This window comes from Mytilus galloprovincialis, chromosome 1 (assembly GCF_965363235.1).
Source record: "Mytilus galloprovincialis chromosome 1, xbMytGall1.hap1.1, whole genome shotgun sequence".
NCBI lineage: Eukaryota > Metazoa > Mollusca > Bivalvia > Mytilida > Mytilidae > Mytilus > Mytilus galloprovincialis.
Window position 1 is genome coordinate 86,448,312 of NC_134838.1, and position 122,410 is coordinate 86,570,721.

General features: G+C 32.1%; 5 protein-coding genes across 7 annotated transcripts; 1 reads left to right on the plus strand and 4 right to left on the minus strand.

Moving 5' to 3' along the window:
* Window positions 1-8,304: 8,304 nt before the first annotated feature.
* On the minus strand, window positions 8,305-9,794 carry LOC143048195 (uncharacterized). The gene has a single exon (XM_076221772.1). It carries the CDS (start codon window positions 9,714-9,716, stop codon window positions 8,415-8,417), a length of 1,302 nt encoding a protein of 433 aa, XP_076077887.1. The 5' UTR covers window positions 9,717-9,794; the 3' UTR covers window positions 8,305-8,414.
* Window positions 9,795-25,140: 15,346 nt separating this feature from the next.
* LOC143042922 (DGAT1/2-independent enzyme synthesizing storage lipids-like) lies at window positions 25,141-39,298 on the minus strand. 2 transcript variants are annotated; one of them, XM_076215431.1, is made up of 9 exons: window positions 39,228-39,298; window positions 35,042-35,388; window positions 34,221-34,388; window positions 33,411-33,509; window positions 32,561-32,655; window positions 31,434-31,497; window positions 29,224-29,299; window positions 28,744-28,807; window positions 25,141-27,768 (listed from the first exon to the last, which is right to left on the minus strand). In XM_076215431.1, the coding sequence occupies exons 2-9, from the start codon at window positions 35,322-35,324 to the stop codon at window positions 27,655-27,657; spliced, it is 963 nt and encodes a 320-aa protein (XP_076071546.1). In that variant the 5' UTR covers window positions 35,325-35,388; window positions 39,228-39,298; the 3' UTR covers window positions 25,141-27,654. The 2 variants fall into 2 exon arrangements, with proteins under 2 accessions (XP_076071546.1, XP_076071550.1); XM_076215435.1 differs by lacking the exon at window positions 39,228-39,298 and adding an exon at window positions 39,096-39,202.
* A 19,615-nt stretch (window positions 39,299-58,913) lies between these two features.
* Window positions 58,914-100,649, minus strand: LOC143042938 (IQ motif and ankyrin repeat domain-containing protein 1-like). Its single transcript, XM_076215446.1, has 14 exons — window positions 100,416-100,649; window positions 96,520-96,734; window positions 95,644-95,808; window positions 95,090-95,219; window positions 94,479-94,603; window positions 89,783-89,845; window positions 89,072-89,211; window positions 77,805-77,859; window positions 77,438-77,530; window positions 73,604-73,718; window positions 69,404-69,506; window positions 64,116-64,250; window positions 63,060-63,188; window positions 58,914-60,840 (listed from the first exon to the last, which is right to left on the minus strand). The coding sequence occupies exons 1-14, from the start codon at window positions 100,537-100,539 to the stop codon at window positions 60,669-60,671; spliced, it is 1,764 nt and encodes a 587-aa protein (XP_076071561.1). The 5' UTR covers window positions 100,540-100,649; the 3' UTR covers window positions 58,914-60,668.
* A 44-nt stretch (window positions 100,650-100,693) lies between these two features.
* On the plus strand, window positions 100,694-107,453 carry LOC143042948 (RAB7A-interacting MON1-CCZ1 complex subunit 1-like). Its single transcript, XM_076215456.1, has 7 exons — window positions 100,694-100,836; window positions 102,790-102,899; window positions 103,901-103,994; window positions 104,837-104,889; window positions 105,567-105,698; window positions 106,278-106,380; window positions 106,965-107,453. The coding sequence occupies exons 1-7, from the start codon at window positions 100,767-100,769 to the stop codon at window positions 107,177-107,179; spliced, it is 777 nt and encodes a 258-aa protein (XP_076071571.1). The 5' UTR covers window positions 100,694-100,766; the 3' UTR covers window positions 107,180-107,453.
* Window positions 107,454-111,206: 3,753 nt separating this feature from the next.
* On the minus strand, window positions 111,207-119,401 carry LOC143042958 (uncharacterized). Of its 2 annotated transcripts, none has more exons than XM_076215469.1 (2): window positions 119,227-119,401; window positions 111,207-113,106 (listed from the first exon to the last, which is right to left on the minus strand). In XM_076215469.1, the coding sequence occupies exon 2, from the start codon at window positions 113,057-113,059 to the stop codon at window positions 111,293-111,295; it is 1,767 nt and encodes a 588-aa protein (XP_076071584.1). In that variant the 5' UTR covers window positions 113,060-113,106; window positions 119,227-119,401; the 3' UTR covers window positions 111,207-111,292. The 2 variants fall into 2 exon arrangements, with proteins under 2 accessions (XP_076071584.1, XP_076071578.1); XM_076215463.1 differs by lacking the exon at window positions 119,227-119,401 and adding an exon at window positions 116,237-116,467.
* Between the last annotated feature and the right edge of the window lie 3,009 nt (window positions 119,402-122,410).

Sequence of the window (122,410 nt, forward strand, 5' to 3'; positions counted from 1 at the left end):
AATGAGACAACTATCCACAAAAGACCAAAATGACACAAACATTAACAGTTATAGGTCACCGTACGGCCTTCAATAATGAGCAAAGCCCATACCGCATATATAGTCAGCTATAAAAGGCCCCGATAAGACAATGTAAAACAATTCAAGCGAGAAAACTAATGGCCTCATTTATGTAAAAAAATGAACGAAAAACAAATATGTAACACATAAACAAACGGCAACCACTGAATTACAGGCTCCTGACTTGGGACAGGCACATTCAAAAATAATGTGGCGGGGTTAAACATGTTAGTGGGATCCCAAGCCTCCCCTAACCTGGGACCCCTACAACATAAGAACAAACTATAAAAATCAGTTAAAAAAGGCTTAACTCATCAGATAGACAAAAAAATAACACCATAAAGGAAAAACATAGAACTCCTTTTGTCATAAGACACTGTCAAACATCCAAACATACTATCCACACTCATCTGTGTCCACACTTGTTGTTATAGGAAAATAATAACACTACAAAACAAAGCAATAAACTATCCAGGGATTTCAAGATTGTGTTGATAGATATTCCGTATGAACTTCACAAATCATACACGATGGTCTTGATGTATAGATTATAGGTCCTGACGTGGTTTATCATCTTAATTACGTGTTGTAGTGTTCTTGTAGTGTCTTTCTAAATTGGTGTTAAGTCTATTTTGGTGGTTTCCATTTGACGTGGCTCGGTACTTATACATACCGTCATTGTGTTATTGTGCTTTGGTAAATTTGTGTATTCTTTTCTCTAGAATTTGCTTATATGCTTTAGACGTCGCGCAAGATACTGGTGACAATTTGAAGGTGATTCGAGAAAAATCGGCGAAAAGGCTAACTGTCCGTTTAGGACGCAACAATTTGCAGAATCGCTAAATAATTTTCGTTACCCAATCTAATGGCAACAAAATATCTGTTTTTCATGATATTTTTTTCACGAATAGGTTTCGATTTGAAGCGCTAAATTTTATGAAATAGGCAATTTTGCCGTGTAATGCGTAACATTGAACATTGAGATCTCCAAACATTTTTGAGAATGAAATATGGATTGAGTAGCCAAAGGTAGTTCTCATTTGGAAGGAATTAAGAACCATATGTAAAGTTTTGAATTACATAATTTTACTTACATATATGACGTCATACATGTAGAAAAATGACGTCATAGCAACTTTTTGATCTTGTAATGGTGACAAATAATCTAGACTCCAACTGCAAACTTTGAAGATCAAATTCATATACTGAAGGTAATTTTAAAAGGATATCGTTTATATTTATAATTTATAAATTACAAACATTTCTGTTTAAATTGGTACCAAACTTTTTGAGTTTACTTGTTTTAAAAAAAAAACTATTGAAAAAATTTAAAATCAGAAAAAATGTCCCGTATCATCTGAAATCCAACAAATATTCCATTTTGACGATTTCGGGATCTACGATGTATCGCGATTAAATCAGAAGAAAAATACTGATACAGATTTCAAAAATTACAACAAATACTGAACATGATAATATAAATACTGGCTGTTTTTATATTTTATCCTTTTCGCAAATAAAGAAAAGAAAAATCAGAAAAAATGTCCAATGAGACAAAAAACGTCGAAAAATAATGAAACGTCATATTTCACACAGAGTCAATACGCAAAAGAAATTATAAGAAGAACTTGTAAAGAATCGATCTCCAAACATGAAACGATATGGGCATGTTTTTGCCTTAGGGAGCTTCCATTTGATTTTTAAGGGGGGGGGGGCTAGAATGAAATTTGAAAAAGAGGGAGGACAGGGGTTTTGAGTGTAAAAAAAAGGCATACAGGAGTTTCGAGTAAAAAAATAATGAATAAGAATGGAAACGGGGAATATGTCAAAGAGATAACAACCCGACCAAAACGTAGAAAACAGCTCAAGGCCACCAATGGGTCTTCAACATGCGAGAAATCCCGCACCCAGAGGAGGTCTTGAGTAGGCCCCGAAATCCTAATGTATACTAGATCAAGAAAATGGACGCCACTCTTCACTTCGAAACACAGAGATGAACTAAAAGTAAAAAAATATAAAAGACTAACAAAAGCTATAGGTACCTGACTTAGGACAGGCGCGAACTGCGGTGGGGTTAAAAGGGCAGGATGAGCAGTTGGCAAACAAACCCAGGATAAACTTGTAAAAAAAGGCAGGACCAAATATAGTGAAAATAAAAAGGCAGGACCGAGATAACAACTAAAAAAAATGCCGGACAAAATTTTTCATCCTAGCACCCCCCCCCCCCCCCCATTAAAATCAAATGGTTGCTCCCTTAATGAAATAAAAATATTATTCTATATTAAAATTCGTAAAAAATGATTTGACTTTAGGAAGTTCTGGAACAATCTAAAAGAAGAGTTACCATATTAGATAATTTTCGTAGACAAAACAAGAGGCACCAATCCCTTCAAACAACCGAAATGATCTCTGGTGTTTCAGGAGAATGATTAGTTCCAAAAAAATAAAACACGAGACAAAAAAGACTCATATTTAATTATTGAATGTATTTATAAACCAACAATCAATTAAAATAATCGGACTTAAAAAAATCAGACCAAAATTTTGTGTACATTCAAATATAAATATGCTTTCAGAAATATGAATAACAGAAAAAAAAGTAAACTTTCGGCTAAGGAAATACTTATTAGGAACAGAGAACGAAAAAGGCTTCAGAAAAATGAAACGAGTAGAAAATCTTATGGAAAGTTGTACAAGAATAAAGAGAGCGAGACAAAAACATATAGTCAAACGATTAATGCAAGAAAAAAGAGAGAACAAAGGGAGAAATCTAAGAAAATAAATGAAAGAAAACTGAAAAATAAAATGAATGTCCGTAAACACAGAGGTAAAAAAAATGTAGAACTTTCATCAATGTCACTTGTTGTACCAGAAGGTTCAAATGTTTTCAAAAACAGAATGGAAAAGGCCAGAGCCCTAAGAAAATTTAAAGAAGGTTTACCAAAATCTCCATCTAAACGATGCGCAGTTATATCGACTTATTTGGCCCGCAGATCCCCTCGATCGCCAACAATAGCTAATCTGAAACATTCAGTTTCGCCAGTTGAAATGGCCGTCGTTGCAGATATTCAAGAAATAATAAAATCTACAAAATTAAAGCGATCTAAGAATGCACGTTCGGTAATGAATTCTGTTACTGCATCAATCAGCGGGGAAAATTTAGCAAACTCGAGAGGTAAAATTAAACTGTGTAAAAATTTAGGTTTGCCAGCAAGAAGGGTTGCTGGAGGCCAGCGTATTAGGTCTAGAATTCTTAAAAGTGAATCGTCTGCATGGGCTCTTACGCAACAGAAAACAAGAAAAGATTCCATTTCAGAAGAAACAAAGAAAACAGTTTATAACTTTTGGCTCTCTGATGGCATATCAAACCCGACCGGCAACAAATCCGATATTAAAAGAGAACGATTGGGACCAAACTTAATATATACTTCGCATATGACACACGTGCTGGAAAAAACACAAACTGGTGCGTATTTAGATTTTGTCGCCAAATATCCGGAAATTAAAATTGGACAAAGAGCATTTGAGAAACTTCGACCGTTTTTCGTAAGACCTGCATCTGAAAAAGATAGAAATACATGCTGTTGTAGATATCACGTGGAAGCAAACCTTGTTTTCAAAGCATGTATGAAGTTCAGAAAATCGTGTGACAGGGAAACCGATTCGCAAGAAAGTGACTATCCCGTATTTGAGAAAATGTCAGACCTTATACATATTACGCTATGTCCAAAAGTAAATGGATTTTATAGAAAAAATTGTCTTGACCGAAAATGTAGCCTTTGCGGAGTTGGTAATTTCAAACTTTCACCCAACGAATCACAGTCGTCTTCAACTGTTGAATGGCAAAAATATGAATATATAACTGAAAAATCGAAGGGTAAAAATGTAAGGCGCCGACTGACCCTGATAAAAAAGAAAACTAGCGTAAACGAAATGTTTCTCAATTTAAAAAAGCTTCTCGAAACTTTCCCCGCTCACCAGCACCGATCAAACTGGCAAAGCAATCAACTTAAAAGTCTTGTTCAGAACTTGCCAGTCAATCATTGCATATGCATCCACGATTATTCGGAAAATTATCGCTGTGTCGAGAAAGAAGAAATCCAATCCAATTACTTCCAAAGAACTGAATGCAGCATTCATGTAACCGTCATGCACCGACACGCCATTTTAGAATACGATGGTGTAGACAGTACAGAAGAATTTCCGGAAATAATTACGGAACATTTTTTCGTAATTTCCCCGGACCTGCAACATGATAATGATTTTACAAAATATGTCCAAAAGAAAGTTAAGGAATATTTAGATTCAATATCATACACAGTTGATCATATGCATGAATTCACAGACGGTTGTTCTAGCCAATATAAATCGCGGCACTGTTTAGGAAGTTTATCTACTGCCATCCCTGATTTCGGATATAAAACATTCCATAGAAATTTCTTTGAAACAAGCCATGCAAAAGGGCCTCAAGATGCCGCGGGGGGATTTATAAAAAGACAGGCGGACATATCTGTTCTACGTGGCAATACAGTGATTCAGAATGCGAAGGATTTATTTACGTTCCGCGAAAGTAGCCTTAAAAAGCCAAGAAGTGCATTATTTAAAAGAAGGGTATTTCGATATGTGGACTCAATTGATAGACACAATTCCAAAATATTTAAGCCGATCCAGCAAAATAGACAAATACATCATGTTTTTACTAGTACATGTAATGAAATCATTGTTTCCGATCTCTCTTGTTACACGTGCGATCAATGCATTTTGGGGAATTATCTTAACTGTTTAAATGTAGAAAATACCGGGGTAAAGAAAACTATTAAGCCACGCGAAATAACACAAACTTCTAACGAAGAAGAAGTAGCACAAGACACTGACATTCTTTCAGAAGACATATCAGATTTGGTATCCATAAACTCTGTTGTGGCTGTCAAAACCGACGATGATAACTTTGACTATTATTTAATGAAAATTTCCAAAGGTTCACACGTATTGAATACAGCAGAGAGTGACAGCTGGGGTGCTACATATCCCCCTGGATTCGAGGTTTTCCGGGGTCATTATTATGACAAAATCAGTGACAATGATCCGTTAAAATATAAACTTTTAAAGACAAAGACTGCTTTGGTACCGACGAAATCTCTGCTATACATACTTGCTGATGTAGATGCCTCTTATCGTATAACTATTTCAGAGGACACCCATCTAGACATTCTTTCTGTATTGGACAATTTGGATTGAAATAAGAATTAAATTATAAAACATCATGCACTGTTGTTTAGCCACTCATAAAATATTTTAGTAGACCTTTCCGATTCAAATGAAATGATTCAACGTGGCTCTGCTTATAATTAAAAAAATATATATATATATATATATATATATATATATATATATATATATATATATATATATATATATATATAAGTACGTCTGAGTCAGTGACAACCCTACAACAGATGTATCCATCGGATCGCCATCAATGATGGTGATACATGGCTGTGTATATAATGTATATACAACTCGTCTAAACATAATGTTTAGACGAGTTGTATATATATATATATATATATATATATATATATATATATATATATATATATATATATATATATATATATATATATATACATTTTTCGTTAAATAAAATATACATGAATATCTTTACTGAAAAAAAATATTCCCATGAAAAAAAACCTGAATGAATCAATGCTTACACATTAGAAATCACATTAGAAAAACGTTACGTAAAAAACAAGAAAATAAGACGGCTTTTTGCTATATTTCCGACGTTACGTTATTATCACCAGTATTTTGCGCGACGTCTTAGTCCTGGTATCTATGATGAGTTTATTTACAACCACTGGGTCGATGCCACTGCTGGTGAAGATTTATTTCCCCGAGAGTAGTCGGCACTTTTTGTGCTGACAAAAATTATCATTGATATGGTTATATTTATAAATTAACTGTTTACAAAATTTAGAATTTTTGAAATACTAAGGCTTTTCTACCTCAGACATAGAATACCTTAGCTGAGGGCCCTCATGGGGTTTTTGATTATGTGATTACTTGGCCATTTTTTTAATGATTATTTGATTATTAAGCCAAATATTTCATGATTATTTGATTACCTAGGACTGTATTTTTAGTTTATGATTATTTGATTACTAAAGATAAGCAAATATTTAATGATTATGTGATTATATTGTCAAAAAAATGGTGATTATGTGATTACTAGGACCCCCCCATGAGGGGCCTCTTAGCTGGATTTGGCAAAACTTTTAGGAATTTTGGTCCTCAATGCTCTTCAACTTCGTACTTTATTTGGCCTTTTTAACTTTTTTGGATTCGAGCGTCACTGATGAGTCTTTTGTAGACGAAACGCGCGTCTGGCGTATATACAAAATTTAGTCCTGGTTTCTATGATGATAAAATTGAGAAAGGAAATGGTGAATATGTCAAAGCGACAACCACCCGACCATAGAGCAAACAACAGCCGAAGGCAACCAATGGGTCTTCAATGTAGCGAGAATTCCCGCACCCGTAGGTGTCCTTCAGCTGGCCCCTAAAATATGCATAATAGTCCAGTGATAATGGACGTCATACTAAACTCCGAATTATACACAAGAAACTAAAATTTAAAATCATACAAGACTAACAAAGGCCAGAGTTTATTTATCTATATGCCTTTTGGTTTTTCCTTATGGACATATTTGTTTGTTTGTATAGTAGTTCAGATTATAACACAATGTTGACTGCTGCTGCACCCCTGTTTTGACATTTGTACCTATTATGTGATTTGTTCACACATTGTTGTCAATTCAATGGAATTTTTTGCAACTGTCATAAAAGTTCGAGGTTTAGCTAATTATAAAACAAGGTTCAATTCACCATCAATGTAAATGCATGTTGTTATGAATTCTTTGATGTGTTTGAGTTTTTGTTTTTGTCATTTGCTTATGAACTTGTCGTTTATAATTTTTCTGGAAGTTCGATATTTTGTTATTTTACTTTTTGTTGACTTACCAATAGTTTTAACTGTTTAAGAACTAATTATTTAGAAAAAGATTTCATATCAAAGTAAGACCCTTTTAAACCAGTGCCTTATATTATAGTAGATGATTATTCATTTGAATTTTATTACACATGCATTAACTTCTAAAGTTGAATGGTAGGAATTATTTCTATAACTGCACTCACTTCATGCTAACAACAACCTATCACTGAACTTGACCGTTCCTTTTCTCGTTTGAATTGTTTTTCATTGTCATTTTGGGGCCTTTTATAGCTGACTATGCAATATGGGGTTTGCTCATTGTTGAAGGCCGTATGGTGACCTATAGTTGTTAATTTCTGTGTCATTTTGGTCTTTTGTGGACGGTTGTCTCGTTGGCAATCATACCAAATCTTCTTTTTTATATTGACACTTGATCAGTGCGTGACCGATGAATTTAGGGAGTTTGATACCACAAATTCTGTAGACTTTTTTAATTGTTACTTGGTGCCTTGTTGGCCGAGTGGTTTAAGCAGTCCAGCCGTGTACCATTAGATGATCAACACTGAGGTTGTTAGTTCGAATCCCGAACGGTTCAAGTGCACTCGACTCCAGTTTTCCTACCGAAGGTCGGGGGTTCTCTCCGAGCACTCCAGCTTCCTAAACCAATAAAACTGACTGCCGTGAAATAGCACAATATTGTTGAAATGGCGTAAAACACCAATCAATCACTCAGTCAATGTATTTATGGTTAATGTGATGTTATTTCGTGAGCATGTTTGATTTGTTACGATCAACGTTGACTGATTATTTAACACGACAATGAGATCTTTGAAAATATCTCTATTGGTAATAACATCGATTTTGATCTTAATGAATTAAAACATGAATAGACGTATATTGCTATACAGTTATAAACACTTCTTGATATTTAACCAAAACAAAAACAGATTAATTTATTAGTCAGGAACCTTATTTTCAAAAAAACATGTTTTTATATATATGTCTCAAGTCTGTAGCCTGCAATTTAGTGGTTGAATTGTTTGATATCTTGATATCTCAGCACCCTTTTATAGCTTACTATTTGGTACGGGGATTCACGTCATGTAGTATCTGATGGTTGTTTCATTGACATTCATACCACATCTTCGCTATTTGTATACTAAGCATTGATTTTTAAAAAAAATATTTTGTATAGAACATTTGTATGCAATGTGACATTATTAAGCGAGGGAACGAACATTAATGTTGGTATTACATTTTTTAATGATTCAATATAAATAGAAAATGGAAGAAAGATAACAATCAAACCTTCACATATACACACACATAGACAAGTTCATACAAAAGTTAAATTTACATTTCAAACACTCGGTAATCTTGCCGTCCCCTTTTCAACTAACCTGTTAATTTGTTCTAACGTAATTCCAGATTCTTTTGTTGAAAGTTTTTCACTCGCACTTGAACTCGGAATCATAGCTTTAGGTGACATGCTTCTCAATGGGTCTCCACTTCCAACTCCTCCACGCATGCCTCCACCCATGCCTACACTCATGCTTAAACGCATGTCTCCATCCATGACTTCACCCATGCCTCCACCCATGCCTCCAACTCCTCTAAATGGTGTCGAAGTGGTCCCTTTTTTAAATACTTTTCTAACTTCTGCCATTGATTGTTTCGTTGCTAATACTTTAGCATCAGCTGAAGGTCCATCTAGAGTTTTGTTGTTCCTTACTAGTTGTCTAGATTTAGCACCTGATTTCTGTAGTCTCTGGAATACAGTTTGTGCAATTTGCTGTTTATTTACCGAGCCACCTGCTGCAGAAGCTTGTTTAATTTCTCGTTGCACGTCTGCTTGAAACTTACGTAAAGACAATTCTTCTTGAGCTCCCCCAGTTATAGCATTAACTAAAAGACGAGGTACTGATAATGGAACATATTGACCTCCTGCTATATAAGCTAAAGCCATGAAAAAGTCCTTGTATGGAATAATTGGTGGCTCCACGCCAATAACATATAACGTTATATCTTTCTGGGCCAAGTCTCGAGCTAATTGCATAGGATCGTGACCATTTGGAGATCCCTGTGGGAATGACGTGTCTTCAGACGGCACAAGTCCATGGGGAGGTGCATCAGATATCATGACACTTATTTTAGTTGCTTCCTGTCGCCATGACAATTTAGTTGTTTGATACATAGCTTCTGCGACGGCCTCTGGTGTATCACCTCCTCCGTTTGCGCTTGCAGAATTTAACCAGGATTTCATAGTGGATACAGAAGACGTAAAGTCATTCTTTCGGGTGACAAAAGTTCTATCTTGTGGTGAATGGTCTCTATATTCTATCAAAGCTAATCGTACATCACTGCCAGATGAAGTAACTATTTCCTCTACAATTTCTCTGATATTCTGCTTTGCACTATTTATATACGATCTCATACTGCCTGTTGTGTCCATTATAAATGCCAGGTCTAATTTTCCATTTTGCGACGGCGGTCGTTTCATTATGTCAACAATGGACTCGAGTTGTCCATCTGGCTTTGTAGGCGTTTTTGAGAGTTTAATATACTTTCCTTTTAAAGATTTTGACGTTCTAGTGCTGATTTCACTAATTAACAACACACATAGAAGCCAAAATAATAAACACGATCGTGTTACCTGCAACATATTTTCATACACTTTTAATTCACATGTAATAAATAACTGATGTTGTATAAAGCTCGCCACAGTCTTTTATATTTTCGATTAGATGTGACATGATTATAAACTAACGTAGTAACTTTTTTTCAGAAAATCCCCATGTTTATTTACAACAAAAATTTATAAACATCTTAAAACTATAAAGCTTGGAATAAATTCATCACAGGTTGACACAATAACAGGTACAGGTAGACTTTTTGGGGTTTTAAAAGAAACCAGGATTGACGATAAGGATGTGTGCAAAATAGGATGGAGAATAAAACCTTCGTTAATCTTGTTTAATTGACGTACTTTGACTGTTTCATAAAAAAATGTTTATCCATTAGACCTTACTTTTAGCCATGGCGTTGTCAGTTTATTTTCGATTTATGAGTTTGACTGTCCCTTTGGTATCTTTCGTCCCTCTTTTGTATTGGCCCCTTCATAACTATTGTTTTGTATGCAAGAAGTCAAAATATACAAACATGAAAACGAAAAATGCATGCCCACAAAACTGAAACAAATTCTTGATTCGAACCCATATATCTTTTGTGTTTTATAGGAAACAATGAATACGAGCTGCTTTGGATAGAAATCGATGTATGGTAGATAATTGAGGTAGAATTTAGTTGTTGATATTTCCTCTTGTGTCAATCAGGGTTCTCTGTAAGCCAAAATGATTTAAGTCAATCAACACACTTCTATATGATATTTAAAAAAGAATATATACTAGTATTATGATTGGCAATGAGACAAGTCTTTGAAGGAGAACAAATAACACAGACAATAACAACTATAGGTTGACCATACGGCCTTCAATAATGATCAAACCCAATACCACATGATCAGCTATAAGAGGCCCCGAAATGATAAATGTAAAACAATGCAAACAAGAAGTAATTGTAACAGGATGCCGTTACGAAGTCTCCCAAACAAAGCTCCCATAACTCGCCATTCATATGTTCATTTGATTTGATTTTTTGTCCCAAGAATATATATGGCTTACGAGTAGGGATCTCCACCATTTACAAGTATTCAAACAGGAGGGGGTGGTGGTGACCCCCCAGGGAAGTTACCTACATTTCATTTGATTTGTTTTATTGTCCCCTACAAGAATATATATGGTTTTAGAGTGGGGATCTGGACCGTTTACAAGATAATAGCACATTCTCAAATTGAACAGGGTGGGGCGACCCCCAGGAACTTCCCTTTAATTTCATTGCATTTGTTTTATTGTCCCCTACAAGAATATATATGGTTTAGGGGTGGGGATGTTGACCGTTCACAAGTTTTCAAACAAGAGGGGGTGGGGTGACCCCCTCAAGACTTCCCTTTTATTTCATTTCATTTGTTTTATTGTCCCCTACAAGAATATATATGGTTTAGGGGTGGGGATCTGGACTGCTTAAAAGATAATAGTACATTCTCAAATTGAACGGGGTGGGGGTGACCCCCAGGAACTTCCATTTAATTTCATGTGATTTGTTTTATTGTCCCATACAAGAATATGTATGGTTTAGGGGTGGGGATGTTGACCTTTTACAAGTTTTCAAACAAGAGGGGGTGGGGTGACCCCCTAGGGACTTCCCTCTTATTTCATTTCATTTGTTTTATTGTCCCCTACAAGAATATATATGGTTTAGGGGTGGGGATGTTGACCGTTTACAAGTTTTCAAACAAGAGGGGGTGGGGTGACCCCCCAGGGACTTCCCTTTAACTTCATTTCATTTGTTTTATTGTCCCCTACAAGAATATATATGGTTTAGGGGTGGGGATCTGGACCATTTACAAGATAATAGCACATTATGAAATTGAACGGGGTGGGGATGACCCCCGGGGACCTCCCTTTAATTGCATTTGATTTGTTTTATTGTCCCAATCAGGAATATATATGGTTTAGGGGTGGGGATCTGGATCGGTTACAAGATATAAGCATATTCTCAAATTGAAGGGGGTGGGGATGAACTCCCAGGGACTGCCCCTATATTTCATGTGATTTGTTTTATTGTCCTATAATCATTTCTGAAGACTGCATGTATCTACCACTTACAGTTTTCAAGTTATATTCATTTGAAATTTTTAGAAAATAAAATCCCATAGGGTTCTATAGTAAAACCCTCCCTTCTTTCTACCCCCCAAAATAGCCCTTATTAGACCCCAATGCACAAACGAAAGATTGATGGCTCACCTAGACATATTAGTCTACCATTTTACGAAATCCTAAGTCAATCTGACAAGCGGTTTTGGAGAAACGCTGCGGACAAGTTCATTTTTTAAAGTGGCGGAAGAGGAAGAGGAAGAAGAAGAAGAACTAGATTTGTAATTGCTAGCAATAACGGATGGCACCCTCGTCCCCCTATTGCCAGGCGAGCGGCAGCCATTTTGAAAATTTCAAAGTCAAAGAGTGCATCTACACATGCAAGTCATCATTTTTGCAAAATTTCATTAAGTTTGAAGCATTTTGAAAATGTTGATATATTTGCTGTTTCCATGGTTACGGCGGCCATTTTGGAAATTCCAACTTCAAAATGGAACTCTGCACATGTCAGTCACTATTCCTGTAAAGTTTCATCCAGTTTGCAGCACTTATTTTTTTTTGGAAATTTTGAACATTTGTGCTGCAACCATGGTTACAGTAGATAATTCCAAAATTCTAAAAGCGTACGTCTCATTGCCACATGTCATGTTATATATCAATACAGTTTCATTTACTTTGGTGCACTACTCTCTGAGAAAATGCTGATTTTATGCATTTTTCCATAGGGTCAATGCAAAACTGGGCCCCAGTTTCCATGACAACGGCGGCCATTTTGAACTATCCAAATATTGTCTTGACATCTTGGCATACTGGAGAACATTTTCATAAAGTTTCATCCAGCTGGATCTTATAACGAAAGAGTTAGAATTTTTGATATTTTAGCTGTTTCCATGGTAACGGCAGCCATTTTGAAAATTCCAAAGTCAAACTGGAAATCAGGAGATGCCAGTTAACATTCCTGTGGAGTTTCTTCCAGTTTGGAACATTTTGATTTTTTTCGCATTTGTGATGTTTCCATGGAAACGGCGGCCATCTTTTACCATTCCATAGCAAGGTGCACAACTTCAAATGGGGTTCCTCATTATAGTTGAGTTCCATAAACATTGGTCCGTTCAATTCCGAGAACTCGCGCGGACAAAATGTGTGGAAGAAAAATAAAAATAACTAGATTTGCCATTGCAAGCAATAGCGGATGTCACCCTTCCCCCCATTGCCACTAAGTGGCAGCCATTTCAAAATTTTTTAACAGTGAATGCACATATATGCATGGAAAATCATCTTTCTACAAATTTTCAGAACATTTGAAGCATTTTGAAAATTTTGAAATTTTTATATTTCCATGGCAACGGCAGCCATTTTGGAAATTCCAACTTCAAATTCTGCTTCAACACATGACAGTCAACATTATGGTGAAGTTTCATTAAGTTTAAAGCATTTTGAATTTTTTGAAATTTTTGATGCTGTATCCATGGTAACATTGTAGTTCCAATGATTGTCAAAATCATTCAAAACCTGTATTAAGTTGAAAACTATATTGTATGAAAATTACATGATTCTAAATTAAGGCAAACCAAAATTATTCACCAAACCCTGAAGTTTTTGGAGCATTTTGACCTGTTTTGCATTGTTTCCATGGTAACGGCAGACATTTTGGAAATTCCAACGCCAAATTCCACATCTACCAAAGTTGCTCATCGTTATGCTAAAGTTTCAAAAAATTTGGAGCATTTTCATATTTTTGAAATTTTTGGTGTAGTTTCCATGGCAACATAGTAGTTCCAATGATTGCCAAAATCATCCAAAACCAGTATATGCCCGGCACCTACATTGTATCAAAATATAATGATTCTAAGTCAAAGCATTTCCAAATAATTCATCAAAACCAAAAACTGGAATTTTCCATTATTTTTCGGTTTCCATGGTGATGGCAGCCATTTTTTAGTTCCAAAGTTGCACTGCAACTGGACAGTCAGGGTTCCTTGTTATAGTGCACCATCATTCAGATTGGTTCCTTTGGCTCTAAGAAAACTGCCGGACAAAATTAGGTGGAAGAAAAATAATAATAATAATAGGGAAAAAGAAACAGAGGAAAAGCAATATGTCACCCGACTTTGTCGATCGGGTGACATAATAAGAAAAAAAAGAAACGTAGAATAACAATATGTCACCCCAACATCCGTTGAGGGTGCCATAATAATAAAAATAATAAGAACTGACCAAAAACAATAAGTCTCCAAACTTTGTTTGGGAGACTTAACTACAAAAAAGGCATATTTATTTATAAAATAATGAACGAAAGAAAAAATATCTAACAAAGCAACAGACGACAACTACTGAATTACAGGCTCCTGACTTAGGACAGGCACATACATACAGAACGTGGCGGGGTTTCAACATGTTAGCGGGATCCCCCTGACCTGGGAGAGTGGTGTAACATAACAAAATAAGAATAAACTATAAAAATCCATTTAAAGCGTAACTCGCCAGTTGGATACAAATAGAAATACATCTAACAAAAACACAGAGTGGACAAGGCTGATGAGTACTTTTACATCCCAACAACAAAAAGACACTAAGTTCAAATCTGAGGAAACTCGCAGTTACTGACAGCTAGTTCATAGCCAATAACAAATCCTGCATCTAAGACTAAATTATCAATCATTACACATCCAATTTCCAATGGATTTAGTGTAAAGACGTCATTATCTATAGAATATCAGGAATAAACAAAAATACTGGACAATACAACAGATCACACAAACCACCAACACCCACAACCTCCGATAATTTATACACATAAATATTGCTTGTTTTTCGTGTAAAAGCAAGCATTGGTGTCTTCGACGTTCACATACAGATACAGATACAGATACACACAAACACAAACATGAACAAATAATACGACGTAAGGAATTAAAAGATTTGGATGTTTTAGGACGATAAGGTAATTTAACAGGTAACAAAAACGTAAGTTAAACAAAGATTGAAAAAATTAAACACGTATTATGTGTATCGTCCTTAGAGTCTTAAATTATCAGCGATAAATAGTAAAAATTCACAGTGCATACTTACTTTTTATACAGTTGTTACCAGAATGAAACAAATTACTGTATTTGAATTTATATGCAGAATGACAAAGCGTACAAATGTACAATAAACTAAAGGCTTTAAAAACACAATAACTTTATAAAGATTAAATTGACAATTTCAGTCATGTTGACATCTAGGTAAATATTATCTTGCAGTTCATTTTTGCGATAGAAAGTTAGTATATATATCCATCCATTACAGCTTTCAAAATAATAGGCAAAAAGCAAAACTTAATTTGCAAAAATAGTTATTAACAGACAATAACTTCAACAACAAGTCAACTGACGAGATTTTTTCTATTTGTCGTTATTTTTAAAAATATGAGGCAAAAACGTCTTTAAAGAGCAATAACTCCAATAATTAAGAAGTCGTCTGATGATTTCAGTCATGTAGATTTATTGTTAGATCTTGTTATTGCTTATCGGGTTTTCTTCTATAACAATATCTCTGTACGTGTTACAGTTTTTAAAATAATAGAAACCCATTTTAAAGCATGATTCAATTTTACAACTTAGGTCTATAACTCCTAAGAAAAGTCGTCTAACAGTTTTGATGTAAATAGACAGCAGGTAGATCTCAACATTTTTAACCCTGTCAGATTTTCTTTATTCATAGCGGTTTTCAAGACAATAGAAAAAAATTGTATTTATAAAAAATAATCTGAGACAAAAGCATGTGGTTTTAGTCTTCAACTTGTCGGCTATCTTGGCCGTTAAAAGGAATCAACGAACGCCAAATGATGAGAAACTCACTTAGCCTTTCGGCAAGTTGAGCTAAAAATATCACAAACAATCGTATGTAATGCCCAAATAATTGTGTTCATAATTTCAATACAGAAAAACATTCTGTTTTGGTCGAAACAACGTCTATATAGTTTGAATTGACATGTTATTCTAAAACTTCTCTTATATGCTTGTCATCCATAATAGGTTAAGAAATATCCCAAATCATCAATTCTGAGTGGCAAAAGAGTGTCACGTCCTTGAATCAAGCACATGTTGATGGAGTCGGTACGCTCAAACACAAGAATAGAATAAGTCCAACTTTTCATTCCTTTGTTTCTACTAAAAATGAAATAATTAACAGACTTAATTGGGTTATAAAAGGGAGCAAAACATAAATTTCCAAAATCACCAAAATTTACGTTCTGAAAAACTTACATTCTGAAAAAACTTTATTCCTTGAATGATGTTAGCCGCAGCATTGTACATTTCTGTTGGACCGAAAATAGTGTTTTGGCTTTGCATGAATAAATAATAATGATGATAATCTTCATTTCAAAAATTCCTTTTATTGTATGTATTCATTACATTTTCACTACATCTAGTAATTCAAAGACCCCTTAAATGAAGTGTACCACATATGACTGAAGGTGTAACTCCAAGAAGAGGGGCACATATGGTTCCCATATTGAAAATCTTCCATACTTAAAACGAAATTGTGATGTCAATAAAAGCATTTACATCAGCTTAAAAGGTTTCACGATAAAGTAACAAGGGCAGCTAATAACTTTTTCAAATTATAAAACGATATTTTCGTAGGCATCTAAAATCACAATCTCAACAAACTAGTTTCGTTAATTTAAGAGTAGCTACAAATCAAAGAGCGAAAAATTTATATGTTTAAACATGTCAAATCTACTGCTCAAAAAATTCAGACAAAATGAAGACCATTCATGTTACTATGATCAATAATTAAGTTCCTATTTATTTGTACGCCAAAAATAGGTGAACGACGGCATTGCAATTATTGCAATTAATAATAATCGAGTATTCACTCCTCTACGGTAGACTTTTAACTGTCTGCATTTGCAATTGTAGTGGCATTAAAATTTGTCTGATGCTTATTATTACCAAGACTGTAAGTATTAAATAAAATCCGTTTCATAGTAGTATTAATTACCACTTTTACTTGTAGAATGCCTTCATTACTCTCACAAGGTCAATTAAAAAAAAGTTTTTTCAATCTTTTACTCGAAATGATATCTTTTTGCATTACAAATATAAAAAAGAAGATGTGGTATAATTGCCAATCAGATAACTATCCACAAAAGACCAAAATGACACAGACATTAACAACTATAGGTCACCGTACGGCCTTGAACAATGAGCAAAGCCCATACCGCATAGTCAGCTATAAAAGGCCCCGATAAGACAATGCAAAACAATTCAAACGAGAAAACTAACAGTCTTATTTATGTAAAAAAAAAAAAAAAATGAACGAAAAACAAATATGTAACACATACACAAACGACAACCACTGAATTACAGGCTCCTGACTTGGGACAGGCACATACATACATAATGTGGCGGGGTTAAACATGTTAGCGGTATCCCAACCCTCCCCCTAACCTGGGACAGTGGTATAACAGTACAATATAAGAACGAACTATAAAAATCAGTTGAAAAAGGCTTAACTCATCAGATGGACAAAAATACAAGTGGACGTGGCCCGGTACTTATACATCCCGACACAAAAAGACACAATGAACAGATCTGAGAGTACTCGCAGTTATCTGACAGCTAGTTCAAAGCCACTAACAACTAATAAAAAAATCATGCAACTAAGAATAAACTATCAATCCGTACACATCCAACATCCAATGGATTTAGTGTAAAGACGTCATAAACAGCCAGAGAAAAACATGACCTTGTGCAATGCCAAGTTACAGGTATCGACAGATTGTAGATCCATGAATATGTATATTCATATAACATACTAGTAATATTTAGTTAGCTTTTAATTTACTGATAACAAAGTCAATATTTATACCAATAAAAACAATATTCAATGATCTTATTACAGTGTTGAATAGGTAACCTTTTAGAATAAGTTTAATTAAAGGAGCGACAAGTTTACATGGATCATCTCTAAATTTCCGGGCACGGTTAACAACATTTCCGTAAAAATGAGGAAGTGCTATCCCGTTTGAATTAAGTTTTCTACAGGTACAACCAAACTTCAAAACCAAATCTTTATATCTATGGAAAAAAATAGTAAAGGTTTTAAGTAATTTATGGTAACGATATCCCTGGTTTAATAATTTACCAGTAATACATAGGTTGCGTTCGTTAAAATCAAAAAGTCACAACAGACACGGGCATAGCGAACAAGTTGTGAAATATAAACCCCGTAAGATGCTGCCAAAGGAACATCACCATCTAAAAATGGAAAATTAACAATAGGGAACGAAAAATCGTCTCTTTTGTCGTAAATTTTAGTGTGTGGAGTTTCCCGTTTAAAACCGAAATATCTACATCCAGGAAAGGACAGTTATTATCGAATAAATTTTATTAATTTAAAGTAAGTTCCTTGGGGTAAATTTCCGCAGCATATTGAGAAAATTCTTGATTATTTAACGAAAAAATATCATCAAGATAACATTTTTTTAAATGCCTACAAAGGAATTTAAAAAAAAACATTATTATTCAGATATCAGCATTCGATTGAAATATTTTGTATTTTTTCTATTATATTTATTTGATTCACATCTTCGTTTTACACTTTCTAATAAATTTTCACAGTTGGAAATAATCAGCTGATGCCTATTTATGCACAAAGGACGTTATCCAATGACACAATCAAACCAATTATCACATTGACAAATATATCTCAGCAATTCATTGTCTTTTGACAATGTTTGTTGTTCTGATAAGGAATAGATTGGTTTGTACGTTTCTACGAGTATTTCACGCCACTGAACAAAGTTAGAATAACGTCAATAGTTATGTCAAACAAAGCCATGTAATTACATCTTAAGCTATCTCATGCATAAATATGTCCGTTGCCATAGAATAGAGAAATCTTCCATAGCAGATTGCTTCATGATTATTTTCGCATGAAATCTGCCATATTTAAAAAAAAAATAGAATAGGAATTCAGTAAGACTTATTGGAAAACATATCTTGGTTAAAACAAGTGAGTAAAATGTTTGCGTCTTAAGCAGTCTTTATTTGCTTACAACATGATCCACAAGCTTTTACTTTACATCTTTATTTCTGCAACACTTTCTAATGGATTAATTTTCAAAGGAAAAAAGTGTCATCCAACAAGTCATGATGTATACGGACCATATTATATTCCAAACCCGCCACCACTCTTACAGTTTTGTACCGGTGACAACAAGATAAAAGAATCGGAAACTTTGCTAGTGCATGGTAAAATATTTGAAAGCGACTGTGAAACCCCAATGCCGTTTGTTAGAATGGAAATATGGCAAGCAGATCACGATGGAAATTATGAAATGTCAACCGACTGTAGGGGGTTCTTAAACACTGATCAACACGGATATTATGAATTTACAACACTTCACCCTGGAAAGTATAAAACAGACCCGGAGAGTTATCTTTTCCGACCGGCTCACCTACATTTTAAGATATTCGGAAGGCATAATCACAAGGACCTTGTTACACAAATGTACTTTTATGGAGATAGTAACCTTGGGTGGAATGATTCTTGTCATGTGTGTGCATCAGATCGAAAAGATTTGATTGTCAAAACTGTTCTCTTTTGTGATGAAGAAGACTTGGAAGAATGTACTGAAATAGCGGAATTTAATATTGTTTTAGAGAAGGGCCAAGGAACGTCAGTAACTTCTGCTGATTACGATTACGAATATAGATAAGTGCATGCAAATAGATGTGAAATTTCTTATTTTTTAATTACTTTTGAGGTAATTTCATGAAGAATGCTATGTACATGTTTGAGTTTATGTCATATATATGAAAGTAAAACATTCCAAACAAAATGTAACAATGAAATCTGAGGGGAAAAAATATTATCACATGTCAAAGTGCACCTCAACCTTTTTTTATTAGCACATTCTAGTGAATGGATAATCGATAAAAAAATTTTTTACAAACAGTGTAATTTCAAATAATAAATAAAATGAATCATTATAAAATATTTGTCTGTTGAGTAATCAAGGCCGTAGCTACCCTTGAGGCAAGTGAGGCAATTGCCTCACTTAAATTTCGACACTGATTTTTTTTTTATACATATATATAAATATAATAGTCATTTGTTGTTCTGTCTCAACCTTAATTTCTATAACTTGTCATCATTCCTTTTAAACTATTCTTCCTGGATATAACTCAGCATCTCAACGGGTGATGTTTCTCGATTACAACCTAGTAACGATAATCATCATGGATCTTTAGTTAAAAACAGGCACTTGCAGAAAAAAGAAAAGCGACACTGAAGGTAAAGAAGGAATAATTCTAGTAAACTATTTTGTTTTTAACAGAGTCTGAGTATTGCATATAACTTCATTAGAACAATAAAAAAAAAAACGATAAGTAGACTGACAAATAAAGTACTGGTCTTCGGAAGGGGGTAGTCCTGTCTGCGTATTCATTTCTCCGTTTCACCAACTTTTGACAAATCAAGTACTGGGCATCGCAAGGGGGCAGTCCTGTCTGCGTATTCATTTCACGAACTTTAAACTTTCTCTTTACAGATAAATGAAATATAAATAATATGAAACATGAATGCATGGATTAGTTTGTATCCATGTTTCTTCATTCTTAAAGTAACCTTAAAAATTGTAAGAATATCCCATATTCCAATTTGATATTATTGAGGAATGGTAGAACCTTTAACACAGGATTTTGTCTTTCCTTATTCGGAACTACGGAATTTCGTTTCTTTATATTCGGGGTTTCGGAATCGGACACATCCACCCTAACCCCTAAATTTATAGATTCTGGAACTAAAATACCACCAACTATTTCAAGAAATAATTTGAAATTACGGAACTACATGTACAATCGTCAAAAACTCCATTCCAATTCCCCTGTACCCATATAGACTTACTCTATAGATAAAATCATATGCATGTATCTTATCTCATTCTATCCCTAGTTTGTCTACTCTTTGTCAGCATAAAAGCGAGTTTAATATTTTGTAACTGCGACTGTATGATGGTGCTTACAGGAAAACTTAATTCCCTTTTGCAAACAAAACTGTTACTACCGATGCTGCTACCGAATTGCTGATGGAGAAGGAATTGGAAGAAGGCATAGATCATTGTGTTGATAATGATGTGCTACCTTTAGAATCACAGACTGCCCTGAAACAACTGGAAACTTGGAAAAGAGCATGCATGAGTGGCGCGAGATTGTGCCGGCCGGCGGTCTTGCCATGCTCCATGTTCATCGCGTCAAGGATATCAGCAGACCAAATTATGATTCTGAAACGATTTGACTGAACCGGCCATAGAAAAATTTGGAAAACTCTACTGAATCGATTTTTTTTCTATGTTCTGGCAGCAGACTCAAATCAGTGATATTTGGATGATTATCTTACATATAAATTTAAATAAAGTTGTTAAAAAATTGGTGTTAGTAAAAGTCTTAAAAATGAAAAATTTATATAAAAAGTGTCCAAATTCAAAACATTATCAAGCTCTCTAAAAATGCCTGGAATGCAGGATTTTGCACCATTCATTTCATACCCTTCAAAAAAAATGTTCGCCTCGCTTCGCTCGGCTCAATTATTTTGCCTCACTAAAATAAGATGCCTAGCTACGGCCTTGGAGTTTAGTCTGTTTGTGAAAGATGTACCTCAATAAAACATGGATAAAAATTGATTTAGAATACGGTAGTAATGTATAAATGTAAAAATAGAAATATATTCACATTCTGGCTTTTGTTTTAGCTGAACGAACATTAAAAAGGGCATTTTAAAATTAAACAGCATTGTACAAGTTTTAAAGTAAGAGAGAGAGTTAAAAACTAAATAAATTTTATTCTAACCAAACTTTTAAATTCATTACCATAAACATTTCAGAATTTAGTTTTCCCCATACTGTCAAACCTGGGTCGCAAATGCAAAGCTCATACACGATGAAGTCTTAGATTTAAAATGGGAAAAAAGGATCGAACAGAAAATATTCCCCGAGTTTGACTGTTGTAGGAAATAATTCTACATTTCATTGCAGTAAAACAATTCAGTATTTTCAGAATTACCCAATTTTAGATTTAGCTTTAAAATTCGGTATTTGTGTTATATCCTTTTTAAATCTAATACATACCAGGATAAAAAAAAAAAAAACTATTGATCGGCATGGTAAGCATCTACTGCTATGCCAAACAAGGCATACAAATTCACAATCAGTCAAAATATTAAGATATGGAATAGAGCTAAATTGGTTTATTTATAGATCAGCCAACAATTATGTGATTTGACAAAACACATATCTATCAACCAATTCGTGATGCTGACCGTAAAACGTATGTAGTGTCAACTTCAGCTGTTTGTCCTCACAACTGCTCTAACTATTTTTGTTTCGGGAGCGCACCTCTGTTTACAAGTTTGAAGAGAAACTGGAAGTAAAAATGCAAGATAATAAACTACCAAACTAGTAGGAAAATACAAAACGGACTTTGATTAAATGGCAAAATCAAAAGCTCAAAAACATCAAACGAATGAAGAACAACTGGCATGGTCCATACTTGGTATAGGCCTTTTCTTATGTAGAAAATGGTGGATGAACCCTGATTTTTTAACTAGCTAAACCGCTCACTTGTATGACGGTCGCATTGAATTCATTGGAAATTTGAAATGAACACGTTTATCATATATATTATAGTTTAAAATTATCCATCTGTCAACATCGAGGGTAAGATAAAACTAGAGGCTCTTAAGAGCCTGTGTCGCTCACCTTGGTCTATGTGCATATTAACAATGGACACAGATAAATTCATGACAAAATGGTGTTTTGGTGATGGTAATGTGTTTGTAGATCTTTCTTTACTGAACATTCTTGTTGCTACAATTATCTCTATCTATAATGAACTTGGCCCAGTAATTACAGTGGAAAATATTTCCTAAAAATTTACAAAAATTAACAAAAAATTATGAAAATTGTTAACAATTGACTATAAAAGGCAATAACTCCTTAAGGGGTCAATTGACAATTTTGGTCATGCTGACTTATTTGTAGATCTTATTTTGCTGAACATTATTGCTGTTTACAGTTTATATCTATCTATAATAATATTAAAGATAATAACCAAAGTCTGCCAATTTTCCTTAAAATTACTAATTCAGGGGCAGCAACCCAACAACAGGTTATCCGATTTGTCTGAAAATTTCAGGGCAGATAGATCTTCACCAGATAAACAATTTAACTCCTGTCAGATTTGCTCTAAATGCTTTGGTTTCAGAGATATAAACCAAAATCTACATTTCACCCCTATGTTCTATTTTTAGCCATGGCGGCCATCTTGGTTGGTTGGCTGGGGCACGCCACACATTTTTTTAAACTAGATACCCCAATAATGATTGTGGCCAAGTTTGGTTAAAATTGGCCCAGTAGTTTCAGAGGAGAAGATTTTTGTAAAAGATAAAAAATTACGAAAAATTGGTCAAAATTGACTGTAAAGGGCAACAACTCCTTAAGGGGTCAACTGACAATTTTGGTCATGTTGACTTATTTGTAGATCATACTTTGCTGAACATTATTGCTGTTTACAGTTTATCTCTTTCTATAATAATATTCAAGATAATAACCAAAATCTGCAAAATATCTTTCAAATTTCTATAATAATATTCAAGATAATAACCAAAATCTGCAAAATATCCTTCAAATTACTTATTTCGGGGCAGCAACCCAACATCCGGTTGTCCCATTCATTTGAAAATTTCTGGACAGACAGATTTTCACTTTATGAACAATTTTACCCCATGTCAGATTTGCTCTAAATGCTTTGGTTTCAGAGATATAAGCCAAAATCTACATTTCACCCCTATGTTCTATTTTTAGCCAAGGCGGCCATCTTGGTTGGATGGCCGGGTCACACCACACATTTTTTAAACTAGATACTCCAAAGACGATTTTGTGGCCAAGTTTGGATTAATTTGGCCCAGTAGTTTCAGAGGAGAAGATTTTTGTAATAGATTACTAAGATTTACGAAAAATGGTTAAAAATTGACTATAAAGGGCAATAACTCCTAAAGGGGTCAACTGACCATTTCGGTCATGTTGACTTATTTGTAAATCTTACTTTGCAGAACATTATTGCAGTTTACAGTTTATCTCTGTCTATAATAATATTCAAGATAATAGCCCAAAAACGGTATAATTTCCTTAAAATTGCCAATTCAAGGGCAGCAACCCAACAACGGGTTGTCCGATTTGTCTGAAAATTTCAGGGCAGATAGATCTTGACCTGATAAACAATTTTACCCTGTCAGATTTGCTCTAAATGCTTTGGTTTCAGAGTTATAAGCCAAAAACTACATTTTACCCCTTTGTTCTATTTTTAGCCATGGCGGCCACACATTTTTTAAACAAGATACCCCAACAATGATTGTGGCCAAGTTTGGTTTAATTTGGCCCTGTAGTTTCAGAGGAGAAGATTTTTGTAAAAGTTAACGACGACGGATGACGACGACGGACGACGGACGCCAAGTGATGAGAAAAGCTCACTTGGCCTTTTAGGCCAGGTGAGCTAAAAATGAAGCTGACCTACTTTCTCTAGTATCCTTAATATCAAATATACTTAAATATACGAATTGCAATTGCTTTCTGAAATGTGGCTTATTGAGTAACTGGACATAACCAATAAACCTGAAAGCGAATTTAAAAAACTTTGCAAGATGCTTTTTTTTCTTTTTCTAGGAATAAGGTTCTGAATGAAGCCGTTTCCTATGAGTACAAAAACGAATAGGACAGAAGGTTTTCAAAATTAGTATCATTTGACTAACCTGGTGAATGTCTTAAAATATCAAACCATGAAATTCAACTAATATTTTGTCAAACAAAAAGTCTGTCATTTTTATGATATTATCTTCTTGCTCAGGTTAATTTGTTGTTAAAATGAGTGTGGTTAAAAAATCAGTTAGATGTTTTGTGTCCTAAAAAAGAGAATGTGTATCCTTTTCAATTCTGCATGATATATTTGTCCAAATGTAAATTTTGGGTAAACAATGTATAAATTTGTCAGCATGGAATTATGCCATAATCTTGGTACGAACAAAAACTCTGATAAACTACTCCTGCAAATACTGCGATCAGTTTAACACCAGTGCTGCTGGGGATCATCGGTTTGAGTGGGTGGGATTAACTAATACAAATATACATGTTTACTAGAGGACAGATAGCTTACTGAAACAGGAATATTATTATACAAGTTGTGAGGTTCGACTGAACCCACCCTTTTAAGCTTCATTTCCAAAAGTGAATGAACCTGATGATTTTCCTTTACAACTGACAACTATACACAAGTTTTTTTAATGTACCTTATTTGTTATTTTGATCATAAATTGAATATATATACATGCATTTTCAAAATATTTATTCAAAACAAAACTGAAAATGTGAAATAACATTGACGTGAACATGAGATCAGGAGTCACTTAAAATATATAATATCAATTTGAACATATTACTCCACCTCCTTGTAACAATATTTTCTGTATAGCAAAGTTTCTAAATAATTGCTGTACTTTTCAGAAAAATTTTCATTACAAAGCTTGTCTATAAATACCTTGGAAAAAAGTACCTTATCAAATGTATTTTTGTTGTTATTGTATCTTGTAACATTGCTATACATGCTACCAAGACATACTTATTTCAGTGTTTGGCTGTTTGCTCAGGCATTGTAATTAAGATTGACACCTAAACTCAATGGAGAGGCTGAGTAACAGTGTGTTTACTATATAAAACAGAGTTGATTGAACAATGAATATTATATTGGAAAAAATTTGATATTTATTGACCAATCAAACCTTTGTGTATAGTAAACAGACTGTTATACTCCACCTACCCATTGAATTTAGGTGTCTAAAGTTGGCAAGCAAGGCATTTAAACTCTTGGTTTGCATGCTTTTTTATTTTAACTGTAAATCTCTTTTTTTATAATGAAGAAAAAAAGGTTCACTCTAATATTAATTTAGCTCTGAAAAGGTTAAAAATCAGACAGTTTAACCATTTATTTTTTAAAGTAGGTAAAAATTATCATTCAGGGCAATAAATCCTATTAGGAATCCACTGACAATTATAATTTTTGTCAAATTGTAGATCAAGCCCTCATAAAGAGGCATTTGATCAGATTTTTTTCTTTTCTAAACAAAATGCAATACTTGCATATTTTCACCTATGTTCGATTTTGAGCCTTGGAGGGCTATGTTGGTTGAATGATGGGATCAATTGTACATATTTTTTTTAACTAAAGCCCTAGGATGATTATGACTAAGTGTGCTATGAATTTTGGCTTTTATTTTCAAAAGAGTATAAATGTAAACAGACAACAACAACAAACGACAGATGTTGGCTGAGTGATGGTTATAACTCACACTATCCCTTTTAGGCCAGGTGAGCTAAAAAAAAACAACCAATGAATAGACACAAAATCAGTCCACATTACATAACATAGAGAAGTAAACACTAAGCAATTTGGACCCGACCAAAGACCAGGGATAATCTCTGGTGCTCCAAAAGGGTAGGCAGATCCTGCTCCACAAGATTTATATAAATTGCATTCAATACTTAATCTCATATGAAACTTATTCATGAAGATGATTATATAAATATACCATAGTAGACTAAAATTACAACAAAAAGTCAAATATATTCATATGCCATGATTTAAAGCAAATAAGCAAAATATCAAAATTACATAAGGTTGTCATAACAAATATCAATACTGGTAAATAAAAACAACCAGATTGTTCCCATAATAAAAAATCAACAGCATTTCTTAAAGATTAGAAAAAGAACACATTTACAATAGTGTGAACAAATAAATATATAAATAAGCACTAATTCTAGATAACAATCATTTATAAATTTGAATGAAAGACTTACATCAGAGTACGAAAGACTGATTTTCTTACTTTAAATTGATCATTACTAGGGCCCCAAATCAATGTCTACTGGTCACAAGTCACTCATAATCTCTTGTACAATCAAATTTAAATTTTTTTTTTATCTTTGACAAGATTGTCCGATGCTAGGAATAAACATGATCACATTTCTTTCTAACAAAATGTAATGAATTCATCAAAACCCTAATCAAATCATGCTCATGACTTCTCACTTTATATAGCATCCACCTTTTAATAAAATAACTTGTGTGTGGCATCTACACAATAAACTTTAAACTAATCCATCAGGTCTATACAAACCTTTACACCTTTGATTTTATGTAACCTTGTAATCCTGTCACTTAATAATTTCCTTATATTTACTTAATTTTCTGTACTTTGAAAAACTAGCCCCTCATATTAACTCCACTCTTAAATGTAATATATTACTTCAGATAATATTCATTTACATGATTTTTTTTTCCATTCCACCCACATTTTACTTTTCCTACCATGATTACACATCCTGATTAATATCTTAATACACCATATTTATTTGATAGTGTATATGGAACAATAGATTTCTATTTGTATGTTTACTAAGTGACAGTGAAATCAATATTAACAGTACTTTAGTTTACTACCTTTTGATAAAAGCAAAAATGTTCTAATTATAAAATCATGGAAAACATACAAGGATGGCTGAAAAACTTGTTTGATCAAATTGGTTCCTTATTTGCTAATATATCTACTTAATTTCATTTTAATTTTTCAATAAATAATCGTAATACCTGATGAGAAAACATTATCTCAGTGCTTAAAACAAATCTTATTCTATAAATAATAACAAGTTACTTTTTTTTGTCTTTTAAAGCATTAAACCACATTAAAAGATCATCAAATACAGCACCATGTATCTACAAATGCTACAGTTGAACAAAGATCATTCAAACCCTGAGTATAAAACAAAAAAAAACAGCTGTTCCTTTAACTTTGTTTTGGTTTGGAAAATTCAAAGCCTAACCTATCAATGAGAGCTTTAAGTATATTCCCTGGTACTCTCTGATGAGTATTTATCAGCTGCTGGACAGACTCTTTAACCTGAAATATAAAACATCATGATAAGTGACCAGTAAATAGCATGTCAAACTTTTTAATGGAAATGAACAGTGAATATTGTTCAGACAACAGGAAGGATTTACTATTTGCATCTAGGAACTATTGACAGACTTAATATTGTTCTTACTGTTTAGCACAATGTTATTGGTACGACACATTTATATTATACCACTGGGTAGGTATTGGTAACAAGTAAACCTTAAGTGTATCTGTACACCCATAGCATTTTGTTGAATGCTGTAATCATATGAATTATATATATTGACCTTAAATTTTCAATTTATCAACTATAAAATTGTACTTTTACCTATAAAAAATAAAATGTGGTAATAGTTGCCAATGAGACACCTCTTCACAAGAGACTAAATGACACTGAAATTTTACAACTATAATTCACTGTACGACTTTCAACAATGAGAAATGCCCATACCCCATTAAGAACTTAACTTTGCATTGATTAAGACATTGGAAGGCAATATTTAGAATATCATCATTTGTCAATAGTCATTATTGTTTTCACTACAGTTATGGACAAGGGAAGATAACTCCAATTTTAAATATTACTTTTAACAATGACATCCTTGCAATTTTTATAATAGACAAAATTAATGCACTATGCACAATTTATATGAAACTTTTTTAGCTTTATTAATAAAAATCTTAAAATTGTTATTAACTTATAGGCACTGAAATAACAGAACTGTATTCCAATTTCCCTTGGCTTAATTTGTAGTTAGAATGTTGAAAAATACACTTAAATGGTATCCTACTAATGCAAAAACAAGCACTTTTTGTAATCTTACTTCAATGAATCAATATTAAAAAATACACAGAACAATTAATGCAAAAAATAGAACAGAAGATCCAATATTTGGACCAAAAAGGTCTAACTGTTGGATAGAAAATACAAATTGTAACTTTCACATGAGGATAGAGTGACCTTTGTATAGTTTATACCTGTTCTGCTAACTCATCAGGATTCATATTTTCTTTTGGATAGATAGGATCTCCAATAAATGTTCTACAATAACAAACAAACAATTAACAAAGATCTGTACATAATTTAGTCCATTTATTTATGACATCTTGAAAGGATACTCTTTTTTTTTATATTTGAAACCATCCTACGCAAAAAATGATAATCAATTAAAGAATAACTGACTAGAACAGTACCATGTAAGGCAAGCTCTTAATCATCCTGTGTCTAAAGAAAAATCTGAAAATAAAAAATTACAGATACTATCACAAATCTGTGATCAACACTAAATTTTCGAAATATAAAAGAAAGAAATATGACAAATAGAAAACACTGATGAAGTTCCTCACATGGGAAAATATGTTGAACTTGTTTCTGATACCTCAACCCTCTTTCGTTGTAATCTTGAATTAATCATTGTTTGTGTAAGTGAATATTTCACACATTAAGAATGTACTTACTTCATTTTTACAGGAAAAATTCCATAAATAGGAACTATTGGTAATCTAGTTTTCTCATATAATCTTCTCAGCCAACCTAGAAATAATCAACAGGATTCATTAGAAAAATGATTTATCTTGATATTAGTATCATAATTTTGAATTTTCATTAAAAATGTGATATGAAAATATTTCTCCAAATCTTTCGCTATTTAACTCTTTCATGACCTGTTCAAAAAATTAAACCAATATGTAGTTGTTGATGAACTCAAAAGATGATTGGCTAAGTTAAAAGGTCACAACCTTTATAAGCTCTCTGAATGAATTGAAATGTGCTAACATGTATTATATTAATTGATAACTTTATATAAATAATAATCTTTAAAGAAACAGATTCTTATACTCTAGTACTCTTGGATTATTATATTTATTTCATCTCAATAGTTTTATCATTCAAATTTAAAGTCCTTGCCAAGACTCAGATTTTAGAACGAGATAAACTTTCTGGATTGGATAAATCAGATAATCCACTTATACTATGCAAGAATCTATATAGATATGTTCTGTTGTATCTATCATTGAATTTATATAAATTGATTGACAGATGTTCAACATGCCAAACCAGAACAACATTAATGTGGTATGATCATAAACCCTGCTTTGTACAAGATAAACTTTAATATTTACATGTATTTGTATGCTGATGAATACACTGTGAATATGGTTTAAAGTTAAATAATATTGATCAGAGTTAAGGTTTGTCTGTCCAAGTACCATCTTGTTGGTTTCATTTAATTGTCTACACCAGGGTCATGGGTTCCATCTATGGCAAAGTAAAACTAAAGATTTACAAAAGGTACCCCATACTACTCTCCAAAAATAGTCTTATTGTTTAAGGTGCTAACTAAAGTCCCTCTGTTTTGATGTACCTTCAGACTTAAAGCATGACTAACAAGAATGTGTCCAAAGTACACAGATGCCCCTCTCACACTTTCATTTTCCATGTTCAGTGGACCGTGAAATTGGGGTAAAAAATCTAACTTGGCATTAAAATTAGAAAGATCATATCATAGGGAACATGTGTATTAAGTTTCAAGTTGATTGGACTTCAACTTCATCAAAAACTACCTTGACCAAAACCTTAACCTGTAACTCGAACTATCATTTTTTATGTTCAGATGACAGTGAAATTGGGGTCAAAAATCTAATTTGGCATTGAAATTAGAAAGATCATATCATTGGGAACATGTGTACTTAGTTTCAAGTTAATTGGACTTCAACTTCATCAAAAACTACCTTGACCAAAAAGTTTAACGAACAAATTAACGAACGAACAGACGAATGACAGACCAGAAAACATAATGCCCCTCTGCTATCGTAGGTTGGGCATTAAAATATGATTAAAACAAGATGATAGTTATAAAGCCCCTAATCTTTAAGTGTATGTATAATAGCTTAATGTTGAATACCTCATTCAGTGCTTTACAAAGCCTCGTTTCACAAATAGGAATCAGCAACCAATTATTAGTACAATCTTACTATTACACATTTAAAGGTAACTGATGTAATTTGTTTCTGTTACATTAAGGTGGTTTGGGACTATTCGACTGCGCATAATTTTGCGTGAATTACAAAAGTATTTGTCGTAAGGCCGATATAATTTTTTAAAATATTTTGATTGATTAAAAATGTTAAATCATTACAGTTATGTGATTAATAGAATATTTTCGTTATTATCCGTATTTGTTAAATGGTCAAAATAACGTTTCACCCATTTTCACCATTTTCCCGCCAAAATTTGGGTTTTAAGGCAAAATATTTTTTTTTTCCTTATCGGTGACCTATTTTCTTTATTTGCTCATTCTTTGAAGCTATATTTCAGCTTTTTATATTCCAGTTTTGGACCAAGTGTCATAGAACGTTTTTTTGATATTTCGATAAAAATATGTCAACACCTCTATTTTCCCTTTAAAAGTAAAATTTTGAGCTTGAATGGTCCGTGACCCCCTATTTTTTTTCAACCAATTTGATTCACTTTCTGTATAGAATAAAATGACAAAAAATACGGCACTTCTGATAGAAACTTGGAATAGGCCCGAGCCACCTTAAGAAACTACTGAATATTATCTGAGAATAGTCTTATTTCACCTATATGATAGAATGACATTATGACAGACCACCATTCTACCTTTTTATAATTTAAGCTGTATGTCTAGAAAAAATATACTTACTTCTTCCAATTCTTGGTGTTCTGAAAGACTCACGTAGATTTTTAGTAAATACTGGATATATTGGCTGAAAATATAGTACATCAATATAATACATGTAACAACAAATTCAGATTGCAATATTTTATATGATCAGAAATATTTTCATGTTTTTTTGCAATTATATTTTTTGTGAATATCTTTACAGTAAACAGTAAGTATTTCATTCAGTTTTAGACAATACATAACTCAACTTATTCTAGATGACATGTGTTAGAAATTATGCACATCTATACAGGTTTTCCCACTATGTAGAATTAGAATTTAGTTCTAAAATTGGTTATATGATAATGAAATTCACTTCTAATGTCATTCACAATAAAAAAAAAAACTTCTTTATATGCCTTAATATAAGATAATGTAAGATATGTAGAATCTGTAAGATATAAATCATAACCTCAAACAACATATAAGATGTTCATATCCTATACATCACTGAAAATGCTACCATGATAAAGACATCTATCCACAAGATGTGTAGCTTTCTTTGGGGAAAAGGAGGCATTGTAGTATGATTTTTCCCCTTGATGTCTTCATTTTGGATACAATTAAATAGATTTTAAACAACCAAAGCTCCCTTATTCCAGGTTGGACTGTTAGATAGAAAATGAAGCTTTTTGAAAGTTTACAAAACTTTATAAAACAAGGAATTATTTGAATCTGGAATAATTTTGAATTCTTGAAAATTGACATGGTTCAGGTTTCTTTCACTAATATTTCGGTATGAACTAACTATCCCTCCTAAGTAAAACATGCATGTCTAAACCTCAAGAATTGGTTAATTTTCATAATACAATTTTTTGTCAATTTTCCAGGTTTTATCACATAACTAATTAATAAAACATCAAAATCTATGTACTTTTATCAATTTCTTAGTAATTTAGCACTGGATAGATGAATGGTAATAAAAGGAATTTAGAGTTTGGAAACACAAATAATTTGCAACATAATAAAGCACTTAACAACTCCTGTGTAAACCTATTATGTTCAAAAGATGATTGAAGACCATCTATCCCCGAAAACCTTTGATGTACCTGAAAATTATAATGCCAATTGCCATTCAATAATACAGAGACTGATTCAGACCTTACCACATTAGCTTGGATAGCCACTTTAGCAAATCCATTACGATTACCCCACATTACTGGATAATACTCATCTCCAAATAAGGCTTCTCTTACACCACCTAAAAAATAGAAACAAAACAGAATAATTACGATTCTAGTATTCAATTTCCCTTAATTTGGCTTTAAAGAGGTTTTAGCTAGCCAAATTCATTTACACCTATTATCATAATAAATCATTTAAACTGCATCACTACACATATATATAACAATTGTTCATCGACATAATAAAATGTAAGTATCATATAACCTTTAATTTTGACATGAACTTTCTCTATAAATAACAAGATTCTGTCATGGACTCCATCTTATTAGTAATACACATTATTTCCAAAGAATTTGACAAAATATTGATTTACAGAAGAATGAAATGGTATACATGAACAAAATGAAAGTGGCTCATATTTTTTTGGTTTTTATTGTCAATTAAAACAAAACAAAAAGTGAGCCCTGTCAGATGTACTGAACAATCTTTCCAAACACAATGAAAAGTTGACCTAATGCTTACAGTATCTGAGAAATTGACCCTGAAAACTTAATTTTAACAAATGAACTATGCAACTGATGTCTAGCCGTCTAGGTCAGATGAAACCAGCAAAATGAACATGTGCACCTCACATTCCTGCCATACACCAAATACCGGAATAGTTTACCTATCCCTTACAGTATCTGAGAAACTAACTTGTCCATAAACACTTAACATTGATCAATGAACCATGAAAGAGTTAAAAGTAAGTTCTATCCCAGATCACTACCTAAAATGTGCTCTTCTGTCAAAACATTTACAAAGTCTTGTATTAACAACCTTGTTACATACCTGGAGCAATTCCTAAAAGGTGTCCTCCCTTCAGAACATTAACACAACTCTGTATGGTCCCTGGTGTAACTCTCATTACTTCCATCAACAGTCTCCAACCTAAACCAAATTCAACAAAAGATACAATTCAATGTCATCCTGAAAATCTATACAACACGAAATCTCTTCGTTTAGCATTTAATAGTATGACAGTAGGTTTCAACAAATTAAGATACATATCATTTGAACATAAAAAGTAGTGCATTTTCCACCTTATATTCAAAGTATATAAGAGGAGGGGATAAGGTGTCTGTGCAATGCTACATTTTGTAGGTGGTGTTGTTGTAGAAGTTAGAAATAAAAAGTACATGTTCCAGACCTGCTGGAGAGGAAGTTACTAATTAGATCTTCTCTAACATCATTAGGTTGAATTTCTAGGTACTATATACATGTATAAATGCAAAAACTTGTGACCGCCGGCAGAAACGCTCTGTATATCTTATATTTTTATGTGTGTATGAACTATGGAGGGCTCTAAAGTGTGATGTGGATGCTGAAAAGTTATTGTTTGGCTATAAACATATGTCCTGCAGAATGAATACAAGTTAACTACAGTAGAGTGTACAATATATCATGTATAAGGAAAAGCTTTCTCTGTTTGTTGTACATGTAGGCAAAATCATGTCATATCAACATGTTCTTCTCCTGATATGCATGTTATATTTCCACTGGACAGTAGTACCTAAACAATCAATTTATATACATTTGTAAGTACTAATGAATTTCATAATATATAATCAAAAACATTATACAAACACATATGACACATACCTGGAATGTGAAATAAGAAGTTATCCCCAACAGCTCGTATATGTCTATTTTTTTCTAACATACACCTAGCTATAATGTAGTAGAAATCTATTGGTATGGTACCATGGTAATATATTAAGAGTGCTGGTCCTTCTTTTGGAATCTTGTCCAGGCCTTCAATTTCATAACCTATATTCAACAAAAGAAAATTGTATGTTAGATTCTAAATCCTAAAGAATATATGAATTTCAACTCAATTTTCAACAACTTTAACTCTACCACATCTTAAGCCTGTAATCTAGCATTCTGTCTGATATCTAGTCCACTCTTTATTAATTGTTTGCAATTGAGAGTTGTTGTTCTTTTTATAAGTTTTAATCATCTATAAGACCTGTCAACTTTAAGGTAAACATTAATATGCCACATTCAATCAGTAATGTTTATATTCAAAGTAAAATATATTGCAAACAATTTTGTGGATAAGATATCAAAATCAAAAATATCTAAATGGACATGCCATAGAAATAAGAACATATGGTATGAGTGGCAATGAGACAACTATCCATCCCAGTCACAAGGTGTAAAATGTAAACCATAATGGCATTATAGGTCAAAGTACTGCCTTTGACACAAAGTCTTGGCTAACACCAAACAGCAAGCTGTAAAGAGCTCCAAAATGACTAGCGTAAAACTATTCAAACAGGAAAACTAACAGTCTAATAAATCTATATATGAAACGAGACATGAACAACACTTACATATATGAACCAAACCAACAAATGACTACCACTGTACAGGCTCCTTACATACATACCAATTGATAACATATAAAATATACATACCATGCCAAATTCTTGCCTGACCATCCCAGAAGGCTGACACTGTCTTTCTTGCTCCATCCCAAAAGTCTTGACTATAAGCTTCCCGCAGACGATGTCGATAGTTATGGACATGTAGAAACAAAGCCATTCCATAGAAAAACAATAGAATGACCAATGGCAACAGAAAGGATATGACAATTGGGTATAGTACCCATAATACCCATTTCCAGTAGTTGATGTCAAGGTTGTCAATAGATTCCCAAACATACATGTATGTTAGGTATGGTATGGTTCCATTCAACATTGTGTGGCCAACTGTTCACCAAGACAGATAAACCAATCTTCCTTCATCAGGGTATAAAAGGTACCTAAAAAGAAAAAAAAGAAAATTTTTGACAAAAATTCTTTGAAACCACAAATGTTTTCTCTCTTTTGACATGTTTGAACTGCTACAAATTTTATCACAGAGAATAAGTAATTAAGTTTATTTCATTGTTCACGTCTGCATGGTGACCTTACAGTGACCTATAGTTGTTAATTTCTGTGTCATTTGGTCTCTTGTGAAGAGTTGTCTCATTTGGCAATCATGCCACATCTTCTTTTTTATATTAAGTAGTTGACACTTTTCTTGGTTGATAGTTGTTTCATTAACAATCCCCTTATAGCAAGGAATTTTTGCAATCTGGAAAACTTGTAAATATTAATTTGAAGATGATCTAACATGTTCAAGGTTTTGATGAGTGGTAACCTAAGTTCAAAATCTAACAAGAATGGCAATAGATACAACATGGGCATTCAAACCACAGGCACTTGGTTATATAATTTGTTAATTGTTTTTTTGTTGTTGATTAAAATATTCAATTTTCTAGATTTATAATATATATCTATCCATACTAAAATCTTTTTATTATATGCTGGAGATTGACTAAAAATGTTAGGAACAATACTAATTTGATAAATATAAATGATGTCTGCGATCTGACAGCAAGGAAGACACGTTTTCCAGAGAAATCGTTGGGGAATCCAGTAGGTCAATTTATTAATTTATAGATAGCAGAAAAATGGCATAGAGTTAGTTGCCTTTTTGTTTCTTAGTATGGATCGTAAAATTTGGTATTTTCTCTGAGTCATTTAAACTAGGTGAGACATGCACAGAAGTGGTAGATATGTATTATAAATCTAAACAAGAGGCTGTCACAACGACAGCAAACCAGATTTATTAACATTTATTTGTGTCCTGGCAATATCACAAGAACCATTACTGATGAATGGTGAAAGTGAAAATTGTCAATATCAAATTTGACCTCCATTTTGTCATCAGTATCAACATATTAAAATTTGAAAAGCTTAGATTGAATGGTTCATGAGTAAATGCAACAACGTGAATGGAAACACCATTTTACGATCTTTCAAGAACCATAACTCCTGAACGGTAAAAGTCAAAATCGTCATTTTTGAACTTGACCATGTTGACCTCTATTTTGTCATCAGTAACAACATATTAAAATTTCAAAAGCTTTGGTTGAATGGTTCATGAGAAAATGCACAGACACGACGGGAAACACCATTTTTCAATCTTTCAAGAACCATAACTCCTGAATGGTAAAAGTCAAAATCGTCATTATTGAACTTGACCTCCATTCTGTCATCAGTAACAACATATTAAAATTTGGGAAGCTTTGGTAGAACAGTTCATGCGTACATGCACGGACACGACTGGAAACTCCATTTTTCAATCTTTCAAGAACCATAACTCCTGAACGGTAACAGTCAAAATCGCCATTATTGAACTTGACCTTCATATAGTTGTCAGAAATAACATATTAAAATTTTAAAAGCTTTGGTTGAACGGTTCATGAGTTAATGCACGGACAACATTTGATTGCCGCCCGCCATCCCGGCTTTTTGAATATTGAATATTTTAATCAACAAACAAAAAAAAAACAAAAAAATATCTGTATCATATACCTAAGCGCCTGTCAGTCTGTGACCCAAGCGCCTGTGATTCAAACTTATACAAGTCCAAGTGGTATCTTTTGCCTCTTGGTAGATTTTGAATTTAGGTTTATGAAAGTTAAAAATAAAGTTACAACATTGAACATGTCAAAAACAGAAAAGGACTAACAGGCAAACAACACTGGACAGTATCCAAAGACTACATAAAAAACTAAAGACTAAGCAACAAAACTAATTGCATGTAACCCCAACAAAAAATGAAGCCAATAAACAATTAAGGTGCAAGCATGGAGTAAAACCAAAGGAGAAGTGTAGTAAGCATGGACTTGAACCTTGGCACTGGTCTTGAAATCAGACCTCCTGGCCGAGTTAATTTGGCTAAATACTTGGTCTTTTTGAATTTGCTGCTGGGGTACATGTATTTGGTGATAACAGAGACATACAATATATTATATGGTTCTGGTTAAAACATACGGTTTGCATTTTGTCAAATTATAAAAATTTAAATGTGTCTAAGACAAGCATACTTATATAGGTATTCCATTGGATCGGATAGAAAACATGCAATAAATATCATATTTGAGTTAATTAAAACATTTGTCTTTTAGGACCAGTAATATAATTATTCAATGTTTTTAACAGCTTCAAGTTAAAGTTGTTGTTTATACAACTTAATCCATTGTCAGTATTTCACTTTTAATCATCCAGGCGTGTGTCTTAAACTTGCTAGTTGATTACCAGATAATTGCCAATAATCTTTTATTGCTGTATATGCAGACTAATCCTAAACACCTTCATTGATTACTCGGCGCTAATAACCTATTTACCTTTTGAGTGAATTGACGCAAAACAATAACAGGAAATGGTGACTTCCGTTTTTCTCAAAGAGTTTTAAGACATTGATTTTTGATTCTCAGAATTTATCTCTGTCAGTATCAATTTTGTAAACAAAAATGTCTACTGAAATTTTTCGAGGTTGACATTTTCAAAAAGCGGAAGATTTCAAAAATTAACAGGAGGGATGGAAGAGGGTCTGAAAAGCGGGAGATTTTAACTCCTGCCGGAAATATCACATGCATGGGAATGGGAATGAGCAAAGTGTCAAAGAGACAACAATCCAACCAAAGGGTAGAACACAGCCAAAGGCCACCAATGGGTCTTCAACACATTGAGAAAATCCTGCACCCTGAGCACAGGGCCAGGTAGTCCAAATAATTATGACGTCTTGAAAGGCTATTATATTTTTTTTCTTTGAAGCCTAACTTCGAAGTAAGGCGTCAAAGAAAAAAAATATAATAGCCTTTTAAGACGTCATAATTATTTTGACTAAGGGACAGGTATCATAGATATTTTAGGGCAGAAATATATGCCAGTCGACTGGTATGCGATATACAGTGTTTTAATATGTGCCCCTGTGCTATTAACATAATGAATAACGCATACCAGTCGACTGGCTTACATTTCAGCCCCAAAACATCTATGTATGTATGATATGCCCCCTATAGTTAATTAATTCTATCCAAAAGTCAAAGTGAAAAGTTACCAAGTAAAATGTATGAGGAACAGGAATCCTGGTCCGACAGCCCTGATTCTGGTTCGCCCTAGTTTCTGTTCGCCCTAATATCTGTTCACCCCGAGTCTGTTCGACCTGATTTTATTTTTTAGTATAGTGTTGCCTTGTGTGCAATTGAATGTGTTGAAGTCAGTCTACAATTTGGCCGAATATTAACGATGTATCATGTTGTTTATAGCTAGCTGCTACTAAGTTATAAGTTTCTGTACATTTGAGGACTACAAAATATTGTGACTTCAAGGTATTGGCAGTGGCGGATCCTATATATTTATATATCGTTCATTAATGTAACATATACATATCATAAATGAATATAGGGCGAACGAACCCCGGGCGAACGAACTATCAGGGCGAACAAACTCATTGCGAACGAACCTAGGGCGAACATGTAATCAGGTATTCCAAATAATTATGACGTCTTGAAAGGCTATTATAATTTTTTATAATAGCCTTTCAAGACGTCATAATTATTTGGACTAGTAATCAGGGCGAACGATACCGAGGGCGAGGAACAGCACGAGATTTTTTTCTCAGTGAAAAAGCTACCAGGATGTAAATTATCCATACAATAGACACGATGATAATGTAGATAACAGTTTAAAAAAAGATTAAATAATTCTGAAATTGAATATGATAATGTTTCTAAATGTTATTTTTAATTTTCGTGATCCAAGTTACCGCAAAGCCATCCGGATGTTGTCAGGACAGAATAATTTCAGGAGCCATACGGGTAAAAATCCGGAAACACATATAACAAATATACTACGGAGAACGTTTGGTCTCCTAAACGGGCACTATTAAACTACAAGATACTTAAATTCTTTTCTTTTTTATTCAATCATTAATGAAAGTGAAAAATTGAAATAATAATTCGCTTTAAACAGCCAATATGGTTCAATTTTGTCAATATAAGCTAAGAAACATCAAGGATTTGTAACAAATCCTAGGAAACATCGATGATGAATTATTCACTTGCAAGTGAATAATTCGACCTCATTGAATTCGTATTCATGTGAATTTAACCCCTTAGCTAGAGATTGATTATACATGATTGATGCGTGTTCGGTTAACTTAAAAGAAAAGAATGTCAACATTAAATGTGAAACAAAGCCGGTAAATCATTTGATTCCACACAACAACAAAAAACATTCTCATACAGGTAAAATAGAATTAACTTAATTTTTTTTAACCTAAAACAAGAAAATAATAGACATAGAGAAATCAATTTGCACGAGGACCATGGCGGTGACCGTCGGTAGTTTTCCACGTTCATCTCGATAGTTAATTAGATGGAGTCTAGACTAAAAACACCAAAAAAATCTAATATATATATCTAGTATATGGACTGTTTACTCGGGTTAAAATATATTATAAGTTGGATATGTGTTTTAGTATAATATGTTAGAAAATAAATATGAGAATTTGAGTCAAATCGGTGAATATGATTTTGACACCTAGTGATCCATTAAGCTTTTGTTTAAGAACAACAAATCTTGCTCTTACTTAAAACTTGAAGTTTACCTCTCTAATATTTCGATATTACATTTTGTGTGTCAAAGTCGCTTTTGCTTTTTTCTCATTTTTTTAATTAACTGTGTCTGAGGTTAGCCTATTTATAGCCTTTGCGTCAAACTTTGCTCCTTCCAGTTATCTATTTAAGAAATAATTCATGGAAGTCATAGATTTGCTGGAAATTTACACATGGCCTGCTGGGCCGTGATATTCGAATTCGAATTCTATTTTCTTGAAAAAGTTATAGCAGGCGCAAATCCAAAGCTTAAAGCAAGGAGGGGGGAGGGCGTGAAATGCATTTTTAAACATTATAGAAGTTTTCTTGTTATACCAATTTTTTTTTTCAATAATCGTAAAAAACTTCTGACGCTGATACTAACATAAAACAGTCAATTCAAAAAGTGATAAGCTGGATCAAGTTTATCTTGAAACTAAACCATCCATTTTTTAGATATTGCATTTTGAAAATGACTGCTTCTGAAAACTTAATGAAAAAATAATTTATTTATTTCTTTTTTTTTTCATAAAATGTTTTGAATCTAATTACCTTTCACATTTTTCAAAGTATTTTTCTGTAGATATATGGATGTTGGTGATTTTATTATTTTTATAGGGAATTGGTTGCTGTTCTAAAATCATATAATAACGTAATTTTAATCCGAACGCATTACCGTGCGTAACGTCAGTACAATAAGACTGGACCGACGATGTTCTTACAAATCAGGATCTATCTCGGAAATAAAACAACATTATACTGGTATCAACTTGATATAACAAAAACAAATGCTATTATGATAATTATGATTATGATATTTTGTTACTAAAAATAATCGGTGCCTGAGGTCATATATTTTCGCAGCTGCATGCCCGCATGGTGAACACTTTTTCATACAGATGCTGAAATAGATTTATTATACAGGGCCGTAACTACATTGAGGCAAATGAGGCAAATGCCTCATGCTGGAAATTTAAAAAAAAAAAAATGAAAAAAAGATTGTCTTTATATCAAATTGTTTTCACGGAAAGTGTCTTGCAAGAAGCAAGTTCTCTTCACTCCCTGATGTCGCCCGTGTAGTTTTTTTCGTGATCTATGTTTCTATTTTACTTTTGGTTTTCGGAGTTGATGATCTATTGTTTGTACTTCTGTGTCTCGGGTTTGTCTTTTGTTCTTTTATTGTCCTACTTATAGTCTGAGTGTTGTTTTTCATTTGTAAACGTGTGCAATGTTGCATGTCCACCGATGTCCAGATATTGTGCGGGAAAATATTTTAAGAATATGCTCTCGTTTTTTATATAGATTAGACCGTTGGTTTTCCCGTTTCAATGGTTTTACACTAGTGATTTTGGGGCCCTTTATAGCTTTATGTTCGGTGTGAGCCAAGGCTCCGTGTTGAAAGCCGTACATTGACTTATAATGGTTTACTTTTATAAATTGTTATTTGGATGGAGACGGTTGTCTCATTGGCACTCACACCACATCTTCCTATATCTATTTACGATGCTATACTGTACACAGAAAAAAATTGTCGTTTCTGCATGTATAATTGAACAGAGAAAATACGGCAATTTTTCTTAGTATGGATTGTAAAATTAGGTATTTTCTCTGAGTCGTTTCAATCACTCGAAACTAGCTATATATAGGTGAGACATTCACAGAAGTGATAGATATGTATTATAAATTTAGAAAATTTACTATTTTAATCAACAACAAAAAAAATTAAAAAAATATCTGTATCATATAATCAAACTCCTGTGGATAAAACTACATAGCTGACATGGTTTAAATTAAAGAAAGACCACCAATTTCCCGGTATCAAATCATTTGAAAAAAAACCAATGTATTGCCATATGACCTTTTACATTGAAGGGTTAAACTTGCATTAAGTCGTGTTTAGACAGAAAATAAAGGAATATAGAGTAAACGTGCACGGGACCTAATCGCACACAAAGTCAATGCATAGAAAAAATACAAATGGTCAATGGTCAAAGTTTTTATTCCTGTTCCTCATCTTGATAGTTGCTGGAGGGTCTTGGACTTCAATAATCATTAATACCGTAAAAGAAGGTCAAGATGGTCCCTAGTGTCGACTTAAGCAGTACTAGTACTTAAAGTATAATACTGCACTGTCACTATATTTAAATCTAGTCATAAAAAAATCACCAAAGTCAGCACAATACAAGACAAGAGCAGACAGACAGACCCGGTATTAATGATTATGAGAAATACGATTTTTACTTTCAGAGGCGGATTTAGAAGGGGGCCCAGGCCTCCTGCCCCCCCCCCCCCCTTTTTGGGAAAAAAATTGGTTGCTTATATAGGGAATCACTGAAGCGTGACTGCAGCGGGCCCCCACTTATGAAAATTTCTAGATCCGCCAGTGACTTTATCCTACATATCGGTCTTTTAATGTTGCCCCTAAAACCTAAAAGTCTTAAATTGCAATAAATCTACGTTTTTGCTTTGAGACCAGAATATTGTCGAAAAAATAGGTGAGGATTATTTGCGTTTCAATGTAAGAAAGAGTCCGTGGAACGCTCAGAATGCATGATTTTGCGTTATTTTTCTCAGAGCTTCTGGGGGCCTTTAGAGGCCCTAGGACCCCTCGCCCAAATTTTTTTTGCCTCGCTACGCTCGGCGAATATATTTTGCCTCACTATTAAAAGAGGCTAGTTACGGCCCTGTTATATCTTTTTATAAAACTTAAACTGTTTCAATGGCTATGGTTATTAGGGTTTTAATGCTCAGACTTAAATTTGAACCAAACACCTGCTTTTTACCCCCTTGTTTTAACTACGGTACATGTATACATAGTACTGCTTTTTTGCTGATTTATTATGTGTACCTCTTTTAATTTTGATTAAATTAATATTTATCTGTGAAATTTGAGTTGTCTTATACATTTTTCATTTTGATATCGTTTTGAAAAACATGTTTTTTGATGTCTTACATTTTGTAAATCTTCCGCATAAACTGTGATCCATTATTATCAGTCTTTCGAAATAGTATTCATATATTATTGTTAAAATTGAAATATTCATACCTGTTTTTGTGCTTTATTACAAATGTCTATTAACTGAATTTGCAAATTACTTGTCTAAAATTAAAAAAAAATTCAATGTCCATAACTTAACAAAGTTGTCTCATGCCAATAAAATATCTATATATTTTCGCCGGGCGCTTTTTCTGTTTCCCGGGCGCTATATTTTCTTCTCCGGGCGCTTTTTCTTTTCCCCGGGCGCTTTTTCTTCACCCGGGCGCTCCTGGGCGCATTTTAGTAGGATCCTAAAATATGTATCCAAATTATAAAAAGTCTAAAATAAACCATATACCGGACATGGGCTCGAAAATATTTAGCTTCGTTTCGTGTGTATTTTAGTCTAGACGCCATCTAATTAACTGTCGAGCCAAGTTGACCTCCTAATATCTTCGATTACCATTTAAGGGATATATAAATATAAATATAAATTGATGCCAGACTCGCGCATTTGGATTTTTTCTAGGTCTGTTTAATTTCATATTATAGATTAATATATTTTTTTAAATCCCTTTGTCTGTCAATCCTGTCATATCTGAAAGAATTTTAATAGGTGTGTAGGAGTCATGAGAATCTGTTTTGGAGTCTACCATATCTGGTATATATTATCGTTACTTAAACCATAATATATCTTCATAGAAACAATTTCCACATCTAAACACAATCTATTAGCAATGATACTGGGACGATCCTGATCAAATTGTCAGTTTTATGTGGACAAACCGAAGTAAGAAATAACCACGGAGGAACATAAATAGTCTGTAAATAGAACCATACAAGTATAATATGAACTACTAAATCATTTGCCAATCCTTCCAATCTTTCGCTTTACGTAAATCTCTCCAGCGTTGGATCACACTCAGCTAGTTTAACAGATCATGTTTATACGTTCGTTTATAATGATGCGACTGTCATACAAGTGAGAGGTTTAGTTAGCTATAAAACCAGGTTCAATCCACCATTTTCTACATTAGAAAATGCCTGTACCAAGTCAGGAATATGACAGTTGTTATCCATTCGTTTGATGTGTTTGGACTTTTGATTTTGCCTTTTGATTTTTGATTTTCCTTTTTGAATTTTCCTCGGAGTTCAGTATTTTTGTGTTTTTACTTTTTACGGGACGTATTACGGTATACCGTTGCCAGTCTGTCTGACTGTCGTCAACATATCGGATATAAACTTTAACACTGTTTACCCAATTTGCAGGAAACCTTGATGAATTGTTTATATCTATTGACGAAAGCTCCCCTACGTTGTTTATAAATTCTATATTTTACGTTTCTGAGTTATGGGGGTTTATTTATTTTAAAAAGAGGGATTTTCCAGTTTTCGGACAATAACTCAAAAATGCTTTCTCAAATTTGGAAGAAACTTTGGTGAATAGTTGATATCTATTGACATAAGCTCCTTTTCGATTTTTATAAATTTTCGATTTTATGTTTCCGAGTTTTAGGTAATCTAGCTTCATTAAAAAGGGAGGATTTTCCCGTTTTCGGACAATAACTTAAAAATGCTTTCAGCAGTTCTCATGAAAATATGGTAAATTGTTTATATCTGTTGTCTTTCGCTCACTTTCGATTTGTATATTCAGATTTTAAGTTTATTCATAAAAAGGGGTGATTTTCCAGTTTTTGGACAATATCTTTCAAGTGCTTTCGGCAAATTTGATTAAACTTCGGTGACTATTTTTAGTGTTTGGTACAGATTTGCTGTCACATGACACAACATAGAACCAATGGGGGAAAACCAGAGAACTTTTATGTCAAAACACTGTCAAACATCCAAACATACTATTCAAACTGATCTGTGTCCACACTTGTGTAGATTTTATAAATTTATGTTATAGTGTGTGATAACATTGTGTGAGGGAATTCGACGTTTGATGTACCACTGTTCACTCCAGTGCAATTTATGACAATACCACTGCATCAATCAGAATTATATTTTTTGCAGTGTTTTAAGAAATGATTTTGCTTTGTTGTCGCGTATTATTTGTGAAACATTTAATGTTTTAAAAAGGCGAATTTTCTTTATAAAGTCAATGATTATGTTGACTTTTGAAGGCCAAACTTTCTACAGCCTTAAATACGCTAATGAAAGATCCAAAAACTATACCAATACATAACGACATGATTATGAAATTATAACAAATCTATTGGTTAACAAATTTTTACTCGTTATTGCAAAATAGTGAACTTAATATATCTGACATTTTCTCCCTACCCAGTTTACCCCTATACATTTTTATGATGTGGACTGGTCATTGTTATTGAATCGTAGGCAATTTGATTGGATTAAGTTGTTATTAGTTTACCTTCAAACTTGTTTATGCTTTTCATACACGACTATTGATTAATTAGAACGTGCATGAATGTGACCGGTAACTAAAATGACGTCTGTGACCGGTAACTAAAATGACCTTCAAACTGGACACTGGACGAGTCAATATTATGTTTTATCAATGAAAGTTAAGGTATGAAAGGTAAGAATTGCCACTTATTCGATTTTCACAAAATTTTCGGAATATACAGTTGGAAAGGTTATTTTTTAAAAGCCTATTGTGGAGAGTAAAGAGAAAGTTTACAAATAATACGTTTTGTTCCATTAAACAAGTCATTTTCGTAAGAGAAATACCGAAATATATTTTACGCACGACTACGGCAGTTAAAATTAGTATTTATCATAATAAAAACAAGCATTTTTCAGTCTCATTGGAATATGTTGACTACAATTAATCCCAAACTTAAGAAGTAAGTAACTAAAGTCAAAATATGTCCGATCTGCATATTTCTGCACATCAAAAGTCAATACGATCGTTTTAAAGTCAATTTCGTCTACCTCACAAAATCTTGTTAGGCACTATAATTATCGTTTTTACCTGAATAAGATTGATATTTTGTAGATCGAATCAGTCATCAAATGAGTTACCTTTGTTACACTTTCAATATTGACATATTTTTCCTTTAAAGAATCGAACACACACAATGGTCACGTGCGCTATCCATCTCTAGCTTAGGGGTTAGATTGAAGTTCACTTGCATGTGAATAATTCATTATCAATGTTTCTTAGCTTATTTTGACAATATTGAACCATACTGGCTGCTAAAAGATTAATATATTTCACTATTTCACTTTCAATAATGATTGAAAAAAAAAATAATATATTTTTTTATATATCTCGTAGCTAGTGCCCCTTTGAATTGTCCACATAAAACACTTGACGCATAATTCCGAACACTGGTTACCCCATTTGCTGACCACTTTTATAGCCGCTGTGCGCTTCATGATTTGCATCCACATGTAATGCTCAAAAGTTTCCGGGACTTGAAACGTTCATTACTTTCTATCTCCATTCCTTTCCTTTGTTAGCATGGAACCTTCGTCTACAACCCTTTCTCTGAGAACCGTTTCCTCCTGCCTACGAATCCATTAGAAAAGACTTCATAAGTATGATTTACGTGTGTCTAATCAATTCTGCAAATAAAATATGTTTAAACTAATCCATGTTGTATTTGAAAACGTCACAATATTCAAATGTCATGCTAAACCATCGAACCTCAACGAAAGGACCATCGTGCTTTGGCGGGGGACCACGCACTTCAGCGTCCCCATCGCACTTAAATTTCGAGTCCTACATATATATAAAGACAAACAACTATTCTTTCTTTGACTAGACTGATTAACTTAAACGCACATGCGTTCTTATTCTAAAATATTTTACAATTTCTAATATGTATATGTTGTCAAAGGCGTTAAAATTCATATATGATGGGAACAGTCCTTTAATTAGCTGTCAAAACTCTGAGTCAAAGCAAGGGGGAAATATGAACTCTTACAGATTGCAGTTGTGTTTTATAATTTTACAACCGAATATTGTGGTATTCATATGTTCTTGTGTGATATTATAAGAAGTGTAAAGACCCGTTCATACTGTATATATTTTTATTCGGGAAAACCTCCGAGAGTCGGTGTGCCTATGATTCCAGCTTGCCAATAGCTGTTGCGCTTCTTCCCCGACAAACTCTGGCCCAGTATTTTTTTGCTCAGATACCGAGCATGTTTTATTAATTCTAAATAGCAGCTGCATGCTTTGAATATCGAATGAGTAGATAAATTCATAATCCATACAAATGTGAAGTTGGTATATTGCTGCTAAATTGGGGGAAATCTATATTTCAAAATTGAAATCGTATAGTTTGTCATAGAATCAGGTACTGACAAAGTCACATGACCATTTGAGTCAATTTCGATGTGTATGTCCAACAAAGTGTCTTTTTCAAAATCCCCAAAAAGAGACTCCTTATTCGAAGACGACTTTTTGATTAACGAATGCACATATTTATAAAGAACCAAAATAATGTATTATTGACACTTAGTATAAACCTCCAAGAGGTCAGCGTATTTAGATACACTTAGTATAAACCTCCAAGAGGTCAGCGTATTTAGATACACTTAGTATAAACCTCCAAGAGGTCAGCGTATTTAGATACAAATTTCAAATGAATTGAATTTACTACTAGACAACAATTGTTTGCTTCTTTTTCAGAAAATGTTCTTTAAAGATAAAGGTTTTTGTTAATTTGTCTTTAGGATGAAAGTCATTACCACGCATTGCATGTGATGTGCAACTGCAGGTTATAAGTACTTAATAGAATGTCATCTTAGATATGTATTTGATACGGTGTATTTATTCTTTTGATGCAATTCAATGAAAATATTTATATAGAGAAGATAATTTTAAACTTGTTTTTGTCAATTTATACAGGTTGACAAAGTTAAAACGTAAAACTATTTCAAGATGTATGTAATTAGCAGTAAAAAATAAGCTGATGTAAACAAGGATTTGTTTATGTCACTATACAAATCCTTGATGTAAAGTATTATTTCTAAGATTTGATATAGCATCTTCAAAAATACTTCGAAACGACAATAGAGCATAATTTAATTGAATCTAGAGAAAATTGATGGAATTATCTGAAAACAGTTATTTATTAGTAATTGATTGGAACCCTAACTGTACGTCACATATCTTCACATAGATCGTTTATATCCGATGACTGTTATCAATATAGACAAATAAATGTTCTTTCTTTCACTAAACTGATCATGTTATAGGCATTTGCGTTCTTCTTTTAAACTATTTTTTTTTTCATTTTCTGACACATAAATATAATCAAAAGCGTGGGAAATCATAGATGACAGGGCCGTAACTAGCCTCTTTTAATAGTGAGGCAAAATATATTCGCCGAGCGTAGCGAGGCGAAAAAATTTTGGCGAGGGGTCCTAGGGCCTCTGAAGGCCCCCAGAAGCTCTGAGAAAAATAACGCAAAATCATGCATTCTGAGCGTTCCACGGACTCTTTCTTACATTGAAACGCAAATAATCTTCACCTATTTTTTCGACAATATTTTGGTCTCAAAGCAAAAACGTAGATTTATTGCAATTTAAGACTTTTAGGTTTTAGGGGCAACATTAAAAGACCGATATGTAGGATAAAGTCACTGGCGGATCTAGAAATTTTCATAAGTGGGGGCCCGCTCCAGTCACGCTTCAGTGATTCCGTATATAAGCAACCAATTTTTTTCCCAAAAAGGGGGGGGGGGCAGGAGGCCTGGGCCCCCTTCTAAATCCGCCTCTGAAAGTAAAAATCGTATTTCTCATAATCATTAATACCGGGTCTGTCTGTCTGCTCTTGTCTTGTATTGTGCTGACTTTGGTGATTTTTTTATGACTAGATTTAAATATAGTGACAGTGCAGTATTATACTTTAAGTACTAGTACTGCTTAAGTCGACACTAGGGACCATCTTGACCTTCTTTTACGGTATTAATGATTATTGAAGTCCAAGACCCTCCAGCAACTATCAAGATGAGGAACAGGAATAAAAACTTTGACCATTGACCATTTGTATTTTTTCTATGCATTGACTTTGTGTGCGATTAGGTCCCGTGCACGTTTACTCTATATTCCTTTATTTTCTGTCTAAACACGACTTAATGCAAGTTTAACCCTTCAATGTAAAAGGTCATATGGCAATACATTGTTTTTTTTTCAAATGATTTGATACCGGGAAATTGGTGGTCTTTCTTTAATTTAAACCATGTCAGCTATGTAGTTTTATCCACAGGAGTTTGATTATATGATACAGATATTTTTTTAATTTTTTTTGTTGTTGATTAAAATAGTAAATTTTCTAAATTTATAATACATATCTATCACTTCTGTGAATGTCTCACCTATATATAGCTAGTTTCGAGTGATTGAAACGACTCAGAGAAAATACCTAATTTTACAATCCATACTAAGAAAAATTGCCGTATTTTCTCTGTTCAATTATACATGCAGAAACGACAATTTTTTTCTGTGTACAGTATAGCATCGTAAATAGATATAGGAAGATGTGGTGTGAGTGCCAATGAGACAACCGTCTCCATCCAAATAACAATTTATAAAAGTAAACCATTATAAGTCAATGTACGGCTTTCAACACGGAGCCTTGGCTCACACCGAACAAAAAGCTATAAAGGGCCCCAAAATCACTAGTGTAAAACCATTGAAACGGGAAAACCAACGGTCTAATCTATATAAAAAATTTGTAAGGGTTCCGCGGAACCCAGTGTCTCGCCTATTTTTGCTGTAAATTGCAGACTCAACAACAATGAGGGAAAAAATCAATAAAAATATTCCTCTTGTTACATGTACTATTTTATGATTGCAAGAAAATCTAAGTCCATTTAAAAGTAAATTACAGAAAAAACTGAGTAATCTTTTTACAAACTTTACTTCTGGATACAATATTATGATCATAAATAAGCTTCTGTCCAAGTTTGGTACAAACCCAGGATAGTTTAAGAAAGTTATTAAAATTTTTAAAACTTTAACCACAGAGTGAATGTAATGGTTCCCTGGAGAAAAACTAAGTCCATTTAAAAGTAAAATATGGAAAAAATGGATTTATTTATTTACAAAATTTACTTCTGGATACTATCTTATGATCATAAACAAGCTTCTGTCTAAATTTGGTACAAACCCAGGATAGTTTAAGAAAGTTCTAAAAACTTTAACCACAGAGTGAATGTAATGTTTCTCCGCAGAAAAAACTAAGTCCATTTATAAGTAAAATATGGAAGAAATGAAATTTTATTTTTTCAAAATTTACTTCTGGATATTATCTTATGATCATAAACAAGCTTCTGTGCAAGTTTAGTACAAACCCAGGATAGTTTGAGAAAGTTATTAAAATTCTAAAAACTTTAACTACAGAGTGAATGTTTTGTTTCCTCGCAGAAAAAACTAAGTCCATTTATAGTAAAATACGGAAAAAATGGAATTTTATTTTTACAAAATTTACTTTTGGATACTACCTTATGATCATAAACAAGCTTCTGTCAAAGTTTGGTAGAAATCCAGTATAGTTTAAGAAAGTTATTAAAATTTCAAAAACTTTAACCACAGAGTGAATATTTGTTGACGCCGCCGACGACGCCGACGACGACGGAATGTAGGATCGCTTAGTCTCGCTTTTTCGACTAAAGTCGAAGGCTCGACAAAAACGAGAGCATATTCTTAAAATATTTTCCCGCACAATATCTGGACATCGGTGGACATGCAACATTGCACACGTTTACAAATGAAAAACAACACTCAGACTATAAGTAGGACAATAAAAGAACAAAAGACAAACCCGAGACACAGAAGTACAAACAATAGATCATCAACTCCGAAAACCAAAAGTAAAATAGAAGCATAGATCACGAAAAAAACTACACGGGCGACATCAGGGAGTGAAGAGAACTTGCTTCTTGCAAGACACTTTCCGTGAAAACAATTTGATATAAAGACAATCTTTTTTTCATTTTTTTTTTTAAATTTCCAGCATGAGGCATTTGCCTCATTTGCCTCAATGTAGTTACGGCCCTGGTGACTACGATCGATAGATGGATTTCGGAAATGCACTACGTTACTCTTGGACTGATTAACATCAAGCTTCCACTGACTACACCAATCGGAGACAACATCCAACATTTTTTGCAGACTATCTTCATCGGGTGCAATAAGCGCTATATCATCGGCGTAAAGAAGGATACTTAAAAGATCATCTCCTATTCGAATGCCGCACTGTAGATTGTTAATGCATTCGGCCAAGTCATTAATATAGATCGCAAACATTGCCGGTGATAACAAACACCCTTGTTTCACACCACAGTCAACATCAAACCATGGAGTGTATCTATCATTCACGCGGACTGTACATTTGACATTCTCGTAAAGTGACTGTATGGCGGATAGGAATTTTCCTTGAATACCCGCACGTCGTAGTTTATACCATAAAAGGCTTCTAGATACAGAATTAAACGCCTTCCTCATATCTATAAAACTGACGAATGTAGACTGTTTTGATTTTTTTCTGTTTGTTATAACTGAAGTAAGGCTATATATATGCTCTTCACAACTGCGTTTTGGACGAAAGCCATTTTGTTCCTCACACAGAATATCGTTGTCCTCTAACTGCTTACATAATAACATCCATGTCTAAGGCTTAAAACATGGAGCTCCATATAGATGATAAAAACGATGCCAATGTATAGAAAACAAGTCCTCCGATTAAAAATACAATTATATCTACGATCAGTTAAAGAAAAAGAAAAGTATTAAAACTTCAGTACATTTAAAATATTGTGCAACATCAACCATTAGGTAACAATGCTTATGGCCCTTTCACATATTGATGAAATACGGGTTAAAAAGAAGATGAAAAAACACTTTAAAACTCGCATGCCTGCGGATCGCTTTTCTGTATTTACCAGGAGATTGCCGACAAAATAAAGATGTTAAAATACAATAGTGCCTATTGAAACACGTTTCCAAGAAGTGTAAGTATTACTGACCTTTATAATCAAAAATATTGTATGATAAATTATATGACACACAATTTTGATCATAATTGACTGATAGTTCTTGTTTTGAAAATCAAATTCTATTCTATTCTTTATTAACTTTAAGCCTAACGGCTCATCAGTATAATCAAATACATGTACAGTGTATACATATGGCATATTACAAACAATATTAACATGATTAACAAATAACAAAACAGATAATAAGAACTGAAAATAAAACCCTCACAGTTTGGGAATGAAATGGCCCTTAAATCAAACGTATTGTAGTATGCTACTATACTAACTTGAAGAATCAAATGCTGACAGGAGTTTATATTTTATATTTACCGTGACTTGACTATGGCTGCTGCTGTTTACCTATACCTATTGTTCTATCAGTTTATAAAATTGATAATACAATTGGGCCATTTAAATTGACTAGTTGGTATTGTTGGAGTTGATGCTACATGTGAAGTTTTTATTCACCGAACCCAAATTTTTAGAATGCTTTTTCACTGAAGTTTTTCTTAACCTATTTATTCTATCAAAAAATTGAAAGGGCAGAAATATTTTTTGGTTTTCATTGTTTTAAATCCCCACTGCCAGTATTGATAATATTTCAAAAATTAACCAAAAAAACTAAGTCAGTAAAATATTTTATTAACTGTATGTTAATATGTATGAAAATCAAATTGTTTTTTACATAATGAATGATTCTTTAAATTTTTAACCCTTATAAATAGTATTGTCTAATTGTCAGTGAAAAAAGAAAGAGCTATCCAGGGCCGCGTTCAATATCGTAGCTGCTACGTAGTGCTACGTATATTTTGACTATTGAACGTGTAGCTATAGACTAGCTGCTGTACTTAGATATTGATAGCTACGTAGCTGCTACGATATTGAACTTAACCCTGGTGTTTTCTGTTTCAATTTTTTTTATGGATATGTTGTGCATTTCTTCATATGTCCCTTTAAGTTTTTATTTTGGATTATAATATTTGCAATTTTTGAAATCTATGGGAATTAATGTGCATAAGATATTGGATTCATTATATTTGAATTCATTTCTCATATGCCTTTTTATAGTAATTTTGCTTAAAAAAATGTGACTTGTTTTTTCCAAGAATTTGTTGTCATGAAGGTATCAAGAAAGAATTAATGCATTCAAAACGTGTTGTGTGGCTTTAACATGATGATGTACATGTAAAATTCTAAATACTTTTGGAGTACGTAAACCTTGCAGTGTTTTTCTTTGAAATCAATTATAAGAGGACCTTTGTGCAAAAAAAAACTGCTCACTCAAGGAAATACAATTTGCATAGTATGGATTAAGTTATCAAAAAGGTTATAAAAAATCAAAACTGGAATGCAAGTAGAAATAATTTCAACATGTCTCTGTGGCTTTAAATACGATTTTGAAAACATTCATTACAAATTTCGGCATATATTACTAGTATACGAGTGATTCACCTGTTTAAAGGGGATATATATATATCATCGGAATGAAATAATATGTAAAATTAATTTAGTGCATATAGTCTAATTTAGTAGAGAATAGTGAAAAGAAAAAGTAAAATATTCTGGATCTAATATTGTTTCATTGAAACATATACTTTGGTAAAGAAATAAAAACGCAATACTGTGGATATAGTAAAATCAAGTGATATAATGAAAATATTTGTGATATAGTGAATAAAATTATCCAAAATATTTGTAAAGTGAGGATTATCCTTTTAAACATGATCATCATGATAATGGAGATAATCAAATACTGCACAAATGTCGGTTGCTGTTTTTTTTTATGATATATATATATCATGGGAAATTGAACATAATATGGATATAGAGAGAAAATCTAGTTATATCGTGAAAAGCGTGAGAAAAAAGTAAAATCACAAAAATACTGAACTCCGAGGAAAATAAAATCGAAAAGTTCCTAATCACATGGCAAAATCAAATGACAATTAAAACACATCAAAAATGAATCGAAAAGTAAAATATGGAAAAAGATGTAGAGCCAATTTCCTTTTTCAGTTTACTCAAATGGTAAAAATATAAGGACTGTAAAAGCTTTATGAATTTCGATGTAAGAGAGGCAACATCATATACACAACGCAATTTTCCATTTCTATTTAAAATCAAAATAAAATCAATATAAAGATAAAAAGATATGGTCATTACCAATGCCAACCCCCTACCAATGTTATATAATTGTAACACAATGCAGTCAATGCAAACCAGAAAACTAACGGCCTGGGTTATAAATCAAACAATAAACGAATAGCAAATATAACATACAGAAAGATAACCACTGCTGAATAACGGTTAAAGGATACAAAAAATGATTCGTTCTACTGGATCCATCACATATAACATACTTGCCAGCTCTCACTGGAAATAATAATGTTTCAGAACTGATATTAATCCCATCCTTCTGAGAATCTATGTTTACACCTTCTATATTAATAGTTTAAATAAGGAAATATCCTATGATTGCCAACTATCATCCCGAGACCAAATAACATGGATTCAAGCAAATACATTTTGAACGGTTGATAGCGTGTAATGAATTATATATTAGTGTCATGGTTTGCTTGTTTTTCAGGAAACTTCTACATTTTAAAACATATTATCATTCCTGTGTAGTTTTGAATGGACAGAATTATGAGGGGGAGGACAGGGGGGTACCCTTCTCCCTTCTCCCACCCCTCTTCTCCTTTCTCCTACCCCCGTTCTCCTTTCTCCCATTAGAATAAAACATCTCCTTTTGAGATATTTTTTCTTGAAATATTAGAAATTTTTTTAAAAGGAGAGATATATTATTTTTTCTCCTTTCTCCAACTTTTTCTCCTTTCTCCCAGCCTTCCCCTCCTTTCTCCTACCCCCTTTTTCCCTGTCTCCCTTACCCCTGTCCTCCCCCTCAATTATAACGAATAAAGAATCAGTGCATGTAATGCACATCAAAATTTCGATGTTTGATAGAAAAACAAACTTCTTTTACATATTTTTGATTTTCGACCAAACTAGCTACAAAATAGGTTATCCTAAGGCATCAGCTCTTTTCAGGTTAAAGAAACACATACCAACCTTCGATAGTTTCCATTTTTTGGGGGCTCAAATATGCAAAAGGGATGAGACACACATTGATCAAACTTATAAAGTATTCTTCCATAATTTATAGGCAATTTTGAATCACAGTGAAACATAGTATTCAGATCAACACAGATGAATCTCAATTAATGAAAAACAAAGTTATAAAAACATTGCAGTCATGCAGAATTTGTTGGGACGTTTATTTTTTTTTTTGGATAAATTCTAGATTTAAAATTACTGCGTTTATTTCATGTACACTATATGAATAGGGACTATGTCATGGCCATAGTTCATAGTAGAAACAAATGTACAGCCCACTCATTTATTTTTTAATTACTATTTGTTAACAATTCCCTTATATAGTACAGCTATTCTATATATGTTTTATACCTGTATGTTTGCATATTGCTGCTAAGGTGATGAAAATTTATAACTTCAAAATTGAAATCGAATTGTATGTCATAGAATCTGATACTGAGATGATCGCTTGATTATTTCTAACAATGAGTCTTTTTTAACCAGGTTCAATCCACCATTTTTCTTAAAATATCCTGTACCAAGTCAGGCGGTTGTTACCGACAGTCTGTTTCTAAATGTGTGTTGGCGTTTGCTTTTGTTGTAGTTCAGTGTTTCTGTTGTTTCTTGGTTTTCCTATTATAATTGATTTCCCTCATTTCCCTCGGTTTAAGTTTGTAAACCTGATTTGGTTTTGCATAATGAAATAATTACCATTGAACAATTGTAAACTACTGTTGCCTTTAGGGACGACATCAAAGTTCAATGTAGGATAACAATCTTAATTCATATAGTTTTTTCACTGACCCCCTAACCCCCCCTCTTAACTTAATTTGGGAAAAATTGATTGACCAATAAGGATATATATATAAAATCGATGTCAATTAAACAAAACTTGCAGCAATGTTGACCCCCCACCCCCAAACAATTTGAATTAAGTTTTTTTTATCCTTCATCGATTTTTTGATGTCGTCCCTTATTTAATACTCCTCATTCGATGGCGACTTTTTGATGAACGAACACACATATTTATAAAGAACCAAATAAATGTTTTATTGATGCTTAGTATAAACTCCAAGTGGTTAGCGTATTTCAATACAATGTTCCGATTTATCAAATTTACTACTATCAGACAAACATTGTTTTCTTTTTTCTTCAGAAAATGATATTCAAAGATAGTATAGCCATCTCATATACGAAATTTGATACGGTACATAAATTCCTTTGATGCACTTTTTATTATTCTTTTTACGAAAATCTATATATTAAAACGTAATACTAATTCCGAATTAATGTAATCGACAGCAAAAATATAAGATAAAGTAAAGTGTGTTTATTTTAGTGAGTATTTATAACTTCTTCACAAATACATCGAAACGACAATTGAACATTATCAAACTGAATCTAGAAAAAAATGAAGAAATTATCATTGAAAAAATAAATATGGTCCCCGCGAGTATTTAAAGCTATATATTTGATTTTCCGGATTACTCTTTGTCATTAACGTATAAGAAATGTATGTAGTAAAATTTCAAACTTACGAAATTCATTTGCAAATCTTCTTACAATGTTCACATAAATCTTTACCCTGTACTCGTATCGAAATTCTTGATTTTCCACATATTGTGTTATGAAGTGGCAATAAGGCTTTGCTAACTTTATATAATATTTGTCTTGTAATTAAACCAAATGACACGTGGCAATGACTCGAAATGTTACCCATTACAAATTCATAGTTTAGTTGCTGACAAAATCATTTTCGATATCTTATACTATTATTCAATAATTTTTATCAATTAAACGTATAGTTGTTAATTAACCTTAAAACTGCAAATTTGAGCAGACTTGTGCTTACTCCTCATTTAGATATGCTGAGACTATGCAATATAACAGAAGAAGCTCACTTTAGGAACCTTCATCGCTCATGGTCTGTAAATTACTTTGACTCAATAAGAATAAAAAATTCTCGAGAACAATTATAAAGAATAGTACCATCATAAAAGAACAACAGCACCAGCAACAAATCAGTGGTAGTAAAAAACAATCGTATTTAGGTATAAAGAAAAGCTTTATCCTAAAAGAAAAGAAATGAACTAAATAAGCAACATTTTGTTCCTGCAAGACTAGCATAAAAAAGAAAAGTTACAAAAATACCGAATTCCGAGGAAAACTCAAAACGGAATGGCAGAATCAAAACCTCAAACACATTAAATGAATGGATATTAATTCTCATGTTCCTGACTTGGTACAGGCATTTCATGTAGAAAATGGTGAATTAAACCAGGGTTTATAGCATAGTTTGAGGATAAAAAAAGAAAATATCATGGAAAAAAGTTGCAGGGTTTTAAAGGAAAAAAATCATTCGCATTTGATAAATGAATAAAAAGTCAAAGATCTGTAGATTTTTGTGAGATCACAAGTTTGATTTTGTCTAAATCTGATGGTTCTATATATTTACTTATGTCAAGTAAGTTGTAACAAGTATGCACATACTGACACGTCTTGCCTGCTTTACTGGCCATGATCTGTTTTCCAGAAAAAAATATTGAACAGCAGTTCAACTGTTGCCTTTATTTATGTTGCAAGTCTTAAGAGTGAAAGGATTTACTACTATCATACCAATGTTCCATGAATATGGGATCGACATGTGTTACCTGCCAGACAGACATGTACACCTTACAATCATTCCATACCAATCTAATTAAAATAAAGATCTCTATTTTAATTATATTGATTCTATACATCAAATATAGTTGACCTACTGCTAATATTATCCGAGAAACGGACTTAATCATGAAACTTTAGCCTTCATTCCTGATTTTTGAAAAGATGTCAAGGTCAGGTGAACTCTGTCTGACATTTAGTTTATGCTGTGGCCTCCACCTGTGCTACCAAATTATAATCCCTATGTCTCGCAATGTGATTTTCGGCACAGGCCAGACAAAACAAAATATTGGAAAAAAGAAAATGTCATTTATAGGCAATAACTTTTAATGAATCACCAGACAATTTGAGTAAAAACAGCATAGAATACCAATCTTGACATTCTGGCAGTTTTGTCCTGTCATATTTTTTTCAACCTATAACATGGTCAATACTTGCATTTTACTTCATGTTCTTTTTTAGCCTTAGTGGCCCTGTTAGTTGTCCAGTGGAATTATTGATCATTTTTTTGTAATTTGAGACACCAAGGATAATTGTGGCTAGTGGTGGAGCTAAGGGTTTTCTGGGTTTGAAAACCCTTTAAAAAATGGCTGGAATCACCAGGTGAGCTCAAAAGAGACCATAACAAAACCATCACTTATCATCTTAAGGGTAGGAATGAAGAATGAGGTTAGTAGAGCTGGAAATTTAAGCCATTGACCATAGTATAAAAGGCATAAATGTTTTTAACATTTCTATGCCCCATCTACGATAGTAGAGGGGCATTATGTTTTCTGGTCGGTGCATCCGTTCGTTCGTCCGTCTGTCCCGCTTCAGGTTCAAGTTTTTGGTCAAGGTAGTTTTTGATGAAGTTGAAGTCCAATCAACTTCAAACTTAGTTCACATGTTCCCTATGATATGATCTTTCTAATTTTAATGCCAAATTAGAGTTTTTATCCCAATGTCACGGTCCACTGAACATAGAAAATGAAAGTGCTAGTGGGGCATTCATGTACTGAGGACACATTCTTGTTTAACATACATTGTATATAAATTATGATCCTTTGTTGTGTTTGAGCTTTTGATTTTGACATTTGATTTGGGACTTTTTTAATTTTCTTCGGAGTTCATTTTTTTTGTGATTTTTTTTTTAATACACATACAATCCATTGATACAAAACAGTGTGTGACTTATATAACTTTATTACATAAAAACTATAGTATTTTATAGATAATAAGATGTAACAACTCTCATAACAGATAGTAAGACTTCATTCTCTCAGGATAATAAATCACACATTCAATTTAATTAAAAAAATATTATCACAGTATTATTATCACAGTAGAAAAAAAAATAATAAACAAAAACTCTTTGGTAAATGATGTACAGTATAATGCTGTTCTCCATTTTTTCAGCTTTCATTTTAAAAAGTCCATATTATGATGAACAATATGCACTAAGGTTCAAGTTGATATGACTTTAATCTTATATAGAAAAAATGAATTAGTTGATGGATGGATGCATAGAACAGACAACATAATTCCCACCCGCCTAATACTGAAGGTAGACAATTACCTCTATGTAGTATTCCTAACCTGGCAGTAAGCTACAAGGTATGTAGATAACTTATCTTAAATTCATTACAATGATTACCAAAATTGAATACATTCAAACACTTCACATCTTTCACCAGAAAAAAAACAACTTTAAATTTGAAAAAAATAGTTTAAAAGTTTTTAGTTTTAGTACTTTTCTTAACTACTTTAAAAATACATTTTTTGTTGCCTTTACTGCCATTGAATTGGAGATTCTGTGCTCAGAAGAAATGTTAACCTTCATACTTCAATGTTTATTTGACACAACTTTTATTATAATTAATCTTATTCAAACATTGTAAATTACATTTTATGAAACCAAGAAAAGAACTATGTGTAATGAAAAAAATAGTTCAAACAGGTTATTTATCAAAGTAACTGAATATAATTATATCTTGTTACTTTTAGGTAAAAACTATTCAAACTCAAGAACATTCATAAAATTTGTAAGAAAAGTTGGAAATAATTATTCCTCTTCACCAATGCAATACATTTGTACTTGATGAATAAGAGGATTGCAATCAATATATTGCCATTTAATACTCCTTATACTGAATAATAAAATGATGCATAAAAATAAAAACAAATGTTCTTGTTGTGACTTCCTGATAAAGCTGTACTAAATATAATCACATTTTTTTTAAACTCATTTTCAAACAACAAGTGTTCTTACCCATACTTGTCAGACTGCTGACTAAGATTTATGATTTGATACAAACTAAATGAGGATTGAATACATAGTATTCAAGTTTTGTTCTTAAATGGCTGATTTGTATGCTCGTAGACTTTAATTTTGTAATTTGTGTTTAAAAGAAAATATAGTTACACTATAATAAGAGGTGATCATTTATGAAATGTGATTGTTTAAATGCTTGGAAGACTAGAAAACTAGTATAATACATCTGGATCTCCCTTAACCTGTAGCAATTTAGTGTGAGGGGGTACAATAAATTCCAAAAAAAATATCTTAAAACAATTAAAGCATTCCTTCTCAGATCCAAAAAGAAATAATTTCTTACTTATATCTTTTCTGATAAGTGTAAATCAAAATTTAAAACAAAAATAAAGCCCCAATCCCTACTTTCCCTTAAATGTCCTCCTTCCGCCCCTCAAATGGGAATAATGTGATCACTTTATCTTTTTAGTGTCGTCTGATTTTTTTTATCATTACATATTTATTATATACATTCTCAAATTTTTTCCCTTCCCTCTTATGGTTTAGAATAGTTCTTTATTTTATATTCTTTTACTTTAAACATATGCAAGTAGTTTCAGTACAAAATAAATAGACTCGCACAAGAAAATTGATTTACAAAAAGCTTACAAATCTATTAAAGTCCTGCCAACTACCTAGCTGTTGGTACATAGATTCTAATAGGATATGTATTGTCCATCAAACTTTCTGGTGGGTAAGGATTTTTTGTAATTATAAAGAATTTGAAACTTGATGTCCTGTAGTCATTGAACTGATTCTTCTGATAGTCTGGACCATCTGATTCCTTTATTAATTTAAGATAGCTGTAAAACAAAAAGATTCATATAAAATTGGTAAAGAATCAAGAGTACAAAAAATTAACATTGACCAAGCAATCATGAAAATGAGATCAAGGTCAGACTATACCTGCCAGACAGACATGTACACCTTACAATCACCTCATTCACCAAATATAATTGACATATTGCTTATCTGTACTATTAAACGAGAAGACCTCATTTTGTGTGTCGCTTCTCTTCCTCCCACAATAAATTAATCATCATGCCTCTGTGTTCTATAGGTACCTTGCATAGTCGCATTTGTCATTCATTCTTATGACTATTCAGTTTGGGTGATTTTGGGAGAAAAACGAAAATTAAGGCATCCGAATATTGCTTCCCTCATCAAACCGACTTCCATGTCACACATGACTTCTGGTTTCAACATTGAGAACCAATTGTATGGTAGATAACAAAAATGAAAAATAAACAAGCCAATCAGAGCGTTGTCCATATCGTGGTTTTTATATCATAAGAACCACTTCTATTATACTTCGGTTTTAACTTACAAATAGTTTTTATAACTTCTTGGACGGGGAGAGAACGAGTATTTTTGCGTTTATCTGCATGTATACTATGATTAATATACTATTATATTTGCGATTATCTGTATGTATACTATGATTAATATACTATTATATTTGCGTTTATCTGCATGGATACTATGATTAATATATTATTATATAATATATAGAGACTCTCCATACAATATAGCAGTGAGTTTCCGTCATCAAACCGACTTTTAAGTCGGACATGACTACCGGTTTTAACATTGATAACCAATCGTATGATAGATAAAAAAAAATGATAAATAAATTAGCCAATCAGAGCGTTGTCCATATCGTGGTTTTTGGATCGTAAGAACCACTTCTATTATACCTAGGTTTTAACTTTAATACACACAATTTTCATAAGTACTCGTACGGGGACAAGTCAATTATTTTCACGTTTATCTGCATCATCCCCATGTATATACTATGATTAATATACTATTATAATACATAGAGACTCTCTATATAATAAAGCAGTGATCGCCATGGACAAAAAACTTTATAGAATTAATAGTTAATAGAAAATTAAATACACTTTAATATTTATAATATAGATACGTATGTTCAAAGTATACAGAAACGCGAAAATAATGGAATATAACAGAAAACAAAATAATAACGGATTTTGAAAAAAAAGAGAGGGCTTAGAAATATTGTCCTGTCTCCATGTACCTATATGACTTTTGATATCATTTCTTAAATTCTCAAGACATAATTTTTTTTTACAAAAATTTAGCCTTAAATAGTTAACATACTTTCAACCTTAAAATGTCTGCAATTTCGCTTTTAAATGTAAGTTATACAGGACTTCTGGTTTTAAACTTGCACATAAATTTCATAAGAGTACTCGAGGACAGAAGAATAATTATTGCATCGATAGAGACTCCAAATAATTTAGCAGTGATCGTCTAGGAGAAGAAATTCATAGTTAATGGCAAATGCTCTTTATTTATAGTATACGTATGTTCATGCATAGTATACAGAAACGCGAAAATAATGGAATTTAACAGAAAAAAATAACGGACTTTGGAAACAATGCATAGTATACAGAAACGCGAAAATAATGGAATTTAACAGAAAAAATAACGGACTTTGGAAACAAGGGAGAGGACTTAAAACTGTTTCCAAGTATCTATGAATTTTGATACCTTTTTTGAAATTCTTCAGATATGAAATCTTTTACTGCAATTCTCCAGACACAAATTCTCACAAGCTCTAATGCCCTCGATTTCGCGGGTGTGTTCTAGTAACATTTAAAAAACAGACCAAAATACAAAACTTTACCTTATCCAATGAACCATGAAACTAAACAGCACATATACCCCAGAGAATATTATTTATTTTTTCGACACATTTTGTGGTTTACCAGTCAGCTTACCTACAAGCTATTAATAATAGTGTTCTTTTCTTCCTTGAAAATTTAATATCATGGATTCCCCATTTACAAAATCAATGAAAATTGTTACAAACCAATAATAATGAACAATGACAAGGTGTACTTTGCATATAAAACCAATTAACCTAAAGGTTAGACCAATAATGACCTCTTGGTAGGGTTAATTGCTAAATAAATCAAGTTTCATATAAGCTGGTGCTTTACTAGTAAACATTTCTATATTTTAACAGTGGATTTTTCTATATATCTATACATACTTCTCCTCCTGCATTATACTCTTGTCCATGATCATTCCCATTAATCCTTTCAAAATGTTGTCAAATCTGTCACTAACTGTGTCAAACATATCAACTTCCATCATGTCCAAAATAAAGGGTTTACCAAATCTAACAAAATACACAAAGCAGATGTTCTTTTTTCACTTTGTAAACTAAGCCATGTTCAGATGATAATAGAACATTGGGCAAATGTTGTGCATGACAATTAAAATTGTATTTTGAATAAAGACAGAGATCAAATTTGACATTTTTATTGGTGTTGCTTGCTAGGAAATGAAATAAAAACAATTCCTATAGTAAGTAACTAAGTTTACATGTATCTCTTCTTTTTTAAATTGTGAACTGATTGGGTGTTTGTAACGTTTTGGCTTCATTAAATCAAAATGACTGCCTTTTAAACATGTCTTATAGGTTGACTTTAAAGTTTCTTGTTCTAATCATTATAATTCTATCATGCCATTATATTTGCTAATCATAACATGGGTAGCAGATGAAGATCTAGGAATTTTTAAAAAGGGGGGCCTCCTGACAAGCCAATGTGTGGAGTGATACTTGTAAAGAGTCGATGTATTTATCATATTTGAAACTCCATAAGGGGGACACTAAATCTGCCTCTGGATAGGCATTACATTGGTCATCATTCCTTCTCAATTATTAAATAACATTAAAACAGATGTTTATCTATCAATAACATATAGTTTTTAGAGTAAAATCTATCTATTTGAATTTGGAGGTTTAGTGATATTAAAACAATTTTATAAAGCTTTCCCAATTTTTTTGTGCTTTCTATACATATGTTCATCTATTTTGAAAGAATCCAATCAGTTATACGTCACAAAATAAAATAGATTAAGGCATTATTTTTTTTGGTTTAAATATCCAAAGTTGTATACAAAATTTTACCGCAATCTTTGACATCGCATTTGCTGTTCCTTGACTGTAAGGTCTGATATGAATTTGAAAATTGATTTAAATCTTTTTAATGGAAACTTTTTTTAAGTAATTTATCATGAGATAATCAAGGTTTATATTTACCTTACAGCACCAAGAAGTGCTAGCCGCACCTTATCATCTTCCATCTGTTTAGGGCTAAGTGCATTTACACAATTTGTGTCACGGTATCTGAGAAAAGTTGCTGCTTGGCCTGTTCGATCAATTATTAATGGCCATCTTAAAAAAAAATGTTTTAAATATATTTCTATTAATCTCTTTAAATATAGCTAATTTTTAGCAAAAAAGTGCACTTGAATAAAAACAAAACATGTGCTTTTAATGCTGCATATATTATAATAACTGTCAAAAACAGAAACTAACATTTTCCCTAAGAATTGGTTGGTATGAATGGTAGGGTATGTTGGCATTACTTTAGCTGTCATTCAATGAAATTCTTTACCAGGTTTCTTATATGTGTATCCCTGTTGATAATCTAAATACATTTTTTACTTGCATTCTATTCATGACGTCACAAATAGCACTTGTTTTGATTTTACATGAAAATTCAATGAACACCAATAAACTTCTATCGTCTTTTTAGACAGGAAACATAGAGTGCATGCATCATCAAAAAATATCTTCTATTCTTAAATGACGTTCTTTAAATGCTTTGAATACACAACTGCGGTAGAATTTTAATATTTTCAATATATTCCAAAATTCATGTGTAAAGCTGATAGAAAACGTCATGATTTGTTTGGGTGGTTCTAATGCTACTCCCACGTCATCTGCTTTTTAAGAATGATTGGCCTCACATAAGATGGTGTAAATGACTTTATTGAATGATGACGCAAGAATGTAAGTATTTTAACCCTTTTGCTGCCAAATAAATTTTAAACAAAACCCTGTCAGTGCCAATGGTTTTTTTGATTGTCTTTACGATAACACAAAAACAGCGACGTCATAGTACAAGTATGATAGCGCCAAAAAGATTGTAACTGAAAATGGTGGGAATAGTAAACCTTTTTTAATAAAAGTCCATTTTCTTACAAATATTACCGATTTTTGACCCCGGAGTTATAATATTTTGACAAGTTACGTGTTATAAGATATGATGGTCCTAGTAAGATCAACTAAATAACGTGAAAATTTTTTTTTTTTATGGGCCAGGAGGAGGGCCGGTTACTTTTTAATGTGTCCATGAAACATGACAAAATAATTGCACCCATTTTAAGTTTGACTCTATTTCTTTCAGTTGCCCTCTCTTGAACTGATACCAGAAATGCTCCATCACAGAAAATGTAACCTGTATAAAAATCACCGGCGGCATATACTCACGAGTCAAAACTTCGGTAATACGATTATTTAAAGAGATAATGCAAATTAATTTGTCACTTATAAATTAAAGAAAGTTTGTGGTTATTTCTTTTTTAACAACTTCATTATATGAGTTTGCTTTTACAAAATTTAAGATTCATTTTATAAACATTTCTCAAGAATGATATTTTATTTGTCAGTGTTACATCGTCTGCTGTGGATCTTATATTTATTACATAATTTATGAAAAAATTTATGAGAGCACACATGCATATACATTTTTCAGCCTTTTCCTACCACCATGAACATTTCGTACAGAACATACAGGACAATCTCTTCTTTTCGATCCAGCAATTTTCTCAAATGTTGTTTTGTTCTTATAATACGATCTTCGGAAATGTCATCAATTAATTAATTGTATAAAATGAAGATCTGATCTAACCTTGTCAGAGTTTTTTTAATTGGAAATTTCTATCATATATTAATATGGAAAATAATGTGTTCATTACTTCTTGACAACAGTACAATAATAAGTCATTGTGATTGTAATTTAGAATTTCTAATTGTCACAAAGTTTTCAGGTTGTGCACGGTTTTGCTTTCTTTTATTTTGGAAGAAGGGACAAATATTAACTGAGTAAAGACATGCACCGATCAAAGAACATGAACTTTACTAGTAAACATGTTACATGTATCAATTGAAAGTGTCATGTTGACATTGAATGCTAATTTTGCCGGCAAGAATATTTTTTTACGATGCAATACAGGACATCATATTTTCACACGATAAATACAATATTATTTTTCTTTACTTGTATCTCTTGTATACAACCCATAATGATTGAGTTATTATTCATGTTTAACTGTTTTGCCTTTGAAATTTCTATAAACGTATGCCGTATAAGGCATAGAAAAATTAAACGCAACAAAAAACAAAATAAAGAAAATTATCGAAATTTATTCAATGCATTAAAATTCTCTGATGTCGTTTTAATGGAACATGGTAATAATAGTATGTTATCAAGACAAGCTTCGTCGTCGAATGAATTGTGAAAATCAGCATGAAATTATAGGCAATGGTTTTGAAATTTCTCTGCGGTATTCTTTTATATGTTATACATTCTGTTTTATTATTTGTGATCCCTCACTAAGGAGGACAAACTCGAGGATTAACCACGGGTAAGGATTAGCCATACGTTTGCGTTAAAGAATCACGTCATTAATGTGTAGTGCTATTTTTGCGTACTTTTCATCTTTTTCAGTTTGTGATTTTTTTGCGCTTTTTCTTATCCGTTCTTTATAAAGGGAATTTTGTCCTTATTTGAATAACTTTTATCTTCTATATTTTCTGTATGTACAATTTTATTTGTATTAAATTCTTACAATATTTTAAACGCTTTTAAAAAACTTTAGCCAATTTAGGAAAGTAAGTCAACTGTGTAAAGATGTTAATATCAGTGAAAATACACCTACTTCATGTAATTGTAGTACCTCCGAATATATTTATGGACCCATTTCCCATGTTATAACAGGAGATCTTAACATCATTCAAGACCGAGAGTTAAAATCATTCCTCAGTAAAGGACCTAAATATCGTCCCCCGTCAATTATTAATTGGAATGAGTGTCGTAATGTCATCCACGACTCACTCCATACTTACTGTATGAAATGGATAAAACAGGAAAAAGCTGACAAAAAATCTTTGGACTCTTTTTTTAATTCAGTAATGAAGATAGTTGATATATGTATTCAACATTTTAAAGAACATTTTACTATTAACAATAACCACAAAAAACCTATTTCTCGTATCAAACATAAACTAAAAGAACTAGCCAAGAAATTTGTTTTTGTCCCGGCCGATAAAGCTGCTAATAATATTATTATTGTTTGACGTAAATTTTACATTGAGGTTCTGAAAAAAGAAATCACCAATTCACCAACATTCCAACTGACTCCATTTTCAGAAAAAGACATCTGTAACAAACATAAACTTCTAGCTACCGCTTTACAAGCAGAGCCAAATACAATGAAAGTCCCAACTATGTACTGGCTTCCGAAGCTACACAAAACACCTTACAAATATAGATTTATTTCGCCTTCAAGCCATTGTTCCACTACTAAATTGTCTATTCTTCTTACCAGCACACTTGGTACAATTAAAAACCTGATAATAAATTGTTCAAATAAGTTCTTCAAAAATAGTGGAATTAATTACTTTTGGAGTGTCAAGAACTCGTTGGAAGTACTTGATAAATTGCATGCTTATATTGGTGATTTTAAATCTGTTCAAAGTTTTGATTTTTCTACCCTGTATACCACATTGCCTCACATTCTCATTAAGAAAAAAATCACACACCTAATTAAATGGGCATTTAAAAAGTCAGAATGTGAATATATATGTTCAAACTCTTTTAGGTCATTTTTTAGTAGCAATAAACAAAATAACTATGTCAATTGGACATGCTTTGATACTATATATGCCCTTGAATTTTTACTAGATAACATTTTTGTTCGCTTTGGGGATTCCGTATATCGTCAGATTATCGGAATTCCAATGGGGACTAACTGTGCACCACTTATTGCGGACCTGTTTTTGTATTGCTATGAGTTACAATTTATGACAAAAATAAGCCAAGACCCATCGAAACAACATCTGATAAACAAATTTAATAATACTTCTAGATATTTGGATGATATTTTGGCTCTCAATAATGACGACTTCAGTATGTATATTAAAGAAATTTATCCTGTTGAACTTACTTTAAATAAAGCTAATACTAACAATGACCACTGCCCTTTCCTCGATCTTGATATCTATATCACTAACGGAAAGCTGAATACTAAAATTTATGATAAAAGAGATGATTTTTCATTTCCTATCGTTAATTATCCATTTTTAGATGGTGACGTTCCCTTGTCACCATCTTACGGTGTTTATATATCTCAACTTGTACGATTCGCTAGTGTATGTAACAATGTTTTAGATTTTAACGAGAGAAATTTATGTATTACTGAAAAATTATTACACCAGGGTTTTCGATATCACAAACTAGTCAAAACATTTACTAAATTATATCATCGGTAAAAGGAAATCATTCGTAAATATAGCTCAACATGCAGACTTCTTATACGTTCAGGTATTTCACATCCAATTTTTTATGGAAATATTCTTTATAAAGCACAAAGGTGTCAGTATTCACCTCAAAAACTAACAAAACCTTTGAATAGACTTATTAAGAAGGGATATAGTTACGATACTGTTGTCAGGTCATTAAAGATTGCATATTTTGGCGTTAATATTGATTCACTTATAGGGTCTTTGCATCGGAACTAAACACATTTATTCAAAAACCAGTTGTTGGCATGACACGGGTTATTTCTTCTCATATATGTTATGATGGTATGATACTAAATCCCTAACGGGAAGGATTGTGCCTGATGTTCATATGATGAAATCATAATCTTTCAGTCAGTTTAATTGAAGTCTGGAGCTGGCATGTCAGTTAACTGCTAGTAGTCTGTTGTTATTTATGTATTATTGTCATTTTGTTTATTTTCTTTGGTTACATCTTCTGACATCAGACTCGGACTTCTCTTGAACTGAATTTTAATGTGCGTATTGTTATGCGTTTACTTTTCTACTTTGGCTAGAGGTATAGGGGGAGGGTTGAGATCTCACAAACATGTTTAACCGCGCTGCATTTTTGTGCCTGTCCCAAGTCAGGAGCCTCTGGCCTTTGTTAGTCTTGTATTATTTTAATTTTAGTTTCTTGTGTACAATTTGGAAATTAGTATGGTGTTCATTATCACTGAACTAGTATATATTTGTTTAGGGGCCAGTTGAAGGACGCCTCCGGGTGCGGGAATTTCTCGCTACATTGAAGACCTGTTGGTGACCTTCTGCTGTTGTTTTTTTCTATGGTCGGGTTGTTGTCTCTTTGACACATTCCCCATTTCCATTCTCAATTTTATCTTTCTCAGATGTCTTTTCTTCAATTTAAACATTTATTAATCTTGAAACATTGAACTGAATCAGGGATAAATATTAATATCTCTATTACTAATTCAACTTACTTTCCAGAGTCTTTGATTTTATTTCCAACATCTCTAAATAAAACTTCATCTAATTCTTTAACCATTACTTTGAGGCCAGGGAGATCATCTGGTTCCTGACCATCTAAAAATAGGACAAGAAAATAAATAAATAACCAAATCAAAATTATTTAGAGAATGCATGGATAAGATATGTGTAATGAGAGAATGCATGGATAAGATATGTGTAATGAGAGAATGCATGGATAAGATATGTGTAATGAGACAATGAATGGATAAGATATGTGTAATGAGACAATGATAAAAGATTTAGAGAATGCATGGATAAGATATGTGTAATGAGACAATGTTAAAAGATTTAGAGAATGCATGGATAAGATATGTGTAATGAGACAATGATAAAAGATTTAGAGAATGCATGGATAAGATATGTGTAATGAGACAATGATAAAAGATTTAGAGAATGCATGGATAAGATATGTGTAATGAGACAATGATAAAAGATTTAGAGAATGCATGGATGAGATATGTGTAATGAGACAATGATAAAAGATTTAGAGAATGCATGGATGAGATATGTGTAATGAGACAATGATAAAAGATTTAGAGAATGCATGGATGAGATATGTGTAATGAGACAATGATAAAAGATTTAGAGAATGCATGGATGAGATATGTGTAATGAGACAATGATAAAAGATTTAGAGAATGCATGGATAAGATATGTGTAACGAGACAATGATAAAAGATTTAGAGAATGGATGGATAAGATATGTGTAACGAGACAATGATAAAAGATTTAGAGAATGCATGGATAAGATATGTGTAATGAGACAATGATAAAAGATTTAGAGAATGCATGGATAAGATATGTGTAATGAGACAATGATAAAAGATTTAGAGAATGCATGGATGAGATATGTGTAATGAGACAATGATAAAAGATTTAGAGAATGCATGGATGAGATATGTGTAATGAGACAATGATAAAAGATTTAGAGAATGCATGGATGAGATATGTGTAATGAGACAATGATAAAAGATTTAGAGAATGCATGGATGAGATATGTGTAATGAGACAATGATAAAAGATTTAGAGAATGCATGGATGAGATATGTGTAATGAGACAATGATAAAAGATTTAGAGAATGCATGGATAAGATATGTGTAACGAGACAATGATAAAAGATTTAGAGAATGCATGGATAAGATATGTGTAACGAGACAATGATAAAAGATTTAGAGAATGCATGGATAAGATATGTGTAACGAGACAATGATAAAAGATTTAGAGAATGCATGGATGAGATATGTGTAATGAGACAATGATAAAAGATTTAGAGAATGCATGGATGAGATATGTGTAATGAGACAATGATAAAAGATTTAGAGAATGCATGGATAAGATATGTGTAATGAGACAATGATAAAAGATTTAGAGAATGCATGGATAAGATATGTGTAATGAGACAATGATAAAAGATTTAGAGAATGCATGGATAAGATATGTGTAATGAGACAATGATAAAAGATTTAGAGAATGCATGGATAAGATATGTGTAATGAGACAATGATAAAAGATTTAGAGAATGCATGGATGAGATATGTGTAATGAGACAATGATAAAAGATTTAGAGAATGCATGGATGAGATATGTGTAATGAGACAATGATAAAAGATTTAGAGAATGCATGGATAAGATATGTGTAATGAGACAATGATAAAAGATTTAGAGAATGCATGGATAAGATATGTGTAATGAGACAATGATAAAAGATTTAGAGAATGCATGGATGAGATATGTGTAATGAGACAATGATAAAAGATTTAGAGAATGCATGGATGAGATATGTGTAATGAGAGAATGCAAGGATAAGATATGTGTAATGAGAGAATGCATGGATAAGATATGTGTAATGAGAGAATGCATGGATAAGATATGTGTAATGAGACAATGAATGGATAAGATATGTGTAATGAGACAATGATAAAAGATTTAGAGAATGCATGGATAAGATATGTGTAATGAGACAATGTTAAAAGATTTAGAGAATGCATGGATAAGATATGTGTAATGAGACAATGATAAAAGATTTAGAGAATGCATGGATAAGATATGTGTAATGAGACAATGATAAAAGATTTAGAGAATGCATGGATAAGATATGTGTAATGAGACAATGATAAAAGATTTAGAGAATGCATGGATGAGATATGTGTAATGAGACAATGATAAAAGATTTAGAGAATGCATGGATGAGATATGTGTAATGAGACAATGATAAAAGATTTAGAGAATGCATGGATGAGATATGTGTAATGAGACAATGATAAAAGATTTAGAGAATGCATGGATGAGATATGTGTAATGAGACAATGATAAAAGATTTAGAGAATGCATGGATGAGATATGTGTAATGAGACAATGATAAAAGATTTAGAGAATGCATGGATAAGATATGTGTAACGAGACAATGATAAAAGATTTAGAGAATGGATGGATGAGATATGTGTAACGAGACAATGATAAAAGATTTAGAGAATGCATGGATGAGATATGTGTAACGAGACAATGATAAAAGATTTAGAGAATGCATGGATGAGATATGTGTAACGAGACAATGATAAAAGATTTAGAGAATGCATGGATGAGATATGTGTAACGAGACAATGATAAAAGATTTAGAGAATGCATGGATGAGATATGTGTAATGAGACAATGATAAAAGATTTAGAGAATGCATGGATGAGATATGTGTAATGAGACAATGATAAAAGATTTAGAGAATGCATGGATGAGATATGTGTAATGAGACAATGATAAAAGATTTAGAGAATGCATGGATGAGATATGTGTAATGAGACAATGATAAAAGATTTAGAGAATGCATGGATGAGATATGTGTAATGAGACAATGATAAAAGATTTAGAGAATGCATGGATGAGATATGTGTAATGAGACAATGATAAAAGATTTAGAGAATGCATGGATGAGATATGTGTAATGAGACAATGATAAAAGATTTAGAGAATGCATGGATGAGATATGTGTAATGAGACAATGATAAAAGATTTAGAGAATGCATGGATAAGATATGTGTAATGAGACAATGATAAAAGATTTACAGAATGCATGGATAAGATATGTGTAATGAGACAATGATAAAAGATTTACAGAATGCATGGATAAGATATGTGTAATGAGACAATGATAAAAGATTTACAGAATGCATGGATAAGATATGTGTAATGAGACAATGATAAAAGATTTACAGAATGCATGGATAAGATATGTGTAATGAGACAATGATAAAAGATTTAGAGAATGCATGGATAAGATATGTGTAATGAGACAATGATAAAAGATTTACAGAATGCATGGATAAGATATGTGTAATGAGACAATGATAAAAGATTTAGAGAATGCATGGATAAGATATGTGTAATGAGACAATGATAAAAGATTTAGAGAATGCATGGATAAGATATGTGTAATGAGACAATGATAAAAGATTTAGAGAATGCATGGATCAGATATGTGTAATGAGACAATGATAAAAGATTTAGAGAATGCATGGATGAGATATGTGTAACGAGACAATGATAAAAGATTTAGAGAATGCATGGATAAGATATGTGTAACGAGACAATGATAAAAGATTTAGAGAATGCATGGATGAGATATGTGTAATGAGACAATGATAAAAGATTTAGAGAATGCATGGATGAGATATGTGTAATGAGACAATGATAAAAGATTTAGAGAATGCATGGATAAGATATGTGTAATGAGACAATGATAAAAGCAATGCAAATGAAAACTCATGCTAACTCTTAAATAGAGAAAGGCAGTCATTTAAACTTGATATTTTCTGCTAAGCTAGCATAACCTCTATGGAGGTAATATGTTTTTGAATAGAAGTCCTTTTGTACCTGCAATGATCATGAGTTGATAGAAATAAGAAGTACGAGTGTCAATGAGACAATTCTCCATTCAAGTCACAATGTGTTAAAAATAATCAATTATAGGTCAGAGAATTTTTTCAACACAGAGTTATTTTAGAACTAACGACCTTGAAGTGCTTTTGTGATTTTGATAAGCACTCCTGCACATTAACTTTTCTTAGAGGGATAGAAGGTGAGTATTTTTTCTGTATTATATTACATTTTCTAATATAAAGAATCTTCCCAATATCAAACTTTGTCAATAAGTTCTTACCATCTCCACCTTTCTGTTGCTCCCTCAGTCTCAGTTTGGCTTGGGATAATTTATCTCTTGATTTTTCTGTGTTCATCTTTAATATTTCTACTTCAGTTTCAGCATCTTGTATTGCCTAGTTAATTAACAGTATATAATAAATAAAACCAGTAAAAAGAACAAATATTCAGATTTAGAGAATGCAGATACAGAGCAATATATCTGAAGCATCTGTTTTTATGAACCAAAATATAAATTGTTATTATCATTGATGGTTCTGCAGTGCCCAGCTGTGTCTCGTCTGAGATTGCTGCTGTCAGTGCAAAAGTGTACTATTGACCTTAAAAGTGAGTACATTTGTCAGTAAAATACAGAATTTAAAAACGATTGGCGTTTGTCCAAGATTCATAACAATCCCTGCATGTTTCAAAAATTTATCATGTCAAAAAATCCAATCCCAGATTGTTGTTAAATTCTTACTGTTAATAAACCATCTATCAGAAAAATACAAAATACTGAAAATGAAAAAAAAAAATCAAAAGTTTGCTTCTGACATTATCTCTTAATTATAAGTAATTGATGTGTAACAAACTTTAACCCCAGACTGTATCTACTAAGTCTGTTTATCACTTAAATACAAATAAATGAAAATAAATATTTTTAAAATTTTGCTCTGGATACTGTTTTCTGGTTTTGTTCAAATTTCCTAAAATTAAGATCACTTTGTCTTGCTTTTGAAACATAAATGTTGCAGACTCAACAAAAAGACATAAACTCAAATAAATACTAACTATTTTTCTTGCAAACAGTAGTTAAAATTGCATTTTTATATAAGTTAAAATAAAAAGTTAATTAAATATTTGTTAAGCATATATATTGCCACTGATAACTTACGTAAAACAGTATGCCTCAGGTAGGTGTCTTTACTTAAAAATTTACTGGAATTCCACTTGGGCAATTTTGATTATACACCATATATTTTTTTAAACAGCTTTTCTTTTGCAAGAAAATTAATAATCTATATCATTAAATATTTCAAATGTCTTAAAGTTTTTAAAAGTGCTACATCTTAAAAGTGATTACACATACTATATTGAAAGTTTACCATTACATCCTGATATTGGAATACTACTCTCAAAGATAATCATCATTTATAAAAATTTGATAAGATTTGAATGTTGATTTTGAATCAATGTAAAATATAAAATTTGTCAGTGGTTGTAGATCCATGGCTAAGAGTTTATATCAATTCTTCCTATAAGATTGAAACCATCTCTTCCTAGAGATCCATGGCTAAGAGTTTATAACAATCCTTCTTATAAGATTGAAACCATCTCTTCCTAGAGATCAATGGCTAAGAGTATATAACAATCCTTCTTATAAGATTGAAACCATCTCTTCCTAGAGATCCATGGCTAAGAGTTTATAACAATCCTTTCTATAAGATTGAAACCATCTCTTTCTAGAGATCCATGGCTAAGAGTTTATAACAATCCTTCTTATAATATTGAAACCATCTCTTCCTAGAGATCCATGGCTTAGAGTTTATAACAATCCTTCTTATAAGATTGAAACCATCTCTTCCTAAAGATCCATGGCTAAGAGTTTATAACAATCCTTCTTATAAGATTGAAACCATCTCTTCCTAAAGATCCATGGCTAAGGGTTTATAACAATCCTTTCTATAAGATTGAAACCATCTCTTCCTAGAGATCCATGGCTAAGGGTTTATAACAATCCTTCTTATAAGATTGAAACCATCTCTTCCTAGAGATCCATGGCTAAGAGTTTATAACAATCCTTTCTATAAGATTGAAACCATCTCTTCCTAGAGATCCATGGCTAAGGGTTTATAACAATCCTTCTTATAAGATTGAAACCATCTCTTCCTAGAGATCCATGGCTAAGAGTTTATAACAATCCTTCTTATAAGATTGAAACCATCTCTTCCTAGAGATCCATGGCTAAGAGTTTATAACAATCCTTCTTATAAGATTGAAACCATCTCTTCCTAGAGATCCATGGCTAAGAGTTTATAACAATCCTTTCTATTAGATTGAAATCATCTCTTTCAGTGGCGTAGCCAGGGTTAAATAGATGTGAATGCGAAACTGCCAAGCGGAGCGAGGTGAAAATTTTTGGGCCCTTTTTATGCAGAAAATGATATTTTTCGGATGATTTTCCCTGTATGCATGCATGTGTACTCCCCTAGAATCAGACACTCGCTAAATTTTGTTTAATTTCAAAATACCCACCAATATATATATTTCGAAAAAGATTTTATTGTTTTCTCGATACTACCTTCATTTAATTCAGAAATATTTGATGAAAGAGTTTCACACCAAATCTTATATTTGACATCTCAAAAAACGGACCCATTACAGCGGCACTTATTTATTTATGGAACTTCGAAATATAGGAAGCGGAATTTGATCCAACCCATGGGTTGTTTGATTACTTGTCTTAACGCGTTATACAGGAGTCATGGAAATATCGGGCGTCCGTCCTGTCTTGTTAACGCTGTAATGTGTGTACAATTCTTGCAAGATTTGTGTGAAACTTATATCAGAAATGTCTTTGAAACTAACTAAAATAAGTCCTGATTAAATATTTTTAAACAATTATGCCTCGTGGAAACATATAATGATAATGGAAATTCTATTCCGTTTGCTAGATGAAGCTTTTATTTCTCTTGAGCATGTTGAGATATTAAAATAAATATAAAGAAAAAAGTGCTTTTTCAGTTATTGCCCTTGTATCTTGGATATATAAAATATGTGCAATGCGGGGACATTGAAACTCTGTTATTTTATTGAAAATAAAATTAAATATTTGAACCTTAATAGAAATGGGTATTTATCACTCCATTACAGTAAATACTAGTAGAACTTTTATATCATTGTCTTTCATGTCACAGGAAACTATATCGGGATATGATTGTTTAGTTGTTTACTAGTACTCTTGCAATGTCATCGCTTTGCTTGGCTCAATTTTAGACCAAACAAGTCTGCAGGTCTGTGTATCATCACTATCTGCGCTTACCGCAGCCGACTGCGTGCTACAACATAAACTTTTACGAAAAAGTAAAAAGCACTTTTCTGCAATTTATCCATCTTGTTTACATAAACTTAACGATCCTAAAGGAAAAACCATGCATACTGCTTCGGAAATGATTGGACGCTGTTCTCATATCCTCACCCTTGTTACATTCGGATACCTCTGTGTGTATCTGCTGTGAACACATGCAATCATATAATATTTTTTTAAATTTTTGTTTTGTCAAAATGATGTGGATGCTTGAGCATCTGAGCATACATGCAAGCTACGCCACTGTCTTCCTAGAGATCCATGGCTAAGAGTTTATAACAATCCTTCCTATAAGATTGAAACCATCTCTTCCTAGAAAACCATGGCTAAGAGTTTATAACAATCCTTCTTATAATATTGAAACCATCTCTTCCTAGAGATCTATGGCTTAGAGTTTATAACAATCCTTTCTATAAGATTGAAACCATCTCTTCCTAGAGATCTATGGCTAAGAGTTTATAACAATCCTTCCTAAAAGATTGAAACCATCTCTTCCTAGAGATCCATGGCTAAGAGTTTATAACAATCTTTCCTATAAGATTGAAACCATCTCTTCCTAGAGATCCAATGCTTAGAGTTTATAACAATCCTTTCTATAAGATTGAAACCATCTCTTCCTAAAGATCCATGGCTAAGAGTTTATAACAATCCTTCCTATAAGATTGAAACCATCACTTCCTAGAGCAGCTTGTCTCTTACCTTACCTAAAATGGTCTACCTCCTTCCCCAATCTCATTATTTTAAAGGAAGAAAAACAGAAAAACTTACCAGCACCAATATTTCAGGCCTATTAAATCCTTCTGCAACAGCATTATCATGTTCTGAAATTCTTTTCTCTAATTCACAGTAAGCATGATTCAGCTAAAATACAAAATACAATTTAAGTTTGCAGAGATAATTTACAAAAAAAACCAACTAAATTACAAGAGAAATCAGGCAAAAAATTGATAAAGGACCTTGGCTTCTCAATTAATTTATTGTTAAAATGATATATATATATATCAAATAGAAATGGTTGAATTGACTTCCTATACTGTTATTCTGCATGAATTTCAGTTAGCTAGAAGATGTAAATGGGAACAATTATTCGCAAAAATCATTGAAGTTCAAGGCATATAGTATAGTTAATACCAACCTGTTTCTGCATTACATCATATTCTTGCTGGCTTATCTCTAATTGTTTCTCTAAGCTAAAATTGTTGAAATGAATTATTGTTTTGTAATAAAAAATCATGTTCATGTACTTGTATATTGACAGCCAATGCATTTATTTTCTGTTATAAACTGTTGCTATTATTGATAGCCAATGCATTTATTTTCTCTTTTAATTATAAATTTCAGAATTTCAAATACCTTATTATAAACTGTTGTTATTATTGATTCATTGAGATTCATTAAAAGGGCGTATGACATTTGCGCCGATTTTTTAAATTTTCATTCTTTCATTTGCGCCAATTTCATTTTTTCATTTGCGCCGATTTTATATTTGCCCCTAATTGGATTTACAGGTAAGTTAATACTTGTACATGCAGGGATGGGCACGATTACTGACAAATGTAATCGATTAATAATCGATTACATGAAGGATTTTTGTGCAATCGATTAATAATCGATTACTCAAATTTTAGTATGTAATCTATTACAATCGATTACTTTATCAAAAGTAATTACATTACTTTTCGATTACTGTCAATTACATACTTCAACATTTCAACAAAAAATAACATGAGTAAAACACAATTATATTGCTCAACATTTGTATATATAGTTGAAATTAAGATCTTTACCTAATGCATCATTCAAAGCATTGTTTCTAAATTATAAGTTAATAGCTGCTTTTTAGATCAAATCTCTTGATGAAAATTAGAAATATTTAAAATATCTCGTAATTTTGACTTTCAACATATAGAGTGGGGTGCTCATTTTCGCCGGGGACACAATTTCGCCGTTTAAGGATTTTGAGGTGTAAAAACTTCAAAGGATGGCTGAAATGGAAGAAATGTACCCGTAAATTATATTTTTATAACAAATATAATATTTTTTTAAACTGAGACAAAATTGCAACTCCTACCGAAAATGACCGAAAAACAGACAACGATTTTCGGACAATTTCCTGAATAAAAAACACGATTTCAAAGAAGTATTTCTAAGTAAATATTTGACTGAATGCCCTAATTTTGAATTCTTTATACCTTTGAAATGTCTGCTATTCATCTATAATGCAATTGATTTGATAAAAATTGTTAAAAGCTGCGGTTATTTGGTTTTAAATAGATGTGTAAAAACGGCGAATATGTGTCCCCCATTGACAAAACATCCGGAAATTTCAAACACCCTTTAATCTAACTTTTCAGATGATTTTCTTAAAACAAACCGGTTTTCAAGCTTAAGTATATTTTGCATTTGAAGTTATCTTCATATAGAAATATCAGTATACTTCAAAAACATTTAGACCTGAACATAAACTGTAGAAAACATGGAAAGATGTGGCGAAAATGAGCACCCCACTCTATGAAAGATGTCATCGCATTGCAATAATCACTTATTCATAACTAATTGTTTTTCAAAAAATTAGCTTTCTTACTGACACAATAGCTTTTTTGTTTTTACTCTTTAAAAAAAAAAATTTTAGCATAGTTAATTACAATGTTTAAGGAAATATAAAAAAAGTAGAATAATTAATTAGTTCAGCTAATTTTTAAGATCAAAATTTATTTTTATAATGACATGCATGTTTTAAAACTTTTGTTTGGATAACCACCCTAATTACAGATTATTTAACTGCCACTGGAGTACAATTTATAACCTGGGGCTAAATATTGTAAATATCCTTCTTTATTAGACATAAGAAAATCGAAATAAAAACAAAGTATGTTTGTTATTGATTATAAGACTTTGACTATACAGTTAAGGTATATTGGTAAACTCTGGTTATAAACATAGATTTTAGTTAATTTTGATTCATATTGTTCTGAACTTTGCTGTAACACGATGGACATATTGCACATTGCAACGAGCCGAGGAGTCAATTCTTTAACCATCGACGGCTATACACATAATTGATTCATAGTTACGTAAGCCAGACAAATATAGAAGAGTCGAAATCACAAGAAAGGAATATATTAGATGTGTCGCCTATAAATACCCAGCAACAACAGATTTATGGTTTTAATGTATTCCATTTTTATGGATTTGAATGCTGTAAATAACTTTTCAATTCGTCATTTTAGTATAAACCAGTTTTTTTTTTTCTAAGGATTTTACGTTTTGATTTTAAAGTATGTGAATATATTGTACAACTGGCTAACGGAAGAGTTCTATAATGTTAAATGAAAAACATGACTTAGAATAAAATCTTGAAAAAAAATCTTGGATGGAGAGTTGTCCTATTTGCACTCATACCACATATTCTTATGTCTATCCACCTGTAATTAACCTGTAATTTACCTGTAAAAAAATCGGCGCAAATGAAAACAAAAATCGGCGCAAATGAAAGAAAAAATTGGCGCAAATGAAATGCAGATCGGCGCAAATGCAAAACGCCGCATTAAAATTATAGATAAAACTTTCTATGCAAACTCTATAACCAGTATATTTTAGATGCAAGAATGTTAAAATGTGGAATTTGAATAATTGTTATAATTCAGTATTAGTTAAGATATTTAGCACTAGCTTAAGAAATAATTTACTTGATAAATAGTTAATATAAATCTTCACAATTTTAGATAAGTGTAAAGCAAATTATTATGTAATCCCCTGAGGCCTAAATAACAATAGAGAATTAAGGATTAGAGAAGTGCTATATATACAAAAGGGATTTCTTACTTTTTAAGATTTTAGGTTATGTCACAAAGACCTGATATTTGGGAAAAAAATAGCATTATTATGTAAATTAGATAAATGAGTATTAATGTTATGTAAATTGAATTACAAAATATACAATATATATTAGTTGACCATGCAGTTTGGCAGACTTGCCTTATAGTCACGTATTGGACACTTGTGTTATAGACTTGGATTTATATTAGACATGCTGTTTTATTATGTCTCATGAACTTATATGATTATTGTGATTGATAAACTATACTGAATGCTGATTTAATAAACATTATATATTGAACTTTGAATCTGTGTTACGTTAACATGTATTCATATAAAAGCTACCAGCTAGTTCCCCCAACCTAGCAAGATGAGTAACCAGGTCAGGAACAAGCATAGTTACTGGCCTTGGTTATACGTGGCGGAGTGACCCGGGCATTCCGGTACTAAGGAGGGATACACGTAGGATGCGAACCTGAATACCTGAAGACAAGAGTCAGCATATCTCCATATAGGAAACAGTGCATTTTCCTGAGTGTGCAGAGGTGAGTCAACCTTTTATTTATGATCTTATATGACACCAAATCTTTAAATTTTACTTTATTTTGTGATTAAAGTTGTCAAGATCTTTTAATAGGATTTTCCCTCTAAGAAGACTCAACATGTCTAATTCAGATTATCCTGACCCCTCCTTAGCTCTAATAGCCCCCCTTTCTAAAAATATTATACATTTGCAATTAGGTAATAAAACAGTTGATTCGTTAGTTGATACAGGTGCTTCAATTTCTTGTATATCATTAAAATGTTTACAAAAATGTTTGAAAAACATCAAAATACAAAAAAGTACACAATCTGGAATTTTTACTGCTTGTGGAATGAGCTATCCAATTTTAGGAAAAGTAGATGTTGAATTAAATATAGATGATTTAATTATATATCAAGAATTAACAGTGCTTGAGAACTTGACCTTTAATATAATTTTAGGAATAGACTTTCTTAAAGCTAATAAAGCTCATATAAATTTTGAAAATAATACCTTAGCAATTCAAGAAAATTTATTGAATGTACCTTTAAACAATATAGAGACTATAAATGAACATTATGCACATGTTAAAACTATAGCAGTAGAAGTTATTCCCCCACACTGTGAAGTTATTATACCTGTTAGGCTTTCTGTTAGGCATCGCAATAACAGTACAGTAATTCTTGAACCAAACTTTTCAAATGATATTAAAAATTTAGTTGGTTCAAAAGTGGTAGTAAATGTACAAAATGGAAAGGCTTTGTACAGAATTCTAAATCCTACTGGATTAAGTATAAAATTATATAGGAATAAGAAAGTAGCCAAGGCTTTTGAAATAGACAAAAATGGTATTTTTGCCTTAAATGATAATGATTCAATAGATAAATCTATTAAAGTAAATAAATATCAGAATGTTGAAAAAGAGTTGGGAATAAAAATGAATGAAAACTTAAATGCAAATCAAAGGAAACAGTTAACTGAACTCTTAACAAGGAATAGAAACGTTTTTGCTAAAGACATTACAGAGTTGGGTAAAACTAGTTACCACTATCACAGAATTGATACAGGTAATGCGCCACCTGTACAATCAATGCCCTACAGGCAAACACCACAAATGAGGGAAGAAACAGAAAAACATATTGATATAATGTTAAAAAATGACATTATAGAAGAATCAAACTCTCCATGGTCGTCCCCAATTGTATTAGTTCGCAAAAAGAAAAGTAATATGGATGCAAAACAAGAATATAGGTTCGCGGTAGACTATCGTAGGCTCAACAAATGCACATTAAGGGCAAAATTTAGTATTCCTAGGATAGATGATGTTTTCGACACAGTTGCTAATTCAAAAGCTGTAATATATTCAGTACTGGATCTCATGAGTGGATTTTTTCAGACACCCTTAGATCCAGAAACAAAACACAAATCTGCATTTGTAACACATCAAGGTATTTACCAATTCAAAAGAATGAGTTTCGGGTTAACAAATGCACCAATGGCTTTTCAAATGCTCATGACAAAAGTTTTAAAAGAATTGAACTGGAAAGTTGCTTTAGTATACATAGACGACATTTTGATTTTTAGTAAAAATTTTGAAGAACATTTAAAACATTTACAATTAGTTTTTGACAAACTAAAACAAGCAAATCTTACACTAAATCCAACAAAATGTCATTTTGCAAAAGAAGAAGTACATTATTTAGGTCATATTTTGTCCAAAAATGGTATTAAAGTAAACCCTGAAAAAACATCTGCTGTGCAAACATACCCAATACCTAAAAATATCAAACAATTGCGTAGTTTCTTAGGATTATGCAATTACTACAGAAAATTTGTGCACAATTACTCAAAAATTGTAACTCCACTTACACAATTAACTCAGAAAAATAAGAAATACATCTGGACACAAGATTGTCAAGCAGCTTTCGAAACATTGAAGCACAGCCTTGTCTCAGCTCCAATCTTAGTGTTCCCAGACTTTGAGAAACCATTTGTGTTGTCAGTGGACGCTTCTGATTATGCTATTGGCTATGTCCTTGGACAATTAAATCCAAACACAAAACTTGAACATGTCGTAGCCTATGGTGGTAGATCACTGAATAAAAATGAACAAAAATGGCACATAAACGAAAAAGAAGGGTTAGCACTTAAAGAGGGAATAAAACATTTTAATCCATATTTGGCCTCACACAAATTTACAGTTTATACAGATAATATAACTGTTCGTTGGATAGATACAATTAAAAATATACAAGGGAGACTAGGTAGATGGGCACTTGAACTTCAAGGATATGACTTCGAAATAATGCATAGACCTGGGAAGAAAAATAATGCAGATGCCCTGTCAAGAAGAGAGTATGAAAAGATAGGTCCAGAATATTTTCCGCAGAATGAAATTGAACAAACAGTTGCAGCCATGAGCAATAAGAAGTACGAAATCATAACATTTGATTACAAAGGAGATGACGAACAGCAACCCGACATTCTTACAATAACAGATACTGGTAATGAGGATGATGAAACATTAGAAAACATTGACCCAGAACAGTTTAAGAAGCGTAAAACATTTCGGCACCTTCAAAGACATTGCCCAGATTTTGTTGAAATTTTTAATTACAAATTAGATGGCCAAGTACCTGAGGAAAGACAGAAAGCTAGACAACTGGATGCGAAAGCCTTCCATTACGAAATTGATAATGGTATACTTTATCATTTTTTTAATGCAAGATCTAGAAGCCTACCAAAAGGACAAAACATGGTTAAGCAGCTAGCAATACCAAGAACCCTACGGAAGGAGGTTTTAGAAGCTTTCCATGACAATATTGTTGGATGTCACCAAGGAGAAGAAAGGACATATGAAGCTGTACGTCAACGATATTACTGGCCAAACATGTATACAGATATCAAGACATACATTAAGACCTGTGAAATCTGCCAAAGATCTAAAAGAAATACACACAGCCATCCATTGCCATTGAAACCAATGCCAATAGAAGAAGTTTTTTCAAGATGGCACATGGATATTTTAGAACTCCCAGAGACTCCAGAAAAATATCGCTATTTATTGTTGGTGGTTGATAGCGGATCCAAATGGTGTGAAGCTTTTCCCATGAGAACACAAGAAGCAACAGAAGTAGCCAATATCCTGTTTAGAGAGATAATTGCCCGTTTTGGCGCACCACGCTGTATTGTATCTGATCAAGGTGCCAATTTTCTTTCAAAGCTTGTTGCAGCTTTATGTGAGCTTCTCCAAATCAAACGCCACTATACAAGTGCATATCATCCACAAACAAATGCAGCATGTGAACGGATGAACTCATTCATTGTCCAATCTTTGAGAGCGCAACTGGAAAAACAGACAGATTGGCCAAACTATATAGCACCTATAATGATGGCTTATAGAATGACACCAGCTACTCAGTCTACTCAATACTCACCTTTTCACCTTCTCTTTGGACAAGAAATGAGAGCACCTATTGATGTTGCCTTAATTCCAAAGTCAACATTGCCTAAAAACCATAGAGAATACCTAAATAAATTTATTAAGGACCTCCTATTAACAAGGGATGTTGCTGCAGAAAACACAAAAAGAGCACAAGCAAAGTACAAAACACAGCATGACAAAAGAGCAGTAAAACCCACATATTTACCTGGTGATAAAGTAATGCTATTTTGTAAAAAGGTTAAAAAAGGTCAAAGTCCAAAATTAAAAGTTAGGTGGACAGGCCCATTCACAATAACAAACCTTGGACCCCCCGACTGTAATACTTTTAAACTAAGAATGGACAGCGATAACAAAATCTCAAAGAAATTAGTTAATGCAAGTCGTCTGAAAGTATTTAACAGTAAAACAGACCGCCCTGACTACCTCCTAGATGACACTGATGATCCATTTGAAGAAGATGAGAATGATGAAGGTGAAAATCAACAAGTCCAGAATGAAGGCCCTGAAAATCTAACACAAGACACAATATTGAATTCTCAACCCAAAAATGCACCCAAGAATAATCAAGACAAACATTGTCAATCAAAACTTTCAAAGCAAAATAAAGCAGTGCCTCCTCACAATTCTATAGAAAACAAACAAAATACAAATAAAACTGCTCAACAAGCTACAACAGAAATACAAATTACACCTGATGATGTTGAAAAGATTATATCATCGGCATGGGTAAACAAGAAACTATGCTACAAAATAAAAATTAAAAACATGTCAAAAACTGAATGGGTACACCAAGATAAAATCCCAGAGAATATGAGAAGAGAATTTCATGAAAACAGAACGCATACTGGTAAAAAGAGAAAAAGACCATTACTAGGAAACAAACATAAATTTTTTGAACCTTCAAATGAACCACAAAATGTAACTGCAATAGACCAAAACAATGATGTTAAAATTAAACAAAGACCAAAAATAAATTGGGATAAATTTCCAGTGCAAGCTGTAAAACTAGAAAATAACAGATTTTTCGTCAAAACCATATTGAGAAATAATAGGATATCACATTATCAACCCTTACACAGAGTAAATGGAGAAGATCAGCATGCTTTTACAAACTTGCTTGATTATTTTTATGGTGACCAGTTTTATAACATTATGCTGACCCTTACAGGCAATTCACAAACAAAAGATATGGGACCAGCATGTTTTGTTACAGGCTCTCACATTACACATTTTAAAATAGAAAATAATGTCCCAAAATGTTTCATACACTATGAGGAAAAACATATTTATGATCCAGAGTGGGTACCGTTTGAAACTTGTCCCCCAGGACTTCTTCAAATTTTCCAAAATAAATATGAAAATGAGTGGTTGAGATGTTATAACTAGATATTCAAGTAGTATTATACATGTTATGAGCATACATAAATGCATTGTGACAATATTCTTTTGTATCGTTGAAAAAATGTTATTTTTGTTCTGAATTTCTGGTTAAAGTACACAATATTCAGATTAGTTATAGTGTCTGTTAATTTAATCCTGCTGGACAAATGTATTGATTACATTAGTAGTTCTTACTATTAGATCCTTAAATATTGCAGGTGGACGGCACATCTACTGATGTACTTTTAAACCAAATTTACTTCAGATTATACAAAATGTACTTTATCAATGATACAAATAGAACTATCAAGTGTTCCCTATACATACATTGTGTATAGGCATCACTGTTTTGAGCTGTGTTTTTTATTATTATGACTTAAAGATTTTTTACTAAAGAGATAAAATAATTAAGGTGTACTAAATAAGAAAGTACAAAATAAACTGGCGTACAGTTGCTAAATAAATAGAAATAAGACGAGAAAGTATAGGGAATAAAGATAAAATATAAAAGGAAGAGAATTAGAAATTCTTACATGTAGTATGTTATTTATTGTAATGTTTATAAATAGGTAGTTCAGTTACTGACCTAAAATTGTAGTATTCTAGTGAATATTTAAGAGATAAATAAATAAAAATTCCCCAATTCAAATGAATTAATTATGATAAGAGATAAATTAGGGTTAATTGGTGTCATGTATGATTATGATATTGGTTGCACTTACATTCATGAAGTAACCTACCAATGGTGGACCCACAGATAAAGGAATGGTGGACCCACAGATGAAGAAATGGTGGACCCACAAAATGAAGAAATGGTGGACCCACAGATAAAGAAATGGTGGACCCACAGATAAAGGAATGGTGGACCCACAGATGAAGAAATGGTGGACCCACAAAATGAAGAAATGGTGGACCCACAAAATGAAGAAATGGTGGACACACAGATAAAGAAATGGTGGACCCATAGATAAAGGAATGGTGGACCCACAGATGAAGAAATGGTGGACCCACAAAATGAAGAAATGGTGGACCCACAAAATGAAGAAATGGTGGACACACAGATAAAGAAATGGTGGACCCATAGAAGTGGCCAAATTGTGCATTTAAAATTAAAGAAAGACAAACAATGATGAACATATCATATTACCTAGTGAAAATTTATTTGATATTATAAAACTTATCAGCAGAGATTTGTGACCTGAAGTGTCATTTTATTAACCTAACATGAATATTGATGAAGAGTAAAAGACAATGTGATATGAAATTTTATAATAATATCTGGAAAATTACTATGACGATCAAACAAAAGAAGAAACCAGGTGGACATGTATCATGATGTATAAACAATATCGTTGAAAACTAGTAACTTTTATTTGACTACCAATGGTGAAAAATGTGAAGATTGTACTGTTGAACATTAATTGTCTATATTGAATATATGTACAGAAGACACTTATATTTGCTTATTTAAATGCTTGCTTGTTTTGATAGAGATCATTACTATTGCTTTATTGTTGTTTTAATTATATATTTTCTTTCCAGATTATTCACAGATTAATCATATAAAAATGTATATGTCTAAATATGTCTTATGGTCATTATATAAGAAGATGATATAATTTGAATAATTATGTGTTTAACTTGCAGATGATGACCGATATGAATAATATATTAATAATCTTATATTTCAGCTATATATTGCTATTTTTATGCCCCTTTATGCACCTAGAAATACTTCATGAAGTATGCAATGAGCTCATTGTCATTAATTATGTGAGAGTTGGACTTGTCAATATTAGTGAACTTCAGAGAACTTCCCTGATATGGACAATCTAAACTTGACCATTCCCCATCCAGGTACATGTATATATATATATATATATATATTTAGTAATGTTTTATTACAGGATTCAGTAAATTAATTAATGTTTTCACCATAATTTTTTTTTGTATATATTGTAATATCTTATTGACAGGAATCAGTGATTCACTTGAACTATATGATATGTGTATAACATTTTTTTTTTTTGATGCATTTTGTCTTTTAATTGAAGATTGCAGGAGCAATCTTGGCGACGAAGGGAAGGGTATAACCAGTATATTTTAGATGCAAGAATGTTAAAATGTGGAATTTGAATAATTGTTATAATTCAGTATTAGTTAAGATATTTAGCACTAGCTTAAGAAATAATTTACTTGATAAATAGTTAATATAAATCTTCACAATTTTAGATAAGTGTAAAGCAAATTATTATGTAATCCCCTGAGGCCTAAATAACAATAGAGAATTAAGGATTAGAGAAGTGCTATATATACAAAAGGGATTTCTTACTTTTTAAGATTTTAGGTTATGTCACAAAGACCTGATATTTGGGAAAAAAATAGCATTATTATGTAAATTAGATAAATGAGTATTAATGTTATGTAAATTGAATTACAAAATATACAATATATATTAGTTGACCATGCAGTTTGGCAGACTTGCCTTATAGTCAGGTATTGGACACTTGTGTTATAGACTTGGATTTATATTAGACATGCTGTTTTATTATGTCTCATGAACTTATATGATTATTGTGATTGATAAACTATACTGAATGCTGATTTAATAAACATTATATATTGAACTTTGAATCTGTGTTACGTTAACATGTATTCATATAAAAGCTACCAGCTAGTTCCCCCAACCTAGCAAGATGAGTAACCAGGTCAGGAACAAGCATAGTTACTGGCCTTGGTTATAACTCTCTCAACAATTACCTGAACATATAGTTTTTAAAACAGTGGAAATAATGAAAATATGTTTACATATATTAATATTTCAGAAATGTTACATAATCCATAATTATAGAAATTTTCATACCACAATAAAAAAGTTAAATAAAACTTGAGGAATAAACACCATCTATAATTATCTAGCAAATTGTTCACCAGTTAATGAGTAAGAAGACACATTGCTATGTGACCTATTTCTCACTTAAGTCATCATCACTGTAAGTTTTCCTTAAACAAGAAATTGATGAGCATGGATTATGAAAAAGCATTAAACAGTATGACATGCTCATACTAAGCTTCGGATGAAATTTCAGGTGGATATAATTTATAGTTCTCACATGAATCTTGATGTCAAATTTCTGGGAGATTTGAATTTGATTTCAATAAAACAAATGTGACCAAAATTTTACGCACTGAATAATCTAACAAGACAAGGGTAAAACTAGTAATAAATACTAACATGGATTCCTCAGCAGCTCTTCTTTGTTTGACCTCCTCCAATCTTTTCTCCTTCTCAGTCTCAAGTTTCTCCAATAATACTTCTGTTTGACTGATATCCCATTCTTTTAATAACTGAATTACAGCTGCTAATGAGGCTACCTAAAAGTTCAAGTAAATAAACTTATTACAGCAACTATCAAAGGCCAAAATATTTATTAAGATGAAGATATGTTTATACTGTTTAATTATTATGTTTCATATACTGTTAATCTTCATTAACATCTGTCTCATGTTCTCATAATTATATCTTTAATTTGTTTTCAGTTTGATCATGTTTACATTTATCTATTTTCACATACAAAAGAATACTATTTGTATCAAAGACAACTTAAAATTGTACAGAAATTTCTGACTGACATGCCATTTCCTGAAAGCATGTAGACATATGAGCTGCATCTGAGAGAAATCAACCTTAAGCAAGTGTATGTTTACATGTACATGTATAAGACTTTGATTGAGTTTGGAGCATTCAAATCAGAAATAAAAGATGAGTTTTGGTCTGTTTTGTAGGGTTCATATGACAACTCAATAGGTTTTTTTTTCAATTTAAAATAGTTTAACAGCTGTATTGATATTCATGTGCATAAGGTGGATTTCTATCTATCGCAGCTCATATCACATAAGATTTGTAGCCAAGATTTTAATTTTAATAAAGATGCTACTGACATACCTGCTCAGGATTTTGTCCATCATTTGCATAGATTCTGGGGTCAGCACCATTCTGTAGCAGCATCTTAAATTATGGATAATAAATATAGATTAAATTAAGTTTTATTGTACAGGCTTATTATTTCTTTTACAGTAGAACTGGTCTTTTAAACCATTGTTTTTCAATTGTACAGCAGTTTTGGTTGAAAATAAAGAAATTATAATTCTAAAACAAGACAGAATTCCGATGATCAAAATTTAACCTTCTTTTGTTTCAAGTAGATTATTTTTTTTCAGAGGAAATAATCTACTCAAGCAATCGCTATCTCACAAGGTCCTTTGTAAACATTTTCAATGTGGCAGCAACCACATTGGATGTCCAAATGTTCATCAGCGTGTACTTTGAAACAACCATTCAAACAAAGTTTTAGTATTTTAGTGAATTTAGGGTCAGAACTTCGGAGATTTCATGAAAAGAGCATTTTATTGTGGTTGCTTGAAGTGGACATGCAGAAAGAAGTCAAATTAAATCTGTTATCCTTTTTGAAAATTAATAACTTTAATGCGGGCTTTCAAAATAAAGAATGAAGTAAATTGAAATTGATTTTGATGTTGAAATGACATGCAATCACTTCATGTTAAACTATGGAATAATTCTAGAAAAATTAGTTTAAAATATTTTTTGTGCAAGGAATATACTGCACAATTCTATTCTTAGGCATTGGACAACATCATGTCTTCATGTACATGTACTCTGATGACATTGCTGTATGTAATCTACTCTGATGTACACCAATCTGGACAAATTGTCTGGACAAGTCTGGTTTAATTACTGTGCATATTCAAATGCCAATTACTAAAAAGTTTTACCCATTTGCAGATGAAATCATGCACGTAACAAGCTGATCAACTAGTAAAGTATTTGAGCTCATTGTTTAATTTAAACGGTTGTTACTTCCTTATTTTTTTAAAAAACTTTTTAAGAAAAATTTGTATGGGTTCCGCCGAACCCAGTGTCGCCTACTTTTGCTGAAAATCGAAGGCTCAACAAAAATGAGGAAAAAAATCAATAAAATTATTCCTCTTGATACTATCGTCTTGGTACCTGTTTTGACGCGGACCAGAAATGACGCACCAATTTAGTTTTTGGTTTTATATTTCTAAACAAAAGCTGTGACGTCATCGATAATTACTATTCATAACATGATGGTGAAGGTCATATGACTACAACATAGATGCCTCAAACTCTGTCCAGAAATGTTATTATTGCTTGAATTAGTAAAGATAATGCAATTTCCGCCATTTTATTAAGGTCAAAAACAGTCTACCCTTCCCAGAATGATTATCAGTCCTAAATCCACTTTGGCCGGCAAAAGTATGTAAGCACATGCTGCCCCAGTTTGTGTTTTTCAAATCATATGACTGTCATGTGACATGGTTTTACATTTAAGCGGGAATCACTGTAGAACAAATGATCGTCGATTATATAATTTTCTATTGTTTATCGATTTTTTTCATTCATTGTACGAAGTATACATTGATAAATGTTTTAATGTCAATGTTGTTTTATGAATGCAATTATTTCTTATTTTCAAGTATATGGAATATATATGTCCCTTTGATAAATTTTGAACAATTTTATATAAAATTTGAAATAAAATATAGGTTACATTTAAATTAAAGAAAAAAATTGTGTTGCTATCAACATGATCATAAAAGTGACTGTAAATGTCAAAATTTGTTATTAAAATTAAATTTGTTGAATAGTGTTAACTTTAAATTATCCGGATTGAAGCAATTTTTCGAACATCAGGTACACTGCAAGTGGTTTTTACTGGTTTGTTTATAGTGCGTCATTACTGGTACCCATCATAAGTTGACAGTCCGTTTGTAATGTTAGCAAACATGATTTTTATTGCTTTTACTGTTTCAAAAATCAACTGTTTAATGATTGAAATACATTAACAAGTCATCAATCTTTCATTCTGTTCCGTGTTTCTTTTTCTTTTAAATGGTAGATTAAATGCAGAGACAAACACAACGTTAGGTGCGTCATTACTGGTTCCTCGGGGATATCTTTTGATTGTAAGAAGCTTCTGTCCAAGTTTGGTAAAAATCTAGGATAGTTTATGAATCTAATAAATGTTTAAAAACTTTAACTGCAGACTGTATGTAATGTTAACTGGAAGAAAAACTAAGTCTATTTATAAGTAAAATACAGATACACAGGTACAAAATATTAACAAAATTTCCTTCTAAATACTAGCTTTTGATCATAAACAAGCTTCTGTCTAAGTTTGGTACAAATTAATAAAGGGCTGCGCTTTTATGCTTTAAATGAATTTATATGATCAACTATAAATATATATACAAATCAAAAGGGATGTTACATTAATATATTCACCAAAGTTTCATAAAATCCCCCTTTTTTAAGTATAAAAATTCATTACTTAAGAAAACGTAAAATCTAAAATTTATAAAAATGGAAAGGGAGCTTACAGCAATAGATATAAACAATTCACCAAAGTTTCATGGACATTGGTGAAAGCCTTTTTGAGTTATTGTCCAAAGTGTTGAAAATCTCCCTTTTATTTATGAATAAAGCCCCATAAATCCAAAACTTAAAATCTGAAATTTATAAAAATTGAAAGGGAGCTTACATCAATAGACATAAACAATTCACCAAAGTTTCATGGACATTGGTGAAAGCCTTTTTGAGTTATTGTCCGAAGTGTTGAAAATCCCCCTTTTTTTATGAATAAAGCCCCATAAATCCAAAACTTAAAATCTGAAATTTATAAAAATTAAAAGGGAGCTTACATCAATAGATATAAACAATTCACCAAAGTTTCATGGACATTGGTGAAAGCCTTTTTTGAGTTATTGTCCGAAGTGTTGAAAATCCCCCTTTTTTTTATGAATAAAGCCCCATAAATCCAAAACTTTTAATCTGAAATTTATAAAAATTGAAAGGGAGCTTACATCAATAGATATAAACAATTCAACAAAGTTTCATGGACATTGGTGAAAGCCTTTTTGAGTTATTGTCCGAAGTGTTGAAAATCCCCCTTTTTTTATGAATAAAGCCCCATAAATCCAAAACTTAAAATCTGAAATTTAAAAAAATTGAAAGGGAGCTTACATCAATAGATATAAACAATTCACCAAAGTTTCATGGACATTGGTGAAAGCCTTTTTGAGTTATTGTCCGAAGTGTTGAAAATCCCCCCTTTTTTATGAATAAAGCCCCATAAATCCAAAACTTAAAATCTGAAATTAAAAAAAAACGAAAGGGAGCTTACGTCAATAGATATAAACAATTCACTTAAGTTTCATGGAAATTGGTGAAAGCGTTTTTGAGTTATTGTCCGAAGTGTGGACGACGGACGGACGGACAGACGGACGGACGGACAGACGGACGGACGGACAACGGTATACCATAATACGCCCCGTCTAAAAGACGACGGGCGTATAAAAATAGTATAAGAAAGTTATCAATTTTTTTAAAAATTTAACCACAGAGTGAATGTATTGTTTCCTGGCCGAAAATCTAAGTCCATTTTAAAGTAAAATATGGAAAAAATGGATTTGTTTTTTTACAAATTTACTTCTTTATACTATCTTTTGATCATAAACAAGCTTCTGTCCAAGTTTCGGACAAACCAAGGATAGTTTCAGAAAGTTATTAAAATTTTAAAAACTTTAACCACAGAGTGAATGTAATGTTTCCCGCAGAGAAACTAAGTCTATTTATAAGTAAAATACGGGAAAAATTGAATTTTATTTTTACAAAATTTACTCCTGGATACTATCTTTTGATCATAAACAAGCTTCTGTCCAAGTTTGGTACAAATCCAGAATAGTTTAAGAAAGTTATTAGAATTTTAAAAACTTTAACCAAAGAGTGAATGTAATGTTTCCCTGCAGAAAAACTAAGTCCATTTATAAGTAAGATATGGAAAAAATGAAATTTTACTTTTACAAAATTTACTTCTGGATACTATCTTATGATCATAAACATGCTTCTGTCCATGTTTGGTAGTAATCCAGTATAGTTTGAGAAAGTTATTAAAATTTCAAAAACTTTAACCACAGAGTGAATATTTGTGGACGCCGCTGATGACGATGACGACACAATGTAGGATCACTTAGTCATGCGCCTTCGACAAAAGTCGAAGGCTCGACAAAAAAGTCATATTGTAAGTTTTTGCATAATTCACATCAAATGTGTCTTTAAAGGGAATTCTAATATGACGTGCTTCTTTTGTTTTAACATGGGTAGGCAATATAATGCTTACCCATGTTAAAACCACAATAAAGTATAGCTTGCATCAATTATTTCTTAAAAAAGTTACATTTTAATTTGTTTATTATGTTCTATCAACAATCATGATAATGACATTTTTCAAGTAATTTGTTCTAAACAGTGTTTCCATGGTTATTAAGCTATTTTCATGTGTTCTGAAAAGAATGTTGAAATCATAATAAAGGGACATAATCTAATTTGTATTCTGCTTATTATATATACCATGTAAATTAATTCCCTTTAATATCAGTAGTACATTTTTGTTGTTTTGCTTGCACATGTAATTTTTCTATGTATTATACCGTTATTATAAAGTTTAGTGCCTTTCCTTTTTATTTTTATTCTACAATGATTAAAGAACCCTTTGTGACTTAATCTGATTGCTGCTAGTAATATATAGGAAAATAGTTACCTGGCAAGCTTCTAAGTGACCTGCAAATGCTGCTCTGTATAATGGAGTTCTTTTGAACTGTCCCTGTGTGTTTGGGTTAGCTCCCCTATCAAGTAGTAATTTTATAGTGTCTGCATTACCACCATCTAAAACAAAGTCATTGATTTCAATAGAATAATTGATTATTCAATCTCTGTCATAATTTGAGTTATTAATTATGTAAGTGCATTATCTCTAAAAATATCAGCCTGCCCAATAAAGGTTAACAACTTTATAATAATTATTTTTTATGCTTTTTATATCGCTGAATTTATCTTATTCTTTACAACAATTAACATTCTCTTCTTAAAGTGACATAATTTTGACTTTTTCAGAGGTACATATATGTAAAACAGTTAATGGAAGCAATATAAGTTAAATTGAATACAAGAATTATATTTAATACCTTTTCATTAGAAACTGTTAACATCTTATATAAGTAAACTCTTACTTTGTAACTTGTTATGTGGTAACACAAATTTTAATTTTTGATATATTACAAAATACTGTTTTTGAAGATACATTTACTATAAAATAATAAATACAGAATACAGATAAGCAAATTTTGGAACTGTGGATATAAAATGATTTACTTGCTGCCTCTGATATAGGTGTATTTTCATTAGCATCTTCACACTCCACTATAGCCAGTAAATGTCTGTCTCGTAAGTTTTTACCAATCACATCATTTCCTATGTTATTCTTATCATCTAATTCCTTTACCTGTAGAATTAGAAGGGAAGTAAATGTTATGTTGTCAAAAAATAACCTGACTATAAAAATTTTCAAAATACATTATGAATTTCATGAGTGAAAACACTAAAAAAGCAATTTTCAAATGATTTATGAATCCAAGGGGAATAATGCCACAAAAAAACGTGATTGTCCAAACAAGATATTGTTGAAATCAACCTTTGAATATGTCTTATCAAAATCTATCCCAAATTGCAAAAGTGACATGTAATACATATGTATTGCAGTATGAAAGGAGATGTTGAATATATATTAATATACAGCAACCCAATGACAAAAATTATATAATCCAAAAGACATCTATTACAGTTAACCCTATCTATAAACTTTCATATTCCCATTCAAATTGGTTTTATAACACAGTCAGTCTCTTTCATAAATTGTTCAAACATACTTCTTTAATTATTTGTAACATTTCTTCATTGTCTCCATCAAAAGCTGCTTCCAACATTCTTTTCCTCCGTTTTCTTTCTTCTGCCTTTCTCTTTCTTTCTTCTTCTTCTTTCTTTCTATCTTTCTCTGCTTGTTCTTGTTCCATTTGAACCAGTTTCAGAAATGCCTGAAAACAATATTTGTAAATTATAAAGACATGTTTGTTGTTATGCAATAAATGGTTACACTCAGAATTTGTCTGCTGCAGTTTCTTTTGAGCCAGTTTCTTATTTTTGAGATATTTCATTTTTCAAGTGTTACTATTGTGACAGAATTTATATAATTCAATTGCACAAAGTTACCAAACCTTGTATGAATAAATAACTATGAATGTCTTCTTTTTTGTATCTTTGGGTTGCTCAGAGATCTCAAAAATCTTTTTATTCGTATTTCAAACCAATAATAAAATTATTCCTTTGAAAATGGTATTTATAAACAATGTAGGCTTTTCAAATGTACAGCCATCTCCAAGCAGATTGGGTACATTAAACTTAAATCTGAATTCATATGTGGAATAGGTCATAGGTGTATTGGTGGTGTGAGATATAAAACCAACAAAACAAATAACTGAAGAACAACTAGGAGGCAACATTCAGTCTTTAAAAAAAGCAGGTTGTATTATGTCATCTGCTTTGAATTCACAAAAGCCCTTGACCTTACTCTTAGTGCAGGGTTTTAGTTTGGATTGGCAGAATGTTCAGCCATATACACACTTTCATTATATGTGCAGTCATCTACATTTGGGTATGCAAATACAGAACCATGCCTTGGAATTACAAATCATGCAGCTGACTCTTGAGTGAAACAATTACTGGAGAAATTGCCTGTTACAATGTACCTCATGTTCTAATTTATTCATAAGTTCTTCATAGTCCAACTTTTCTTTTTTCTTCTTTTCAAGTATTTTCTTTGCTCTGAACTGTCTATATTTTGTCTGTATAGTCCTGGCAGAGTCATCTTGTTTGGTCCAGACTTTTTCTTTTGGCTTTGCAGGTACATTACCTTTGGATGGTGCGTTGCCTTTAGATGGTGCAGCTCCTGGCTTTTTTGCACCTGTGAATATGGAAATAGCATCAATAATCAATCTTTCTAACATATTTTTATCACCTATCCACTTGTAAGCTTAATTTGTATTCAGAATTATCATATTTGGGTGGTTGATTATCAATTTTGATCATATTAAATTGTACAAATAAAGATACAGCTAGGTGTAAGTAACTAAGTTTTGTTTTATCAGAAATGCTAAAATTTGGATTTTTAAACTCAAGTTAAAATAACATGAAAATGAACACTGTTTACATACATGTATTTATGAGAACATAAAAATTATAAATTTCCCTAATAAGACAGGAACACAGACTTTGTAACAGAAAATACCTGTTTAGCAACCAATTTAAACTAAAAAAAAAAAAAAACTCAAACATACAGTACATATTTTTGTACAATGTATTTTTATGGCCCCGCAACGAAGTTGTCGGTGCCATATACTTTTACCCTTGTCCAAAATTCCGATATTCAAACCATTATACGGAGCTTTTTTCTAAAAGCCTTCAGATATTAGGCTGATTTTTGGTATGTGAGTTAACCATGATGAGTTACAGATCAAGTTTAAGTTTAGTTCCGCTCCACTAGTTTTTGCAAAAATTATGGGCTTAGAACTTTGAAAAATTGTTGAAAATCACAGTTATACAGACTTTTTTTCCAAACGCCTTCAGATATTGGGCTGATTTTTGATATGTGAGTTATTAAACCATGATGAGTTACAGATCAAGTTTAAGTTTCATTCCGCTCCACTCATTTTTGCCGAAATAACGGGCTTTGGACTTTGAGAATTTGTTGAAAATCGTTGAAAATCACAGTTATACAGTCTTTTTTTCTAAACGCCTTCAGATATTGCGCTGATTTTTGGTATGTGGGTTAACCATGATGAGTTACAGGTAAAGTTAAAGTTTAGTTCTGCTCCATTAATTTTTGCTGAAATTAAGGGCTTTGGACTTTGATAAATTATTGAAAATAACAGTTATACAGAAAAAAAAATTCTATACGCCTCTAGATATTGAGCTGATGTTTGATACGTGAGACTACCATCATATTTGTGTCCACATGTGTTTATACTGAAATTGCAGATTTTTCAACTTTTTGGGACGGGGCCATACCTGTCGCTTTGACACATCTAGTTCTCATTATGCATGCAGATTCACTAATTTAACATTAATACCTTTAAAACAAGGAATAATTTGAATCTGGAATCTGGAATAAGTTTGATTCTGGAAAGTTGATAGAAATATACGATGAAAACTAATCAAACTAAATAGGGTTAGCATTGTACCCATGGCTAAGGGGGTTAGTTAGTTAATACATAAATACTAGTGAAAATAAAGTTAACATGCATGTATGGCTAACCATATTTAGTTGGGTTAGTTCTCATCATATATTTTTTATCTACTTTCCAAAATTCAAGATTACTAGAACACACCCGCGAAATCGCGGGCATTCAGAACGTAGTTTAAAGTATGTAAAGTGTTGTTGGAAGAATTTTGTAAAATATTGAATGACTGGAGAATTTCAGCAAATGTATCATAAGTCATAGGTTGTTGGGGACAGTAAAATGTGTTTTTTTTAACCCCTCCTCCTTCATTTCCAAAATTCCCAATTTTTGGTTTTGTATCAATTTCAATATGAACATACATTTGGTATGTTATGAACATTTAAGTAAGGAACCTGTAATTCAGTGGTTGTCGTTTGTTTATGTGTTACATATTTGTTTTTCGTTCATTTTTTGTACATAAATTATGGCCGCTAGTTTTCTCGTTTGAATTGTTTTAAATCGTCATTTCGGGGCCTTTTAAAGCTGAGTATGCGGTATGGGCTTTGCTCGTTGTTGAAGGCCGTACGGTGACCTATAGTTGTTAATTTCTGTGTCATTTTGGTCTCTTGTGGAGAGTTGTCTCAACATGGCAATCATACCACATCTTTTTTTGTTGTTGTAATAAATGAATTTTGTAAAATATTTAATTACTGGAGAATTTCAGAAAAGGTACCAAAAGTTTACATGAATAATTTTAGCGCTTATCTGTATATCATGTATATTATGAACATTCATTACTATATAAATAAAGTGTATTTACTTTCAATTCCAAGTTTACTAATCGATCCATGGTGGTCAATTGATGTAGTATACAGACCCTCTCCATTTAATAAACTCTGTGACCGCCGTGGATAGTAAACTTGAAAATGATAGCAGATAGAATTAAAATACACTTTATTCGTAGTATCAAGGATTTGTATAGTGGTAGTATATGTATGTTCAAAGTATACAGAAAAACGCAAACCGGAAGTCTAATCTGACTTAAAATTTCGTCCAATGACGGGACAATATCCGGCTGCCTTTTTTCTCGTTTTTCTCCCAAAATAACTCAATCTGAATAATCATATAAATGGATGACAAATTCGACTATGCACTGTACCTATAGGTCACAGAGACATGTTGATTAATTTATTGTGGAAAGAAGAGAAGTGACACCCAAAATGAGGTCTTCTCGTTTAATAGTATAGATAACAGTTTCTCATAATTACTTTTTTGAGGATTATTTTCCGATACAAAATTATAAAGATTGAATGCTCAGATGATGATTTCTTTCCAAACATGTCTGAAAATCTGAATTTACACCTTGAATTAACCTGTGTACATGTAATAAAATTGAGAATGGAAATGGGGAATGTGTCAAAGAGACAACAACCCGACCAAATAAAAAACAACAGCAGAGGGTCACCAACAGGTCCTCAATGTAGCGAGAAATTCCCGCACACGGAGGCGTCCCTCAGCTGGCCCCTAAACAAATATACACCCGTGCATGAAGTATGAACTGTTACCTGCTGCACAGAATGCTCTCTTTGGGATACATGTACATAGATGAGATTTATACCCCCACCCCTATATAATGAAGTCACAAATGGGACTTTTTGGTATTGGAAGCCATTTTAGTTATGTAATTCAGCAGGGGAAAAGAATATGTAAAAAAAAATTAAGTTGCCAAAATGCATAATTTTATAAGCATCTAACGATGATTATAGCCTCATCAGGTTCTGTCCTTCACAGACTTTATTCAGAGGCAGAATAATGGATTACAAGTTGAGCCCTCTTGAGATCAAGTACATGTATCCAGAGGACAAAAGTTATTTGATCATTTATAATAATTCTAACAGTATTAACTTTCTTTAAAAGCTTTGTCTGGGTCCAAGTTGACTTTATTACTGAATCACAGACAACTTGGTCTGAGATTTCTCTGGATAGAATACAAAAGTGTTATTTTGATTCGGTTCACATATATAACAATACAGGGGGTCTCATTGGGATGTTCTGATCCCGGATCCTGCTTACTGTTTTGTCAGATTCCCGTATCCAGCTAACACTATATATGTAAGCAATTCTCATTTTTTTGTAATTTCCCATGTGCCGCTAGACTTCATTTCCTGTTTTCAAGGCACAATAATTTGACTTTCATGTGTCACGCTTATAAAAAAATCGGCAATCCTGCATCACACTTAGACCCCAATGAGACCCACAATACAATCATAAGCTCTTATGTCATGAGCTTTTAACCGCGCTTTTTACTGAGATGTCGCCGAGGCTGAGTTGTTTCATATTCACTTGGAGTACTGATAGGATTTTTTTGCATAGCTAGAATTAGGGTTATATTGAAAACAATATCATTACAAATATTAATACTGTACCTGTTGCAGGTGCACCTGGGACTTTCTTTCCAGGTGTAACTTTTGCAGGAATCCCTTTTGCAGGTGTCGATTTCACTGGTGCTTTTGCAGGGGCTTTCGTTACTGGTGGTTTCTTGGGAGGCATGCTTATAATAACGACTACAATGAAATTAATCACTAACAATTGTAAAAGCGAAGTTTAGCGAAGAAGTTCATCCGCCATGTTGTAAACAAAGCTATCCCGCACTTAGTAATCTCAATATTTGAAAAGCGATTGGATAAAATAATTTTTGATGTTGAAAAAAACTTAAACAAATACGGAAGGGAAACGCCACTCCGTAATAGAGGGGAGTACAAGTAGCTGGTGGTAAGATGACAACACATATCACAGAACGATTGAATCAAATACACAAACTTTGTGAGAAGGCATTGATATCAAATGGTAAATAATTAGTGTTAGGACCAGTAATTGTTTAAAATCGAAAACGTTTTTTTTATGTTTGTGATACATCTAAACCCCAATCTGTCAGCTTTCCCTTTAGTATGAAAGTCCCTTTCTTCATGTTCTTTTTGTGTAACATAACCTTAATAAGGTGAGGAACAATTTCTCTAATGAATAAAAATATTGAATCAAAAATTTTCTGAGATATGACTGTTTGTCATATGTAACCCGAAAGCATATATCTACTCTACTACAAATTTATATCGTCATCACTGGGATTCGAACCCTGGTCGCCTGCGTGACAGTCAGTGCGTTTACCCACTGAGCCAAAGAATCGATTCTCTAGCTCAGTTAATTTAGACTGGCTTTATATGTTCTACTTGTACTAAGGGGAAGCAACCCCGCTACACTATTCCCCCACCTCAAGAGTCATCATATCTTTATATATGACTCTTAATAACACAAACCCTGGCTATACTCCAGATAACCATTGTGGATTTTTTAGTTGGGTGCCAAATGTAACCAGAGAGCATGTATCTACTCTACTACAAATTTATATCGTCATCACCGGGATTCGAACCCCGGTCGCCTGTGTGACATTAAGTGCGTTAACCCGCTGAGCCAAAGAATCGATTCCCTAGCTCAGTTGATTAAGACTGGCTTTATATGTTCTACCTATACTAAGGGAAAGCAACCCCGCTACAGTCATATAAAAGCACATATTTATTATGGCATTGGCTAATTTGGAGGCTCCGGCTAAATAGCGATTTTTATAATGTTTTGCTATTTTGCTGGTCTTAATCTAGTCCAAATAAATGTATATGACATCTTGAAAGGCTTTACATTTTTTCTTTGACCCCTTACATCGTCCTAGGAAGGTGTCAGAGCAGAAATTTAAAAAAGCATTCCAAGACGACATAATTATTTGGACTAGTCAAAATCAAAACTAAAAAGGAAGTATATACATTAAGAATGGAAAATAAAGAAACATACACTTAAATATACCATGTACAGAGAAATATGTTCTCTGAAACATTTTTACAAAACATGCCTATTAGTAATTACAATTGATATTCTTTAAGTCTCTTAAATATGTCTTCTTTTTTTTTTAGATAAAAAAGCATAAACATTGATAAATATTAAAACAGTTATAATTCACTTGAAGCAATTATGCATACATCCTATAAAAAATCTACATTCTAATAAAAACCTTTAATAAAAATATTCCATTATTTTTTAAAATAAAAAGTAACATTCAACAAGCTCAAAATGCTTTACAAATGTTACAAAACCATGCTTTGATTTTGGTGCATTCTTAGACTGGCTGTGACAAAAAATGGATGTCACACCATCCCAGATCAAATTACATTAGAATATATGTAACTAGTCATTATCTCCCTTGTCACACTATCCCAGAACAAATTACATTAGAATATATGTAACTAGTCATTATCTCCCTTGTCACAATATCCCTGATCAAATAACATTAGAATAGATGTAACAAGTCATTATCTCCCTTGTCACACTATCCCAGATCAAATTACATTAGAATAGATGTAACTAGTCATTATCTCCCTTGTCACACTAAACCAGATCAAATTACATTAGAATAGATGTAACTAGTCATTATCTCCCTTGTCACACTATCCCAGATCAAATTACTTTAGAATAGATGTAACAAGTCATTATCTCCCTTGTCACATTATCCCAAATCAAATTACATACATGTAATAATAGAAGTAATATGTTGTCTCCCTTGTCACAATATTCCAGATGAAATTACATTAGAATATATGTAACCAGTTATTATCTCCCTTGTTAAGTTGTTTATACTCCATCTTTATTTACACCTAGAATAATCAACTCTCATGACTTGTATGGTAAATCAGTTCTTATAATTTATCAATTGTCTACAATGATGAATTTTAATTGTTTATAAATATAATTTTGCAGATGATAATGTGTTGAAGCAATTGAAGGACAAATGTACCTGTTCCATTGATGTTTGTAAAAAAACACCAAGTGAAGAGAGTTTGATTGAGCTTCTGAAACAATATGCTCAGGTAAAACTAGAATTCGTAGAAAACTAGAAGATATTTTAAATTTTAATGTAGGTAGTTGCTAAAATATATATAGAGATCATAACTGAACTTATATATGTATGCACATTCATTTGATACAGTTTCTAGAATCTAGACATAATTGTTTGATATGGTTCAGGACTAAATAGTTACTTTCAAGCACGGATGTGCAATTAAGGTATTACAAACGTATATCTATTTATCCTGAACACAAGAGTACTATGAGATCATCTTTACTGGAGGGATGGCTGGTTGTTGTACAAAGTTATGGAATTTAACAATTTAGACCTACTTTGTCTCCATTCCAAATAGCTTAAATATCTGGACATTCTCAGAATTGCAATGCAAGTCATAATGAATCATATTTTTTTCTATGAGTTCTTTAAGATAGTAAACTATAATAAAGTGAATTCGATAATAAAATAGATGATAGTGATGGGAGCTGCCATGATTGACTCTGCTGCATGAAGAGTTTTTCCACTAACCATAGCTAATCCTTATGGAAGGAAGACATTTTATTTATACACAACTTTATATTAGTGATATTGAGTGCACTGAAATACGATAATACTTTGGTACTAATGCTGAAATAGTAAAGTCAAGTGGTAAAACAGTATTGTTGAATTGTGTATACTTGGTTAATTTTATAGGAAGAGATCACAATCAAAGAAAGTCCTTTTAACATAACGTCATGTGTGCTCTTAGTTTCTGATGATAATTTACCATGAGTAGTGTGATATGAAAAATTAACACAAAAAGATCAAAGGAAAAGTACACAGAGTAGCTTAACTTAAAATGTTAACAAAAAGGATTGATCATAAGAAATTCTGTATTATGTTATTGAAAAATTAACAATTTTCCTGTCCGCTGTCTAAAGTCTGCATGTAGTGTACAATTGAAAAAAAAAGAAAAATTACTAACAAAACTATGATCTTTATAACAATAAACCAATGGTAATGGTAATGATATGTTATTCATTGCAGATAGTTCTAGATTACACTTACGTTGATGAAACCAAACTTGTAGATGAACTATTTCCACAAGACACTTGTAAAGAAAGGATACACACCATATTTGGTAATAAGATTTCTTTTAAGATGCCATTGCTTTAATAATTGACTCTTATTATCTTGACAAACATTTAAGTCCAAAGTGGAACAGTGTTTGGACCCTCGACTGTAATAAGTATACATATTTACTCCTTATATCTCCATTTTCACTTGATTCAAGTTAATTTCTCTGGTCCCAAGCAGATTGATATAATGAGAATCTACTGTATATCAAACTTTTTAAAGCACAAAAGTTCATTTAAAGGGAACCCACTAGTGAAAGGTCAATAATATGTGTTATGAAGTTGTATGAGCATTAGTATATCTAATTCTAATACAATTTTTATGTACCAATTTTTTTCATTGGCTAAAAGTTGCCGTCAAATCCACAGTTGACCAGGCATAACTAAGGAGGAACCCGCCATTTTGAATTGATTGAATCAACAAATGTTCTAATACTGCTATATAGTTGTAAATAAAACAACACCTACCTCAAATTCGCCATTTTAATGTAATGTTATTGGAATTTGAATCGTACAGGTAACGTAATAACCTCCAGTATGTAAGTTTTCAATTGTATGACGTCACGTTTATCAGTGACGTCTTTGCACCAAAATCATTTATAAAGTTTCATGGATTTTTTTTTATTTGTCTAATTTAGACATTTTATCAAGTTTAATCATATTATTTCTTTTTGTAAACAATGTATGATTCCGTCCTTTGAAAAGACTGTAATGATTCTTGATTAACATCAGTGCTTTAAATATATATGAAATTATGCAATGTAGGATACATAGTATTGACTAGTTCAGAATGGAATTTCTAAACTTCAAAGAATCTTTTATAAAATAATTGTTTTATATGTTTTAGTTTGGATAGATACAATAGAAGAACTTGTAAAGAAATGTCTCCCAGAAACATCAGTAAGTGTTAAAAAATAGATCAGTACAACTAGGGTAACTGAACTACTGATATCTGTAAATATTATAATTCATTACAAACAAAAACCTATTTATTGACATTTTTTAATGTTAATAAAATGACCCTATTATTATTTTACATTATCAAAAGGGAAATTTCTGTAAAATTAACATATATATAGTTTTTTCAAGAAAAATCTATGTAGTAGAAATTATATATTTGACAAATTTAACACAAGTTTAAGAAGTTTTGTTGTTGATTTTATGTGCTTTCTACACAAATGTTCAACTATGTTAAAAGAATTAAATGAGTTATTTTTCAGATGATAACAGAAATCTATGCATTATTTTTTTCAAGTTTCAATTATAGTTCAAGGAACCAAAATTTGTATGCCAAATTTTAGAAATATCTGTGACATAGCCATGCCTATTTACTGTGACTTGACCTCAAAATGTGCACAAGATTAACACTTTTAGTTTGTTTTCCTATACATCGTTGTGACGTTGTCATGAATGTGCATTGGTCTTAGCCAATCAAATGTACAGATTTTTTTTAAATATGTTAGGTATTTATAATGAAGTTTTAATTTATCTCTTAATAATTGTTTAAACATGAAAACTAATTGTCATATATGAAACCCTGAAAATATTTAAGTTAGTTTAAAACTTTCTATTTATAGATGGTAGACTGTTTGGGACATGAACTAGTGGAATGTATCAATTGGAGGAAGGGTGCTTTGTTGTATATGTTATGCAGTACAATAAATGGTGATAGTAACAGAGAAGACCAAATAAATGATGAATTTTATATGGTAAAAATATATTTTTGGTATTAAAGGATAAGTGTAGAGTTAATTAGATTTTTTTTAAATCCAAATGTATTTCAAGTATGTCTTCAAATGCACACAATCATTTTCATCATCAGTAATGAATAATATAACTTTCAAATCAATTGTTAAATTATCAAGGAAAAACATAGAAAACTATTAACTATTTTGGAAAATTGAGTTTTTTCATTGAAACAACTTAAAATTTATGAAACTATAGTGTATTATTTATTTGTTTGCATTTTGACCAATCTATCGTCTATTTTTTATAACATTGTTTTTCATATTATATGTATTGATATTTTTATCAAATTATTGAACCAATAAAGCATTTTATATAGACTAGACCGTTAGTTTTCCTGTTTGAATGGTTTTACACTAGCCATGTTTGGGGCCATTTATAGCTTGCTGTTCGGTATGAGCATAGGCTCCATGTTAAGGAATGTACCGTGACCTATTATGGTTTACTTTTATAAATTGTGACTTGGATGTAGAGTTGTCTCATTGGCACTCATACCACATCTTAAATTAAATTGAGTGACCATTATATCATGTATGTTTCAGAATGTAAAGCAGGGTATAGAGTACTTACAGCAGATGTTAACCGGTCGTACCAATACTTCTGAATGGGAGGGTGATCAGGATGCTGTTAACTTAGTAAACATGGGTAACTTCATTATTCTTTACTTGCTATCAAGTGGGAGATGTCTGGAACCTTTTTAATTTTGTCTGATATCGTTGTTAACGTTTAAAACCAACTAGCTGAACAAGCCACCATAGAATCATAAGAAAGGAGAATGTTTATTTTTTGGTTACCAGATATCAGTACAAGTGATTGTCTATTTAAAACCCTGACACCTTTAACAAATTGGAAACACATGTTTGACCTCATTTTGTTTCTGTCCCCAAAAACAATAATCAAATAAGGATAAATGATTTTGAAAATTCTAGACAAAAACAACTCATTTTAATTCCTCTCAATATTTGAAGCATTGAAGCAGTTGGTCCACCTCTGATATTTGTCGTAAAAACCCAGTCTTACACCTGGTGATAAACTTATCAATTGTAGGTTAAAATAACTATAGTATTTCATAACATAAGTGACAAAACTTACAGGGAATTTAAATTATGTAAAGATGGAAATGGGTCATTTGATTTTAGCCACCCTTACATACACGGCTGTACTGAGCTATAAGAAGTAACTAGGTATCAGTAATGCATTGTTATTAAGAATATTTTCTATCTTTACAGGTATATACAGTGACACACACTTACTAAGTATGATGTATGCTGGTGAAATGTGTTATTGGTTATGTAACAAACCAGGACAAAGCACTTCTGACTTTAATCCAAAGGTTATAGGACAAGACTTACTATCAAAATATATTGTGTGTGCAAAATTACCAGTTATGTATGGATGGTCAACAGATAAAGCTGAAGAATTTGTAAAAGTTATGTCATCATGAGTTGAATACATATTTTTAAGTTGACTATAGATTTTAACTGTGTAACAGTTATTGATTTGGTGAAGTATGGTGGGCAGACAGGCAATCGGTGGGCAACAGTCTGGCAAGCAGTGCTAACAGTTTCTGTGCAATAACTTTTGAACTGTTCAACCAATGCTTTTCAAAATTTAGTATGTTTATACTAAAAACAAATTGCAACTTTTATTGAGAAAATTGTCTTGTCAAAATAAAGAAGAAGTCGCAAAAAATAAAAGTTGTTAATGTAAGATCTCTATATGTTTTTTGTTCTTTTTATACGCCCCTTTACAAGATGTATTATGGTATACCTTTTTTCGTCTAACTGTCCATCTGTCTGTCGTCAACAAGTCAGACATTAACTCAATAAACAGCTGCCCCATGATCGCATGATACGCCCGACGTCTTGTGTGGAAGTTTTATGCAATAATCATAAATAGTTTCTGAGGAAGTTTTAAGCAATAACCATTTATTGTTTTTGAGACACGGCGGGACATGTGAAACCCCCCCACCCTGTTTTTTTTTTACAAATATCACTAAAATAAAATTTTGAATCAAACCAAAAAGTAAACAGATCTTTAAATTAGTATAACAAAGAATTGTGTACAGTTTCAAGCAATAATCATAAATTGTTTTTGAGATACGGCGCGACATGTAAAAAAAAACCTCCCCTTTTTTACAAAATACCTAATAACTCAAAAATAAAATTTTGAGTCATCACCAAAAAGTATACAGATCTTTAGATTAATATAACAAAGAAGTGTGTAAAGTTTTAAGCGATAATCATAAATCGTTTTTGAGATACGGCACGACATGTAAAAAAAACCCTCCCCCTTTTTTACAAAATACTCAATAACTCAAAAATGAAATTTTGAATCATCACCAAAAAGTATACAGATCTTTAGATTAATATAACAAAGAAGTGTGTAAAGTTTTAAGCAATAATCATAAATCGTTTTTCAGATACGGCGCGACATGTAAAAAAAACCTCCCCCTTTTTTACAAAATACTCAAAAACTCAAAAACGAAATTTTTAATCATCACCAAAAAGTATACAGATATTAAGATTAATATAACTAAGAAGTGTGTAAAGTTTTAAGCAATAATCAAGAAACGTTTTTGTGATACGGTGCGACATGTGAAAAAAAACACACCCCTGTTTTAGTTACAAAGTGCCGTAACTCATAAAGTTTAAATCTTATTTTCACCAAAAAGTATACAGATCATTTGACCATCATAAGAAACAACTATATTAAGTTTCATGAAATTTGGGTAAGTCGTTCTCAAGTTACGGTGCGACATGTTTACGCCGGACAGACGGATGGACGGACGAACAGACGGACAGACAGACAGACGGAAGGACACCAGACATTTGTATACCATTATACGTCCCTTCAAAATTTTGAGGGGCGTATAAAAACGCTTTAACCAATTGTATAAAACTTTGGTGAGTTGTTTATATGTATTGCTGCGAGCTCTTTTTTCGTTTTTGATAAATTTTAGATGTTATGTGTCCGAGTTATAAGGTTTTACATATAAAAAAAGGGGGATTTTCCATTTTTCAGACAGTAACTCAAAAATGCTTTCGGCAATTCTCATGAAACCTTGGTGAATCGTTTATATCTATTGATGTAAGCTCCCTTTTGAATTTCATAAATTTCAAATATGACATTGGGAAGTAACTGAACTTTATTTGCTGAAAATATGACAGGCATATAATGTGCTTATGGGGCAGCTGTTTATTAGCCAGGTAATAAATTTGATTTGGAGTTTTCAGTATGAATGGTGGGCAGGCATAAGAAATTAAAAACAATAAACAACTTATCATTGTGGTAAATTTTGGCTAGAAATAGGGCCAATGAAGGGTCCTCAATTCATTTATTTCTTTGATAAGTTATTGCTCATGACATCATAGGAGTCAACTATTAGCAAACAAATCAATTACAGTTTTGATCATTTCCTCTTTATGCTGTTCTGACAGAGTTTTGTCCCTTGATTCCTTTAACAATGATATTTATATATGTAAAGGAATCCCCTTTTTGCTGCCAATTTGACAGTCTCTTGTTGTGTTGTTTGATTACAGTCTCATTGATGTGAATCCCACATCCTTTTCATATAAATTAAATGCCCCGTTTACTATATTTAAGAAAAAAAAACAATGGAAGCCGTAGATTTGTTGAAATATACACATTGCCTTGGATGTGATATTCGTTAATTTTATCCAACCGTTTAGCAATTAGGGGCAAAAACAAGAGTTTCCTGGTTAATGGACAATTACTTAAGACAGTTTAAAAGCAGTGTAAGGGAGGTAATCCAAACAACTATTGGATTACCTCCCTTATACTGCTTTTAAATTATGTATAAGGAAATGTTGCATTATCTTGAGGTGATTAGCTGTCAATTTACTTTTAGAAGTTACTATTAGATGCAGATTAAGGAATATTAATTTTAGCCATGATTATGTTGGTCATTTTCTATTGTAAGACTTTTATGATGTATTTAAAATGGGTAATCATTGGAAATTTGAAATGAGACTATGACCATATTTTGAGGGAAAGATTTGTTCTCATTTCAGATTTCAGTAAGTAAAAAGAAAAAAAAATCCTAAAAAAAGGGGAGGGGGTTTAATACACAACAGCATAGTGTATTGCACAAAATCCAAAAAATAAGGGGGGTATTTTTTTTTTTTTTTTTTTTTTGTGAAGGGGTCAATTCCAAACAGCATAGTGTATTGCACAAAAGCAAAAAAATGAATATGAATTCAAATCATATAACCAATTCTAAGTTCTTTGAGTACAGTTATTCTGTGTCAAAAATCTATTATGTGTCAAATATTTAATTACAATCAAAATTCAGACCTGTATCAAGTGCAAATATTGTGTCAATTTTTGCCCCAACTGTTCAGGGCTGGACCTCTGCGTTCGTATGCAGCTGTGATCGGCAAAGCAATTTATAAGCTGTTGTTTTTGACAAAAGTTTGGTTCTCAGTAAATGTATACAATAAATCAGCAAAAGATCTAAGATGATATGTAGAGTTGTTGCATAAAGTGTATGTCTTTCTAATCTATAATGTGGTCTTCATCTTTTTTTTACTCCAATCGTCAGGATAATTATCAGGATGAGGTTTGTTCCTTATGATTACCAAAATAAGTTGGTTTATAGTATGTTTGTCTGGTCTTAATATTTGGCCTAGATCTATACCAAGCTTACGTGATCAGCTGAAGTTTTCAGCCTTAGGTTTATTTCCTAATAAATACGCATGACATGTCAACCATATTTGCTTTGTAAGTTGATTTCAATGAGGGTAAGGAAAATTTCATATATCTTTGACCTCAAATTCCATTGTAAAGTTTTCAGAACGAAGCTTGTTTCTCTGTGATTGTACATGATGTAAAATGATATCTTGCCTGAACATGGTTTGTGAGGAGAATATGTCCATCCGACATATGTCATTTGACCTGGACTTAAATTTCAGGAGAGGTCTCTTACTCAGTAATTTGACAATACATACTTTTACAGCATCTTGCACATGTCATATTACCATACCTTTATTTTAAGCCTAAGTGATTATATAGATTTTTATGTTGCGGTCAGTATCTCAGTAAAAACGCATTAAAGTAAAACCATTTTTGGTAAGTGATTTTGTTCTGAGGAGCGTATGTCATCTATTATATTTCATACGACCTTGACCTCAGATATCATACTTCAGTGTATTTTTTTTTAGAATAGAACCTGTTTTCGTTAATTGTTCATCATGTGTAAATAATATTTTGCCTAAACCGTATTTTGTGTCTGTCTGACATATGTCATATGACCTTGACCTAAATTATAGGATGAGGCCTCTAACTCAGTAACTTGACAATATATATGATAGGTCAACAACATTTTGTGTGCAAAGTGATTGCAAGATGAATATGTGCATCTTGCATATAGCATACGTCCGCAACTTCAATTTCAAGCTGAAGTGATTTTTGTTTTATGGCGAGGTCTGTTATTCCAGTAACATGCATCATATAGTTAAATCGAACAAACACGCATTTATTACTATGACCCAATATGAGCATATATTTATATTACATTTCCTTCAGTATTAGTATATCATATTTGTTTTTCTGGAAATGCCTTTTCAATTTTAAGATGGTCATTATATATTTTTTCCAAAAACTCAGTTGTTGACATGTCATTTCCTTTCGAAGGTAAATGTTTATCTTTAAGAACGCACTTTGAGTATATGTCAACTATAGCTTTTGCAAACTTTGAAGTTAATTCGTCATCCTCAACCATATGAGCTCTGACGGTTCTGGGTATTTCTAATTGAAAAGAAGGAATACCTAGACACACAGATTGAGTTGTCATGGTATATAAATCTCCTCCCCAGTCTCCGCACAACAAGGGGTCCACATTTATTGCATATTTCATACCTCTTTTCTCGTACGCAGAGTCTTGGAACACTTTGGTAAAAGCAGAATGCGTTTCCTCTTTGAACATATCCACAAACTTTGTGCTATGCCAACGAGTTTCCATTGCACGAAACCCAGCGTCTACATCCATATTACTTCTCCTATCTTTTTTTCCGTGAATGTCAATATGAAATATTGGCATATTGTTTTCTTTGCCGTAAATTTTAAATTGTTCCAATGCTTCATGCCAAGGAGACTGTGTAAACTGTTTCTCGGTTAAATAATTCGGATCTAAATTTCTAAAATCTGCTGGCATAGCTACTTTCCTATCCCATATGATAAAACTTGCAGGATAGCCTGTATATTTGCTGATATGAAGTGCTAATTTCAGAACAATTTCAGTAACATATATTTCTCTATAATGTATACGACGCCTTCGACCGTCCGTTCCGCCTCTCCAAATTTTCAAACCATGAGGTGCACTAAGTAAAATTGGACCATTAAGTCTGAACATGCAAGAATTATTTCCTGTTATTAGTTTTGGCAGTGTAGGTTGGACAAATGTTCGCTCAGTGCCACGGCTGCTTGCTGATTTCTGTTTATTAACTTGACGAGATGTGCTATTTGCTGAATCTGGATTTCCGTTTATTTCGTTAGTTTTCAATTTTTGTGTGCTATTGTGGTGTTTGTGTAGTATATTTCTAGATTCGATATTTTGTAAATTTAGATTCAAGGTTAAATTTTCTCTTCTCTCGTACTTTGCAGAATAACGATCTGATGAACTTCCTGTGTACCGAGAAGAACACGTTGCTCTAGAAAGAGCAGAAGCTTGCCGAAGTATATTTTCAGATAAATGTGGAGATGTTGGCAGAAGAGTTTTCTTTTTGCTGCTTAAAATTATCCTATTAAGAGCTTGTCGCATTTCTCTCTGTATCTTTGATTTGGTGAATGACTTGATAACAATATAATCAAAACAATTTTCGTCTGTTAATCCTGTTTTAGGAGAACCTTTTCCTATTGTATCTCTTGACCGACATCTTTCCGCATGAGTTAAAATTTTGTTGATGATGCTTTCTGATGTATTTTGTCTGTTTTCGATTCTTAATTTTTCTAATGGTGTAGTCGCTGAATTTTTATCCTTTGGTGTTGTTTTAGTGTCCGTTTTACTGACATAAGATGTTAAATTGCCTTGGAGTTTTGGAAATGTTACTCCCGGATAACTTGAAACCCTTGCGACATGTGGACTTTCAAAAAGAATAGGACCCTTTGCTTGATATGAAGTAGAATGGCCGAAGGTATACTCCGTGACTTTAGTTCCGGGTACGGTATTAGGAAGATGAAACTGCTTTCGTTTACACGAGAGAGGCCGTCCAGAATGATAATCTGTTCTGATCTGCGATAGACTTCGGGGTCCTAACCAGGTGTTGGCGTTACTGATGGATGGCCTCTCCCCCATTGTCGTCATACAACATTGACCCTAGTTGTTTCAGTCACCATTCGTTGTGGTTAGAGCTGAAAAAAAAACCTTTAAAATTACTAAAATTGAAACTATTATTGTTGTTATTTAAAATGAGCAAATATCATATTTTATTATTTGGGAATAGTTGTCTAACTGCTATATCTTTATCATTCCTAGATTGCTATACAGATTAAAAACAAATATAGATACAATCAATTGCAAAATGGCTTTTTGTTACCTGAAAATCAAACAGGTATAAAGTTCACAATATATTTAAAAGAAAAAATAAGAACAGGTTAATAAAGACGATTTTGTTAATTTGCTATGATGAAGTACTTGTAGGATATCTTCCGATAATTTCTTAAAGGGACACATTACTTAAATTAACTAAACGTGTTAAACAAGTTGCTTTCTTTGTTTTGCATAAACCATAGTATTTTAATAGTATGCAAAAATGAAAGGTAAACAGTAAGACTATCCTGGGCCTCTAGGGACCTCTAGTTTGAATTAACCATAACTTGATAAATTTAAGCTATAGCATTATTGAGCTGCGTCGGATAGAAATCGACCGTGTGCAAATGAATATCAATACATCGCTTAACCTCCTTCGGGTAGAACTGAAACCTCAACGAAAAGTCTGTAACTGTTTGAAAACTGAGTTGCTATAAAAACCATACAAAACAAACCAAAACTCATCTGTTTCGTATTTAAACGTTCCAAAATCAAAGTTTTATAGATGTACATGTATAAATGCAATTGTATGAGGTCGATTACTATCCGATACAGCTCTTATGGTAAATTTCGTCTTTATTATTTCGTCATTTGCCTCATATGTGTGCTAGATATAGCAGTACAACCAACATCTGACAACGAAGTCTATCAAACCGGTACTATTGGTCGTTTTGGCCTTGAAGTAAGGTGTGAGTTATTGCGCCGTGTCATTATGAATATGATATAGATTTATGATGCGTTGTGCTCTTATGACACAAGTTTCAATATATCTAAAAAAAAAATAGATTGACACCGTGCTGATTTTGAGATGAAGAACAGTAATGAAATTCTGATAATTTGCTTCAGTTTAGGCAATATATTGAGTCGTGAAGAAATACACTTCATTCTTTCTTTTCTGTTGCAAGTTTCAAAACATGCAGTGAATTCATTTAAGAATTTGGTATGCAAAAGTTACAGAGGAAAAGTAGAATGACCTGCCTTGGTATTGAAATCATCATATAAAGGATCACGTTTTATAGCATAGCTTAAACCCTTAGAATAGACCACAGAATTGTTTGATGTTGTGTTGAAACTCTTACCTTATACACTTTGCTGTATTTTATTGATTTAAACTAAGGTACATTTAATATGTACAGTCAGTTTCTTTTTATGACTTGCGTTACTTAGTCAATTTACATATCAGCAAACTTTAAAACGTGTAAATATGATTTAAAAAAAGAAATATTTGTTCTCAAATATTGTTTTAACTTTGCATTCTATCACCTGATCGTGTTAAATGTCAATTTTAAATGCCTGAATTTAAGATGACTGTCTGGACTATTTATGTCTACTGAAGGGAAATAAAAAAAAAATGTTTCACTCTGCTTATTTGTCGAGCCTGTGAAATTTATTTCGCTTTAAGCGAGACATATATCGATCATAGTTTCCGTCGTCGACGTCGGTGGCATCAACATTTAGGTTGAAGTAGATGTGATTAACGTGGTTTTTTTTAAAGACATTCAATAACTTTGTCAAACCTACATGGAATTTTATGACATTTTGACGACAGAAGCTTTTTTCTGACCAATATACAGTACCCAGAGCAATATTTTGAAAATATTTATTTTCATTTTTCCGTATTTTACTAATTAATGGACTTCTGGGTTGTTTTTTTTTTTACAGTTTACATATATAAGGCAGACCTGTGTGTTTATATGATTGCCAATGAGACAACAGCTATAGACCGGCCACCATACGGCCTTCAACAATGAGTAAACCCAATACCACTTAAAGTCTGTTACACGTCAATAACTTTATCAAATCGTTATAGAGTTTTATGAAACTTTGTCGGATGCTTTTTAATGATTAAGATAATGATAATGAGCCAATCTTAAAAATATATTATATTTATGATAGATGGACGTATTTTTTGCAGTTAACATGAACAAGACAGTCCAGGTATATTTTTTTTATTTGTGAAATTCATAAGCGTTCATGGATTTTTATGAAACTTGGACAGATCTCATGATTCTTCAATACCAAAAAATGGCATCTTAAGGGGGCTCCTGGGTACAAATCAATATTTTTTTCTAATATAGGATTTCGCTATATTTTTTTATAAATGAACTTTATCATATACTTAAAAGAAAAATGAAATAAAAAAATGGGGTCACCGTTCATTTAAGCTCACAATCTGCCTCCGGAAGAAGCATACATTTTTGTTAATGTCCTTTTTTTCTGCTGAGCTAATAGGAGAAATAGAGTTAATATCGAAATAAAAAAATAACCTAATTACAGAAATCGCTTAAATTTTACAATTATTTAGTTTATGTACAGCTTATTTGAAAACAATAATAAAAAATATAGGTCACCGATGAGTTTAAAAAGATATTTCAAATTTAATGCCAAAAAATGGCATTTTTGCACCAAAGGGAGATAATTTGTAGCTTTTTCAATGATACAAACATTTTAAAAGTCATCTGGGGCCAAACCGAATCGTTTTTTTGGGTTGATTTTTGTACCATATCATAAAGTAATAACTAACAGTGTAATAAATAAAATTTGTAATGAAAAAATAAAGGTTTAATTTTTTGCTGAAATTTTTTGTACCCACGAGCCACCTTAAGAAGATTTTTTTTTAAATTCTTGTATATTACTGATTAATGGAATTTTTACGTCAACATTACACTTAAACACCGAAACCAGCAATCGCAGGCGAAACAAAGAGTTCCGCGGAACCCCTATGAATGATGTTCAACATTAGTTCTACTTTTCTTCCCGCCGAGTTGTAGAAATATAATTACATACAAGGATACATAACGTGTATGTTCTTGTGATCGAGTATACGTATTTTCATCTTAGTTGTCTAGTCTATAGAAAATTATAAAACGCTGATCATTTTTAATCCAAAGTTAAGTACGCGGTATTTATTTTCGAAGAAATAATAAGAATAAGTTTGTTGAATGGACTTACCCGGCTTTTTATCCGTGTATAACTATTTTATCATCTTTTCATAGAAATGAATGAAGAAAAGAAAATACATGATGGTTCAGTTCCATTTTTATAGTAGCAGTTAGTCCTGAGTTTCAACCATACCTAATTGCTTTCATTACTCTTGTTCCGACGGTGTATATTAATTTTAAGTTATATTGTTCGGACAAGTTTAATAAGTGTAACTAATAAGAAGAAACAATGACACACTCGGTTTCAAAAATGAACAAAAAGAAGTAACAATGAAAACATTACTTATTATATATATGACAAATAAGTTCTCTTTTATGTCAAGTTTTACGGGTATGTAATATTGTTTGATCGTTCGGGCAGAAAATCGCCTTTCAGACGATTTCAAGGCTTCTGACCTTTTAAAATTACATGACAGAATTAGTCTACCAAAAGTTAAAGAAGTGATTTAAATGAAAGTAAATTACAGTGCAATTTATGTCTTGGCTTTTGTGTATATTTGTTGGCTTTTCTGTGACATCAATTTTCAATTTTGAAAATTTATTTGAGTTTTTATCTTAAAACCCAAGGATGAAAATAAAAAAAAAATCAAGAATACATTATTTTTTGATATATGATAGAAATAATTATGTCCCCCCCCCTTTCCGCCCCAACATCCTCCACCCATAAAATGGAAATGTATGGACTTTGACTAAATGCTACATGCAAATCGTGTCTAATAATTTTCAGTAAGAGAAAATCATCGTACATCAATTGAAAACCTATGTGAGTGTTAGGAACAAAGCATTTTAGGATAATAATATAAACTTTTATTTTAAAGGAGTAGGGGCATTAAGGCCTGGTTTTGGCCCAAGAAAATAAAATGTTTGGTAACTTTTTCAAATTGGCACATAATCTTTAGAATTGCATAGGGTCAAGAAATATAAATGAAAAACATTAAGATTCTTATGTGATGACGTCACAATTACGTCATAATATGTACTGTTTTCAAAAAAATGATGAAAATTCAGAATTTATGCAGTTTTCCATCTTTATTTCTGTTGTGGAAACATCGTGCGCAGCAAAGAAACAACAAAATAATTTAACTGAAGCTTTATTATTACTATTGACAAAATCTCACCAAATATAAAGTTGTTTCTTGGGTGCGCACATACTTTTCCAATCGAAAATATACTTAAAAATTTGATGAAAAACAAGGAAAATCACGAAATTTTACAAAATATGCAAATTAAGGCATGATTGGTTGCCATGATAACTTGTTCAATGTCCAAAACTATTTTGTTTTTCTGAATTCCTTCTACCTGAGATACTTTTCAGTAATTTAAAAATATGTATGATAACTTTTAAATTTGCAGTAAATTTTGGGCCAAATAAGGGCCTTATTGCCCCTACTCCTTTCCTATACTTCTTTTGTAATTTACTTCAGAACGTAGACTTAACATATTATCGTTATTAAGTTCTTAATGGTGTTTGGAATAAAAAAGACATGAATAATTGAGAATGACTATAATTTTCACGATTTCAATTACAATTCAATAAATGCAGTATTTAAAAGTAATGTGTTTTTGATAGTCTTTGTTAATGTAATTCACAACTATGTTAGAATTAGACGCAGGCGATTTGGAGCTGAACATGTTGTTTCAGAACCACTTAAATCTTGTTATTTTTCTATTTTCTATATTTGAAGCGGTCCGTATGTTGACCATGTTGACCTTGTACTGTCTTTTAATTTCCTTTTCATTGGGTTGCGTTGAAGTTTCCTACATATAATTTTTATTCATATTATAAAAAAGTCAGACTTAACTTTTTCGTGTCGTTCATAAGACTTCAGTCAAACCTTGATATTATTTTAAGTCCGAGACAGGCAACGATTTTTGGGGTTGCAAACGTAGACTTAACAATAAAGGTATTATAACCTTTCTATTGTTAAAGCTAGTTTGTCTTGAGTTTTGTGTTATATTCTTTTTCACCAAACCTTTATCGACTGAAGTCGGTCAAATACAATATATAGCATCAAGTAAATATTGCTGGATGTCCTTCAAATTACCCTTGCTTCTTGCTAGTTAAACAGCACCATATTTTGGATTTTGCATTGCTATTCCATTTAAATCTCCTCTTTAAAGCTACAAAATAGCTTCCTTTCATAGTATCTCTTAAATTGTCGCCATTAAAAATCCCTTCTTTTATTTTTTTTTTATTTGAACATGACTCTTATAAGAGCGTTTCTCGTAGATTTTTATTGATGAAGTTTGACATTGTCCATTGATATTTTAAAACTATAGATTAGAATGGTTGCTATTGTAGTTGTAGACCACAGGTTCATATATCTTTTTGATAGCGAAATACTTCAAAGGTTTGTCCGTATTTAGTAATCAAAGAACTTCAGTCAAGTATGTGATCTAAAAAATGGAGCCCAGAGTTTGACAGAATTTAAAAAAAAGGATGATTTGTCGATTCTCATGCATATTGATTCTTGTTTTGTATATGTAATGTTTTTTTTTTTATAACCACTATTCAGTTATCTTTTATGTGACTAATTTGTTTATAAAAAAATCTTTGTCTTTTTTAGTGGTGTAATTTTGTAAGCTACCATTCTATGCGCATGTTAACACGATATGCATTGTACGTGTTTCTGTGTCGAACAACCAAACTGTTGTGAAGTATTTAGTAATTGTCTTTTGGTATGTTTGCTCTTTATGTCAACACAATAGTACATATACTTTTAATGACCGGTTATTTAATGTATTAAATTTTGTAATTTAAACATATTACATGATAAAAAGGCAATAATTTAGATGAAATATAGGAAACATTAAACGAATGTTGGGTCTCTTTGGTCATTAAATGATTTAAAAGGTCGAGTCTATAATTAGTTTACAATCTTTTAAATGTTTGATTGATTTAAATACATATACAAATATATATATTTGATATGAAAAGAATTATTTGCTGTAGATTGCAAATATTTTTACATAATTGAAATGAAGATTATTTGTACTCACATCTATAGTTGTTATGAAATACCGTTAATCACTTAGATTGTCACATCAATACTATTCTACGGCCTTTCGGGTCGCTTAGCACTATACTCTCATTTAAAGACTTTGAAATTGGAACCTGTTCCGCTTGACTTTGTTTTGACTACACAGGTGTAAAATATCACTCAATCTTTAAAACAGTTTTCATTTTTGCGGTTAACTAGAGAAGTAATTAGCACATTTTACTTTGCAGTGGCCGGTATCAGAGACTTATCATTTTCCTGAAGATAAAACTCAAACATTTCAAAACATTGATTTTGTAAATTCAAATTGATATAGGAAGATGTGATGTGAGTGCCAATGAGACAACTCTCCATCCAAATAACAATTTAAAAAAAGTTAAACCATTATAGGTCAATGTACGGCCTTCAACACGGAGCCTTGACTCACACCGATAACAAGCTATAAAGGGTCCCAAAATTACTCTAGTGTAAAACCATTCAAACGGGAAAACCAACGGTCTAATCTATATATAAAAAAAACCAAAACAAAACCCTAGAAACACGTATAAATTACACAAACAAACGACTACTGTACATCAGATTCCTGACTTAGGACAGGTGTAAACATTTGCCGCGGGATTAAACGTTTAAATGGATCCAAACCTTCTCCCTTTTTCTGAAACAATAGCATAACATCACAACATAGAAAAACACACGATAAGATATCAATTGGCAGGCTTAAATTGACTTTTCTTGTGGGAACAGTCTCAAGTGGCCGTGTTCTCATATTGTTCGTATAATAAGAGAAAGGCGTTATACACAATTTAATTTATTGCAGGCTACTTTGATCTCGCTTTGATATTAAAAATGAAGTTTGGCATTTTGGCATAATGCCGATTTGGTTAAATATCATGAATTGAATTCATAGCATGTAATCAAGCTTGTTAGTACGTACGACCTATATTGCATGCCCAATTACGAATGAGGAACATGAAGTCCTTGGATATCACCATCGAGTGTTGGCCTGTGTACGTTGTTCTGTCTTCAAACAATATTAATAAATCCATACAAAGAGCTATACTACGTACAAATAAGTTATATTTATTTGATTTTTGTTTTTGTTTTATTGTCTCTCCCGCAATAAAAAACGCTTAGTCTAGTAATTTGTGGGTCCATTTCAGCTTGCTGTTCGGTGTGAGTGTGAACATATATTTGTTCCGCATAATACTTGTTCCCCCTGGAACAAAACTATGGATAATAAAAGTTCTTGGGATCAAACATTACATAATATTATTTCCACCTTCATAAGATATTTTCCTGGAACTAAAATGTCATATGATTTCATAATATTTGTTCCTTTAAACAAAAAGTGTCATTTGATTTTTTACACCTGCTTACCTCTTAATTAATGTTCACTTCACATGACATTTACCTATACATATTTTTAATATTTTATTACTGCATGCTGCACTGTGATCATATAATAAATATTTCTGGAACTTTAATTATTTAATAACCATGATAACTATTCCTGCAACATTTGTAATATATCCATTATTCCAATATGCCTGGAACTTTGATAATATAACTAATATTCCTAGAACTTTTATAATATAACAAATATTCCTGGAACTTTTTATAATATAACAAATTTTCCTGGAACTTTTATAATATAACAAATATTCCTGGAACTTTTATTATATAAAACATGGTCCATGATATTTATTCCAAAGAACATTTAGCATATAACAAAACTTCCATTGGGAACTTTCCTTATGTAATATTTTATCCTTTTTGAAGGAAATTTTCTTATAGCATTGGATAAAATATTATATAAGGAAATTTCCCAATGGAACTTTTGTTATATGCTAAAAGTTCTTTGGAACAAATATTATGGGGGAACTTATATTCTGTCACATGAGCAAAGGCTCCATGTTGAAGAGGGTTCATTGAAGACCGTACTTTGACCTATGATGGTTTACTTTTATGAATTGTGACATGGGTGGAGAGTTGTCTCAGTTGGCACTCATACCACATCTTCTTATATCTATATACTTAATCAATTATATTTTGTATTAAATTGCACCAATGCCACTACATATCAGTTTGACTATAATAATTTCGAGTCTATGCATGTCCCCTAGGTAAAGGTCCAGCGACTTGCAATTAATGAGCAATGTTCAATGTAAAGTTATCTGCTCAAGTAAGCTTAGATAGGAAGAATATCTCAGATCCGGACATCCTGGCATTTACATTTTTCAGGGGGTGATGCCAACAGGAATCCTCTAGATTATTCATCTTTTTGAAGGTGATTACTGCCGATTATTTTTGAACCAGAGGTTACAGTTTGTTAAAAATCAAAATGGAGATACTATATAGTGTCTTTAACGATATTAAAAGAGTATAATTACTATATTCAACTGGTAACGATATATATCAATTAAATTAATTTGCATTGAAGTCTATGGAAAATCTAGAGGATTCTTATTCGCATCACCTCTCAACATTGATTACATAACACAAATGTTAATCATTAATTGGTCAATTACATGTTGTGATGTCACTGCAGATCTGAGAAACATATATAAACTTTCATTACTATGAGTACATTTATATAGTTTGACGACTATTAATTTCGAGGTTATGATTATGGTCCTGCACATGTGACTTTGAATTAATTGGCAATGTTGCTGGCCATCAGATTGTTTTTTTTTTTTAATTTTCAAACTTTCCATTTTTCAGTAAAGTATAATACAAGTATTAGTGTTCAAGTACCTGGCAAATAACAGTATGATGGAATTCGTTATACTAGTTTAAAAAAAAAAAAAATGACCCAAGAAGTTACAATATACCTAGGACTGTTATGACTAACATAGTCCCAGAATATACCCGGCGAAGTCCAAGGTAAATTATAGTCCCAGAATATGATTGATTGATTGTTGGTTGCTTAACGTCCAGTGGCAAATATTTCAAATTTTCACGAGAACAAGTTCACAATAAATACAATAGGTAGGTTGTTGTAATAGAGGCCATCTAGAATGATGGTCGGGGAAATTTGGACTGCCACTGGAAAATGAGGGTATATTGGATAGGGACAGAAATTTTGCCTTGCAACAGGCCACCTACGGACCCCTCAAAGAGTTGTTGCAAGGGTTCTTAACGTGCAAAGAGCGTAACACTCTCTTTACACGAGGCATCGGATTTAA

What these genes read in the sequence shown, in the direction of transcription:
- LOC143042938 (XM_076215446.1), bottom strand. Translation starts at nt 100,539, where the DNA reads ATGCCTCCCAAGAAACCACCAGTAACGAAAGCCCCTGCAAAAGCACCA. An exon ending in CCCAGGTGCACCTGCAACAG is followed by an intron (nt 96,735 to 100,415) that starts GTACAGTATTAA and finishes CCATATTCACAG; the next exon opens with GTGCAAAAAAGCCAGGAGCT. An exon ending in ATGATGTAATGCAGAAACAG is followed by an intron (nt 77,531 to 77,804) that starts GTTGGTATTAAC and finishes TTTGTATTTTAG; the next exon opens with CTGAATCATGCTTACTGTGA.
- LOC143042948 (XM_076215456.1), top strand. Translation starts at nt 100,767, where the DNA reads ATGACAACACATATCACAGAACGATTGAATCAAATACACAAACTTTGT. An exon ending in TTCTGAAACAATATGCTCAG is followed by an intron (nt 102,900 to 103,900) that starts GTAAAACTAGAA and finishes TATTCATTGCAG; the next exon opens with ATAGTTCTAGATTACACTTA. An exon ending in TGTTAACTTAGTAAACATGG is followed by an intron (nt 106,381 to 106,964) that starts GTAACTTCATTA and finishes CTATCTTTACAG; the next exon opens with GTATATACAGTGACACACAC.
- LOC143042922 (XM_076215431.1), bottom strand. Translation starts at nt 35,324, where the DNA reads ATGTTGAATGGAACCATACCATACCTAACATACATGTATGTTTGGGAA. An exon ending in CCTTTTAGGAATTGCTCCAG is followed by an intron (nt 32,656 to 33,410) that starts GTATGTAACAAG and finishes TCTATTTTTTAG; the next exon opens with GTGGTGTAAGAGAAGCCTTA. An exon ending in CTGATGAGTTAGCAGAACAG is followed by an intron (nt 27,769 to 28,743) that starts GTATAAACTATA and finishes TTTATATTTCAG; the next exon opens with GTTAAAGAGTCTGTCCAGCA.
- LOC143042958 (XM_076215469.1), bottom strand. Translation starts at nt 113,059, where the DNA reads ATGACGACAATGGGGGAGAGGCCATCCATCAGTAACGCCAACACCTGG.
- LOC143048195 (XM_076221772.1), bottom strand. Translation starts at nt 9,716, where the DNA reads ATGTTGCAGGTAACACGATCGTGTTTATTATTTTGGCTTCTATGTGTG.